Source organism: Oncorhynchus clarkii, chromosome 18 (assembly GCF_045791955.1).
Source record: "Oncorhynchus clarkii lewisi isolate Uvic-CL-2024 chromosome 18, UVic_Ocla_1.0, whole genome shotgun sequence".
NCBI lineage: Eukaryota > Metazoa > Chordata > Actinopteri > Salmoniformes > Salmonidae > Oncorhynchus > Oncorhynchus clarkii.
In genome coordinates this window covers 29,511,180-29,642,952 of record NC_092164.1, presented here as the reverse complement: position 1 = coordinate 29,642,952, position 131,773 = coordinate 29,511,180, and the positions used below count along the sequence as shown (strand labels likewise).

At 42.7% G+C, this 131,773-nt stretch overlaps 4 protein-coding genes across 24 annotated transcripts; 3 read left to right on the top strand and 1 right to left on the bottom strand.

Moving 5' to 3' along the window:
- Positions 1-12,197: 12,197 nt before the first annotated feature.
- Positions 12,198-95,672, top strand: LOC139373300 (ubiquitin-associated protein 2-like). 18 transcript variants are annotated; one of them, XM_071113662.1, is made up of 30 exons: positions 12,229-12,417; positions 15,594-15,724; positions 25,718-25,795; positions 31,652-31,762; positions 31,992-32,166; positions 32,419-32,514; positions 35,820-35,874; positions 40,048-40,092; positions 42,733-42,839; positions 50,803-50,865; positions 50,986-51,038; positions 51,427-51,512; positions 53,335-53,518; positions 57,897-58,092; positions 58,342-58,634; positions 58,878-59,050; positions 59,237-59,345; positions 59,565-59,601; positions 59,936-60,134; positions 71,173-71,239; positions 71,385-71,709; positions 75,213-75,301; positions 85,283-85,336; positions 85,562-85,643; positions 86,064-86,284; positions 87,717-87,822; positions 89,458-89,583; positions 93,590-93,660; positions 93,835-94,035; positions 94,158-95,289. In XM_071113662.1, exons 2-30 carry the CDS (start codon positions 15,623-15,625, stop codon positions 94,251-94,253), a joined length of 3,600 nt encoding a protein of 1,199 aa, XP_070969763.1. In that variant the 5' UTR covers positions 12,229-12,417; positions 15,594-15,622; the 3' UTR covers positions 94,254-95,289. The 18 variants fall into 18 exon arrangements, with proteins under 18 accessions (XP_070969765.1, XP_070969774.1, XP_070969777.1 ...); XM_071113661.1 differs by having other exon boundaries at positions 93,832-94,035; positions 94,158-95,285; XM_071113660.1 differs by having other exon boundaries at positions 71,385-71,711; positions 75,203-75,301; positions 94,158-95,285.
- Positions 95,673-96,299: 627 nt separating this feature from the next.
- LOC139373299 (HCLS1 associated protein X-1) lies at positions 96,300-105,905 on the top strand. 3 transcript variants are annotated; one of them, XM_071113657.1, is made up of 7 exons: positions 96,300-96,543; positions 96,933-97,159; positions 97,554-97,786; positions 97,946-98,009; positions 103,764-103,894; positions 104,186-104,300; positions 104,633-105,905. In XM_071113657.1, the coding sequence occupies exons 1-7, from the start codon at positions 96,470-96,472 to the stop codon at positions 104,704-104,706; spliced, it is 918 nt and encodes a 305-aa protein (XP_070969758.1). In that variant the 5' UTR covers positions 96,300-96,469; the 3' UTR covers positions 104,707-105,905. The 3 variants fall into 3 exon arrangements, with proteins under 3 accessions (XP_070969758.1, XP_070969757.1, XP_070969759.1); XM_071113656.1 differs by having other exon boundaries at positions 96,308-96,543; positions 96,933-97,183; positions 104,633-105,895; XM_071113658.1 differs by lacking the exon at positions 104,633-105,905 and adding an exon at positions 104,570-104,607 and having other exon boundaries at positions 96,308-96,543; positions 96,933-97,183.
- A 254-nt stretch (positions 105,906-106,159) lies between these two features.
- Positions 106,160-110,544, top strand: LOC139372293 (aquaporin-10-like). Its single transcript, XM_071112035.1, has 5 exons — positions 106,160-107,066; positions 107,391-107,451; positions 108,032-108,076; positions 108,291-108,470; positions 110,409-110,544. Exons 1-5 carry the CDS (start codon positions 106,841-106,843, stop codon positions 110,497-110,499), a joined length of 603 nt encoding a protein of 200 aa, XP_070968136.1. The 5' UTR covers positions 106,160-106,840; the 3' UTR covers positions 110,500-110,544.
- Positions 110,545-120,108: 9,564 nt separating this feature from the next.
- LOC139373298 (zinc finger protein 687b-like) lies at positions 120,109-129,345 on the bottom strand. 2 transcript variants are annotated; one of them, XM_071113654.1, is made up of 10 exons: positions 129,290-129,345; positions 126,112-128,499; positions 125,612-125,868; positions 124,765-124,949; positions 124,156-124,332; positions 123,691-123,853; positions 123,199-123,537; positions 121,725-121,837; positions 121,353-121,449; positions 120,109-121,128 (listed from the first exon to the last, which is right to left on the bottom strand). In XM_071113654.1, exons 2-10 carry the CDS (start codon positions 128,483-128,485, stop codon positions 120,541-120,543), a joined length of 4,293 nt encoding a protein of 1,430 aa, XP_070969755.1. In that variant the 5' UTR covers positions 128,486-128,499; positions 129,290-129,345; the 3' UTR covers positions 120,109-120,540. The 2 variants fall into 2 exon arrangements, with proteins under 2 accessions (XP_070969755.1, XP_070969756.1); XM_071113655.1 differs by lacking the exon at positions 129,290-129,345 and adding an exon at positions 129,008-129,091.
- Positions 129,346-131,773: the final 2,428 nt, after the last annotated feature.

The window sequence follows — 131,773 nt, the reverse complement described above, 5'->3', positions numbered from 1 at the left end:
TGAGTCAAGCTAGCTACACATTCAATCAAATAACAATAGTGAAGAAGACACATACAGTGCCTTGCGAAAGTATTCGGCCCCCTTGAACTTTGCGACCTTTTGCCACATTTCAGGCTTCAAACATAAAGATATAAAACTGTATTTTTTTGTGAAGAATCAACAACAAGTGGGACACAATCATGAAGTGGAACGACATTTATTGGATATTTCTAACTTTTTTAACAAATCAAAAACTGAAAAATTGGGCGTGCAAAATTATTCAGCCCCTTTACTTTCAGTGCAGCAAACTCTCTCCAGAAGTTCAGTGAGGATCTCTGAATGATCCAATGTTGATGATAAATACAATCCACCTGTGTGTAATCAAGTCTCCGTATAAATGCACCTGCACTGTGATAGTCTCAGAGGTCCGTTAAAAGCGCAGAGAGCATCATGAAGAACAAGGAACACACCAGGCAGGTCCGAGATACTGTTGTGAAGAAGTTTAAAGCCGGATTTGGATACAAAAAGATTTCCCAAGCTTTAAACATCCCAAGGAGCACTGTGCAAGCGATAATATTGAAATGGAAGGAGTATCAGACCACTGCAAATCTACCAAGACCTGGCCGTCCCTCTAAACTTTCAGCTCATACAAGGAGAAGACTGATCAGAGATGCAGCCAAGAGGCCCATGATGACTCTGGATGAACTGCAGAAATCTACAGATGAGGTGGGAGACTCTGTCCATAGGACAACAATCAGTCGTATATTGCACAAATCTGGCCTTTATGGAAGAGTGGCAAGAAGAAAGCCATTTATTAAAGATATCCATAAAAAGTGTTGTTTAAAGTTTGCCACAAGCCACCTGGGAGACACACCAAACATGTGGAAGAAGGTGCTCTGGTCAGATGAAACCAAAATGTAACTTTTTGGCAACAATGCAAAACGTTATGTTTGGCGTAAAAGCAACACAGCTCATCACCCTGAACACACCATCCCCACTGTCAAACATGGTGGTGGCAGCATCATGGTTTGGGCCTGCTTTTCTTCAGCAGGGACAGGGAAGATGGTTAAAATTGATGGGAAGATGGATGGAGCAAAATACAGGACCATTCTGGAAGAAAACCTGATGGAGTCTGCATAAGACCTGAGACTGGGACGGAGATTTGTCTTCCAACTAGACAATGATCCAAAACATAAAGCAAAATCTACAATGGAATGGTTCAAAAATAAACATATCCAGGTGTTAGAATGGCCAAGTCAAAGTCCAGACCTGAATCCAATCGAGAATCTGTGGAAAGAACTGAAAACTGCTGTTCACAAATGCTCTCCATCCAACCTCACTGAGCTCGAGCTGTTTTGCAAGGAGGAATGGGAAAAAATGTCAGTCTCTCGATGTGCAAAACTGATAGAGACATACCCCAAGCGACTTACAGCTGTAATCGCAGCAAAAGGTGGCGCTACAAAGTATTAACTTAAAGGGGCTGAATAATTTTGCACGCCCAATTTTTCAGTTTTTGATTTGTTAAAAAAGTTTGAAATATCCAATAAATGTCGTTCCACTTCATGATTGTGTCCCACTTGTTGTTGATTCTTCACAAAAAAATACAGTTTTATATCTTTATGTTTGAAGCCTCAAATGTGGCAAAAGGTCGCAAAGTTCAAGGGGGCCGAATACTTTCGCAAGGCACTGTAGCTAGCTAGCATTGTGTAAAAAGAGATGTTGTTCTTCGATGCGGTTAAAAAATATATATTTTTTAAAAATGTAACCTTTATTTAACCTAGGCAAGCCAGTTAAGAGCAAATTCTTATTTACAATGACGGCCAAAGTCGGACGACGCTGGGCCAATTGTGTGCCGACATAATGGACACCCAATCACAGCCGGATGTGATACGCCTGGATTCAAACCAGGGACTGTAGTGACGCCTCTGGCACCGAGCTGCAGTGCCTTAGACTCTGGTTTAATGGCGTTTGGCATCCAATAAATGTTGCATTACCGCCACCAACTAGACTGGAGTATAACTCCCTTATACTTTGCATGAAAATAATAAGAATATATATATCTTTTTTTTTACCAGTCATCTAACCCTACACTCATTAAAAACCCTCCACCCTGGGCCTCCAGAGAGGCGCAGCGCTCTTATGCACTGCAGTGCGTGCGGCGTCACTACAAACCCGGGGTCAATCCCGTGCTGTGACGCAGCCGGCTGTGTCAGGTGACCTATGAGGCGCTGCACAACTAGCCAAGCGTCGTCCGTGTTAGGGGAGGTTTTGACACCCAGGATTTCCTTGTCCCATTGCGCTCCAGCGACATCTGTGGCGTGCCGGGTGCCTGCACGCTGACTTCGGTCACCAGTTGTGCCGGGTTAAGTGTGCAGTGTTTCAAAAAGCAGTGTGGCTTGGCAGGGTCGTGTTCCGAAGGATGCATGGCTCTCGACCTTGTTTGGTAAAAGTACCAAACAACAAAACAAAAAAAACACCACCCTACTCCACTAAATCTAACTAGTCGTACCTCAGGCCACCAGCCTGAAAGGACGGGACACTGCCACTTAATACACCCTGTAACTCCTCTGACGTCAAATCTTGTACATCCAAATAGTTCTCTGCAGCTGCCACCGCAACCTCAATTGTCTGCGACTAACGTCCCATCCCTGTAGTATAGTTTATAACCATTGCTATAAACTCAAAAAAAATCAAATCTTACTGAAGCATACAGTATATCACTTGTTGGCTTATCCCTCTGTACTGGTACAGATCTACTATTCACACTGCTCCTAACTGATATATCCTAGCATCACTTTGTCGGGCAAAGACTCAACATCAAAACTCAAAAGAACAGACAAAGACTCTTCTGTTTCTCCACTCACGCCACCCTGTCCGTTGCACCAAACGATGAGCATCAAGAAGACTAGGAATCTTCCCCTTCAGTTGATCCTCTTTTATATTTACTGCTACCCCAGTAATCACCTCCTTTCAATGGCACCCTTTTCTTGAGCACAAAACAATTCACATCTCTTGTCCCCAGTCGTTTGATACGGAGCACCTGCTCCCTCTGACCAACAGAAACACAAACAATTATCACAAGGCCACTTTCGGGTCATAGTAGTGGGGAAGTAGTTTTGGGGTGAGGTGCTACTTGGGGAGTTTTTGCCCGAGCTGCAATCGGCTATATAGGTCCGCTAATACAGGACTATTGGTGGGGAGCAGGTAGCCTTGTGGGTAGGAGCATTGGGCCAGTAACCGAAATGTTGCTGGATTGAATCCCCAAGCTGACAAGGTAAAAATCTGTCATTCTGCTGCTGAGCAAGGCAGTTAACCCACTGTTCCCCGGGCGCCGTGGATGTCGATTAAGGCAGCCCTCCGCACATCTCTGATTCAGAGGGGTTGGGATAAATGTGGAAAACACATTTCAGTTGAATCCATTCAGTTGTACATTTCCCCTTTCCTTTCTTTAAACACCCAAAATACAGTTGAAGTTGGAAGTTTACATATACCTTAGCCAAATACATTTAAACTCAGTTTTTCACAAGTCCTGACATTTGATCCTAGTAAAAATTCCCTGTTTTAGGTCAGTTAGGATCACCACGTTATTTTAAGAATGTGAAATGTCAGAATAATATAGTAGAGAGAATTATTTTTTTCAGCTATGGTTTCCTTCCTCACATTCCCAGTGGGTCAGGAGTTTACATACACTTAATTAGTATCTGGTAGCATTGCCTTTCAATAGTTTAACTTGGGTCAAACATTTTGGGTAGCCTTCCGCAAGCTTCCCACAATAAGTTGGGTGAATTTTGTCCCATTCCTCCTGACAGAGCTGGTGTAACTGAGTCAGGTTTGTAAGCCCTCCTTGCTCGCACACGCTTTTTCAGTTCTGTACACAATTTTTTCTATAGGATTGAGGTCAGGGCTTTGTGATGGCCACTCCAATACCTTGACTTTGTTGTCCCTAAGCCTTTTTGCCACAACTTTGGAAGTATGCTTGGGGTCATTGTCCATTTGAAAGACCCATTTGCGACCAATCTTTAACTTCCTTGAGATGTTGCTTCAATATATCCACATAATTTTCTTGCCTCATCATGCCATCTATTTTGTGAAGTGCACCAGTCCCTCCTGCAGCAAAGCACCTCCACAACATGATGCTGCCACCCCTGTGCTTCACGGTTGGAAAATGGTGTTCTTCAGCTTGCAAGCCTCCCCTTCTTCCTCCAAACATGACAATGGTCATTATGGCCAAACAATTCTCTTTTTGTTTCATCAGAACAGAGGACATTTCTCCAAAAGTACGATCTTTGTCCCCATGTGCAGTTGCAGACCGTCTAGTCTGGCTTTTTTATGGCGGTTTTTGAGCAGTGGCTTCTTCCTTGCTGAACGGCCTTTCAGGTAATGTCGATATAGGACTCGTTATACTGTGGATACAGATACTTTTGTACCTGTTTCCTCCAGCATCTTCACAAGGTCCTTTGCTGTTGTTCTGGGATTGTTTTGCACTTTTCGCGTCAAAGTACGTTCATCTCTAGGAGACAGAACGCATCTCCTTCCTGAGCGGTATGACGGCTGCATGGTCCCATACTGTTTATACTTGCGTACCATTGTTTGTACATGTGAACGTGCTACCTTCAGGCGTTTGGAAATTGCTCCCAAGGATGAACCAGTTGTGGAGGTCTACAATTTTTTTCCCAAGGTCTTGGCTGATTTCTTTTGATTTTCCCATGATGTCAAGCAAAGAGGCACGGAGTTTGAAGGTAGGCCTTGAAATACATCCACAGGTACACCCCCAATTGACTCAAATGATGTCAATTAGCCTATCAAAAGCTTCTAAAGCCATGACATAATTTTCTGGAATTTTCCAAGCTGTTTAAAGGCACAGTCAGCTTAGTGTATGTAAACTGTAAACTTCAACTGTACATATTTTTATTTTATTCAGATTTTTCAGGTGGAGTGGCAGCATCCTCAGCGCCCCTACTTCCCACGGCTATGCTTTGGGTTACCTTCACCGATTCCACAGCACTTAACTACGTTTTCACCCACCCTGAAACCACAAATGAATCAGACAAAAGGAAAGGGTCCACTTTTTCCAAAACTGTCACTACCGTCACAGACTCATCTTTATCCTGACGGTGCAAGCCTCGGGCTCCAAGAACTTTACCACACCTACCACCTCTGATACTTCGCCCTCATTTACTTCCATTTCTCCTCATCTCTTCGATCCAGTGTACAGCTCACTCTGCTTACACTTTCTAACATTCTTCTTCAACAAACCATCTCCCTTTTTTCCTCAATTTTTAACCTATTCAAGCTCACCCTCTTCCTCCCTCTTCCTCTCTTCAACCTCCTCTGCCTCTCTTTTCCCCTCCATTCCTCTTCCGTAATCCAAGTATACGTCTCATGATAATACAGCACTTCTCCTCAGGGGCGCCACTTTGGTTTTAGAGGTAGGGTGTTCTCCCCCAGAATTTGTTTGGGTATCTAAAGCTAATTTTCAGACATTTTACACATTCCAATATGGCATCTCTATTTAGAACAAAAAGTAAGCAAAAATGCCCACAGTCATCAAGCTAGGTAAAATATCATTATGAAATGTGTTTAAGTGATTCAGAAGACTGAACAAGATCAAAGGTAATTCAATAATACATATTGTGTTGCACCTTTAACCAATAGCCTAACAAATGAAGAACTCTTGAAAAAATACAAAGACTTTTGATTGTCTTTTGTAAAACGTCCTCTATATCAAATTTCAGCCAGACCGACCAGCCAGCCCGAGCCGCCTGCACGCCCGACCCCCACCAGTCTAGTCAATAACTAAATTCTCTCCAAACACAATTTCCTTCCCAGTTCACACCTTCAATTTGTTTTATTCCCAAGGGAAAGATTTTGAAAAAAAACAACAAAAAACTCTACACCTATACATTAACACACAGAAACAACAAATCCTCCATATAATTAATCTCATAGGACTAATAGTACTGTAGAGCTCTTTTTACTTGTACACAATATAGCTCGGTAGCCCCGTCCTGACCCTAGGGGTCCACCACCCTGCAGTGCCCCAACTCAACACATCCCACTGAGCTTTAGGATCTTAGTGAACATTCATTATTAGTTACGGGTGTGTTAGACTGTTAATTGGTTACACAGTTTCTTCAAATAACAGTCTCCAGTATCAACATTTCCAAGCAAACAAAAACAGGGAGAAGGGAGACATGCTGAGATAAAATAACATACTCTCTGCCAGAATTCAGCCAGCCTTCACAAGACCATAATATACAGTATGTACATATGTCCCGTTTTGTGTTTTACACCTCCGACAGAGGAATTACATTTCTCAGTGCTTGATAATCAGTTTCACTGGCATATATGTTCTATGGATGGTCTTAAACTGCAGTAATTTATGTCTGAGATGATATGAATATGACTGGGCATTCTAACATATCTGTATTCATTCATCACCATCAATAGCTTCCAGGTCCAGGTCTTCCTCACATTTTTGTTTTACATGTTTTGTGTCATCGGGAAAAGCCTCTATCAACCCTTGATAAAGTTTTGAAATCAACTTTGGAAGTTTGTCAGACTGCCTTAAAATAACATCTGTCTTGTCTAGTGTTTACTGCACAGAGAGAACAAAGTATTGTATCTCCAAGAATTCACCTCACCTCCATCACAGACTGGTCTTCCCTGGCTGCCTGACCCTGTTGAGACCCCTGTCACCATCTGATCCCCCTACGGTCAGACAAACGACTTTGATATTAAACATTTTTTGTTGTCTGACAGATTATTTGGAATCGGTCTTCTTTCTGCTTTGTATGCGTTAACCTTGTGAAGTCTCTCCCAATCTGTCTGCTGGGATTTCCTGTTTGGTACTCTGCTTGTTGCAGGAGGCCAGTGGACAGAGCTGGGAGGATCGTCAGCTGATGTGGCGCACCTGGGCAGGCTTGGCCTGCAGGCCATAGAGGGTGGCCACATCAGCCAACACTCTCTCTCTTCCCTGACTGGCAGGCTGGCTTCCATCTCCTTTAGTTTTTTTTGGTCTGTTTCCACAACACCCACACACTGCATACACTACTGATCATACAGACATCCACTGCTTATGTTACATTTTTGTATTTATTATTTAGTTTAATAAATGTATAAATTTTTACCTTGAGGTCATGTGTGGTCTCCCTTTGTGAGCCAGGTTGTTGTGAGCCACGTCGTAACACTGTGGGGGCTCGTTCAATTGGAGACTTTGGTTATATGGGAGTATGTTACTTGTAAATTTGGCTAATTTAATTGGGTTGGCATTTTGTTTGGACCCTGTTTTGTGTAGGGGTAGTAATTGGGGCCAAATTGGGTTCAGCTGTGTTACTGTAGTTCTTAGAATGCAATGTGGTACATTGTTTGGCAGTCTTTGTTAAACAAAGTTTGGGCATGTCACTGATTTGTCTCAGGATTTTTCCTTGATTGTGTAAGCGTTAGGGGTTTTGGTGGATGCTGGAAGGGAAGCAGCTCTTGTCCCCAGTGTTTGTCTACAAAGCCATTTTTTTCTATTTCCATTGCCGTTTTAGGTGCTGGTACATGTTACATTGCTTTGGTAAGGATGTCTACTTCAGTTGGTAGGAACCACATATCACCTTGTAAGTTTCAGGAACTGATCTCCTTTTAAGATCAAGTCATTTTGTTTTCTCCCTAGTGTGGTGGATACTGCAGGTAGGGTCAATTTGTGATACATTGCCTTGGGAGCACTTCCTTGGCTTCAGATCAGTCACTGTATTTTCTGTTGCCTTTCTGATGGAACCAGTGCATAAATACCCCTTGGCGGTATCTGCACGAAGACTAGGGTTGCAATTATATGGTCAGTTAGGTTTATTAGTTAGAATAGGGCTGGGGCAGTACCATTTTTGTCTTGGTTGCCCTTCACATCATCAGTGTACACTATACACCAACACTAGTTATGTTGTCTTTTGTCTCCGTCTAAATTGGTTATTTTATTTGCATTTACCATGGCTAGTAAATTGATTGCCCGTCTGAAGCACTTTTGGAGCAGTGCACTAAAGAGCAGATAGCACAGACTGCTGAGCACTACAATATTGGATCATAAGCAATTGAAAGACATTATGAAGACTAGTCTAAAAGCCAAGAATTCAGTACCAGTGTGATGCAACTTTATATTAGTGAGCAAAAGGTGAACTCCTAGTGTGGCAGCAGTTCTCAGATGAGTGTCTTGATCTGTAAAAGTTTTTTTTAATGGATCCTGGTAGTCATACTAAAACTGCCCTTAAGGAGTACGCCTCCCCTCGCCAAAAGTTTAAAGCTGAGAGCAGATCAATGCTGCTCTTCTGTCAAGGTAAGGGACATTGGAAAAATGAATATCCTGTCCTCAAAGCAAAAAAATTCTGGTGGCAACTCAAAAGTACAGTTTTCTGGCCTAGCTATGTCACTTAATCCAAGTACTATATCTCAGCTTCAGAAGCATGCAGAACCTTCTGGAAAAGCCAGGGCTTCTGACTGTGCTGCATACATTTCTGAGGATGCCATCTCCCTGGTAGGACGTGATGAGAGGATGCATGTCAAAATCTTGAGACACATGCTCTGTCGAATAATTTGTTTCTGAATCCGTATTGCCGTTCAGCTGCAGGTGATTCTATACTAATTTGTGGGATGGGGTTTGTTTTTCCTGTGCATACATTGCAACTTGACTCAGATCCTGGTGTCCCCTCATCTACCAGTTGATGGTATTGAGCTTAGTCTGGGTAACCAGCTAGCTGGTGTACAGGTCTGGGCTGGGGTGCGTGGTTATACAGCAAACCCCTGTTATCCCTGCTCCTGAGTTAGAGAACTCTCTGGACAGTCCAGTTATCTATCCAGCTTGTCAGCAACTGAACAAAATTCTATGTCTGTTATAGATCCGCTTGACTCGCCTTTGCCTCAGCTTCTCGTGGTGATTTGGAGAAGGAACATCAGGATGACCCCTCTTTGAAGGAGCTATTTAAGTTTTCCCAGCTGATAGGATGGAAAGCTCTGCACAAGATTACTTGATTCAGAACAGTATGCTAGCTAGCAGGTCGGTGCTTCATGGGGAACACTTTGTAGGTGATCCCACCATGCAGATTGTAGTGCCCTCTAAGTTTTGCCAGACAATGCTTCAAATCTCCCATGATCATGTTGCTGGACATTTGGGATTTAGGAATATAACTGTATTTTGCATTACTTTTCTAAGGTTTAAACGTGACATCTCTGCTTACGTTAAAACATGTCACACATGCTAGTTGACTGGTAAGCCAAATTAGTCAATTAAACTTGCTGCTCTGTATCCTATTCCTGCCGTTGGTCAGCCTTTTGAACATTTGGTCATTAACTGTTGGTCCTTTGCCCCGCTCTAAGTCTGGCAGTAGCTATTTGCTTAGTGATGTGTCTTGCAACCAGGTACCCTGCTGCTTATCTGCTACTCACTAACTACCAAGTCTGTTGTGAAGGCTTTATCTCAGTTCATCTCTGCATTTGGTATTCATTCAGAGTGACAAAGGCTCTAATTTTACTTCACACATGCTTTGCATGCTCTGCGGCATTTGGATGATGGTAAACATACGGAGTTGGTTGAACACATTGAAAGTTATCCTGCGTCATTTTCTGATACGCCCTCTCATACTCATCTCATTGACCATGATGTTGGAGATGCTCAACCAATAAGGCATCGCTTCTACCATGTTTCTCCTGACAAGCGCAAGTACTTGACTTCTGAGTTTAAGTGCATGATGGGTAACAATATTACTGAACATTCTTCTCGTTCCAGTTGGGCTTCACCTTGTCTGTTAGTCAAGAAGCCTGCATCTTTTAGGCCATGCAGACTATCGTGAAGTTAACATTCCAAAGCCTGATTCCTTTCCTCTTCCTCGTATTGAGGATTGTGTTGATCAAGTGGGTTCTGCACAATTTGTGAGCAAGTTCGATGTTCTAAAAGGGTACAGTCAGGTCCCCTAGTTTCTGAGAGCAAGGGAGATATATGCTTTCATCACAACCTCTGGACTGTGTTCTTTTACACAGTTTTGCCTTTTGGTTGCGTAATGCACCTGCAATATTTCAGGGCCTCATGAACCGTGTCTCTGGTCTGGACAGATGTGGGATGTATTTGGATAATGTGGTCATTTTATAGTGACAACTGGTCTCTGCGTGTCCAACGTATACAAGCGCTGTTTGATCGTTAATCTGGCCAAATGTGAGTTTGCACTTATCTGGGCAAAGTGGTCTGTCAGAATATGGTTCGCCCAGTGCATGCCAAAGTGGAAGCTGTTGTGCAGTGTCCCATCCCATGACTATGAAGGAGCTTATGCATTTTCTCGATTATGGTTGGTTATTAGGGATAGGCGTCCCGTCAACGGGGCAGTTGTAAATCATGCAGCAGTGTGTCACGATCGCAGATTTTAGAGAAACAACAAATGTAGGTACATATAAGTGTCTTATATCGGCTGAAAGCTTGAATTCTTAAATATAACTGCACTGTCCAATTTACAGTAGCTATTACTGAGAAAAAATGTCATGCTATTGTTTAACAAACCACTTTTTTTCACCGTGATAGGTTTGATAAATTCACCTCTGAAATCTTGCTCTAATTTATCATCCAAAGGGTCCCAGAGATAAAATCCTTTTTCATATCCTGAAAAGGTCCATATAGCATGCACGATCGATTTTGTATTTCCACGCGTTCATTTTGCAAAGAAAGGAATCTGTGAAAATCTAATCCTAAATGTTTCAACCAGTCAAATCATGTTTGTGTTTATTCCTCAGAGATCCTAGAACGTAACCAGACTTCACTATATCATTAGGAGTGTAGTATATCCTATAGGACACCAAATTTGGTCAGAGAGCAAAGCCTTTTTATGGCACGCCGATGACGCGGACGGTCTAAACTTAACTAACTTCGTCAAAAAAGCACCAATCGGTGTCAAACAAAGCAGGCTTGATAGCTAATGAGCTGTGCTTTACGGGAGTAAAGGAAACCCTATATCTGTTGCAAAATGTTGCTGCTAACCTTGTGCGACAGCAAGCCTTTTCCTTTTGGACAAAAATGATAAGAATATGGATAATTATGAAAATTGGGTGTTTTGCAAATGTTGAACTTATAATATGGCTACTAATACTGGAAAAGCTAAATCAAAGTCCAAGTATACAGATTTGACGATATTCTTGCAGAAAAATGTAACGTAAATGTCTCCTTCATGATTTGCCTAAATGTACCTGGGTGACTTCACACTAAATGTCATGTAGTTTGCTCATAGTTCAAGTTATCTGCCTGAAACTTTGCACATACACGGATGCCATCTTGTGGACACCATCAGAATTACAACCAGAGTGATGGCTAGATTTGGGACTGTTCTGTTGCATTTCAAAGATTGTGGTAGAAAAATGATTTTTTTTAAATTTTCTTCTACCAGATCTATTGTGTGATATTCTCCTACATTCAATTTACATTTCCAAAAACTTCAATGTTTCCTTTCAAATGGTACCAAGAATATCCTTGCTTCAGGGCCTGAGCTACAGGCAGTTCATTTGGGTATGTCATTTTAGGCAAAAATTGGGGAAAAAAAAGGGGACTATCCTTATTAAGGCTTAGGTGCAGTATATTTGGTTGGACAGATGTCAAGTTGCATTTTTGAGAATGTGAAGACACTTGTGTTCTGCCCCAGTGCTTGTTGCCGCTGGTTTGAATGATCTGTTCATACTCCATGTACAGTACGAGTCAAAAGTTTGGACACCTACTCATTCAAGGATTTTTATTTTTACTATTTTCAACATTGTAGAATAATAGTAAAGACCAACTATATGAAATAACACATATGGAATCATGTAGTGACCAAAAAAGTGTTAAACAAATTAGCTTTGCGCACACTTGCGAAGTGTGCAAAGCTGTCAAGGCAAAGGGTGGCTACTTTGAAGAATGTAAAATATATTTTGCTTTAACACTTTTGGTTACCACATGATTCCCTATCTGTTATTTCATGGTTTTGATTTCTCCGCTATTATACAATGTAGAAAATAGTACAAATAAAGAAACCCTTGAATGAGTAGGTGTCAACTTTGGACTGGTACTGTATATTAGCCTTATAGTGGTCCTGCTAAACACCCAATCAATAAGACAAATCGGACAGTCTAGGATAGGCAATTACTATAAATATTTTAGTTTATCTATTTTATTGCAGTTCTTAGAGGTGGGTGACCACGTGTCGAATGTCTAGCTTCCTTGAAGCGCCCAGTCAACCACATGACGGAGCTATATGTAGCGTCAGAGTGGAAAAGAAACAGGTACATTCCAAGTCCCTCGCTTATTGTCTGCGCGAGTCGGTTCGGCATAATTCCTCACATAGATACGTGTATTACTCTAGAGGTTTTATTTTGTCGAATTTCGACTAGGAGGTCGATAGAGAGACCGCTTGGTCGGTTGTGTTGCAGAATCAGACTTCAACTGGGTTTCTGGTCAGTATATCATTTATTTACATTATTTTGGGCCTACGGGCCTACCTAGAGCCTCTGTGTCGTGTGTGTGTGTGTATACAAGAACACATCGGTAGCGTTTCTAAAGGGGTGTCTTGGTTCTGCATAGTGCAATTTGTGCGTTAATTACCACGTTAATGTGCGGCCTATGCGTCTGTGGGCTCAATAGCATGCGGTACGAATGAACATGTGGATACGTTAAGCTAACGGTGGTGATTTGAGTGGTTGAGAACAATGTAGTTAGCTAGTTGCAATGCTGATTGTTAGTAAGTCTTATTTTCGCCATCGTCGAGGTTGAGAAGAACGGAATCTCATCGACAACTTCGATAAAGCTAACGTTAGCTGGATGTCCCCTAAAAAATGACATAGCATCTTAGCTAGCTAAATGTTAGTCAATGTTTTCGAAACAATTATATTTCTTGAAATACCTGATGTTAACTAACTAATGGTTTTAGTTACAAACTCCATGAATATTATTTAACGTCAGCTAGCCAAGTTAAGCCAAAGACACCAATAGCTAGTTAGCGCGCTAACGTCAGCTAAATAAAAACATGTTGAGAATATATCCGTAGTGATGTTGCATCGTTCGCTAGTAGACACCATTAAAACATGCTAAATTAGCTAGCAAGCTACCTGTAGTTATTTTTAGTTGACGTTAGCTAGCTAACTTCCCAGCAAATGTGGGACAAACGTAATTTGCCTGGTCTCAATTAGTTAACGAACTCCCATTACATCGGACAGCATTTGCATATACGAGTTATCCAACGTTACCCAATTAAAGTGAATTAGTTAACGTTAGCTGTCCAATTAGCTAACTTGGTTAAAATTAGTTAAGGTTAGCTAGTTAACCATCACTTTGGATGGGTCGTTACCACAACCAGTCATAAACCCTATCTATTTCCACAAGTTCACTAATGAAAATTAGGGCTGGGAATTGCCAGGGATCTCATGATACGATATTCTCAGATTCTTAAGTGCTACTACGATTTAATTGAACATTTTATTTAACATTCATATTTACAATGACGGCCTACCAAAAGGCCGGGATGGGGGCTAGGATTAAAAATAAAATATATAAAAAAATATATAAATATAGGATAAAACACACATCACGAGACACTACATAAAGCGAGACCTAAAGTCAACAACATAGCAAGGCAGCAACACATGACGACATGGTAGCAGCACAAAACATGGTACAAACATTATTGGGCACAGACAACAGCACAAAGGGCAAGAAGGTAGAGACAATACATCACACAAAGCAGCCACGGAACTGTCCAGTAAGTGTCGATGATTGAGTCTTTGAATAAAGAGATGTGGGATAAAACTGTCCAGTTGAAGTGTTTGTTGCAGCTTGTTCCAGTCGCTAGCTGCAGCAAACTGAAGAGGAGCGACCCAGGAATGTGTCCTTTGGGGACCTTTAACAGAATGTGACTGGCAGAACGGGTGTTGTATGTAGAGGATGAGGGCTGTAGTAGGTGTCTCAAATAGGGGTGAGTGAGGCCTCTGAGGGTTTCTAGAAATGAGCATCAATATCCCACATGTCTTGCGATAGGTATAAAGAGATGACCAGCTTCCAGAGGAGTATAGAGTGCAGTGATTGTGTCCTATAAGGAGCATTGGTGGCAAATCTTATGGCCGAATGGTAAAGAACGTCTGTCTGCCTGAGAGCACCCTTACCTGCCAATCTATAAATTGTCTCTGTAATCTAGCGTGGGTAGGACGGTCATTTGAATCAGGGTTAGTTTGGCAGTTGGGGTGAAAGAGGAACAATTACGATAGAGGAAACCAAGTCTAGATTTAACTTTAGCCTGCAGCTTTGATATGTGCTAAGAGAAGGACAGTGTACCATCTAGCAATACTCCCAAGTACTTGTATGAGGTGACTACCTAATTTTTTGATATGCCACACCTGTCAGGTGGATGGATTATTTTGGCAAAGAAGAAATGCTCTCTAAAAGGGGTGTAAACAAATTTGTGCACAACATTTGAGAGAAATACACTTCTTCTGCATAGGAAACATTTCTGGGATATTTTATTTCAGCTCATGAAACATTGGACCAATACTGTACATGTTGCATTTTTATATTTTTGAACAGTATTTTTATGGCTATTTAATGTTCCAAACAGATTGCTCACCATATGCAGCAGAGGGTCAAGAGAGCCATGAGAATGAGTTCTGAACTGTCATGAAAACATTGGCTTCCTATTTAAAAGGACAAGCAATGAAGGAAAAATAGAGGTTTTTGGTACAGGAAACTTGTGCAATTTTTTTGTTGTTGTGATATTATAAAAATGAGATGATAGATATATATATATATATTTTCAAATAGTATCCCGATATACAGTGGGGCAAAAAAGTATTTAGTCAGCCACCAATTGTGCAAGTTCTCCCACTTAAAAAGATGAGAGGCCTGTAATTTTCATCATAGGTACACTTCAACTATGAGAGACAAAATGAGAGAAAAAAAATCCAGAATCACATTGTAGGATTTATAATAATGAATTTATTTGCAAATTATGGTGGAAAATAAGTATTTGGTCAAAAACAAAAGTTTATCAATACTTTGTTATATACCTATATACCCTTTGTTGGCAATGACAGACTAAATACTTTTTTTGCCCCACTGGACAGTATTTACTGTGAGTTTGTCAAACCAATGGGGGAGGGGGGGACATAAAGTTGTTCCTGGGAGAAGTACAGGCAGGGTGCGCATTACCCTGTGCCTGGTTACCCCAAGTTACCCTAAGAGTTAGGCCTACATTATATTCCTGTGTTTATGCAAGTTTTTTGGGACATACAGTTCATCAATATGCTGATTAGTTAAAATATTTACTTTTGGGATCTAGCTAATGATTAGCCCAATAGGGTAAATGTTGCCCCATGCTTCAGCCTAATTATTTATAGCCACCTTGCAGCATCATTTGGACTACATGTGATAATGTTTATTGCTAATAGCATACCTGATAGTATAAGCTATATGCATGGTCCTGTATATTAAGAATTTTACCCATCTTATTGTAGAAATCATGTTTCATTCATTTAGGTTGTGGAATGTCCTTTTAAAGTCACCAGAACTGAGATTCTTAGTCTGGGAGGACCCTGGACCCCTTCTATTTGCCACAGAACCTCACTCTCCCATTTTTCTTTCGCAGGTGTTATTCCTTTGTAAATACTGTAAACTATGACCCCAGTGGGCGGAAACCGAGCCCGCGGCAGCTGGGAGCAGCAGACGCAGACAGGCCAGACGCAGACAGGCCAGACACAGCACAAGCAGAGGCCTCAGGTTGGTACCCGGCCCTCGACCCTGCTGCCCACACAGGATGTCATGCACTTAGTCACCTCACACACTGACCCAACAGCTGATGCATTAGTTTTCATGGTGAAACACATTGGAAGTGGTTCTGGATGATTTTTACATTGGTGTGTGTCCCACATGACACCTTATTTCCTAAAGTGCACTACTTTTGACCAGAGCCCTATGGTCAAAAGTAGGGCCAAGACAAAACCAGTATTGCGATACGCATTAGTATCATGGCAAGGAATCACAACACAAAGCAGATTGATCTTCTTAAGGAAAACAGTCCTAAAGTTTGAAACAAACATGTTGTCATCCAAACTATAGCACACAATATTTTACATACAGCAGGTTTTTAAAAGGCCGAAGAGACTGGTCTGCTTCGTGTCTTCATTTTTGCCATGCAAAAAGCATTGCAATTACAGCCCTAGTCAAAATCAGTGCACCACTTTAAGGAATAGGGTGCCATTTTGGGGAGCACACACTGACCCAACAGCAGATGCTTTAGTTTTCATGGTGCAATGCCTTAGTTGGAAGTAGTACTCAGTGTTTTCCACAGGTATCTGGAGTAGCCAGCCAAATAAAAAAAGTAACCAGCCAGGCCTCCCCTGAGCAAAAACATTTTTTGCCGCCTGACCCATATTTTGGTGGCCTCTGGTACATTCTAATGCCTTGGTTCCAGCTGAAATACACAGCAAAATGATTGAGTACTTTATCAACTTTACCTCCCAGATTAAGAAATGTTGTGATATTTTATTTAACCTTTATTTAACTAGGCAAGTCAGTTAAAGAAAAACTAACAGGACTGTGAGAGCCGGAATTCTTACTTGGTTGGTAGGTGATCAAATACTTATGTCATGCAATAAAATGCAAATTAATTACTTAAAGATCATACAATGTGATTTTCTGGATTTTTGTTTTAGATTCCGTCTCTCACAGTTGAAGTGTACCTATGATAAAAATTACAGACCTCTACATGCTTTGTAAGTATGATTTTAACGCCGATACCGATTTATTTGATGATCAAAAAAGCCAAAAAAGCCGATATCGATTAATCGGTAGTTCAGTTACCTTTGTTCCTGTACCCAAGAAATCAATGGTGGACATATTGAAGCAAGTGGTGACAGCAGACTGGAATAGGGAGAGATTGAACATGCCGTTAACACTCCAGCCAGCTGGTCTGCGCATGCTCTGACATGGAACCCAAACCATCTGTGCTCGTGCACCATTGTGCATAAATTAATTTTGTCCCCCCACACCAAACACGATCACGACACACCGGTTAAAATATCAAAACAAACTCTGAATCAATTATATTCATTTGGGAACAGGTCAAAATGCATTAAACACTTATGGCAATTTAGCTAGCTAGCTTGCACTTGCTAGCTAATTTGTCCTGGGATATAAACATTAAGTTATGTTACCTGAAATGCACAATGTCCTCTACTCCACCAACTCTACTCTAATCCATACATAAAACGGTCAAACAAATTGTTTCTAGTCATCTCTCATTCTTCCAGATGTTTTCTTCTCGTGACTTTATATTGCGGTTGGAAACTTTCATAAATTCGGTGCATTTCCGCCACTGACCTCGTTCGTCTTCAGTCACCCAAGTGGGTATAACCAATGAGGAGATGGGAGAGGCAGGACTTGCAGCGCGATTTCTCTTTGTAGACCTTGCCGCTTGTCTCGTGTCTAAGGTGTTGAATTGCGACTCCACTTTGTCTCTACTGACTTTTTGCCTGTTTGTTTGCCTTACGCAGGGAACTACAAATATACTTTTCATATTTGACCATATACCCAGTCACCTTGCCATGGTTAAATGCGGTGGATCGCGCTTTCAGGTTTGCGTAAATGCTGCCATCTATCCACGGTTTCTGGTTTGGGTAGGTTTTAATAGTCCCAGTGGGAACAACATCCTCTATACACTTCCTGATGAACTCAGTCGCTGTGTCCGTGTATACATCAAATGTTTTTCTGAGGCTACCTGGCACATGTCCCAGTCTGTGTGACCAAAACAATCTTGAAGCATGGATTCCGATTGGTCAGTCCAGTGTTGAATAGACCTTAGCGCTAGTGATGCACCGATATGAAATTTTTTGGCCGATACCGCTATCTGATATTTTCCATGCCAAATAAAAACAATTCCGATATTTAACATTTTGCGCCCTCTTAAGCATTCTAGTACAGTTAAATAGTTAACACACAAATGGAAGCAGCGGTCTAAGGCACTGCATCTCAATGCAAGAGGCATCACTACAGTCCCTGGTCAAATCCAGGCTGTATCACATCCGGTCGGGATTGGGAGTCCCATAGGGCGGCGTATAATTGGCCCAGCATCGTCCTGGTTTGGCCGGGGCAGGCCGCAATTGTAAATAAGAATTTGTTTTTAACTGACTTGCCTAGTTAAGATTACTCACACACTACACTGACCCAAAAGTTATTTTGTTGGCATTTACGTATGTCCCCATTACCAGCAAAACGTAATCAAAACCTATTTTTTTCACTTACTTGCTGTGCTGTTTCGTTGTTCAGTCGTTTCATTCTCAACCAGGATTTCTATGGAAGGCCGTTGGGTCTTCGCGTGTCAAAAAATGTACTATTTAACACTATTTGACATGTCAAATAAGCTTGTTGACCAATCAGGACCTGAATATGATTGCGCGTCACAATTTAACGCGTTCATACATTTTTACGTAGTTATTACACATTGATTACACTCACTCTTATTTCAGATGTCATAACGATTCATCGATACGTATGCTATGATGCTGGTAAAGTTGTCTCGTGCACCTAGAGTACTGGTCATAAATAAAGCTAGCCAGCTCATGGATGCAAACAATCTGTTTTCAGTTGCTATAGTTAACTAGCTAACTATATAGCTAGGTGTCATCTAAAGTAATCCTAATTTATAAGACAGTTCTTATTTGATTAATGGTGGTCGGACCCATCTGTTGTAGCTAGCCACAAAAAGGATTAGCCACAATAGTGGACTTTGAGGTTAGCCTTCAAAGTAAAATTATGGCATAATTCTACTATTTGTATTAATTTGCATCACTGTCAATTACATACTTGTATTTTGAAGGCAAACTGCAAATTCCGCTATTGTGCCTAATCCTTTTTGTGGCTAGCTTCACAACACATAACCCAGTCCGGTCGAGCCTCACTAGCCAGATGACGCTAGCTGGCTGCTTATACCGTTAGCTTTGGGCAACAGGGTTAAGTAGCTGACTAGCTATTTATTTTCATGAACTGAAGTTCAATTTCATTAGGCGAACAACAAGTGGCAACCTAGCTAATACTTACTCACAAGGATTCCTAAATTATTGCCAAGAATAATGAAAATGACTGCAGTGTCTACTGGTCATTGTTTTCAGGCTAGTTGTATTGGTGCTAGCTAGGTACCAAGCTAAAGCTAGCTACCCCAGAAGTTGCGGTCGAACAAATAATGCTGTATTACCAAAGTGGTATTGTAAACACATCGTTCGAGGCCGGTGTTTGCTGACCTTTTTGTATAGCTTTGACCGTGCTAATATCTTTTTTGACACGCAAAGACCCAAACGGTGTTCCATAGTATGTATGTCGTGAAGCTAATTACCGTGATGCTATTACTGTGTAACTCTGGTAGGGCAACATCGGAAAAATAGCGCACTTGGTAGATTTATCCGGTGCTCGACCAGTCAGCGAAAGCCAACATCACCCACGACAGAGAGCGGTTGATTGTCAATGGCAATGAATTCCATTATCTTGGCTTTAATGGATTTCGCCTTTTGAGTTCTCACTGACATTTTGTTACTCTTTCAAATGACTTGTTGACTGCTTAATCCACACAGCACATATTGTGGGCTTGTTTAGGAATGCTGTGTTGCACAACATTTTACGTGGCGTCATTACGTCATGTACCTTCGTTATATAGGTAAGCACGTCAGCTTTGACATCGGTTTTGCACATCGGGCGTTAAACTAGACATTGGCCGATAACGATGTTGGCATTTTTAGCTAATATCGTACGATTCTGATAAATTCACCGATATATTATGCATCCCTACTTAGCACGGGTACCTTGTGTTTCTGTCTATAGGAAGGGAGGAGCAGAATGGAGTTGTGATCTGATTTGCATAAGGGAAGATGGAGGGGAGGGAGGGCCTTGTAGCCATGCCAGGAGGGAGAGTAACAATGGTTGAGAGTTTTTGAAGCGTGAGTACTACAGGCAATGTGTTGACAGAACTTTGGTAGCGTTTTACTCAGATTTTATTTTTTAATGTCCTCAGCTAGAATAAATGCTGCCTCAGGATATGTGGATTCCAGTTTGCACAAAGTCCAGTGTAATTCCTTGAGGGCTATTGTGGTATTGGCTTGAGGGGGAATATACACGGCTGTGACTAACCAAAGATAATTCTCTTTGGAGGTAATACGGTCAGGCATTTCATTGTGGTATTCTAGGTCGGGTGAACAAAAGGACTTTATTTTTTGTACGTTATCACAATCACATCATGAGTAGTCAATCATGAAACACTGTTCTGCCTTCTTCCCGGAGAGTTCTTTATTCCTGTCTGTGCGATGTACTGAGAACCCAGCTGGCCTTATGGACGGGGACAGTTCATCCGGAGAGAGCCATGATTTTGTGAAACGTATGTTACAGTCCCTGATGTCTTTCTGGAAGGAGATCCGGGCCCTGAGCTCATCTACTTTATTGACCAGGGGCTGAACATTAGAGAGTAATATACTCGGAATCGGTGGATGGTGTGCACGCCTCCTGGATTCAGACTAGAAGTCCACTCCTTAAACCTTTTCTCCACCGGTGGCATCTTGGAGCAGCCTCTGGGATATGTTCAATTTCCTTGAGGGGTACGTACAAATGATCCAATTCATAAAAGTCATGTTTCTGGTCGGAATGCTGGTGAGTTAACGCCCCTCACACAAACGTTAATATAAGAAATAACAACAAGGCCTATACAGTGCATTCGGAAAGCTTTCAGACCCCTTTAATTTTTCCACATTAAGTTACAACATTATTTGAAAATGGATTTAATTTTTTTATTTTTATCTCAACACAATATCCCATTATGACAACAGAAATTTTTGCTAATGTATTTGAAATAAAAAAATGAAGTCACATATACATACAGTTGAAGTCAGAAGTGTACATACACCTTAGCCAAATACATTTTAAACTGTTTTTCCACAATTCCTGACATGTAATCCTAGTAAAAATTCCCTGTCTTAGGTCAGTTAGGATCACCACTTTATTTTAAGAATGTGAAATGTCAGAATAATACTAGAGAAGGATTTTTCAGCTTTTATTTCTTTCACCACATTCCCAGCGGGTCAGAAGATTACATACACTCAATTAGTATTTGGTAGCATTGCCTTTCAATTGTTTAACTTGGGTCAAACATTTTAGGTAGCCTTCCACGGGTTTCCCATAATAAGTTGGGTGATTTTTGGCCCATTCCTGACACAGCTGGTGTAAATGAGTCAGGCCTCCTTCCTTCCACACGCTTCTTCAGTTTTGCCCACAAATTTTCTATAGGATTGTTGTCAGGGCTTTGTGATGGCCACTCCAATACCTTGACTTTGATGTCCTTAAGCCTTTTTGCCACAACTTTGGAAGTATGCTTGGGATCGTTGTCCATTTGCGACCAAGCTTTAACTCCTGACTGATGTCTTGAGATGTTACTTAAATATATCCACATAATTATCCTGCCTCATGATGCCATCTATTTTGTGAAGTGCACCAGTCCCTCCTGCAGCAAAGCACCCCCACAACATGATGCTGCCACCCCAGTGCTTCACGGTTTGGATGGTGTTCTTCGGCTTGCAAGTCTACCCTTTTTCCTCCAAACATAACGATGGTCATTATGGCCAAAGAGTTATATTTTTGTTTCATCAGACGAGATGCACGATCTTTGTCCCCATGTGCAGTTGCAAACCGTAGTCTGGCTTTTTTATGGCGGTTGTGGAGCAGTGGCTTCTTCCTTGTGGAGCTGCCTTTTAGATTATGTCGATTGTTACGAATCCCTTTTGGCCCGACAGTCTAGGGGGGATGGTAATGAGACCCGTAACATAACTCATGCAAATTATAATAGTGACAAAGTAAAAGTGTGAACGAAATAACCACAACTGAAATCTACCGTCAAACTCAGGGTGTTTATTAATAAACACACGGTAATGGAGGGAGCAGGAAGAGGGGCTGAGCTGGACCCAAGGAAAGAAACAATAAGTATTCAAAAACCCCCTAAGCTAGACTAGCCTACTTTAACAGCTAACTAACTAACCAAAAATACAGTGGGTGGTCCGCCCAGTTCTAACTAGTGTAGTTAACAAAGTCTACCTACGGGTAGTGTGTGCCCATGGGCGACTTGTCTTGGTTCCCCCTTTTCCCACCAGCAATCAAACACAAACACCATAACCAAAAACAATACTCACAATACTCACAAAGTGCTATGGAGGTGCTCAAACAAAAGAGAGGTTAATACACAGAGAGAGTGAAACACAGAGATCTACAAACATGGCATTTACAGAGAGATTGAGCTCTAGAGCAAACAACTGATGGGGTTTTTAAACCAAGGGAAAGGAACTGTGATAGGGTAGGAAACAGGAGGTGTGTCTTCTGATTGATGATTGGATTGGTGACTGATTGGGGAGTGATGATTTTCACCTGTGAGGGGAGAAGGAGAGAAAAGAACACAGGATATACACACACACACACACACAGACACAGGATACCTGTATACGTAACATCAATATAGGTTTTTACTAGTTTTTTTTACTGTGGATACAGATACTTTTGTACCTGTTTCCTCCAGCATCTTCACAAGGTCCTTTGCTGCCGTTCTGGGAATATTTTGAACTTTTCGTGTCAAAGTACGTTCATCTCTGGGAGACAGAACGAGCTTATGATAAACTCCTTCCTGAGCTTATGATGGATACGTGGTCCAATGTTGTTTATACTTGCATACTATTGTTTGTACAGGTGAACGTGGTGCCTTCAGGCGTTTGGAAATTGCTCCCAAGGATGAACCAGACTTGTGGAGGTCTACAATTTTTTTCTTGATGTCTTGACTGATTTCTTTTGATTTTCAAATCAAATCTAATTTTATTGGTCACATACACATGGCGAGTGTAGCGAAATGCTTGTGCTTTTAGTTCCGACCATGCAGTAATATCTAACAAGTAATGCAACAATTCCACAACAACTACCTTTTACACACAAGTGTTAAGGAATGAATAAGAATATGTACATATAAATATATGGATAAGCGATGCAAGATGCAGTAGATGGTATAAAGTACAGTATATACACTAGTAGTATATACACTGCTAGTAGTATATAGTATACACTGCTCCACATATGAGATGAGTAATGTAGAGTATGTAAACAATATATGAAGTGGCGTTTGTTTAAAGTGACTAGTGATACCTTTATTACATCCCATTTTTAATTATTAAAGTGGCTAGAGATTTTGAGCCAGTATGTTGGCAGCAGCTACTCAATGTTAGTGATGGCTGTTTAACAGTCTGATGGCCTTGAGATAGAAGCTGTTTTTCAGTCTCTCGGTACCAGCTTTGATGCACCTGTTCTGACCTCGCCTTCTGGATGATAGCGGGGTGAACAGGCAGTGGCTCGGGTGGTTGTTGTCTTTGATGATAATTTTGGCCTTCCTGTGACATCGGGTGTTGTAGGTGTTCTGGAGGGCAGGTAGAGGAACTTAATTTTCCACCTTCTACACTACTGTCCCGTCGATATGGATAGCGGGGTGCTCCCTCTGCTGTTTCCTGAAGTCCACGAGCATCTCCTTTTGTTGACCTTGAGTGTGAGGTGGGCCCTAACCTCCTCCCTGTAGGCCATCGTGTCGTTGTTGGTAATCAAGCCCACTACTGTTGTCATCTGAAAACTTGATGATTGAGTTGGAGGCGTGCATGGCCACGCAGTCATGGGTGATCAGGGTGTACAGGAGAGGGCTGAGAACCCACCCTTGTGGGGTCCCAGTGTTGAGCATCAGCGGGGGGGAGATGTTTCCTACCCTCACCACCTGGGGGCGTCCCATCAAGTCCAGGACCCAGATGCACAGGGCAAGTTTGGAGGGTACTATGTTGTTAAATGCTGTCCTGTAGTCAATTAACAGCATTCTTACATAGGTATTTCTCTTGTCCAGATGCTTTAGGGCAGTGTGATTGCGTCATCTCTGGACCTATTGGGGCGGTAAGCAAATTGGAGTGGGTGAAGGCGATATGGGTGTCGGGTAGGGTGAAGGCGATATGATCCTTGACTAATCTCTCAAAGCACTTCATGATGACGGTAGTTTCCCATGATGTCAAGCACAGAGGCACTGAGTATGAAGGTAGGCCTTGAAATACATCTACATGTACACCTCCAATTGACTCAAATCATGGCTAGGCTATCAGAAGCTTCTTTAAGCCATTACATTTTCTGGAACTTTCCAAGCTTTTTAAAGGCACAGCCAACTTATTGTATGTAAACTTCTGACCCACTGGAATTGTGATACAGTGAATTATAAGTGAAATAATCTGTCTGTAAACAATTGTTGGAAAAATTATGTGTGTCATGCACAAATTAGATGTCCTAACCGCCTAAACTACAGTTTGTTAACAATAAATTTGTGGAGTGGTTGAAACACTTAGATTGTAGTCATTAAAACGTGTTTATGTAAACTTCTGACTTCAACTAAGTATTCAGACCCTTTATTCAGTACTTTGTTGAAGCACCTTTCGCAGCGATTACATTGTCGAGTCTTCTTGGGTATGATGCTACAGGAGTGAGAGTCCTTTTAGGTTCATTTTGGCGTACTCCAAGAGGGCTATCTTGTGCCTTTTACTGAGTAGTGACTTCCGTTTGGCCACTCTTCCATGAAGGCTTGATTTGGTGGAGTTCTGCAGAGATGGTTGTCTTCCTGGAAGGTACTCCTATATCCACAGAGGAACTCTAGAGCTCTGTCAGTGACCATTCGGTTCTTGGTCACCTCCCTGACCTTATATACACAGGTGTGTGCCTTTCCAAATTATGTCCAGTCAATTGAATTTACCAGAGTTGGACATGAATCAAGTTGTGGAAATATCTCAAGGATGATCAATGGAAACACAATGCACCTGATCTCAATTTCAAGTCTCATAGCAAAGGGTCTGAGTACTTATGTACAGGTTTTTCTGTTTTTATTTTGAATAAATTTGCAAAAAAAATTACCTGTTTTTGCTCTGTCATTAAGAGCGAATTGTGTGTAGATTGTGAAAAAACATTTATTTAGAATAAGACTGTTAATTAAATAAAGTTGAGAAAGTCAAGAGGTCTGAATACTTTGCGAATGAACTGTATATGAGTAAAATGGTAGTACAAAAGAACCCTGAAATTCTCTCACGAACGATGAAGCATTTTTCTCTCCTCACTCCGTGTAATGAAATTGAACTACAACCAATCCCAGTGCACAAATAACACTGCCCACAGGTACCGTGATGCGGGGCAGACTGTCAAACCAGCAGTGTTTTTCTGTCATCACTCGCTTGATGACTGACAGGGCGACACCTGTCCTATCAATAGATAGCTAGGAGATGCATATCGTTCCTTCTAGTGGAGAAGGCTCGGACAACTTTTATTTCTGACTAGATAATTGAAAAATGACCTATATTAATTGAAGTGGAAAACACTGAGTTCTGTATGATTTTATGTTGTCAGGATCACCCACCTGTGCATTTTTTTTCACTTGGGGCTCTATCCAATCTGTATTGCTGAAGCGTTAGATTGCGCAATAGAAATGTAAAGGTAATTTCCGATTGAGCAGTTATGCAGCATTTGCCGGATTGACTAGACCCTTTAATTGTTTGTTTAATAGTGATGGAAAAGCTACACGTAGTACCGCACCAATTCTTAATGGGTGGATAAACGATTGTCATTGAAATGACATAAGAGACCCCTTTAAACAACTTTGTGACTTAGAAGTTGATGTTCCACCCTTTCTCCACACAGGCCACTGCTGAGCAGATCCGACTCGCGCAGATGATTTCGGACCACAATGATGCTGACTTTGAAGAGAAAGTCAAGCAGGTGAGAACTTAGCCTTCCCTTCATCACATGTAGCATCCCACTGCACTTTTAGACCCTTTTTGCTGCCTGAAGGGAGGTCCGTTACATTGGTGTACATTCAAAGAGATCTAGTATTGTTCCAGGGTTTCCCTTCAAGATATTTTGGTGCCAGCCAATGTGTCCGGGAACATTTTTATTTACTAAGCATTTGAGAAATTTACCGGACCCCTTCATTACTGATCTCTAATGTGTATATACTGTATTCTATGCAATCTACTGCATCTTGCCTATGCTGCACGGCCATCGCTCATCCATATATTTATATGTGCATATTCTTATTCATCCCTTTACGTTTGTGTGTATCAGATAGTCGTGAATTTGTTTGATTACGTGTTAGATATTACTGTACTGTTGGAACTAGAGACGCAAGCATTTCGCTACACTTGCATTAACATCTGCTAACCATGTGTATGTGACCAATAAAATGTGATTTGATTTGGTGCACAGCCCATTAATGAGTCCGCCCACTGTGCTTAGTATGACGGAAATCACATTTAGATTATGGTAATGCATCTTAACAGAACATGCAACTCATGTAATGAAGCAGCCAATAAAACATCACTTTCAAACATTTGCCAAATTTCCATTTGCGGGGGAGAACAGCTCACCTGGGAAAACACCATTCGAAACAGCGCATCTGATAGCGTTCCATATGTGACCGAAGAAAATCGCTGTTAGAAACCTAGATAGAGGGGGAATCTAAGATGCAACAACTAGGATGGGTTGCTAATACGACTAGGCTTGTGTCTTTGGCTTTTAGACAATATTTTTTTTGTTGATAAGAACCAATAGAACAGGAGAGAAATGGCATAGCTATGAGTCCAATAGGGAAGTAAATGGAAGTACTGTTGCCAAAATTATGTAATTACTCCAGTCTATACAGAAATAATCATTAAAAATACTTCACCAGAAAGCATGTCTTAGCCACAGAGGAATCGACGATCATTAGCTTCTATAAAAAAATAGCTGTGGATTGTTTGAAATCACTAGCCGTAGGTCTATGCCTGTTTGGCAAGCCCACACTTTAAGCAGCGCACGTGGCAATAGGCCTGGCTGGTTGAGTTGCGACTGTCAGTGAAAAGCATCTAAACTGTGTGTGTTGATAATGTCTTGAGTATAATTTAAAATGTTAAGACAAGAAGGGGAGTGGTGTGGCAGAATGGTTCTTATTTACAATGATGTCCTAACCCGGACAACACTGGTCCAATTGTGCGCCATCCTATGGGACTCCCAATCGGCCATTTGTGATACAGCCTGGAATTGTTTAAATTGTTTCATTGTGTGAATTGTTAGCCCTTTGTTTTGTTTTTGTCAATTCTCCATTTACATATTTCACCAGTAGTAAATATGTTGTTAATCCCCATAATTTGGTTACATAACATTTGTGTAATGCATGTTAATTAGCAAATTACAGTTATCATTCTGAGTGGAAATGTTGTTTGCAGAGTTCACAACCTGCTGCACATGCGATAAACCAGTTTGGGTTTATTTCATAACCATTATCTACGAGATTTGTCAATTATTTAATTGTCTTTTGTTTTGAGTGTGCCATGTGAGCAATGTGCAAGTGTCTGTTTTTTCTCTGTCCTGATAATGTTGAGAGAGTGCGTGCAGCTGAACACGCATAGAAGTACCTGACCTGCTGTGCGGAAATGTAGGAAGGCGTTTTTTTTCTCCATCCATTGCGAATTATATAGAAACTATAGTTCCTCACAGTAAGTTTTTAGAAAAATCTTTACAACAATCTCCCCCTCGATAATCACCCATCCTCGGTGTGAAAGGGCAATGGAAGTTGTAGGCCTACTGCTGTGTTTCCATTCACTCATATCTTTAGCCGCCAATGGATCTCAATGTGTCTATATGGCTGGTGATCTCGCATAAAGTTGACTTTTAGATTTGTATCATTTCGATTCAGATTTTTATGATTAACCACGTGGCAATGATTTTGAGAAAATAAACGTTATTATTGAAATGAAACTGTTCCACGAAAATGTGCATATGAAAATCATAACTGGCACACTGAACTGTAGAAATGGTAGGAAACTCACACGCACCTATGACGTCTTTTTTTATAAAAGAATTGCCTCCACATTTCCATGGTTGGAGTTAATAGGCACTATTGGCTACTTTGATGCCAGGTAAGACATGCCTCATAATATGAAATAAAAATTCAGGTTTCAAACAATTAAGTATGTCTCCAACTCACATTGTAAAGTGGTGGGTAATGTGCTGATAGCCTGTTGCTTGCACTTGAATTGTGAATGGGAGGCGCTCTTCAATTACCCGTTGAGAAATAAAAATAGTAATGCTTTAATCATGCACCAAAACTGTTTTTAACACGCAATTGTATTTAGAATTGTTGCGCATTTTACTCTAGCAGCAACCAGCTGAAGAGCTGCAAAATAAATCCTTCTCAAAATAGGCTCTGTATGCTTTTCGCTTGCGATAGTTGTTGAATAAATAAGATGCATGATGACTAATGAAAATACACAGGACAATTTTTAATTACACTAAATTATGCAAATTATCCTATAGACCTATAAGCATGACGGTCAAATGTATTTCCTTCAACTGGTATTTCTATCAATGGAAAAAAGCATTGGGATTTTTTTTCTCGCGGCCATTTTGGCCTGCAACTGTTTTATTTATCGACTTTGCATATATTTTATTGGCCAAAAGCCGCCAATTGCCAACTAACGGAAACCCTGTAGTAGAGGTCGACCGATTTATGATTTTTCAACACCGATACCGATTATTGGAGGACCAAAAAAGCCGATACCGATTAATCGGCCGAATAAAAAAAAAAAAAAAAAGATATATATATATATTTATTTGTAATAATAACAATTTCAACAATACTGAATGAACACTTAATATAATACATCAATAAAAATCAATTTAGCCTCAAATAAATAATGACATTTGGTTTAAATATTGCAAAAACAAAGTGTTGGAAGTAAAAGTGCAATATGTGCCATGTAAAAAAGCTAATGTTTGAGTTCCTTACTCAGAACATGAGAACATATAAAAGTTGGTGGTTCCTTTTAACCTGAGACTTCAATATTCCAAGGTAGGAGGTTTTAGGTTGTAGTTAATATAGTATTTATAGGACTATTTCGCTCTATACCATTTGTATTTCATATACCTTTGACTATTGGATGTTCTTATAGGCACTATAGTATTGCCAGTGTAACAGTATAGCTTCTGTCCCTCTCCTCGCCCCTACCTGGGCTCGAACCAGGAACACATCGACAACAGCCACACTCGAAGCAGCGTTACCCATCGCTCCACTGGCAGAGCAAGGGGAATAACTACTCGCAAGTCTCAGAGCGAGTGACGTTTGAAACGCTATTAGCGCACACCCAGCTAACTAGCTAGCCATTTCACATCGGTCACACCAGCCATTAGGCTGATAGGCTTGAAGTTATAAACAGCGCTGTGCTTGCGAAGAGCTGCTGGCAAAACGCATGAAAGTGCTGTTTGAATGAATACTTACGAGCCTGCTGCTGCCTACCATCGCTCAGTCAGACTGCTCTATCAAATCATAGACTTAATTATAACATAATAACTCACAGAAATACGAGCCTTTGGTCATTAATATGGTTGAATTTCGAAAACAAAACGTTTATTATTTCAGTGAAATGCCTGATTCACATTATAGTGCCAAACTAATCGTACGGTATTTTATCTAACGGGTGGCATCCCTAAGTCTAAATATTCTTGTTACATTGCTCAACCTTCAATGTTATGTCATAATTACGTAAAATTCTGGCAAATTAGTTCACAATGAGCCAGGCTGCCCAAACACGCATGACTCTGCGTACAATGAACGCAAGAGAAATTACACAATTTCACCTGGTTAATATTGCCTGCTAACCTGGATTTATTTTAGCTAAATATGAAGGTTTAAAAACATATACTTCTGTGTATTGGTTTTAAGAAAGGCATTGGTGTTTATGGTTGGGTACAGTCATCTAACGATTGTGCTTTTTTCGCAAATGCGCTTTTGTTAAATCATCCCCCAGCGTTGCATCGATTATATGCAACGCAGGACACGCTAGATAAACGAGTATCATCAACCACGTAACTAGTGATTATGATTGATTGTTTTTTATAAGATAAGTTTAATGCTAGCTAGCAACTTACCTTGGCTTCTACTGCGTTCGCGTAACAGGCAGGCTCCTCGTGGAGTGCAATGAGAGGCAGGTGGTTAGAGCGTTGGACTAGTTAACTGTAAGGTTGCAAGATTGAATCCCCTGAGCTGACAAGGTGAAAATCTGTCGTTCTGCCCCTGACTTGCCTAGTTAAATAAAGGTATAAAAAAATATACTTAAAAAAAATCGGCGCCCAAAAATACCTATTTCCAATTGTTATGAAAACTTGATATCGGCCCTAATTAATCTGCCATACCGATTAATCGGTGGACCTCTACACTGTAGTGTCCTGACTTGCAGCATCAAACCACCTTTTAGTATCTTTTTCTCTGGTCTGCTAACTAGAGCTGAGCTTTACTTCACTTCCTGAAGTATAAATTAATCAGATGCGTTCCTTAACAGTTGGGGGAATTGGCCTATGTGGATAGGGCTATATTGAAATAGGAAAGGCATAAGCATGGTAGCAATTGAACGGGAACAGTTCTAAGATTATGGGACAATTTATTAGACAAGCTGAGGACACAACAGGTTCACCTACCACAAGACTGAATCCAAACATTATACGGTTTTATGTGGATTTTACATTTACTGTACTTTTTGCCGCATTTGTTTACAAAATCTGAAAATACTCCATTTATTCAGTAACATAACAATATTTCTGGAAAGTATGCGGTAGGAGCAACATAAGACCAAAAAATTACAAGGGTTTGACAGAGGACTAACTGGTGTCTCCCAAGTGGCAACACACCTCTCCAAAGTGTGCACAGTTCCTAAGTAATTTCAATGTACTTTTATGACTCAAAGAAGAGTGTTCAACTACAAGGTGCTTTTTTTTTTTAGCTGACCTAGCTGTGTGGTTTCGGGACCAGTGCAGGCACACTTTTAGTTTTGTTCGGAATTACAACCCTACATCCCCTCCATTGCACCTATTACTTTTTACGCAATCCAAAAACTGACCATTTTAAATTACAAACTGGGACAGGTGGGTGTCATTTCAAAGCTTGTTCTCTTGCCAACATGACTAGCTAAGTTATAAAATACAATCTTAGTGTTAGGCTTTCACAAAGCAATTCAGAGATACTTATTTGTAATTTTGGTGTGCATAGGAGTCATGAGTGCATTTAGGTGCGTATTACTTCACAATAGACAAACGGGCTCATTCTGTTCAAATCAACCCAATGTATGATGCCATCTCATCTTGTAACTACATCAGACATAGTAATGATAAATGCTGACACTGTATATGATATAGAAATGTGAAGTGCACATTTGGAAGGGTGTTTGGCTTGTTTGTATGACATCAAAGTGGTATTTGTTAAAATAGTCTCATCTTTCAAAATACATCGATTCTTCTTAATTTACAGCATTTCCCAGTCAATTTCTTTTGCAAAAGTTGCCCAATTAGGAGGAGGGATGTGGGCAACTTCTTGTCATGTGCGGTGTTCAAGTTCAGAACGGCTGTCAATCAAAATCCATATAGCACTGAAGCACAGAGCCTGAGCTCTGATGTCATTTATAGCATGTTACTGTACAGTCGCTGCGTTCCAATTTAGGCGCTTATCAGTGACCAAATCTGCCATTTTCAACCCATATATCGGTACGAGTGTATTGGGCTACATGGCAATATACTCACTGAAGATTCTCATCCGTTTCCCCCGTCCAGCTGATTGACATCACAGGCAAGGACCAGGATGAGTCCATGATTGCGCTGCACGACTGCAACGGAGATGTCAACAGAGCCATCAATGTGTTGCTGGAGGGTAGCCCAGATACTGTGAGTTTGGTCTTTGTCAGGGCTTATGAGTTGGACCAAAGGGAGGGAGTTAACAAGGTTAACCATCTAGCTCACTACAGGGCGAATCCTAACTTCCACTTAAGTAAATTTTCATTTAGTCTTGCATTCATGTCAGTGGGAGACTACGTACAAATTTGACTTAAGTGGAAGTTAGGTTTTGCCTAACATAATCAAACAACCCTGTCGGTCACCTCACCGGTCTCCTCAGGACTCTTGGGAGATGGTGGGGAAGAAGAAAGGAGTGTCTGGTCAGAAGGAGCCTGGCCACGCCGAGACCGGAGAGGAAGGAAAGGATAACAGGGAGAGAGGAGCAGAGAGGGACGTGGCACGTCGTAGAGGTGGGGCCTCACGCAGGGGCCGAGGGGCCAGCAGGGGACGAGAGTGTGAGTAGAGATCACATACCTTTGCATTGTCATGGGAAGTGACACTGGCACCCCAGTGTAGACCCTTTGTGGTTCCTGCCGTTGTCATGGAGGGACAGTGTGTGCCACAAATATTCTCGCCTTAGATTTCTGAAGAAAAAAACATTCCCGCATTGTAGCGACTTAACCGACATTCTAACTTCAAACCTAATTTCAGACTTCACACGCATCTGTTTTCCCTCACTACCTCATGCGTGTTCCCTCTCCTCTCAGTCCGTGGACAGGAGAATGGTCTGGATGGCGGAAAGGCTGCTGGGATAGCAGGCAGGGGCACAGAGCGAGGCCACAGGGGGAGAGGCAGAGGAAGAGGTAAGTTTCTCCACTACATAGAGTGCATTCGGAAAGTATTCAGAACCCTTGACTTTTTCCGCATTTTGTTATGTTATAGCCTTATTCTAAAATTGATTAAATAGTTTTTTCCCCTCACCAATCTACACACGCTATCCCATAATGACAAAGCAAAAACTGGATTTTAGAAATGTTTGCTAAAAAAATATTACATTTACAGAAGTATTTAAACACATTCAAACACAGACTTGAGTATTATTTGGTATGACACTACAAGCTTTGCACACCTGTATTTGGGGAGTTTCTCCCCTTCTCTGCAGATCCTCTCAAGCTCTGTCAGGTTGGCTTGTCTCTCAGTCCCTGCCGCTGGATAAACATCCCCACCGCATGATGCTGCCACCACCATGCTTCACCGTAGGGAGGGTGCCAGGTTTCCTTCAGACGTGACGTTTGGCATTCAGGCCAAAGCGTTTAACCTTGGTTTCATCAGATCAGAGAATCTTGTTTCTCATGGTCTGAGAGTCCTTACAGCCCACTCCACGTGGGCTGTAATGTGCCTTTTACTGAAGAGTGGCTTCTGTCTGGCACTCTACCATAAAGGCCTGGTTGGTGGAGTGCTGCAGAGATTATTGTCCTTCTTGAGGGTTCTGGCTCTCCCGTCTCCATAGGAGATCTCTGGAGCTCTGTCGGAGTGACCATTGGGTTCTTGTTCACCTACCTGACCAAGGCCCTTCTCCCCAGATAGCTCAGTTTGGCCGAGCGGCCAGCTCTAGGAAGAGTCTTGGTGGTCTCAAACTTTTTTCCATTTAAGAATGATGGAGGCCAGTGTGTTCTTGGGGACCTTCAATGCTGCAGACATGTTTTGGTACCCTTCCCCAGATCTGTGCCTCGACACAATCCTGTCTCGGAGCGCTACTGGCAATTTCTTCAACCTCATGGCTTGGTTTTTGCTCTCACGTGCACTGTCAACTGTGGGACCTTATATAGACAGGTGTGTGCCTTTGCAAATCATGTCCATCAATTGAATTTACCACAGGTGGACTCCAAGTTGTAGAAACATCTCAAGGATGATCAATGGAAACAGGATGTACCTGAGCTCAATTTTGAGTCTCACAGCAAAGGCTCTGAATACTTTTGTAAATAAGGTATTTCAGTCTTATTTCTAATACATTTGCAAAAATATCTTACCCTGTTTTTGCTTTGTCATTACCGGATATTGTGTGTAGATTGATGAGGATTTTTATTTATTTAATCCATTTTAGAATAAGGCTGTAACGTAACAGAATGTGGAAAAGGGGAATGGGTCTGAATACTTTCAGAATGCACCGTAATATGGCCCATGGGTTTCGGTGTGAAGAGCTTGTTGATTGGACTCCTGAAACGAGCTGTGTTCAAATACTCACACTAACCATACTATTTGTGACATAAATTGAGTATATAGTATGCTTATTGGCCATTGTATGGATATAGTTAGTATGCCAAAAGTTCCCGGATGTCGTGCTAAATTTGCCAAAATATGAAGTATAGATGCAGTGGACACTATCTGTGCTTTTTGTGCCCATAATGTAATTCTTCAGAAAATGGGCATTGCTTCACAACGTTTTCAGATTTGAAGAAATTGTCGGAAAATATGCAGCCGACGAGAGCGGATACAAATTCGTTGCTTTAACTAATTATGACAAATGTTAACAAAATGTTGAGCAATGTAAGTAATGTCTTTTCAAATAAGTTATGTTACGCGTTATGTTGGCTGACAATTTGTTATCTACGCTATCCTTACGAACCGCACAGCATATCATTACAACATTATGTACCAGGTATGTTAGTTACCTACTGTAACATTAGTAGGCTGCTCGTACAACAAACTTGCCAGTATATTTTCTTTATGCTATCAAACTAACTACTCAACTTGTATTTACTTGATTATTCACATCATTCATAGCTTAGCTAAATGGTATAGTCGTACAGGTCGTAAATTCGCTCTGGCTATCTACCCAGATTTCAGAGCACTCTCATCTGACTACCAGAGGCAGAGCGCAGAATAACTGATGAATTTACAAACGCTCAACAACTGTTGAATGTGGCTGGTGTCATTAAACATCGGCAAAAAAAGTAATTAAATTGTTGGCAGCATCACAGTTAGTCATCAACGCTCTGGATAACATGAAAACAGGTTAACCAGCTCTGCTAGGGCGAGTAAAATGGTCCGCTTGAGATGTTATCCAGTTAGCTTGGGTGCTTGATTGCCGTTGTGAGTTCAGTACGCTCAGATCAACCCTATTCCACGGCCATATTGTCAAGTGTGCGCTCTGAATTTAAGAACGGACAATCTGACAACGCCCTGAATTTACGAATGCTCAGAGCGCACTCTGGCATTCCAGATTTGAATTTACAAACACACCCGAAGTCTAGCTAGTAATTTGTTATGCTAACAAGCTAGCAAGAGGTTGCATAGCATCAACTTCTGATAGACAGGCAAAGTGCTAGTACTCTCAACTGAAAGGATACTGTTTGTTTACAGAATAATAAAATGAACTAATAGTATGTAGTGTATACTCATATTTTTATGTTCACCCTAATCTCATGATTGTCATTACATTTTGGGTTGACAATTAGGTTCTTACATTTTACTGTCAAAATAGGGCTCCAAAATGTTCAAATTAAAAAATATATATATATATGTGTGTATATGTATGTGTGTATGTATGTATATATACATATTAGAATAATTAGCATACATCTTCATGTGCACTAATATGACAGGCTAATTCATTTGGGGCTAATTCACCACCTGAGAGAGTAAACTCAAAACACATTAGCTAGATTGTAAACTCTAAATATAATACCTACTGCTAGTAGCCATGTATTAATCTAACAGTAAATTTGAGGCCTGTTATATTTAGGCAATGAGGCTTATATGCACTCGCAATGGCCTGTGTGCATTTTGCATGATCCGTAGCTCAATGCCATATCTGATATCTCGATTGTAAAACTGTGCCCTATTAGCTCAATATTGACGTATGACAATAATGCACTTTACTGTTTCACCAAATCATGGTTTTAGCCGCTCAAAAAACAAGACTTTGGAATGCGGTGACTAGATAGAATGTGCAGCTTGCACCGATTCCACCAAATAAACATTTTACTCTTACAGCCAAGTCAAAGGGTCACAAAATGTGACTAAATTGTTGCAGAATGCAGGGCTCCATCTGTTGTAGGGGCGCGCAATAACATTTGAATATGCATTGTCCACAAGGACAATGCATTGTATTTTCTGTAGTGTTATGTTTTTTTCAATAGTGTAACTTGACTGTCCCTCTCTCTAGGGGAAGAGCGTGACCGAGGCAGGCGAGGGAGCAGGTTTTCAGCACAGGGCATGGGGTAAGTGAACACCTGTGCTGCTCACAGAGAGGGATTTATTTTCCCGCATACCTGTTGCCATGGTCACCAGAGAGCAGGACCTCAGCCTATTGTTAAGGCTTAATACATCGGCCAAATCAAGTTGAAATGCGGGGCTGTACATAAACCCTTATGTAACTCCACTGAGCTTTTCTGTCTCTGATTAACGGATTTGCATTAAAGTCAAATATAGATAGACCCACACCATATCTGTAACTCAATGGGTGGGCATTGAGATTGTTGCACATATGGTTCTGCTCTGTGTCTGTGGCATATGGTGTGTTCTAGTTCCTTGTCCCTTCCCTTTGGGTTAAATGGGAAACAGGTTTGTATGTGTGAGTTGTGTGTTTTGTCTGTCAGTATGCATCGTCTCACCCAACCCTGGTCATTGAGTGCCCTAGATGTCATCACATAGGAAGTGGTTAGGCCTATATACTTTCAATTGCTTTGAAGATGATCACAGTGCTGAGATTTTAAACCAGCTTTGATAATGAGTAGTATCAAATTCACTCAACATAAGACATATTAGTGTATCTTGTACAGTGGGGCAAAAAAGTATTTAGTCAGCCACCAATTGTGCAAGTTAAAACTTAAAAAGATGAGAGGCCTGTAATTTTCATCATAGGTACACTTCAACTATGACAGACAAAATGAAAAACAAATCCAGAAAATCACATCGTAGGATTTTTTATGAATTTATTTGCAAATTATGGTGGAAAATAAGTATTTGGCCACCTACAAACAAGCAAGATATTTATCTTTCACAGACCTGTAACTTCTTCTTTAAGAGGTTCCTTTGTCCTCCACTCATTACCTGTATTAATGGCACCTGTTTGAGCTTGTTGTCAGTATAAAAGACACCTGTACACAACCTCAAACAGTCACACTCCAAACTCCACTATAGCCAAGACCAAAGAGCTGTCAAAGGACCTGCACCAGGCTGGGAAGACTGAATCTGCAATAGGTAAGCAGCTTGGTTTGAAGAAATCAACTGTGGGAGCAATTATTAGGAAATGGAAGACATACAAGACCACTGATAATCTCCCTCGATCTGGGGCTCCACGCAAGATCTCACCCCGTGGGGTCAAAATGATCACAAGAACGGTGAGCAAAAATCCCAGAACCACACGGGGGGACCTAGTGAATGACCTGCAGAGAGCTGGGACCAAAGTAACAAAGCCTACCATCAGTAACACACTACGCCGCCAGGGACTCAAATCCTGCAGTGCCAGACGTGTCCCTCTGCTTAAGCCAGTACATGTCCAGGCCCGTCTGAAGTTTGCTAGAGAGCATTTGGATGATCCAGAAGAAGATTGGGAGAATGTCATATGGTCAGATGAAACCAAAATATAACTTTTTGGTAAAAACTCAACTCGTCGTGTTTGGAGGACAAAGAATGCTGAGTTGCATCCAAAGAACACCATACCTACTGTGAAGCATGGGGGTGGAAACATCATGCTTTGGGGCTGTTTTTCTGCAAAGGGACCAGGATGACTGATCCGTGTAAAGGAAAGAATGAATGGGGCCATGTATCGTGAGATTTTGAGTGAAAACCTCCATCAGCAAGGGCATTGCAGATGAAACGTGGCAGGGTCTTTCAGCATGACAATGATCCCAAACACATCGCCCGGGCAATGGAGTGGCTTCGTAAGAAGCATTTCAAGGTCCTGGAGTGGCCTAGCCAGTCTCCAGATCTCAACCCCATAGAACATCTTTGGAGGGAGTTGAAAGTCCGCGTTGCCCAGCAACAGCCCCAAAACATCACTGCTGTAGAGGAGATCTGCATGGAGGAATGGGCCAAAATACCAGCAACAGTGTGTGAAAACCTTGTGAAGACTTACAGAAAACGTTTGACCTCTGTCATTGCCAACAAAGGGTATATAACAAAGTATTGATAAACTTTTGTTATTTTCCACCATAATTTGCTAATAAATTCATTAAAAATCCTACAATGAGATTTTTCTGGATTTTTTTCCTTCTCATTTTGTCTGTCATAGTTGAAGTGTACCTATGATGAAAATTACAGGCCTCATCTTTTTAAGTGGGAGAACTTGCACAATTGGTGGCTGACTAAATACTTTTTTGCCCCACTGTTTGTCATTTTGTATTGAATTATAATTAACACTTAGTTGGCTATATAATTCGTCCTAGGTGTTAGGACTAGCATTAAGTGAGATGAGATGACAGTCTACTATTTCTAGGGTTGTCAAAGACTGGGCTTTGTGGGGTTTAGAAGGCTTTGTGGGGTTTAGAAGGGTTTGTGGGGTTTAGATGAATGGGCGATGATAGGTTGGGCTCTTTCCCAGGGGGTGCAGCAGGTTTAAACGCTTCCTCAAAGTAGGGCTGGGCGATATGGCCTAAAAATCACATCTACATTTTTTTCAAACTTATGGGCGATTTTGTGTGTGTGTGTATAGATAGAGTATATGTGTGTGTGGACACCCCTTCAAATTAGATGATTCAACCATTTCAGCAACACCTGTTGCGGACAGGTGTATAAAATCAATCACACAGCCATGCAATCGCCATAGACACACTTTGGCAGTAGAATGGCCTTCCTGAAGAGCTCAGTGACTTTCGACGTGGCACCGTCATAGGATGCCACATTTAGAACAGGTCAGTTTGCCAAATTTCTGCTCTGCTAGAGCTGCCCCGGTCAACTAAGTGCTGTTATTGTGAAGTGGAAACATTGAGGAGCAACAACGGCTCAGCCGCAAAGTGGTAGCTCACGGAACGGGACAACTGAGTGCTGAGTAAAGCTCCAACATCTGGTGGACAGCCTTCCCAGAAGAGTGGAGGCTGTTTATAGGAGCAAAGGGGAGGACCAACTCCTAGACAGCTAGCACATAAGTCTGTGGCTAAAATGCTGCTAGCATACATGGTACTGCAATGCCACGCTTGACAAACTGAGCATACATTTCATGTTCATTGTTACTCCCATCTAAGTACAGTCTGCTAAGTTCTGAAATGTGGGAGTTGAGACCTAAAAAGGGTATTGTTACAAAGGTTAAGTTTTCCTCTATTACAGTAAAATGTCTCAATGTGTTTCGGTTTCTATGACCGATTTTGTTGGACCAAACCTCAAATGCAAATAGCGAGTTGAAACCGCTTGTCTGAGAGGAAGAAGTGATCTTTAGTTTCTTTGTTGTTGTGGGGGGCAGGGGGAGAGACTTGGAGTCTGTGTGCAAGTGGGAAGGTGCACAGTGCACACCGCACAGAAGGAGCGAAGGAGATGAGCCCAAAAAGACACGCACATAAAAACTGTTAGTTTTTTTACCTTGACTCTTGCGATGCATGCATTAGAAACATTGCTCTGAAACATACATTCAAATGAATTATATATATCGCCCAGCCCTACCTCAGACAAACCTGCATGTTAATTTCATCCCTTTCAAATAATTAACACTGATTTATTTCTGAGGCACCTGGTTTGTGGGACATGAAAGAAAAATTAGCTGATCATAAAATATAAATAAATAATAATTTGCTTCAGCTGCGTCAGTCCTTAACTTGTTTCAACGTAAAAAAAAAAAAATCTTAATGTTCTACGGTTTAATAGGGAGACGTTAGCGGAGAGGGGGCAATGCCTTTGCTGTGGCAGAATGGCTCCAGTCAGCTGGCTTGTGTATGTGTCCGCAAGTTTGGCTTGGTCCGGATAGCAACTAACCTGGCGCGTGAGTGAGCCAGCGCCATAGGCTTGCATAGATGGACAGCCAGGCAGTGTGTTGCGTTGTCCCCAACATGCCTCTTTCTCATAGGGTGTGTCGCTTCCGTAGCTGCTCTTGTGTGGCCTTTGGGAGCCTGTGTTTGCAGTTTGCATGAGTGTGTTCTGATGGTTCTAACTGTGCTTCCTATCCTGATCATAATGCAATTATTGTTACTTATGGAACACAGTTTTCAGTTTGAGTGTTTGTTTGGCAGCCATGTTTCCCCTTTTTTAGTCTACCAGCTACACCTATAGAAAGTGACACTGCCCCAACAATGCAGTGGTCACAGATAATGTGTGTTGCAAAAGTGTGAGTGTAGTGACTTATCCATGCATGTGATTTCCTTACATTCCTCTGTAAAATAATGAATACTCTAAAACCACACACTGCATCCCCTACTGTCCCCGTTGTGCTGCTTGTAATCGTTGCTGTTGTTTTTCCTCTAAAGCCAGATTGATAAGGGGCCCAGATATGATTTTTCAGGAGAAGAGAGGTGAGTGCACCGCCACTGGTGTGTCAATCTTGCTATCTGTTGGGGGGGAACATTCTGCCAAATGCCACGAGAGAGAAGGATGGAGACAGACACACATGAAACAGGGTATCAGGGCAGACTAAACCAAAATGACATGCACCCTGGTAACACGATATGTAATTAAATGACAGCTGTCTTTTGAACATTGAGGGTATAACTGTTCACACAAGCCCCATAAGAAATCTAAGTGTATTGGTTGTGTACACAGCTTAGCAGGTGTTGTAGTGAAAATGCTTATTTTACTAGCTCCTAACATTGCAGTCGAATGTCAAAGAACTAAAATGTAAGGATGTTAAATAAAAAGCAAGAAATCAAGAATGGCAAGACGAATCCAATTAACCCAAATAGCACTGTAGCAGTATCAAAATGCAATCTTTACATAAGCACACTGGGTGGAGTTTACACAAGCCGAACTAAGAATATGTACAGCAGTAGATGTATTAGTGAGCTTTGTCAAGAATCCAGTATATACAGTGCATTCGTGTATACAGTGCATTCCGGAATTGCAATATACTTGACTTTTCCCACATTTTGTTACATTACAGCCTTATTCTAAAATGGATTAAATACATTGTTTTCCTCCTCAATCTACACACAACACCCCATAATGACAGTGAAAACAGGTTTTTAGAAATGTTTGGAAATGTATTAAAAATAAAAAGTATTCAGACCCTTTGCTATGAGACTCGAAATTGAGCTCCGGTTTATCCTGTTTCCATTGATAATCCTTGATGTTTCTACAACTTCATTGGAGTCCACCTGTGGTAAATTCAAATGATTGGACATGATTTGGAAAGGCACACACAGAACAAACACCAAGCCATGATGTCGAAGGAATTGTCCGTATATCTGTGCCTCGACACAATAGTGTCGAGGCACAGATCTGGGGAAGGGTACCCAAAAATGTCTGCAGCATTGAAGGTCCCCAAGAACAGTGGCCTCCATTCTTAAATGGAAGCAGTTTGGAACCATCGACTCTTCCTAGAGCTGGCCGCCCGGCCAAACTGAGCAATCGGGGTCGAAGGGCCTTGGTCAGGGAGTTGACCAAGAACCCGATGGTCACTTTGACAGAGCTCCATAGTTCATCTGTGGAGACGGGAGAGCCTTCCAGAATGACAACCATCTGCAGCACTCCACCAATCAGGGTTTTATGATAGAGTGGCCATGACAGCCTGCTTGGAGTTTGCCAAAAGGCACCTAAAGGCTCTTAGACCATGAGAAACAAAATTATCTGATGAAACCAAGATTGAACCCTTTTGCCTGAATGCCAAGCGTCACATCTGGAGGAAACTGGCACCATCCCTACGGTGAAGCGTGGTGGTGGCAGCATCACGCTATGGGGATGTTTTTCAGCGGCAGGGACTGGGAGACTAGTCAGGATCGAGGGAACAATGAACCGAGTAAAGTACAGCGAGATCCTTAATGAAAACTTACTCCAGCGCACACAGGACCTCAGACTGGGGCAAAGCTTAACTTTCCAACAGGACAACGACCCTAAGCACACAGCCAAGACAAAACAGGAGTGGCTTTGGGACAATTCTCTGAATATCCTTGAGTGACCCGGACTTGAACCCATCGGACATCTCTGGAGAGACCTGACAAAAGCTGTGCAGCGGCTCTCCCTATCCCACCTGACAGAGCTTGTGAAGATCTGCAGAGAAGAAGAATGGGAGAAACTCCAAATACAGGTGTGCCACGCTTTTAGCGTCATACCCAAGAAGACTCAAGGCTGTAATTGCTGAAAAGTTCCAACAAAGTACCGATTTTATAGGGAATTTTTTTGCTTTTTCATTATGGGATATTGTGTGTAGATTGAGGGGAAAAAAACTATTTCATCCATTTTAGAATAAGGCTGTTAATGTAACAAAATGTGGAAAAAGTCGAGAGGTCTGAATACTTTCCTATGCGCTGTGAATAAATATGCAGTGTATAAACAGTAACTAAAATGCAATGTACAGTAGTGCAAATATTAGAATAAGCTATGTTGGGGATACTGTATTTAAATACATTATGTGGAACAGGAGTGACCAGTGGTTCACTCAACAGTCCCTCCCTGCCGATATACAGCACCCCTGTTATTGTTGGTTCTCATTGGCAGCTCGTCAAACATGAGTAGTCTACATTCCAGTCAGATCCTGGAAACTTCTGAAGTCAGTCTACTAAACTGCGCTAGGTTGTAGTGCACTGTACAACTTGGTGCGCCGTACCATTTCTGTACCTGAGCCTGAAAGAAGCAAGAGAACAAAGTTAAGGATGTTTTTTTCTTTTGCTCTATAATTGTCTCTGAAGCCATGACGTGATATGATGCGTCGAAAGACTTATGGAAGATGTTGTGTTTTTTTTGCCACCGCACACAGTGCCAGAGAAAGAGTTGAGGAAAACGAAGCACTGACTGGATTATTCTCCCATTCCTTGGTTGTCCTCCAGTCTTTGAATCTGTTCGCCTGACATTTCTCCGATGAACTTTGTCTAACTGCGACACATCAGATCTCTGCTTGCTTACTTCCTCCTTTTAAAGTATATCTCCCCACAGTCAAATGTTCCTATTGGTAGACCCATAGGAAGTGGTTGTGCTCAAAACCACGGCTTCTTCTCTTGCAGAACATTCAACCCGGCAGACTACGCTGAGCCGACCCAGACAGAAGAGAGCTACGGCAGGGGAAGCACCTGGAACAACACGGGCAACCTGGAGCCAGAGGAAGGAGCCAGTAAGGAACCCAGTTACTGCTCAGCCCCAGTCCAAAACCACCCCAACCTAGGCCTAGACACTTACTGTAGATCTACAAGATGGTGTTTTAGCAAGTGAGTGTTAGCAAAATGGTGGAAAGTCCATCTAGCTTATCTAGAGCCAGAGGAAGGAGCCATTAAGAAACCAAGCTACTGCTTGATCAAAAACACTCAATAGACACTTCTTGGGATCTGATGGAGCTTAATCTACTGTCTTGGGAATGATCTGAGGTGTACTAGGATGCATGCAAGATCTATTCAGTTTTTTCTAAAGCTAGACAGCGTCAGTTAGCTTCACATTTCCAACTCAGGCATCAGCCGTAGTACAACGGTGGATATTGCTTGTCCGCCTGCTTCTAACTCTAGCAGACTTGTAACCCCGTGTGCGTTTTGCATGTGGCTAGCCAAACTCTTCATTGAGACAATGCTGAAACATCAATCCATGGGCGACTCAATGCCACATTTTAATTTGTGCCAAAATCAAAATGAAATAAAAGCTATTTTGCAAATTCATCAAGCTATGGTGTGAAATAGGCTTTTAGAAGTGCCGTCTTTATTGTATTGTTAATGCCGTCTTTGGTGTGCTTATTAATGCACAAGCACCTTTTTCTGCTACTATCGATTTTAAAGTAATTTCATTAACCTGTCTGGGAACGCTAGTGGAACACCGCCAACCAATGAAATTGCAGGGCGCCAAATACAAATCAACAGAAATCTCAAATCTAGTTTCTCAAACATACAATTTTTAGGCACCATTTTAAAGGTAAAATTCTCGTTAATCCAGCCAGTGTCTGATTTCAAAAATGCTTTACAGCGAATACTCCACAAACGATTATGTTAGGTCTGCACCTCGTCACAGAAAAACACATTTTTCCAGCCAAAGAGAGGTGTCACAAAAAGCACAAATAGAGATAAAATGAATCACTAACCTTTGATGATCTTCATCAGATGACACTCATAGGACTTCATGTTACACAATACATGTATGTTTTGTTTGATAAAGTGCATATTTATATCCAAAAATCTCAATTTACATTGGCGTGTTATGTTCAGTACTTCCAAAACATGCTGTGATTTTGCAGAGAGCCACATCAATTTAGAGAAATGCTCATTATAAATGTTGATGAAAATTCAAGTGTTATGCATGGAACTTTTAGATAAACTTTTCCTTAATGCAACCGCTGTGTCAGATTTCAAAAAGACTTTACGGAAAAAGCATACCATGCAATAATCTGAGTACGGCGCTCAGAGCCCAAACCAGCTAAAATAAATATCTGCCATGTTGTGCTGTCAACATTAGTCAGAGAGAGCATGATAAATATTCACTTACCTTTGATCTTCATCAGAATGTACTCCCAGGAATCCCAGTTCCACAATAAATGTTTGATTTGTTCGATAAAGCTCATCATTTATGTCCATATACCTCCTTTTGTTAGAGCGTTTAGTAAACAAATCGAAACGCGCATGCAACTTCCAGCGGAAAGGTCGGACGAAAATTCCAAAAAGTTATATTCCTGGTCGTAGAAACATATCAAACGATGTATAGAATCAATCTTTAGGATGTTTTTATCATAAATGTTCAATAATGTTCCAACCGGAGAATTCCATTGTCTGTAGAAAAGCAATGGAACGAGAGCTAACTCTCTCATGACCGCGCGTCATGAGCCCTTGGCTCTCTGCCAGACCTCTGACTCATTCCCTTCTCATTCAGCCCCCCTTCATAGTAGAAGCATCAAACAATGTTCTAAAGATGGTTTACATCCAGTGGACGCCTTAGGAAGTGCAACATAGTGGAATATCGGTTATCTTCAATAGGGGCTGAGTTGAAAAACTACAAACCTCAGATTTCCCACTTCCTGTTTGGATTTTTTTCTGTTATACTCACAGACATCATTCAAACAGTTTTAGAAACTTCAGTGTTTTCTATCCAAGACTACTAATACTATGCATATATTAGCATCTGGGACTGAGTAGGAGGCAGTTCACTCTGGGAACGCTTTTCATCCAATAGTGAAAATGCTGCCCCCTATCCCAATGAAGTTAAGTCATAGAAAAGTTTTACTGTGTGCGAAGTTTCAAATGCATTCTTTCATTACTAAATGTGTAATGTGATAGGTATTTTAATAGTGGTGTAACGGTTCGGTACGTATTGCGGGATCATGTTTCGTCATGTTTCGATACAGCGGGATAATTAAATGCCATTCACAATGTTCCTTGCATTGTCTGTTGTGACTGGATTATTATGTTAGGCCTCAAGTTTCCACTATGATGCTGCATGTGTAACCATGTGGGAGTAAATACCAGTTGGATGCAGTCATGTGATTTGAACTCGTTGAGAAACCATATGGTGTCAACCATAAACTAAAAGTACAGCAGGGCCTAACATATACGTTTTATATATCATCCACTCAGATTTTTTACCAGCCAGTTGAAGCAGCAGACTAAAACTAATGTTGAAGACAACTGAGTTTATGAACAAAACAATGTAAATGAAAACGAGGACAGTCTCACTTTGTAGACTTTTGAGTAAATTAGACCTACTTGTATACCTGTGCGCAGCCCCCCAAAAATGTATGAACACTTCACTCATTGCACACAGGTCTCCTGCCTGGCAGCGTTTCTGCGCAGGGGGTGATTATATAGGATTTATATTTCTTTGTGCATTAAGCAGCTATGAAACAAAAGCAGAAATGGTTCTGCAGAATTTTTCTAGCTTGAACATAAGATTCAACAACTGAGACATGAACTGAACAAGTTCCACAGACATGTGACTAACATAAATGGAATAATGTGTCCCTGAACAAAGGGGGGGACACAAAATCAAAAATAACAGTCAGTATCTGGTGTGGCCACCAGCTGCATTAACCTCTTGCAGCCCCCCCCCTACTTTGTGCAATTTCCGCCTGAAGACATACCCAAATCTAACAGCCTGTAGCTCAGGCACAGAACCAAGGGATATGCATATTCTTGCTACCATTTCAAAGAAAACACTCTGAAGTTTGTGGAAAAGTAAATTGAATGTAGGAGAATAACACACAATAGATCTGGTTTAGATAAAACAATGAAAAAAACAATTTTATTTTTATTTTTGTATCTTTAAAATAAACAAGATAAAACAAACATTCAGATAGGATGATGGGGACAATTTCAGTGAAAAATATAAGAGGGCAACAGTACTTGTGCAACGTTTCAGAATGATAACTTCCAAAATGAGTGTGCTACATGACATTTATCATGAAGTCACCCAGGTGTCCCACACATGTAGCCCAAATGTACCCAAGTGGCCAAATTGGTGAAGGTATACATTTTGAAACAAATAACTATATACAAAGTACCAAAATGGTATTCTAACATACCCTCCCCCCCAAAGAATTAAGAATTTAAAAAAATAATAATAATAATTATTGATAAAAAAATATCTGAAAAAGCCTAAAACCCCAAACAGCAAGCAATGCAGGTGTAGAAGCACGGTGGCTAGGAAAAACTCCCTAGGAAGGCAAAAACCTAGGAAGAAACCTAGAGGAACCAGGCTATGAGGGGTGGCCAGTCCTCTTCTGGCTGTGCCGGATGGAGATCACAGTGGTTGTAGAGGGTGCAACAGGACAGCACCTCAAGAGTAAAAATGAACAATTTAGGGTTCCATAGCCGAAGGCAGAACAGTTGAAACTGGAACCGAGGCAAAGGCCAGGTGGACTGGGGACAGTAAGGAGTCATCATGCCAGGTAGTCCTGACGCATGGTCCTAGGGCTCAGGTCCTCCGAGAGAGAGAAAGAGAGAATTAGAGAGAGCATACCTAAATTCACACAGGACACCGGATAAGACTCCCATTCGGAGTCAGTGTCACTGTGAAAGAAAATGTTCAGTTAGAATAGTTTCACATATGAGCCCTGTATCAACAGGTATAATAAACAGATATATAGAGAGAGTTGAAAGTTGAATATATTATTATTACCTGCTAGATCTACTGTCTCTATTATATTATGACAGACCAGCTAGATCTACTGTCTTTATTATATTACAACAGACCAGCTGTATCTACTGTCTCCATTTCACTTTGGCCATTGATGTGGTCCTGCCCTCTCAACAGCCTCAAATAGGCTATTTCATGTGGGTTGGGGTGGGGCGGCAGACACATGCATCTCACATTTCATGACATTGCATGTTTATACACTGCTCAAAAAAATAAAGGGAACACTTAAACAACACGATGTAACTCCAAGTCAATCACACTTCTGTGAAATCAAACTGTCCACTTAGGAAGCAACACTGATTGACAATAAATTTCACATGCTGTTGTGCAAATAGAATAGACAACAGGTGGAAATTATAGGCATTTAGCAAGACACCCCCAATAAAGGAGTGGTTCTGCAGGTGGGGACCACAGACCACTTCTCAGTTCCTATGCTTCCTGGCTGATGTTTTGGTCACTTTTGAATGCTGCCGATGCTTTCACTCTAGTGGTAGCATGAGACGGAGTCTACAACCCACACAAGTGGCTCAGGTAGTGCAGCTCATCCAGGGTGGCACATCAATGCGAGATGTGGCAAGAAGGTTTGCTGTGTCTGTCAGCGTAGTGTCCAGAGCATGGAGGCGCTACCAGGAGACAGGCCAGTACATCAGGAGACGTGGAGGAGGCTGTAGGAGGGCAACAACCCAGCAGCAGGACCGCTACCTCCACCTTTGTGCAAGGAGGAGCACTGCCAGAGCCCTGCAAAATGACCTCCAGCAGGCCACAAATGTGCATGTGTCTGCTCAAATGGTCAGAAACAGACTCCATGAGGGTGGTATGAGGGTCCGACGTCCACAGGTGGGGGTTGTGCTTACAGCCCAACACCATGCAGGACGTTTGGCATTTGCCAGAGAACACCAAGATTGGCAAATTCGCCACTGGCGCCCTGTGCTCTTCACATGAAAGCAGGTTCACACTGAGCACATGTGACAGTCTGGAGACGCTGTGGAGAACGTTCTGCTGCCTGCAACATCCTCCAGCATGACCGGTTTGGTGGTGGGTCAGTCATGGTGTGGGGTGGCATTTCTTTGGGGGGCCGCACAGCCCTCCATGTGCTCGCCAGAGGTAACCTGACTGCCATTAGGTACCGAGATGAGATCCTCAGACCCCTTGTGAGACCATATGCTGGTGTGGTTGGCCCTGGGTTCCTCCTACTGCAAGACAATGCTAGACCTCATGTGGCTGGCGTGTGTCAGCAGTTCCTGCAAGAGGAAGGCATTGGTGCTATGCACTGGCCCGCCCGTTCCCCAGACCTGAATCCAATTGAGCACATCTGGGACATCATGTCTCGCTCCATCCACTGCATCCATTGCACCACAGACTGTCCAGGAGTTGGCGCATGCTTTAGTCCAGGTCTGGGAGGAGATCCCTCAGGAGACCATCCGCCACCTCATCAGGAGCATGCCCAGGCGTTGTAGGGAGGTCATACAGGCACGTGGAGGCCACACACACTACTGAGCCTCATTTTGACTTGTTTTAAGGTCATTACATCAAAGTTGGATCAGCCTGTAGTGTGACTCCAAATCCAGACCTCCATGGGTTGATAAATTTGATTTCCATTGATCATTTTTGTGTGATTTTGTTGTCAGCACATTCAACTATGTGAAGAAAAAAGTATTTAATAAGAATATTTAATTAATTCAGATCTAGGATGTGTTATTTTAGTGTTCCCTTTATTTTTTTGAGCAGTGTATATTGCTTCTAAATAAAATAAAAAATCACAAATAATATTTATATTATTAATTTCAAACAAGGCATTAGCATAAGAACTTACCAGTCCAAAACGATGTCCTCTCCCGTTCAAAAAATATTCCTCCACAATTGCTAAATGAAGCGTCCTTCAACAATTTCTGTCTCACCTTTCCAATCAATTTATTCTAAAATTGTGTGTACATCTGTATATCTAGACTTAGATTTAGCTTTCCCTGACTTAGTCGCCATAATGATTGATATAGAAACAGCTGAATCTGCGCATTCACCAAACACTGCAGTGCGTAATATGTGTAGCTTCTTCCGGTATGGAACTTCAATAGCGAATGACTCACTTTACGCTGAAGCTTACTACATGGGTTGGTCTTGCAACACATACATAAACATGGCATATTGCCGTTTAGCTCAGCTCATTGGCTATCTACCCAGCTAGATTTCAAGACAATCAGTGGTCATTGGGTTAAAAGACAGTCAATCAACGAAACAGTGGGCAAATCATTGGTGCACAATGATGTCATTACTTGTTGTCTTCAAATCAGTTTCTTTCAGTCAATACGTCCCGCGAAATGGCCCATCACGTTTGATTGTGTTACAAGCAAACCAGTTGATTGCAGTGAAACCAAACATGACTGGAAAAGTCACGTTCTGTGTGGGTTATTTACCTGGAATGTGTCGTCGAAAATGGAATGAGACGGAATTCACGACACAAGCGGTTCACAAAATGTTTCGTGTTAGGCTATAATAACAGATTTTATCAAACAAAAGATCATTCATTGTGTAACAATGATCATTGGAATTGCAAACAGATGAAGATCGTCAAAGGTAAACAATTTATTTTAATGCAGTTTGTGATTATGTTACGCCTGTGCTGTTTAATTTTTAAAAATGTTTATGGGGCTCTATGCTCAGATAATCGCATCGTATCCTTTCGCAGTAAATCATTTTTTAAATCTGACAACGCAGTTGGATTAGCAAGATTCTAGGCTTTCGAATGTTTAATATGACTATTTATGTAGCGATCACCGTATGTTGTGGAATTTCAGCCCGCTAGCGGGTTCCGTGTGCAGAGGGATTAAGTACTGTAGTGCATCTCTTCCTCATGGACTGCACCAGCGTTGCCAGTTCTTGCTGTGAGATGTTACCCCACTTTTCCACCAAGGCACCTGCAAGTTCCTGGACATTTCTGGGGGGGAATGGCCCTAGCCCTCACCCTCTGATCCAACAGGTACCGATCCTGTGCAGGTGTTGTTACACGTGGTCTGCCACTGCGAGGACGATCAGCTGTCCGTCCTGTCTCCCTGTAGCGCTGTCTTAGGCGTCTCACATTACGGACATTGCAATTTATTGCCCTGTCCATATCTGCAGTCCTCATGCTTCCTTGCAGCATGCATAAGGCACGTTCACGCAGTTGAGCAGGGACCCTGGGCATTTTTCTTTTGGTGTTTTTCATAGTCAGTTGAAAGGCCTCTTTTTAGTGTCCTAAGTTTTCATAACTGTGACCTAATTGCCTACCGTCTGCAAGCTGTTAGTGTCTTCACGACCGTTCCACATGTGCATTTTCATTAATTGTTTATGGTTTATTGAACAAGCATGGGAAGATCAGTTTCTTTTTTTGCTGGGTTTAGTTCCCCGTTGCACCTAACTAATGGACTGTTTGAAATGTACCAATTAAGATTATAATTTTGATAAATGTTTGCATAGGCTCTTGTTATAACGGAATAGCCTGACATGTTATTTTCAGCTCAGATTTACTCAAGAGGCACAGGCCTACAACGCAGTGTAGGCATAGCCTATAGGTCTAGAGTTTTTATTTTGTAAAAAAAAAATGTATTCATTTGGGTTCAGCGCAACCCGAGGTCTCAGTTCAACTGGACCAACCGGTATGAACATGTGTACAGTTACACCTTTATTTTAAAAAAAATTACACAATGTTTTTATAAAATATTTAATCAGTTTTCCTCAAATAAAGGGCATGAGGAGGCAGTCTTTGCAAGAAAGAGAGAATCTGATTTCATTGCTCCTCAACTCACGGCTCAGACACGTCATTCAGGATAAATGGAGTTAGCCCGGTTAGTTCTGAAGGATTTGTTGCTATAGAAATTTGCCTGGCTAAAAGGTGAGCTACTTTCGTGTTACCGGTTATCCCTAGTTGAACTGAGAGATGACCAAAGTTCTCGCTAACTCCTCAATCACAGGTCTCACCTCTCACTTCTCCTTTCTTGTAGGGATTGAGTACACAGCGGGAGGAGAGGGAACAAATTACCAACCCAAATTTGACTCTGTCCCTAGTAAGATTGAACCACCATCTTCTGAGGCCCTAAACATCGCATCTCCTTTTCTGTTTGATGCCTGTTGGTTTGAAACCAAGTACTCAGTACAGTTTGTTTCTTTATTTTACATTCCTATAGGTGCCTGGAGGAGCGCAACAGAAGAGTGGGGTACTGAGGACTGGAATGAGGACGTGAGTACCTTTTTTTTTAACTATGCCTATTTATTGATTTGGTGGTATGCCTATTTGTATGCCTTGATGTACTGTCCATATTTTGGCAGATCCTCTTTTGACCAGTTTTTTTAAATGTATATCACCAAAATCACATTTTATGGACGTTCTGCATATCTACCCAGATGTTCAAATAAGCCTGAACACTAAACTTGGTGTTGCTTATGCCCAAATAGCTACAGATCTAACAGAGGCTCTCTGGTGTTATATAGGGAACACTCCTATTGAAATACTCCAGCCATCTGCTTTATTCTTCTGTTTGTAGTTTTAGGTTAATGCATTTAGTTATGGCTTGATCCCTTTAATGCTGATACACGGATCTTAATCATTTCTCTGTCGTTCTCTCTAGCTGTCAGAGACCAAGATCTTCACAGCCTCCAGTGTGGCCTCCATGCCACTCCCCCGGGAGAATGTCACCATCACTGCAGGACAGCGGTGGGCAGGCCTGATGCGGCATGCAGACACACAAACAGCTAGTCAATCTACAGTCATGCTATCACACATATACAGTTGAAGTTTACATACACTTATGTTGGAGTCATTAAAATTTGTTTTTCAACCACTCCACACATTTCTTGTTAACAAACTATAGTTTTGGCAAGTCTGTTAAGGCATCTACTTTGTGCATGACACAAGTAATTTTTCCAACAGTTGTTTACAGACATATTATTTCACATATAATTCACTGTATCACAATTCCAGTGTGTCAAAAGTTTACATACACTAAGTTGACTGCCTTTAAACAGCTTAGAACATTTCAGAAAATGATGTTGTGGCTTTAGAAGCTTCTGATAGGCTATTTGACATAATTTGAGACAATTGGAGGTGTACCTGTGGATGTATTTCAAGGCCTACCTTCAAACTCAGCGCCTCTTTTCTTGACATCATGGGAAGACCTCAGAAATTATTTTGTAGACTTCCACAAGTCTTGTTCATCCTTGGGAGCAATTTCCAAACGTGTGAAGGTACCACGTTCATCTGTACAAACAATAGTACGTAAGTATAAACAGTATGGGACCAGGCTGCCATCATACCGCTCAGGAAGGAGATGCGTTCTGTCTCCCAGAGACGAACGTACATTGGTGCGAAAAGTGCAAATCAATCCTAGAACAACAGCAAAGGACCTTGTGAAGATGCTGGAGGAAACAGGTACAAAAGTGTCTATATCCACAGTAAAACGAGTCCTATATCGACATAAGCTGAAAAAACGCTGAGCAAGGAAGAAGCCACTGCTCAAAAACTGCCATAAAAAAACCAGACTACGGTTTGCAACTGCACATGGGGACAAAGAAAGAGAAATGGAGAAATGTCCTCTGGTCTGATAAAACAAAAATGGAACTGTTTGGCCATAGTGACCATTGTTATGTTTGGAGGAAAAAGGGGGAGACTTGCAAGGAGGTGGCAGCATCATGTTGTGGGGGTGCTTTGCTGCAGGAGGGACTGGTGCACTTCACAAAATAGATGGCTTCATGAGGGAGGAAAATTCTGTGGATATATTGAAGTAACATCTCAAGACGTCAGGAAGTTATAGCTTGGTCACAAATGGGTCTTCCAAATGGACAATGACCCCAAGCATACTTCCAAAGTTGTGGCAAAAAGGCTTAGGGACAACAAAGTCAAGGCATTGGAGCTGCCATCACAAAGCCCTGACCTCAAGCCTATATAACATTTGTGGGCAGAACTGAAAAAGCGTGTGCGAGCAAGGAGGCCTAGAAACCTGACTCAGTTACACCATCTCTGTCAGGAGGAATGGGCTAAAATTCACCCAACTTATTGTGGGAAGCTTGTGGAAGGCTACTCGAAATGTTTGATCCAAGTTCAACAATTTTAAGGCAATGCTAACAAATACTAATTGAGTATATGTAAACTTCTGACCCACTGGGAATGTGATGAAAGAAATTATTCTCTACTATTATTCTGACATTTCACATTCTTAAAATAAAGTATGGCCAAAGTTACTGAGAAAATCAAATTTTGTAATTCAAGCAGTTCTTGTGTTATGCCTATGATTTTCAGCTCTGTATCTGGTTTCATCAACCCCAAAATGTACTGTCATTCATACAATTGGTTAGCTAACACGAATCAGAACAACATCTGTTGCACAGACCCTGTAATGGGTTAGCATTCTGTCCAGGGGGTGTACTTGTACATCAAGCTGACTCGTGCTACAGAAGCAAGAGATGAGCTACTGCCCTATGGGCCATTCTGGCTTGGACAAGGCTAATTACTAACGATTTCTGACCTCTGTCCCCTGCAGGATTGACCTGGCTGTGCTGCTGGGGAAGACTCCCCCATCCTCCTCAGAGGCAGAGGCCCTGGGCCCCATGAAAGCCAGCCAGCCCCCCTCTCTCCCCCAGTCACTGGTTTTCAGCAACTCCAAGCAGGGTGTGCCGCTGTCACAACCCCCCTCCAGCAGCACCCCTTACAACCAGCACAGCGTGGTGAGCCCACAGGACACACAACAGCTTCTTCTCAATTCTACATTTTTACTGACTGTACTTAAAGTGGAACTGACTGCGTTTTAACTACTTTTCCCAAAAATATCAAATTCACAGTTTATTCTACCAAACCAACTTGAGGTTCTAAAAATATGTTCTATTTGACTCAACATTCCAGGATGTACAGTAAGGCATTGTTGGCAGAATAGATGGCTGAAGTTCAGTGTATTATTAATATCATTCTCCAATCCATTTCTTTGTAGTCCAGAGAATATTGCTATCCGGTTGTAAATCACAGTTGGCCTGTTACATTGTTTGCTGCCTTCATTCAGGATGCGCTGTTTGTTTCAATGACTCAATATTCTGGCCAAAAACTGACAAATGTAACTAAGCCTGGGAATGTCAATTAGGGCTGGGAGGTATACCGTATTTGACAATATACCAGTATTGATGCACAAACTGGTTTGTTTACCTTCTATAATGGTATTTGAATGTTTGGTTTGCTAAATGTGATATGCTGTGTGTAATGTCTATTTTTATAGTTTACTCCACTACTTGAGTCCTCTCTCTTTCTCCATGCCGCTTTCCACACAGACCTAGCCCCTCCCCCTTTACTCAAGGAGCTCATTTGTTGTTCCTCGACCAAGAGACACTTGCGTTCAGCGGTCAATGCAGCACATGCAACAATGATAACAACGATGCTGTTTTCACTTTGCTTCTTAATATAAATCCACTAGCGTTCTATAATTACACTATTAGTTTGTGTTTCTTACATCTGCAAATGGCTAGTTTGTCTTAGCAAGATGGGCCTAAATCGTGTTAGCCGCTAATCGCTAGCCGACTGGCTATCTAGCTAGCTAATAAATGTACTGAGTCAGAGCAAATGTAACTAGCTATACAGCCTGATAATACCAGTGATGGTGTAGACCCAATCGGCATGCTTGTGCAACAGTATCTTCTAAATCAAAGAGGAATATGCATTGCATGAATGTTAGCTACATGAATAGCTGAGAGAACATTCAATGTAGCCAAATATTACAGGGTCCCCTAGGAAACACTTGTCAACAGTTTGGTTGCTACCCTGTCACAGTAACTATTCACTGGCATTTTCATTCGTTGTTATGTCAGACTGTATTCAAAGTGCCCACTTTTAAATTCTAACTATAGATTTAGAGTAATTCCATTTCCATGATTCCTACAGTTCACCCAAGTACGAACGTGCAACACCTGCAGAATATGACTGGTGTCGGTAAACAAAGGCAAAATAAAAAGGTTATGGTTAGTCACGAACGCTCCAGATAACATGTAAACAGCCTAACCAGCTCTGCTATGGCAAGTAAAATGGTCAGAGTGAGGTGTTCTCTCATTTGTGTCCGGAAGTAACAAGCTAGCCAACTTTAGCCTGTTAGCTTGGGTTCTTGGTTGGGATAAGAATGCATTAGCAGGCAAGCTGCAGAAGGAAGAACAGGCTACTTACTATTTATTCCCCATTGTTTATTAGTGCAGTTGTGATGGCCCACTAGCAGAAAAAGTTTGAGGGTGTATCTAATGTTCCTTCGTTAGATTTTAGCTCATCTTCCTCTGGCTCGCATTAGTTGTTGATCTTGTTGGCCTGCCTTTTTATGGTTGTTTGATCAATAGGACTGTAAAGTTCCCAAATGTAAGAGGACTCCCGTGGTATTTGCATACAGTACCAGTCAAATGTTTGGACAACTACTCATTCAAGGGTTTTTCTTTATTTTGATTATAGACATCAAATCTATGAATTAACACACATGGAATCATGTAGTAACCAAAAAAAGTGTTAAACAAATCCAAATATATTTTATATTTTTGACTCTTCAAACTAAATCAACTTCACCTGGAATGCTTTTCCAACAGTCTTGAAGGAGTTCCCACATATGCAAAGCAGTTGTTGGCTACTTTTCTTTCACTCTGCGGTCCAACTCATCTCAATCATCTCAATTGGGTTGAGGTCGGGTGATTGTGGAGGCCAGGTCATCTGAAGCAGCACTCCCATCACTCTCCTTGGTCAAATTGGCCTTACACAGCCTGGAGGTGTGTTGGGTCATTGTCCTGTTGAAAAACCAATTATATTCCCACTAAGTGCAAACCAGATGGGATGGTGTATCGCTGTAGAATGCTGTGGTAGCCATGCTGGTTAAGTGTGCCTTGAATTCTAAATAAATCACTGACCGTGTCATCAGCAAAGCGCCATCACACCTCCTCCATGCTTCACGGTGGGAACCACACATGCGGAGATCATCTGTTCACCAACTCTGCGTCTCATAAAGAAACGGCGGTTGGAACCAAAAATCTCAAATTTGGGCTCAGCAGACCAAAGGACAGATTTACACCGGTCTAATGACCATTGCTCGTGTTTCTTGGCCCAAGGAAGTCGCTTCTTCATATTTGTGTCCTTTAGTGGTTTCTTTGCAGCAATTCGACTATGATGGCCAGATTCATGCAGTCTCCTCTGAACAGTTGATGTTGAGATGTGTCTGTTACTTGAACTCTGTGAAGCATTTATTTCGGCTGCAATCTAAGGTGCAGTTAATTGCTGATTTCTGAGGCTGGTAACTCTAATGAACTTATCCTCTGCAGCAAAGGTAATTCTGGGCCTTCCTTTCCTGTGGTGGTCCTCGTGAGAGCCAGTTTCATCATGGCGCTTGATGGTTTTTGCAACTGCACTTGAAGAAACGTTCAAAGTTCTTGTCTTAAAGTAATGATGGAATGTCGTTTCTCTTTGCTTATTTGAGCTGTTCTTATTTGAGCTGCCATAATATGGACTAAGGTCTTTTAACAAATAGGGCTATCATCTGTATACCACCCCTACCTCGTCACAACACAAATTATTAACAAGTTACACCTGTTCATTGAAATATGTTCCAGGTGTGACTACCTCATGAAGCTGGTTGAGCGAATTCAAAGTTGTTATCAAGGCAATAGGTGGCTACTTTGAAGAATCTCAAATATAAAATGGATTTTGATTTAACAATTTTTTTGGTTACTATATGATTACATATGTGTTATAGTTTCATAGTTTTTTTATTATGTCTTCTACAATGTAGAAAATAGTGAAAATAAAGAAAAACCCTTGAATGAATAGGTGTCCAAACTTTTGACTGGTACTATATTTGCAGAAATCTGTGTATTTGGTTGCTTTCGCTTTCGCAGAATGCCTGTAAAGACACAGTCCCATTCAAAGTGAATGATGGCAGGCCCATGTGGCAAATGGCTTGTTTTATAAAGGCCTACTGTAGCTCTGATTTGGCTATGGTGCACCGGTCTGCGTAGACTTGGGTCATGGACGAGACAAATGGTTTTATTTACTGCAGTGACTATTAATTGTCCAATCGCATGGCCGCTTTTCCACTCTATATTAATGTGAGGTCAGGGGCATCCTGTTTTCATTGATCATCCTTGATGTTTCTACTTGATTGGCGTGCATGTCAGAGAAAACACCAAGCCATGAGGTCGAAGGAGATGTCTGTAGAAATTCGAGACAGGATTGCGTCAAGGCACAGATCTGGGGAAGGGTACCAAAACATTTCTGCAGAATTCAAGGTCCCCAATAACACAGTGGCCTCCATCATTCTTAAAGGGAAGAAGTATGGAACCACCAAGTCTCTTCCTAGAGCTGGCCGCATGGCCAAACTGAGCAATTGTGGGTGAAGGGCCTTGGTCACGGAGGTGACTGAGAAAGATGAATGGAGCAAATTACAGAGAGATCCTTAATAAAAACCTGCGTCAGAGCGCTCAGGATCTCATACTGGGGTGAAGCTTCATTTTCCAACAGGACAACAACCCTAAGCACACAGCCAAGTCAATGCAGGAGTCTCTAAATGTCCTTGAGTGGCCCAGCCAGAGCCTGGACTTAGCTGTGCAGCGACGCTCCCCATCCAGCCTGACAGAGCTTGAGTGGATCTGCGGAGACGAATGGGAGAAACTTCACAAATATAGGTGTGCAAAGCTTGTAGTGTCATACCCAAGAAGACTCGAGGCTGTAATCGCTGCTAAAGGTGCTTCAACAATGTACTGAGTAAAGGGTCTATATACTTATTTAAATGTGCCATTTCAGTAGATTTAAAAAAAAAAAAAAAAAAATACTTTTGCTATAATTTCTAAACTTGTCATGGGGTATTGTGTGTAGATTGAGGGGGAAAAAAGCAATTTAAGTGGAAAATGTCAAGGTGTCGGACTACTTTCCGAATGCACTGTATGAACAGATTTGAATAAGACTTATGGCAATGTTATTAAAATCTAGTTAGTTCCACTTTAAGTGTTCAAGCAATAAACCAGCACAACTGTTCTATTCTGTTCCACTCTCATTCCTAAAACTTGCAGAATGTCAGTTCCTCCTCTTTTGTTCCCATCGCAGGTGAGCATGCTAAGCAAGGGCTTCGGTGAAGTAGGGGACCCTAAAGGAGGCAGCACAGGGACGACCAGCGGCTCCCAGTTCTTGGAGCAGTTTAAGACTGCCCAGGCCTTGGCTCAGCTGGCTGCCCAGCACTCCCAAACAGGACAGCCTTCCCCCTCCTCCTGGGACACCAGCCCTGTAGCGCTGGGCCAGTATGGTAAGAGGACACTCAGGGAGATACCGGGACTATAGAGGCAGTTTGGATGGTTGTAAAGTAGGGGGTGTATATAGAGGCTAGACTGACTTTGGTTTGCAGAGAGTTAGAAATGCCTACATGACTGGTATTTCTGTTTATGAAGAGGACACATGTTAATTGCCCTATACAAGGTTCAGATTCAGATATTTGTTTTAAGTTTATAGCCATCAGGTGTAGCCACTACCTTCCTTTCTCTAATCACCCCCCCAGACATGAACGCCCAGCCGGAGCCTGCGGCCCATAGCCCCTTCACAAAGCGCCAGCCCTACCAATCCACCTCTGTGTTGGATGCCTTCCTCCCCCCTTCTGTCTCCTCCTCCCTGCCCCCACAGAGCACCCCCTCGTCCCTCATGGCGCCCCCCGTGTCCTCCCTCCCCAAAATGACGGTGCCCCCTGGGCAGCAGGTGTCCACTAGCTCGCCGGACACCCAGGGCTCCAGCCCCCTGCCATTGCAGCAGCACAAGCTCAAGCAGCAGAAGAAGAGGACCTCCATCACCACCAAGGTAACAGCTCAACACTGATACAAAGACGATGTAAAGAGAGTGAATGGCCGGTCATGCTGCGCCCAGCTTCTAATTATTTTCTCAGGTAACACTAGCTCACTTGCAGCAAACAGTGAGCACAAATTCACTTTACTTTCAGCACTCTTTGCCTAACACCTATGTATCCCTACCTCTCCCTACTTTTTCATTAACTTAATTTCCTTGCTTTCACTGACATCAACCATTTATTATATTTTATTCCAGATCCCAGCGACGCCGGTGGAGATGCCTGGCTCGGCAGACATCTCTGGGCTCAACCTGCAGTTTGGAGTGCTGCAGTTTGGCTCTGAACCCGTGCTCCAGGAGTACGACATCATCCCCGCCACCACCTCACCAGGCTGCCAGGTTCAGAACTGCCTCTACACAAGCCCCAGCAGGTGAGCACTCATCTCAGTCATACCAGACACAGCACAATTTGTGTAAGATGGGGTCTTGTACAACTATAACACCACAAACAGACCCATGTGAAGCATCTCTTGTCACTTGGCTTCACTTGAGTTTTGAGACTCCTCCTTTTTCAAAGTAGCCTTTGGCTTTATATAATCACCCTGCTTTTCCTCCAGTGAGGCTACTCCCTCCCTGTCCAACCCCAGTCAGATGGACATGTATGACCAGAGGGCTCCTCAGGCCCGACGCTACCCCACCGTCTCCTCCCCGCAGAAAGACATTGAGGTGAGCCTCCATTCATTCATTGCGCCGTTCATATCGCTATGCCTCCTTAAGATTCATTCCTCCACTCATATTGTGTTTATTCCTAGATAAATACAAAATAAATGGCTGTGTTCACTTTTCTTTGAACAGCTCCCTCTGTTACTGAATGGACTGTTGCTATGGAAATGTCTCCCCTATGTTACTGTACCCTAACAAGCCCACTTGAACTTGTTTTTTCAGAATGGATTCAGTTCAGTACATACGCAATCTGTAGAAGGTGAGTCATTTTGGTAGTTGTGTGGGTTTGCAGTGAAGGAAGTCTGAATATATGGGAGTTATGGCCGTCCTGGCAACTGTGTGAAGAGGTACTCCGCTACCATGCATCCTGGATGTAGGTTAAGTACTCTGGAACCATGGCCTGTTATTTTGTGGTCCTCGGTTAGTATTTTATGGCTATTCATTCAAAGTAACCCTTAAAGAGGAAACCGCTTGGAATGGCAATCTATGGACAATCTCCCCAATCAGACAGTATGTGTATTGTAGAGCTTTTGTCGATCTGGGTTGGCACTAATTCCAGAATCCATCTCTCCCTCCATCTTGTCTCTGTTCAGTCTGCCCACCTGCAGCAGGATCTGCAGTGTCTGTGAAGTCAGCCTCTGATTCGGCCGCACCCGCGTCAGTCTCCATGGCTACACTGACGGACAGTGGCTCAGGGCCCGCCTCTTTGTTGACCACATCAAAGCAATCGTCACTCAGCGCTCTGGGGCACAATGAAGACCTGCCCCCGAATACCATGTCTCAGCACAGCAAGTAAGAGGGTACCCTGGATGGTTTGAACAAAGGGCTTGAGTGTCATTTTTATATAAATATATATTCCATTTTTTTCAGCTTTCATTTCAAATATTTCATATACATTTCATGGCTTACAATATCAGATTACTTCACACAGTCATATCTTTAGATGGGTCATGTACATTTATACATTTTTAGAAGGAAGTGCTTGGTCCCAGGGACCCAAAAGGGTGCACCATCCTTATACACCCAACCCCAATGAGAGGTTTGAGTCCCGAGGGCCAGCACCAGCTGAGGTATACGGACAGATATGGTAACAGATTCTCAGCTGTACCAAGCCATCCACACAATGAGTGCAAATGACAACAAAAGAAACATCAGTCAGTCAAGCAATTTATAAATCGAAAGGAGGGCCTGGCATTTGTAGGTCTATGAAGGCCCCCCCAGGTGGAATGAAATACATAATTTCCTTTTAAAGTATAATATATATTTTCTAGTTTTAAAAAGTGAATTAAATACTGCACTCATTTTCCACTCAATAATTTGTCTCTTGGCAAGGATAGTAGAGAAAGCAATTGCACCCGAAAGGTGCCGCCAAATCAAATTTTATTTGTCACACAGTACAACATTTGTAGACCTTACTGTGAAATGCTTACTTACTAGTCCTTAAGCAACAATGCAGTTTTAAGAAAAACGAGTTCCGAAAAATATTTACTATATAAATTGAAGTAAAAAAATTCAAGAGCAACAATAAAATAACGTGGCTATATACAGGGGGTACCGGTACTGTGTCAATGTGCGGGGGGGGTACAGGTTTGTCAAGGTAATTGAGGTAATATGTACATGTAGGTAGGGTTAAAGTGACTATGCATAGATAATAAACGGGACCTAGACTTGGCGCTCCAGTGCCACTTGCGCCAAGTCTGGTATAGAGGTCCTGGATGGCAGGAAGCTTGGCCCCAGTGATGTATTGGGCCGTATGCACTACCCTCTGTAGCGCCTTGCAGTCAGAGGCCGAGCAGTTGCCATACCAGGCGGTAATGCTCTCGATGGTAAAGCTGTAGAACTTTTTGAGGATCTGAGGACCCATGCCAAATATTTTCAGTCTCCTGAGGGGGAATGGGCGTTGTCGTGACCTCTTCACAACTGTCTTGGTGTGTTTGGACCATGATAGTTTGTTGGTGATGTGGACACCAAGGAACTTGAAGCTCTCAACCAGCTCCACTACAGCCCTGTCGATGGGAATGGGGGCGTGCTCGGCCCTCCTTTTCCTGTAGTCCACGATCTTCTCCTTTGTCTTGATCACGTTGAGGGAGAGGTTGTTGTCTTGGCACCAGTTCTCTGACCAGGTCTCTGACCTCCTCCCTATAGGCTGTCTCATCGTTGTCGGTGATCAGGCCTACCACTGTTGTGTCGTCGGCAAATTTATTTAATGATGGTGTTGGAGTCGTGCTTGGCCAGGGAGTACAGGAGGGGACTGAGCACGCACCCCTGAGTGTTTCCCGTGTTGAGGATCAGCATGGCAGATGTGTTGTTGTCTACTCTTACCACCTGGGGTAGCCCGTCAGGAAATACATGATCCAGTTGCAGAGGGAGGTGTTTAATCCCAGGTTCCTTAGCTTAGTGATGAGCTTTGAGGGCACTATGATGTTGAATGCTGAGCTGTAGTCAATGAACAGCATTCTCACATAGGTGTTACTTTTTCCAGGTGCGAAAGGGCAGTGCAGTAGAGTGCGTTTTCTGTGGATCTTTTGGGGTGGTCTGCAAATTGGAGTGGGTCTAGGGATTGTGGGATGATGATGTTGTGAGCCATGACCGCACTTTCAAAGTGTTACGGGTCGGTAGTCATTTAGGCAGGTTACCTTGGTGTTCTTGGGCACAGGGACTATGGTGGTCTACTTGAAACGTAGGTACAGGTTGAAACGGACAGGTTGAAAATGTCAGTGAAGACACTTGCCAATGCTCAGAGTAATCCGTCTGCCCCTGCGGCCTTGTGAATGTTGACCTCTTTTAAAAAAACTCACATCAGCAGTGGTCTGGAACGGTGATCTTTCATCAGCAGTGGTCTTTCATGCATGTGTTTGCCTCGAAGTTTTATTTTTTATTTATTTTATTTTACCTTTATTTAAGGTAAAGTCAGTTAAGAACAAATTCTTATTTTCAATGACGGCCTAGGAACAGTGGGTTAACTGCCTGTTCAGGGGCAGAACGACAGATTTGTACCTTGTCAGCTCGGGGATTTGAACTTGCAACCTTCCGGTTACTAGCCGAACGCTCTAACCACTAGGCTACCCTGCCGCCCCGAATAGGAAGAAATTTAGCTCGTCTGGTAGGCTTGTGACTGGGCTTCCCGTTGTAGTCCCTAGTAGTTTGCATGACCTGCCACATCCGACGAGCATTGGAGCCGGTTTAGTAGGATTCAATCTTAGTCCTGTATTGATGCTTTGCCTGTTTGATGGTTCGTCCGAGGGTGTAGTAGGATTTCTTATAAGCGTCCAGGTTAGAGTCCAACTCCTTGAAAGCGGCAGCTCTACCCTTTAGCTCGGTGCGGATGTTGCCTGTAATCCATGGCTTCTGGTTGGGGTATGTACGTACGGTCACTGTGGGGACAATGTCACCGATGCACTTACTGATGAAGCCTGTGACTGATGTGGTATATTCCTCAATGCCATCGGATGAGATCCGGAACCTAGTCCATTCTGTGCAAGCAAAACAGTCCTCCGACATCTGACCGCTTTCGTATCGAGTCAAGGAGGATCCCTGCTTATGGTCAGATTTGCCAAATGGATGGCGAGCTTTGTTATGCATCTCTGTGTGTGGAGTAAAAGTGGTCTATAGTTTTTATTTTTATTTTTTATATATAGATTTTTCCTTCTCCCTCTCCCCTCTGGTTGCACAATGTGACATGCTGGTAGAAATGAGGTAAAACAAATTTAAGTTTGCCTGCGTTAAAGTCCCCGACTACTAGGGGGAGCGCCTCCTCTGGATGAGCATTTTCTTGTTTGCTTATGGCTTTATACAGCTTGTTGAGTGCTGTTTTAGTGCCAGCATAAATAGGCAACTACGAAAAATATAGATAAACGCTCTAGGTAAATAGTGTGGTCTACGGCTTATCATGAGGTACTCTACCTCAGGCGAGCCTACAGACCACCACTCGTTGTTTTACCAGAGGCAGCTGTCCTGTCTTGCCGATGCAAGAAAAATCGGCCTACTGTATATTACCCGTGTCGTCATTCATCCACGACTCAGTGAAATGTAAGATATTAGTTTTTAATGTCCCATTGGTAGGATAGTCTTGAACGGAGCTCATCCACTTTATTCTCCAAGGATTGCACGTTGGCCAATAGGCGGGTTAACCGCTCGCTGACGAATTCTCACAAATTCTCTCTCTTCATGCGAATGATGGTGATTTGGGCCTGGTCGGGTATCTGGTGTAAATCCTTCACGTCCGAATTTGTTCTTAACTGGCTTCCCTAGTTAAATAAAATTAACACCTGTATACTTGGATATTGGCAGAGATAAGGGTGAATAAAGATGTTTTACCGGCTGATTCTTCAATTTGCACCTAAAAGGGTGCAAAAGGTTTGAATAGTTATGAGAGTCAAGCCAGTACATATATCATATTTCTGATATTTGCAGACCAGTAGAACTGCATGTTGGATAATGCCAGGCCACCTTGGTTTTTAGGCCTTTGAAGGAATATTTGATGTACCCGAGTGGTTTTCTTATTCCAAATGAGAGGTAATGACATGATCTAGATTGTTATAGAACGATTTAGAAAAAAGTATTTATTCGTCCAGATAGAGGGGAAGAAGCAACCAGCGCTCAAAGTCAGGTTTAGTATGTTTTAATAACTTTGTAAAGTTTGCCTTCAGGAAGCCTTTAAAATGGCGATTAACTGGTGGACATTTCACATTTATGCAGGTTCAGCTTATACCCAGATATTTCCCCAACAGTTTCAAGAAGTATTGCCTTGTTGTGGAATTTAGTGCACACTTTTATTAAGTTTATACCATATACCTTAGGGGCTTAAATATTTGCCAGAACCACAGGAATATTGTACAGCGTCTCTGAGACCACAATAGATCATTCATTGTCTTGAGAACCTGGGAAAGTGTACGATGTGTATTATGATTGATCAGAATGGCTGTCCCACATGAAGCATGAAATGGTAATTTGGTTAGAGCCATATTTCTTGTAAAAAAAAAGCTATGTTTGCCTTGAAGTTGTAAGTGTGCCCAAGACCGTTGCATTAACAAATTTCAAAGTTCCTTTGACATTCCAACTCATGCAGTTGAGCCCTAGGCCCCCCTTGCAAGCCTATTATCTTACTTTCCTGTACAACAAATGGCAAGTCATGTGTAGAAACATTTAAAAGGAAAAATAGGGCTGTCCCCGACTAAGGAATCTTGGTTGACCGAAGTTCTGTTATTTTGACCAATCAGTCTTTTTCCATATATACAGTGCATTCAGAAAGAATTCAGACCCCTACACTTTTTTCACATTTTGTTACGTTACAGCTTTATTCTAAAATGGATTAAAACCCCCAAATGCCTTCATTAATCTACACACAATAACCCATAATGACCACGCAAAAACAGATGTTTAGACATTTTTACAACCCTTTGCTACGAGACTCAATATGTAGTCATCCTTGAGTTGTTTCAACAACTTGATTGGAGTCCACCTGTGGTACATTCAATTGATTGGACATGATTTGGAAAGGCACACATCTGTCTATAAGGTCCCACAGTTGACAGTTATGTCTGAAAAAAAAAACAAGCCATGAGGTCAAAGAAATTGTCAGTTGAGCTCCAAGACATGATTGTGTCGAGGCACAGATCTAGGGAAAGGTACCAAAAAAATTCTGCAGCATTGAAGGTCCCCAAGAACAGTGTCTTCCATCATTCTTAAATGGATTAAGTTTGGAACCACCAAGACTCTTTCCAGAGCTGGCTGCCCGGCTAAACTGAGCAATCGGGGGAGAAAGGGCCTCTGTCAGGGAAGTGACCATGTACCCGATGGTCACTGACAGAGCTCTAGAGTTTCTCTGTGGTGATGGGAGAACTTTCCAGGAGAACTTTCCAGAAGGCCAACCATCTCTGCAGCACTCCATCAATCAGGCCTTTATGGTAGTGGCCAGACGGAACCCATTTCTCAGTAAAAGGCACATGAAAGCCCGCTCTGAGTTTGCCAGAAGGCACCTAAAGGTCTCTGACCATGAGACAAGATTCTCTGGTCTGATGAAACCAAGATTGAACTATTTGGCCGGAATTCCATGCGCCACGTCTGGAGGAAACCTGGTACGGCAAGTATTCAGACCCCTTGACTTTTTCCACATTCTGTTACGTTATGCTGTTGGATCTTTTTCAGCGGCATGGACTGGTTTTACTTGTCAGGATTGAGGGAAAGATGAACGGAGCAAAGTACAGAGAGATCCTTGATGAAAACCTGCTCCAGAGCGCTCAGGACCTTAGACTGGGGCGAAGGTTCACCTTCCAACAGGACAACAACCATTTGGCACACAGCCAAGACAATGCAGGAGTGGTTTCGGGACAAGTCTCTGAATGTCCTTGAGTGGCCCAGCCAGAGCCTGGACGTGAACCCGATCGAACATCTCTGGAGAGACCTGAAAAAAGCTGTCCAGTGGCGCTCCCAATCCAACCTGACAGCTTGATAGGATCTGCGGAGAAGAATGAGAGAAACTCTCAAAATACAGTTGTGCCAAGCTTCTAGCGTCATACCCAAGAAGACTCAAGGATGTAATTGCTGCCAAAGGTGATTCAACAAAGTACTGAGTAAAGTGTTTCTATTTTATTTTTATAAATTTGCAATAATTTCTAAACCTGTTTTTGCTTTGTCATTATGGGGTATTGTGTGGAGATTAAGAGAACACATCTATTTTATCCATTTTAGAATAAGGCTGTAATGTAACAGAATGTGGAAAAAGTCAAGGGGTCTGAATACTTTCTGAATGCACTGTAGACACACCCTATGTGTTTAAATAAAATCAACTACAGTGGGGAGAACAAGTATTTGATGCACTGCCGATTTTGCAGGTTTTCCTCCTTACAAAGCATGTAGAGGTCTGTAATTTGTATCATAGGTATACTTCAACTGTGAGAGACGGAATCTAAAACAAAAATCCAACTAAGGAGTGGCTCCGTAAGAAGCATCTCAAGGTCCTGGAGTGGCCTAGCCAGTCTCCAGACCTGAACCCAATAGATAATCTTTGGAGGGAGCTGAAAGTCCGTATTGCACAGCGACAGCCCCGAAACCTGAAGGATCTGGAGAAGGTTTGCATGGAGTGGGCCAAAATCACTGCTGCAGTGTGTGCAAACCTAGTCAAGAACTACAGGAAACATATGATCTCTGTAATTGCAAACAAAGGTTTCTGTACCAAATATTAAGTTCTGCTTTTCTGATGTATCAAATACTTATGTCATGCAATAAAATGCAAATTAATTACTTAAATCCAGAAAATCACATTGTATGATTTTTTTGTTTTAGATTCAGTCTCTCACAGTTGAAGTGTACCTATGATAAAAATTACAGCCCTCTACATGCTTTGTAAGTAAGAAAACATGCAAAATCGGCAGTGTGTCAAATACTTGTTCTCCCCACTGAATGTATTGAGGGCATCCGAGATCTAGATAACCAGAAAAAATAAACCTGATCCAACTATTCTCCTACTGATCCAACTATTCTCCTACCGCTCCAGCTGGCTTTCACAGACTCTGCCATTACTCTCCTGAAGTTGCCGGTAAAAGGCTACACGAGGAGTCGGCAACCCTTCCCATGTGGAATGCAAATGTATCTTACCATGTATACCAATCTGCATGCCAGTTATGGTTTTCATCTGCACATTTTTGTGAAACTATTTCATTTATAGGCATCTCAAAATCATTGTCATGTGGTTAATCAAAATTCTATAAAAATGTAAATGAAAATGATTACAAACCTATAAAGTAACTTCTATTGCCATTGCCTACTATATATTTAAAAAAATAAAAAAAAGATCTACTGAAAGCCAACAAATAAAAACATTGTAGCCTGGAGGTAGAAAATACCTTGATTTTAAAAATAAATATCTTACATATCACATGGCCTGTCTGCAACGAATTTGAAACATTGTATAAACTTTTAACTTTGGTCCAGCCTGAAGCTTGCTAGCAAACTTGCAACATTGTAAAAAATATTCTGGGCCCTCAGAGTTTTCCGCCCCCATGAGCTCGGGACAGACACAGCTGTAGGTTATTTGCGCAAGGGATAAGAAGCAGAGCTTGCCTTTGGCAGGAGCTCACCGGAGCAGAGTACCGGCACCTCAAATGTTCTACTGCTTGATCTCCTGTTCCTCTTAAATAATATTAGCTCAAAAGTATTGTGGAGCTCCTCCACCTAAATATAAACAGTACCAGCCCAAAATGAGAATCGGAACCTATTTCAGTCTAGTCAAGCACTGATAAGCGCTATTTTATGACGTTTCCATTGGATCAGAGTATGACATTTTTTCCCTTTAACGTTGAGTGGTTATTGAAAAGAGAGCTGGAAAGATTTTTCAAATACATTGAGGAACTATTGTAATGGATGTAAAAACAGACCCTGCTTGCTGTTTGAGGTGAAGAAAACATTACTTTGAAAAGCTCCACAGGTCATTTAGTGGTGGTGTGTTAAGTCAATCAGAAATACTATCAGATCCCCAAATGGGCACATTTTGTATGCCTACATTTGTGCGCAGGCCAGGTAGCCTTATAGGCCTACTTCTATGCATACGCGTCCTTACTCAACATTGACAGGAAGGCTCCAAACAAAAGAAAATTACTAAATTGACAAAACTCGTAAATGGAATGAAATAAACCAAAACGTGTTACTCAATTGTAGCACAGGTTGTGCACACTGCAAACAATGTGTCCACTCTGAAAATGAGAACATTAAGACTGGAATGATAATATTGAATGCATTAAAAGCTCGATTTGGCCACTGCATGCCTCTAGAGGCTCGGCAATTGCGTCACACCCTCGGCATGGAGCCTCTGACTGCCTCAGCAATTAATTAGTTCACTGAGATGTAAATGTGTGTATATATAAACTCAGCAAAAACAGAAACGTCCCTTTTTCAGGACCCTGTCTTTCAAATAACTAAACAGATCTTCATTGTAAAGGGTTTAAACACTGTTTCCCATGCTTGTTCAATGAACCATAAACAATTCATGAACATGCACCTGTGGAACGGTTGTTAAGACACTAACAGCTTACACACGGTAGGCAATTAAGGTTACAGTTATGAAAACTTAGGACACTAAAGAGGCCTTTCAACTGACACCAAAAGAAAGATGCCCAGGGTCCCTGCTCAACTGTGTGAACGTGCCTTATGCATGCTGCAAGGAAGCATGAGGACTGCAGATATGGGCAGGGCAATAAATTGCAATGTCCGTAATGTGAGACGTCTAAGACAGCGCTACAGGGAGACAGGACAGACAGCTGATCGTCCTCGCAGTGGCCACGTAACAACACCTGCACAGGATCGGTACATCCGAACATCACACCTGCGGGATAGGTACAGGATGGCAACAACAACTGCCTGAGTTACACCAGGAACGCACAATCCCTCTATCAGTGCTCAGACTGTCCGCAATAGGCTGAGAGAAGCTGGACTGAGGGCTTGTTGGACTAGACAGGATTGGCAAAAAGTCTCTTCGCTGTTGAGTCGCGGTTTTGTCTCACCAGGGGTGATGGTCGGATTCGTGTTTGTCGAAGGATTTAGCGTTACACCGAGGCCTGTACTCTGGAGTGGGATCGATTTGGAGGTGGAGGATCCGTCATGGTCTGGGGCAGTATGTCACAGCATCATCAGACTGAGCTTGCTGTCATTGCAGGCAATCTCAACGCTGAGCATTACAGGGAAGACATCCTTCTCCCTCATGTGGTACCCTTCCTGCACGCTCATCCTGACATGACCCTCCAGCATGACAATGCCACCACACACAGATCGAGCAGTATGGCTGATTTCCTGCAAGACAGGAATGTCAGTGTTATGCCATGGCCAGCGAAGAGCCCGGATCTCAATTCCATTGAGCACGTCTGGGACCTGTTGGATCGGAGGATGAGGGCTAAGCCCAATCCCCCTCCAGAAATGTCCTTGAACTTGCAGGTGCCTTGGTGGAAGAGTGAGGTAACATCTCACAGCAAGATCGGGCAAATCTGGTGCAGTCCATGAGGAGGAGATGCACTGCAGTAATTAATGCAGCTGGTGGCCACACCAGATACGGACTGTTACTTTTGATTTTGACCCCCCCTTTGTTCAGGGACACATTATTCCATTTATGTTAGTCACTGTATGTCTGTGGAACTGTTAAGTTTGCTGAAAATAAACGCAGTTGACAGTGAGAGGACATTTCTTTTTTTGCTGAGTTTATATACACAAACAAATCAAAATATATTTGAGATTCTTCAAAGTAGCCACCCTTTGCCTTCATGACAGATTTTCACACTCTTAGCATTCTCTCAACCAGCTTCACCTGGAATGCTTTTCCAACAGTCTTGAAGGATTTCCCACGTATGCTGAGCACTTGTTGGCTGCTTTTCCTTCACTCTGCGGTCCAAATCATGCTAAACCATCTCAACATTGCTCGTGTTTCTTTGCCCAAGCAAGTCACTTCTTATTATTGGTGTTCTCTAGTAGTGGTTTCTTTGCAGCAATTCAACCATGAATGCCTGATTCATGCAGTCTCCTCTGAACAGTTGATGTTGAGATGTGTTTTTTACTTTAACTTTGAATAATTTATTTGGGCTGCAATCTGAGGTGCAGTTAACTCAAGTGAACTTCTCTGGGTCTTCCTTTCCTGTGGCGGTCCTCATGAGAGACAGTTTCATCATAGTGCTTGATCGTTTTTGCGACTGCACTTGAAAACTTTCAAAGTTCTTGAATTTTTCCGCATTGACTGTCTTAAAGTAATGATGGAATGTTGTTTCTCTTTGCTTATTTGAGCTGTTCTTGCCATAATATAGATTGGTCTTTTACCAATTAGGGCTATCTTTTGTATACCACCCCTACCTCGTCACAACACAACTGATTGTCTCAAACGCGTTAAGAAGGAAAGAAATTCCACAAATTAACTTTTAACAAGGCACACTTGTTAATTGAAATTAATTCCGTGTGTGTGTGTGCGTGTGTGCGCATACATAGTACCAGTCAAAAGTTTGGACACATCTACTCAAGGGAATTTCTTTATTTTACTATTTTCTACATTTCAGAATAATAGTGAAGACATCAAAACTATGAAATAACACATGGAATGTATGTAGTATCCAAAAAAAGTGTTAAGCATATTAAAATGTATTTGAGATTCTTCAATGTAGCCACCCTTTGCCTCGATGACAGCTTTGGAACATAATGTACACCCCAGGCCCAGATCCAATGAGGTGTCCAGGGTGGGGCCTGATCCTATGGTGGTTTCAGGGGGGGGGGGGGTTCACACACACCTGTCTATATAAGGTCACACAGCCATGAGGTCAAAAGAATTGAGAGCTGAATAATTGAGATATTCTATACTTACAACGCCTTCATAATACAACGAAAGTAGGTACATTTTGTGATTCATGATCGTTTCAATAAATAGGGCACGGCCCGGTAGTATTACCTTGGCCCGGTATCTTTTCTGGTAAGGTTATTCTCTCCTGGGAAGGCAGCAGCTTCAGCCGTGGAATGCAAAGAACAAGCATTTCTTTATGTTCATGAAGGCGCTTCTCTTCTGAATCTCCACCGAGTATTCGGATCTGTGCATTTTCAATGCTCAGATGGCCCTTCCCTCGAGAGTACTATGTGTTATTTGTCTTGGAATCTCAGAAATCTTACATAGACATTGCACGGTGATTGACCTGTGCACAATCTGTAGGTCAAGTCGTGCGAGGACATGAGCTGAACAGGTTGAAGAATGTTTCAAAGAATGCTGCAGGATCATGATTTTGAGTGACATTTGAAGAGTTTGGATTTTAGTAGTGCAAGTGGATAATGTTTATTCAACTAAATTGATGGATGATTGTTTGTTCTCTCTCAGTTCCCTTCCTACACAACAGAACAGTCTTGCTCTGTCACAAGTCTGCATATCCAACGCCAGTCTAATGGTGAGTGTGTGAGCGAGAAGAGAGAATTTCCTGTGATAGATTCAGTAGTAATTGATGCATCCTTTAACCTAGTGGGGATTTAATCCTGTTTATCATGATAATCTCCTCTTATCTCCATCTATCCCCTCTTCATTCATCCTTACAGCTCCAGAGCGTAGACAACTCCAGCTTGCACTCCTCCTCCTTCCCCTCTGTCTCAGCGGGGTCCTCTTCCTCGGTCCCCTCTTCCTTGTCGGTGACTGCAGCAGCTCAGCAGGTCTCCATGGGGGCCCCTCAGCCCTCTTCAGTGAACACAGTTTCTCAGTCGGTCCCCTCGGGCCTGGGCCCCGTCAGCAGCCTAGTAGCTATGGGCCTCCACACAGCAGCCAACATGGGACCTCCAGCCATAGCTTCTGCAGCCATGTCCACAGCAGCCCAAGCCCAGGCTATCGCTTCCTCCGCCTCCTCACGCAGCTCTGCAGTCTCCTCAGGTTAGACATGGGTTTTTGGTTAAGGGGAGTGTCCTAAATGGCATCCTATTCCCTGTATATAGTGCACTACTTTTGACCGGAGCCTAAAAAGAAAGTATTCACACCACTTGACTTATTCCTGATTTTGTTGTTACAGCCCAAAAAAATGGTAATCTCACCCATCAACACACAATACACCATAATGACAGTTTTTTTGCAAGCGTATTGAAAATGAAATACAGGTCACACCCCTGAGTGAATACTTTGTTGAAAAACCTTTGGCAGTGATTACAGCTGTGAGTCTTTCTGGGTAATTCTTTAAGAGCTTTCCACACATGGATTGTGCAACATTTGGCCATTTTATTATTTTCGAAATTCTTCATGCTCTGTCAAATTGGTTGTTGATCATTGCTAGACAACCATGTTCAGGTCTTGCCATAGATTTTAGTCTAAACTGTAACTAGGCAGCTCAGGAACATTCACTGACTTCTTGGTAAGCAACTCGTGTAGATTTGGCATTGTGTTTTAGGTCATTGTCTTGCTGAAAGACAAATTCAGTGGCTGGTGGAAAACAGACTGAACCAGGTTTTCCTCTAGGATTTTGCCTGTGGTTAGGTCCATTCCATGTATTTATTTTTAGCTGAAAAACTCCTCAGTCCTTAAGATTACAAGCGTACCCATAACGTGACGCAGCCACCACCATACTTGGAAATATGGATGTATTTGCCCCAAACATATCACTTTGTATTCAGGACAAAAAGGGAATTGCTTTGCCACATTTTTTGAGTATAACTTTAGTGCATTGTTGCAAACAGGATGCACGTTTTGGAATATTTTTTCATTCTGTACAGGCTTCTGTTTCACTCTGTCAATTAGGTTAGTATTGTGATGTAACTACAGTGTTGGATCAGTTTCTGTCACAGCCATTAAAGTCACTATTGCCCTAATGCTGAAATCCCTTAGCGGTTTAGTTCCTCTCCGGCAACTGAGTTAGGAAGTACGCATGTATCTTTGTAGTGACTGGTTGTATTGATACACAATCCAAAGTGTAATTAATAACTTCACCATGCTCAAAGGGGATATTCAATGTCAGCTTTATTTTTATTTTTTACCCATCTACCAATAGGTGTCCTTTGCGAGGCATTGAAAAACCTTAGTTAGTCTTTGTGGTTGAATCTGTTTGAAATTCACTGCTCAACTGAAGGACCTTACAGAGATGTAGTCATAAAAAATAAAATAAAAAGATTGTTCATGAAATCAAATTATATTGTTCACATACACACATTTAGTAGATGTTATTGCAGGCGTAGCGAAATGCTTGTGTTCCTTGCTCCATCGGTGAAGTAGTATTTTTAAAAATCACAACAATACACAAATCTGAAAGTAAAAGAATGGAATTAAGAAATGAGCAATGTCAGAGTGGCATTGACTAAAATACGGTATATAAACTCAGCGGGGAAAAAACGTCCTCTCATTGTCAACTGTGTTTATTTTCAGCAAACTTAGCATGTGTAAATATTTGTATGAACATAACACTCAACAACTGAGACATAAATTGAACAAGTTCCACAGAAATTGAATAATGTGTCCCTGAACAAAGAGAGGGTCAAAATCAAATGTAACAGTCAGTATCTGGTGAGGCCACCAGCTGCATTAAGTACTGCAGTGCATCTCCTCGTGGACTGCACCAGATTTGCCAGGTCTTGCTGTGAGATGTTACCTCACTAATCCACCAAGGCACCTAAGTTCCCGGACATTTCTGGGGGGAATGGCCCTAGCCCTCACCCTCCGATCCAGCAGGTCCCAGACGTGTTCAATGGGATTGAGATCCGGGCTCTTCGCTGGCCGTGGCAGAACACTGACTTGCAGGAAATCACTCACAGAATAAGCAGTATGGCTGGTGGCATTGTCATGCTGGAGGGTCATCTCAGGATGAGCCTGCAGGAAGGGTACCACATGAGGAAGGAGGACGTCTTCCCTGTAACGCACAGCAAGCTCAATCCAATGATGCTGTGACATACCGCCCCAGACCATGACGGACCCTCCACCTCCAAATTGATCCCACTCCAGAGTACAGGCCTCAGTGTAACGCTCATTCCTTCGACGATAAACGTGAATTTGACCATCACCCCTGGTGAGACACAACCGCGACTCGTCAGTGAAGAACACTTTTTGCAAGTCCTGTCTGGTCCAGCGATGGTGGGTTTGTGCCCATAGGCGACGTTGTTGCCGGTGATGTCTGGTGAGGACTTGCCTTACAACAGAACAAGCCCTCAGTCCAGCCTCTCTCAGCCTGTTGCGGACAGTCTGAGCACTGATGGAGGGATTGTGCGTTCCTGGTGTAACTCGGGCAGTTTTTGTTGCAATCCTGTACCTGTCCCGCAGGTGTGATTTTCGGATGTACTGATCCTGTGAAGGTGTTACACGTGGTCTGCCACTGCGAGGATGATCAGCTGTCCGTCTTGTCTTAGGCGTCTCACAGTACGGACATTGCAATTTATTGCCCTGGCCACATCTGCAGTCCTCATGCCTCCTTGCAGCATGCCTAAGGCACGTTCACGCAGATGAGCAGGGACCCTGGCGGTGATACAGCCCAACAGGATGCTCTCAATTGTGCATCTGTAAAAGTTTGTGAGGGTCTTGGGGGCCAAGCCAAATTTCTTCAGCCTCCTGAGGTTGAAGAGGTGCTGTTGCGCCTTCTTCACCATACTGACTGTGTGGCTGGACCATTTCAGATTGTCATGGTGATGTGTACGCCACGGATCTTGAAGCTTTCCACCTTCTCCACTGCGAGTGTGGCCACGCAGTCATGGGTGAACAGGGAGTACAGCAGTGGGCTGAGCATGCACCCTTGTGGCGCAAACTGTGTTGAGGATCAGTGAAGTGGAGGTGTTGTTTCCGACCTTCACCACCTGGGGGGCTGCCTGTCAAAGTCCAGGACCCAGTTGCACAGGGTGGGGTTCTGACCCAGGGCCCCGAGCTTATTGATGAGCTTGGAGGGTACTATGGTGTTGAAGGCTGAGCTATAGTCCATGAACAGCATTCTTACGTAGCTATTCCTCTTGTCTAGATGGGATAGGGCAGTCTGCAGAACACTTACACACAGTAAGTCCATGGAACTTATGTGACTTGTTAAGCACATTTTTACTCCTGAACTTATTTATGCTTGCCAAAACAAAGGGGTTGAATGCTTATTGACTGAAGGCATTTCATCTTTTTGTTTTAAAACATATTGACATTGGTATTATATGTAGACAAGTGACGACAAATCTCAATTTAATCAATTTTAAATACAGGCTGTAACTCAACAAAATTTGGAAAAGTCGAGGGGTGAGGGTACTTTCTGAAGACACTGTAAAGAATAGGGTGCCATTTGGGACGCAGACGGGTCTCCGGTTTAGATGTGGGATATAAGCGTGTTGTAAATTTGAAGTGTGTTTTATGTGTTTGCTTTTTCTAATACTATAATTTCCATCCTATTATTTCATATGTTTTGTCTTTTGTTTCTGCTGGTCTCTTTACAGGGAAAGCACCTCCAAACCTTCCGCCTGGAGTGCCTCCTCTGCTGCCCAACCCGTACATCATGGCCCCCGGGCTACTCCATGCTTACCCTGTAAGTAGATCTTTCTATAAATAATGGGGCCAATGTATGACATTGGGATCAACATAAAAAAATTAATTAAAAAAAACACTATTTTTAAGGAGTTTCACATGTGTACTAATAGGAATATATTCAAATTGGCCCATAACTCCACCTACTTAGGCCTAGGACTGTACATCTTTTAAGCAGAGTACTTACAGACATTGGCAAGTCAAATTCCAATACTTTCAGGGACTATTTCAAGCACTTAATTGTAATTTAAAGAACCCCAATGTAATACAATGGTATAATGTGTGAGTGGCGCAGCAGTTTAAGGCACTGCGTTTAAGGCACTGGTTCGAATCCAGGCTGCATCACATCCAGCTGTGATTGGGAGTCCCATATGGCGGCGCACAATTGGCCCAGCGTCGTCCGGGTTAGGCCGTCATTGTAAATAAGAATTTAGTCTTAACTGACTTGCCTAGTTAAATTAAGGTAAAAAATATATATATTTTTTTTTTACAGTGCTTTCGGAAAGTATTCAGTTTCATTGACTTTATCCACATTTTGTTACGTTTCAGCCTTATTCTAAAATCGATTACATTTAAAAAATTCTCATCAATCTACACACAATACCCCATAATGACAAAGCGAAACAGGTTTTTAGAAAACATTTCTAAAGAAAAAATAGAAATACTTTAATTTACATAAGTATTCAGACCCTTTGCTATGAGACTTGAAATTGAGCTCAGGTGCATCCTGTTTCCATTCATCCTCGATGTTTCAACAACTTCATTTGAACGCACCTGTGGTAAATTCAATTGATTGGACATGATTTAGAATGGCACACACCTGTCTATTTAAGGTCCCGCAGTTGACAGTGTATGTCAGAGCAAAAACCAAGCCATGAGGTTGAAGGAATTGTCAATAGAGTTCCGAGACAAGACTGTTGAGGCACAGATCTGGGGAAGGGTCCCAAAGCATTTCTGCAGCGCTGAAGGTCCCCAAGAACACAGTGACCTCCATTCTTAAATGGAAGAAATTTCCAACCACCAAGACTCTCCCTAGAGCTGGCTGCCTAGCCAAACTGAGCAATCGAGGGAGAAGGGCCTTGGTCAGGGTGGTGACCAAGAACCCGATGGTCACTGACAGAGCTCCAGAGTTCCCCTGTTGTGAAGGTTGTCCTTCTGGAAGGTTCTCCCATCTCTGCAGCACTCCACCAATCAGGCCTTTATGGTAGAGTGGTCAGATGGAAGACACTCCTCAGTAAAATGCACATGACAGCCCATTTGGAGTTTGCCAAAAGTCACCTAATAGACTCTCAGACCATGAGAAACAAGAATCTCTTGTCTGATGAAACCAAGATTTAACTATTTGGCCTGAATGCTAAGATTCACGTCTGGAGGATTCCTGGCACCATCCCTAGGGTGAAGCATGGTGGTGGCAACATCATGCTGTGGGTATGTTTTTCCGCGGCAGGGACTGGGAGACTAGTCAGGATCAAGGGAAAGATGAATGGAGCAAAGTACAGAGAGATCTTTGATGAAAACCTGCTCCAGAGTGCTCAGGACCTTAGACTGGGGCCAAGGTTCACCTTCCAACAGGACAACGACCTTAAGCACACAGCCAAGACAATGCAGGATGGGCTTCGGGACAAGTCTCTGAATGTCCTTGAGTGGCCCAGCCAGAGCCCGGACTTGAAGCCGATCTAACATTTCTGGAGAGACCTGTAAATAGCTCTGCAGCGACACTCCCCATCCAACCTGACAGACCTTGAGAGGATCTGCAGAGAAGAATGGAAGAAACTCTCCAAAAACAGGTGTGCCAAGCTTGTACTCAAGGCTGTAATCACTGCCAAAGGTGCTTCAACAAAGTACTGAGTAAATGCTCTGAATACATCTCAATGTTCAACACTAAGCTAAGGACCTTGGGACGAAACACCTCCCTCAGCAACTGGATCCTGGACTTCCTGACGTGCTGCCCCCAGGTGGTAAGGGTAGGCAACAACACATCTGCCACGCTGATTCTCAACATGTGGGCCCCTCAGGGGTGCGAGCTTTTAGTCCCCTCTTGTACTCCCTGTTTGCCCAAACTGCGTGGCCAAACACGACTCCAACACCATCACCATTTGCTGATGACTCAATGGTGGCAGGCCTTGTTACCAACGGAGATGCCAGGACAAAATATTTTCTTAACTCTATTTTCTTACCTGCATTTTTGGTTCAGGACTTGTTAGTAAGAATTTCACGGTACACCTGTTGTATTCAGAGCATGTGACAAATAAAATTTGATTTGATTGGATGCATGTCTTTTTTATTTTTAATACATTTGCAAAAAGCTCTAAACCTGGTTTTGCTTTGTCACTATGGGTTATTGTGTGTAGATTGATGGGGGAATAACTATTTAAGCCATTTTAGAGTAACATTTGGAACAAGTGAAGGGGTCTGAATACTTTCCGAATGCACTGTATATAATTGTTCATGGGCCTAAAGGACCTAATATAGGACCTCTTTAAAAAAAAAACATGCAAGAAGTATCAAAAGAATAATGAATTGTAGGCATTGCCAATGATTTGATATTCAAATTATCACATGCTAAAATGTGGGAATAATATGCACCTACCTAAATGAATTGGATGCATTCATGGTGATTTCTGTAGCCTATGTGGCCAAGGCAGGCACACATAATAAAGTCATGAATAGCTGTTACATTAATCTCACTATTTTAATGTCACGTTTTTATAATGAGAAAGCGACCAATGTGTAATGGAAGGATTTGTATTGAAAACCGCACATGGTTTTACCTCAACAGAGTAAAACACCCTTCAATTGAAGCTGCGGGGAACAAGCAAAAGTGGCCACAACTCACTCTCCGATAATTATGTAGGAGAACTTATTTGGCTACAATAATTATAGTTGAAGTCGGAAGTTTACATACACCTTAGCCAAATACATTTTAAACTCAGTTTTTCACAACTCCTGACATTTAATCATAGTAAAAATCCCCTGTCTTAGGTCAGTTAGGATCACCACTTTATTTTAAGAATGTGAAATGTCAGAATAATAGTAGAGAACAATTTCAGCTTTTATTTCTTTCATCACATTCCCAGTGGGTCAGAAGTTTACATACACTCAATTAGTATTTCGTAGCATCGCCTATAAATTGTTTAACTTGTGTCAAACGTTTTGGGTAGCCTTCCACAAGCTTCCCACAATAAGTTGGGTGAATTGTGGCCCATTCCTCCTGACAGAGCTGGAGTAACTGAGTCAGGTTTGTAGGCCTCCTTACTCGCACACGCTTTTTCAGTTCTGCCTACAAATTTTCTATAGGGTTGAGGTCAGGGCTTTGATGGCCACTCCACTACCTTGACTTTGCTGTCTTTAAGCCATTTTGCCACAACTTTGGAAGTATGCTTGGGGTCATTGTCCATTTGGAAGACCCATTTGCGACCAAGTTTTGACTTCCCGACTGATGTCTTGAGATGTTGCTTCAATATATCCACATAATTTTCCTCCTCATGATGCCATCTATTTTGTGAAGTGAACCAGTCCCTCCTGCAGCAAAGCACCCCCACAATATGATGCTGCCGCCCCCGTGCTTCACGGTTGGGATGGTGTTCTTCGGCTTGCAAGCCTCCCCCTTTTTCCTCCAAACATAATGATGGTTATTATGGCCAAACAGTTCTATTTTTGTTTCATCAGACCAGAGGACATTTCTCTTTCTTTGTCCATTTCTCTTTCTTTGCAAACCGTAGTCTGGCTTTTTTATGGCGGTTTTCGAGCAATGGCTTCTTCCTTGATGAGCGGCCTTTCAGGTTATGTCGTTATAGGACTCGTTTTACTGTGGATATAGATATTTTTGTACCTGTTTCCTCCAGTATCTTCACAGGGTCCTTTGCTGTTGTTCTGGTAAAGTGATTTGCACTTTTCGCACCAAAGTACGTTAATCTCTGAGACAGAACGCATCTCCTTCCTGAGCGTATGCTGGCTGCGTGGTTCCATGGTGTTTATACTTGAGTATGATTGTTTGTACAGATGAATGTGATACCTTCAGGCATTTGAAAATTGCTCCCAAGGATGAACCAGACTTGTGGAGGTCTACAAAAAAAATCAGAGGTCTTGGCTGATTTCTTTTGATTTTCCCATGATATCAAGCAAAGAGGCACTGGCCTTGAAGTACACCTCCAATTGACTCAAATTATGTAAATTAGCCTATCAGAAGCTTCTAAAGCCATGACACAATTTTCTGGAATTTTCCAAGCTGTTTAAAGGCACAGTCAACTTAGTGTATGTCAACTTCTGACCCACTGGAATTGTGATACAGTGAATTAATCTGTCTGTAAAATGTTTTTTGAAAAATTACTTGTCATGCACCAAGTAGATGTCCTAACTGACTTGCCAAAACTATAGTTTGTTAACAAAAAAATTGTGGAGTGGTTGAAAAACAAGTTTTAATGACTCCGACCTAAGTGTATGTAAACTTTTCAAGCGCCAAATTGAGGAAATGTCTGCCTATTCCAGTACTTCTGAGCTCCAAATTCATGTGTGTCTTCAAGCCATTTGTATTGTTTAAAATTGCAGGTGTAACATGGAAAGAAATTGATGTGTCATGTTATTTTATTACCAGATCATATTGTGAAGAAGCCCACTAGGCTACGTAATTTGTAAATATATTCAGGTTAATTCATAAGAATAGCGTCGGGTGTTGCGCAATGGTCTATCCTATACAATTGCTCAAAGTAGACTGTCCAATCTGAGATACAGAAACATATGAAAACATGAACTCATTACATTGATGCTTTCTTTGTTAAATTTCACGAGACCCTGCTGTAAACCAAGCAGACAGATGATTAACATCAATTCACTAGAGATAATAGATCCAACGTTGATCCAGGCACAGCTGTATTCACCGGCGTAATGAATGAGATTCCAATAGTCTGGACATTCCTCACGAACACCTGTTTTCCAGCTCTTGAGCTGTTGCATTGCATGTGCCATCACAACAGCTGTTCGTCACTTGACTGTCATTAATCTGGTCCAGGAAGAGATTTTCAGATGTGTGAAAATATCACAGCGTAATTAAACAGCTCAACCCCAAATTCGCATCCACAAGTATTATGCAACATTTTTGAAGAACCTCGTTAAGGACAGTATTGATTTAGGTTTTAATTACCAAGGTTCGATTTTGCAATCACATACATTTTGGGGGATTTGTATGCCCCGTAAACTGTTTTCACCCCGTAACATAAGGAGACACAAAATCTTATGTAGTTACGCTGCATTTCTGAAATCTATAGAATAAACTGTCCAACGGCTAGATCCAGGATTCGTGCTGGGTTCAAGTCCACACACTTCCGGCGCCGACAGAGAGGGCTGCCTCGCTTTGCGTTCCTAGGAAACTGTGCAGTTTTTTTGTGTGTGTTATTTCTTACATTGTTACCCCTAGGTAATCTTAGGTTTTATTACATAGTCTGAATTAACTATTGGATATAAGCACAACGTCGACTCACCAACATTACGACCAGGAATATGACTTTCCCGAAGTGGATCCTCTGTTTTGCCAACCACCCAGGACAATGGATCGGATCCCAGCCGGAGACCCAAAACAACGGCGCCGTGGCAGATGGAGCAGTCTTCTGGCCAGGCTCCGTAGACGGGCACATCGCGCCAGAGAAACATCAGAGACTGTAATGTTCTTTGTTTGACAGAAACATGGCTCACTCGAGACACTCTATGGAAGTCGGTACAGTCAGCTGGTTTCTTCACGCATCGCGCAGACAGAAACAAGCATCTTTCTGGTAAGAAGAAGGGGCGTATGCCTCATGATTAACGAGACATGGTGTGATCATTTTTTTTTTTTTTTTTTTTTTTTTTTTTTTTTTTTTTACCTTTATTTAACCAGGCAAGTCAGTTAAGAACAAATTCTTATTTTCAATGACGGCCTGGGAACAGTGGGTTAACTGCCTGTTCAGGGGCAGAACGACAGATTTGTACCTTGTCAGCTCGGGGGTTTGAACTCGCAACCTTCCGGTTACTAGTCCAACGCTCTAACCACTAGGCTACCCTGCCGCCCCATCATAACAACATACAGGAACTCAAGTCCTTCTGTTCATCTGACTTTGAATTCCTCACAATCAAATGCAGACCGCATTATCTACCTAGAGAATTCTCTTCGATTATAATCACAGCCGCATATATCTCCCCCCCAAGCAGACACATTGATGGCCCTGAACGAACTTCATTTGACTATGTAAACTGGAAACCACATATCCTGAGGCTGCATTTATTATAGCTGGGGATTTTCTGAGGCTAATCTGAAAAGGCTCCCTAAATTCTATCAGCATATCGATTGCGCAACCAGAGCTGGCAAAACCCTAGCTCATTGTTAGTCTAACTTCCGCAACGCATATAAGGCCCTCCCCCGCCCTTCTTTCGGAAAAGTTGACCACGACTCCATTTTGTTGCTTCCAGCTTATAGACAGAAACTAAAACAGGAAGCTCCCACGCTCAGGTCTGTTGAACGCTGGTCCGACCAATCGGATTCCACGCTTCAAGATATCTTCGATCACGTGGACTGGGATATGTTCCGCATTGCGGCGAACAACAACATTGATGAATACGCTGATTCGTTGAGCGGGTTTATTAGCAAGTGCATTGGCGATGTCGTACCCATAGCGTCTTAAAACATTCCCAAACCACAAACTGTGGATTGATGGCAGCATTCGCACAAAACTGAAAGCACCAACCACTGCTTTTAATCAGGGCAAGCTGACCGGAAACATGACCAAATGCAAACAGTGTAGCGATTCCCTCCAAGGCAATCAAACAAGCTACGCATCAGTATAGAGACAAAGTAGAGTCGCAATTCAACGGGTCAGACACGAGATGTATGTGGCAGGGTCTACAGTCAATCACGGACTATAAAAGGAAAACCAGCCCCGTCGCGGACCAGGATGTCTTGCTCCCAGACATACTAAACAACTTCTTTGCTCGCCTTGAGGACAATACAGTGCCACTGACACGGCCCGCTACCAAAACCTGCGGGCTCTCCTTCACTGCAGCCGACATGAGCATAACATTTAAACGTGTCAACCCTCGCAAGGCTGCAGGCCCAGACGGCATCCCCAACCGCGTCCTCAGAGCATGCGCAGACCAGCTGGCTGGTGTGTTTACGGACATATTCAAGCCTTATCCCAGTCTGCTGTCCCCACATGCTTCAAGAGGGCCACTATTGTTCCTGTTCCCAAGAGAGCTACGGTAACTGAGCTATATGACTACCGCCCCGTAGCACTCACTTCCGTCATCATGAAGTGCTTTGAGAGACTAGTCAAGGACCATATCACCTCCACCCTACCTGACACCCTAGACCCACTCCAATTTGCTTACCGCCCCAATAGGTCCACAGATGACGCAATCGCAACCACACTGCACACTGCCCTAACCCATCTGGACAAGAGGAATACCTATGTGAGAATGTAGCCTCCAAACTCATAGTACCCTCAACTCATCATCAAGCTCGAGACCCTGGGTCTCGACCCTGCCCTGTGCAACTGGGTCCTGGACTTCCTGACGGGCCACCCCCAGGTAGTGAGGGTAGGTAATAACTCCACCCCGCTGGTCCTCAACACTGGGGCCCCACAAGGGTGTGTTCTCAGCCCTCTCCTGTACTCCCTGTTCACCCATGACTGCGTGGCCATGCACGCCTCCAACTCAATCATCAAGTTTGCAGACAACATTACAGTAGTAGGCTTGATTACCAACAACGACGAGACGGCCTACAGGGAGGAGGTGAGGGCCCTTGAAGTGTGGCGTCAGGAAAATAACCTCGCACTCAATGTCAACAAAAAAAGGAGATGATCGTGGACTTCAGGAAACAGCAGAGGGAGCACCCCCCTATCCACATCGACAGGACAGTAGTGGAGAGAGTAGAAAGTTATAAGTTCCTCGGGGTACACATCACGGACAAACTGAAATGGTCCAACCACACAGGCAGCGTGGTGAAGGTGCAGCAGCGCCTCTTCAACCTCAGGAGGCTGAAGAAATTTGGCTTGTCACCAAAAGTACTCAAACTTTTACAGATGCACAAACGAGAGCATCCTGCCGGGCTGTATCACCGCCTGGTACAGCAACTGCTCCGCCCATAACCATAAGGCTCTCCAGAGGGTAGTGAGGTCTGCACAAAGCATCACCGGGGGCAAACTACCTTCCCTTCAGGACACCTACACCACCCGATATCACTGGAAAGCCAAAAAGATCATCAAGGACAACACCACCCGAGCCAATGCCTGTATCCAAAAGGCGAGGTCAGTACAGGTGCATCAAAGCAGGGACCGAGAGACTGGAAAACAGCTTCTATCTCAAGGCCATCAGACTGTTTAAATAGCCATCACTAACATTGAGTGGCTGCTGCCAACCTACTGACTCAACTCCAGCCACTTTTAATAATGTGGCAAGAAAAAGTATGTGAACCCTTTGGGATTACCTGGATTTCTGCATAAATTGGTCATCAAATTTGATCTGATCTTCATCAAGTCACAACAATAGACAAACATAGTGTGCTTAAACTAATAACACACAAATTGTGTTTTTCTTGTCTATATTGAATACATAATTTAAACATTCACAGTGTAGGTTGGAAAATGTATGTGAACCCCTAGGCTAATGACTTCTCCAAAAGCTAATTGGAGTCAGCTATCCTGGGGTCCAATCAATGAGACGAGATTGGAGGTGTTGGTTAGAGCTGCCTTGCCCTATAATTTTTTTTTTTTTTTTAAATTGAGTTTGCTATTCACAAGAAGCATTGCTTGATGTGAATCATGCCTCGAACAAAAGAGATCTCAGACGACCCAAGATTAAGAATTGTTGACTTGCATAAAGCTGGAAAGAGTTATTAGAGTATCTCTAAAAGCCTTGAACACCGTAAGATGAATTTTCTATAAATTGAGAAAGTTCAGCACTGTTGCTACTCTCCCTAGGAGTGGCCATCCTGCAAAGATGACAGCGCATGATGCTCAATGAGTTTAAGAAGAATCCTAGTGTCAGCTAAAGACTTACAGAAATCTCTGGAACATGCTAACATTTCTGTTAACACGTAAAACACTAAACAAGAATGGTGTTCATGGGAGGCCCTCACGTCTGAAGTTTGCAAAAGTGCACCTGGATGGTCCACAGCATTACTGGCAAAATATTCTGTGGCCAGGTGAAACTACAGTTGAGTTGTTTGGTAGGAACACACAGCACACCAGCAGCAAAACCTCATCCCAACTGTAAATTATGGTGGAGGGAGCATCATGGTTTGGGGCTGCTTTGCTGCCTCAGGGCCTGGACAGCTTGCTATCATCGTCGGAAAAATTAATTCCGAAATTTATCATGTTATTTTGCAGGAGAATGTTAGGCTATCTGTCCGCCAATGGAAGCTCAACAGAAGTCGGGTGATGCACCAGGACAACGACCCAAATCACAGAAGTAAATCAACAACAGAATGGCTTCAACAGAAGAAAATACGCCTCCTGGATTGGCCCAGTAAAAGAGAACTGACTTCAACCCGATTGAGATGCTGTGGCATGACCACAAGAGAGCAGTTCACACCAGACATCCCAAGAATATTGCTGAACTGAAAAGAATGGTCCCAAATTCCTCCTGACTGTTATGCAGGTCTGATCCACAACTACAGAAAATGTTTAGTTGAGGTTATTGCTGCCAAAGGAGGGTCAACCAGTTATTAAATCCAAGGGTTCACATACTTTTCCACCCTGCACTGTGAATGTTTACACAGTGTGTTCAATAAAGACATGAAAATGTATAAATTGTTTGTGTTATTAGTTTAAGCAGACTGTTTGTCTATTGTTGTGACCTAGATGAAGATACAGATCAAATTTTATGACCAATTTATGCAGAATTCCAGGTATTGCCAAAGGGTTCACACTTTTTCTGGCGACTGTATATTGCAAGTGGAGAAGAATTGCAAACATTATTTTCCTTCTGTTGTCTTGTCTCACTGCCTTTTGCCTCTCAGCCTCAGGTGTATGGCTATGATGACCTACAGATGCTCCAGACAAGAATACCACTGGTGAGTCTAAGTTATCTGGATCTAAACCCATCCATTTATTGGGTTGGCCAAATATGACTTCTGGCATTTACTAGTAACAACAGCTGCAAACTGATTTTTAAAGAAGGGAAGAACTGTCTGTCTAGCCAAACTGTTCTTGGAACTCATTTCTTTCCAGGAACTGTGCTCTGTTGCGAGTTAATGATAGCCGTACAAGTAAAAACTGAGCCTCTTCTGTCTTCTCAGGATTACTACAGCATCCCGTTTGCCACCCCCAACACAGCACTCACTGGCAGAGATGGCAGTTTGAGCAACAACCCGTACTCTGGTAAGCACCATTTTATCCCCCATCTATGGTCTATAACTAACTCTACTTTCCTATTTTATGGAGTGTGTACTGAATGCTAACACAGTGAAGATAGGGGTTTGGTGTTAGGAACGAACACATCTGTTGATCCTGTCCTGTGTCGCCATGGCGAAACTGGACAGTGGTGTGCTAGAACAATGTGCAGCCACCACCAGATAGTCAGACCTTCATCACCGTGACTGACTGGAACTGATACGCTGCTTCAACACTATTGTCCATTGTTCTGGTGTAGTAACTGATTTCTTGTTGCTTGAACATAACGGAAGTTATTCTGTCACTTTTTGCTCATCTCTCTCCCACTCATCCCCCTTTCACACACTTTTTTTCACACTTGCCCTTTTTCTTTGCCTTTAATCTCTCTCCCCCATTCCCCTCCGGTAGGTGACTTATCAAAGTTTGGTCGAGGTGACGCGTCGTCCCCGGCTCCGGCCACCACGTTGGCTCAGCAGACGCAGCAGAACCAGAGTCAGACGCACCACACCACGCAGCAGCCCTTTCTCAACCCCGCACTGCCTCCCGGCTACAGCTACACCAGCCTGCCCTACTACACAGGCGTGCCGGGCCTGCCCAACACATTTCAGTACGGCCCTGCCATGTTCCCGGTGAGGTTTCTCATGATTTGTCTGGGTATTGTCATTTTGGATGTTTTTTCAATTATATGAAGTTATCAAGGGTATGTTCTCGTGATGCATGTACACATGCATTTTGCAGTCCCTCCAGGATTTAGATTTTTTTTTTGTGTAATTTTTGCGGCCAAACATGCTTGATTTCGCGGCAGCTTTTCTGAAATTCTGTGATAGATTTTGCGATGTTTTTTTCACGTTCATTTCATATAAAGCATTTAAAAGTCATATGTGCTCAGTTTTAGGTTGATTTTAAGCTGATACATAATACAAAAACCATTAGAAACATCTAAATTGCTCAATTTGGTTTATTTTCCTGAACACTCACACACTCCTCTCCATCAGGCTTGGGGCTTGCTATCAACACAAGATGCACCTCCCATTCCTATTCACGCTCTCTCACTCTCAAAAAAAACAAATAGATTCAAAGCTGATCAATCACTTTCAATTTGAGGATCGATTTCTTTCTAATAAATTGTCTTAAATTCTTGTGATTTTTTTTTTCTTCCTGAAACGGTCGCAACGGAGATAAAGAACAGAACGTACAAATATAGAGTTGTTGTTGAAATGTACTATTCCATTTCTAAAAAATCCAGAAAGATTGTGCTTTCGTGATCCGTATTAAGTTTTACAGAGTTTAAAGCGGCAAAGCTGACAAATTGCACACAGTGCTTTGAGCAGTGCTCTCCATAGACAGACTGGGAAGAGCAGAGTGCTGACCACCCTACTAAAGCCAAGGTTAGCGGAGTAAAATTTTGAGTTAAACGCCACTCACCTTGATTCTTTCAGCGCTTGCCAGTCTTCCCTGCTACCACTTCAGTCATGGTGATCTTCCGCTGCTATGGGAACTGTTCTGACATTCTCATATTCTTTGCTGATTCGAAGTGACTGTTGATTGTCGGCTTTCTCTAGTTTCCAAAAACATTTGGAAATTGTTTTGCACGGTCGTTAGCTGTTATTTTTGTTTGCAAATGAGATTGATTTGGGTTCATTGTACTGCCGGTCAGCCATCAACAATCACCCATCTTCGCACGTGAATACGCTGACAGGCCGGGGGAATACACGTTGTTGACGTGTGGTTGAATTGTGCCATTTTCCACGGTAACAGTGCAGTAATTGGTCAAAATTACGAGCTCTCACATAATATGCGCTGATTGGTTGAATTATGCAATCACGGAATCCTGGAGGGACTGATTTTGTAGTATGACATGCAAACTGTCCTCATTTATAATTGGGGGACACAAATATATTGCAAACTGTTTTTGGCAAAATGTCCTCTAATGCAGCTTCAATTGAGAGAATCCAGTATGCTGTAAAAGGAATTTAAATTGCATGTGTTAGCAGCTGATATGTTATATACTTTAGACGACTAAGTATATTAGTTTCACCTCTAACCTGTCTGTGATTCCAGGTTGCTCCTACCTCGTCGAAGCAGCACGGCGTGAACGTTGGAGTCAACGCCTCGGCAACAGCCTTCCAGCAGGCCAGCGCCTACGGTTCCCATGGCTACAACACTGGTAAGACTAAACACACCCTGTGGAACAGAATCTGTTCAGGGGTCATTCAGTTCAACTCTGTACATACATACTGAATGGCTATCAACAACACTGCATGCAACTGAAAGTCAGTTTAGTCGACACTACCTAGCATTCACTTTTATATTTAATAGGCTTCTCACATTCAAAGGTTTTTTGGGTTTGAATGCAACTAATTTCAGTTACACCAAGTTGGAGACATTAACATTTGCCTGTGCCTAAGCCTGCTAAGCCTGACATTGCCCACATTACCGGTCTACATCAACCGCTCTTCAACATGGTTAGTAGATGAAATGGCACTAACTCCAACCTTTCTAATCAGGCACGCGTAGTCACTGCCACTGATGTTGTTGACCAGCTGTTATGGAGCGATTTCTGTTGCTTGAAGACACTGCCTGCTGCCGTTGTTACCAACAAATTATTCTAACCAACCAACCATGTGCACTGTCTGATATGGGCCAGCTATTCATGGGTTGCATCTCTGTCACTCGATCGCCTTGTTGGCATTGTTATCAATGTTCTACAGATGCTGCAGCAATATTGATGTTCAAAAGTAGAACTGGGACTAATGACTGTCATCTAAATTACACTATAGGAGCTTGGAATACGATGACATTGCTAAAGTAGGAACATATTTAGTAGGAAACAACTTTGCCATCAGGTTGTCAAATTTACTTTAGACAGATGGCAATGTTATTAGGTAGCAAAGTTTGTCAGAAGTAGCTAGCAATGCTAATGTTAGCTAGCTAAAATCTGGAGGTCTCCCCTCAATCTTACATAACGAGCTAACGTCCTACTGCATCGAATGTCAATCTGGCAACTTAAATGATGACAAGGTTTTTGCACTAATTATTTGCCTTTAGAAATGTCATCGTGTTTAAGCCACAGTAATGTACTTTAGACAATCTTCATCAGCGCTCAGTGGGCATCAGTCTTAAAACTTACGTTTAAAACAATATTGTGGCACAACGCGTAACCCAAGAATAGAGTTCTGGTCCCAATATAGATTATTAGTTTTGAGGCTCGTGATTTTAATTTCTTTTATAAAAATGTTTACAGGGTTTGCGTGAAGACTTGTCTAAAATGGGAGTGGAAATGGTAGTTTTATTATTGTGCAACTCACCATTCTTTTGAATGGGGAAGGAGATCGTTATCTTTTTGTTAGTACAGTAATTTGTTCTATATTTAGTAGTTTTGGACTGGAAAAGTGGACTGTCGATATTTCCTTTGCCCTCCTACATGTATTACGGGGCAGTAAGGTGGTGGGTGTTCTGTTGCTATTGCCTATCATTGCTTGCTTCTGCTCATTCAATAAGTGGAGTTGGGTTTCCGGCTACACCCTCCATCCCATGAGGTCATCTTAAAACCTGTTTCTTTCTCTCTCTCTCCATCTGTCCACCTCTATCCTTTAGTCTTCCTCTATTTCTCTCTCCCTCTATCTACCTGGTCACACTGCATCTATTATCCACACCACCTACTGCTTCCTGCCTCCACCCCTCCCTCCCCCTGCCTGCCTCCACCCCTCCCTCCCCCTGCCTGACGCCCCAACACCCACATCCTAACCCTGCTTGGTGTGTCTAACGCTGTGGGCTGCGGCTATGTGTCTGACTGTTGCAGGCTATGAGGATATGGGCCAGGCTTCGGGGAGTGGGGATTTCTGTAAGGGTGGATATGGCACTGCCGTGGCTGCCGCCGCTTCTGCTCAAAGCAAGCAAGCCAGCTCTGTCAGCGGGCCTGGAGTCGGTGAGTGCCGCCACACACCAACCCTCCCTTCCTCGCTCCGTCATCACCTCCATCCTCTCCCTCATTCCTGCTTACCATCCACACCACAGAGAAGTGTGGACACCTGTTTTGCAGTCAACCGTCACCCTCTGTCTGCCTCCATTCCTCTGTTACTCCTCTGTTCTGTCCCCCAGGACTACTCATCATTAGGCACCAAGGTGCTGTAGGAAGGGTCAAATGTCCTCAGAATTAACACTGTCAATCGTATACCTTAGCCATAGGACAGCATTGGTTTTTGCTCTAGCATTTCAAATTAAAATATTAAAAGCTTGATGAGTTGATTATTTCAATCTGCTGCGTAATGCTCTTACATTTCTAAAGCGGTGAGGGGAAGCTAAAGGAGGGATAACTAGGTAGCTGCTAACCATTTAACAATTTATGAGTAGCCCTGGTCCATGCTCCCCTCACACACTGTGCTGCTAGCTTTCCACCCATGGTGTGCTTGCTTAAGTGTGTGCCAGAAGTACCTTGCTGCCCGCTGGCCTGTGCGGTTGACAGGCTGTACACACACCCCAAACGAGTGGGGAACGAGTGACAAAATGGAGGTCCTGCCTGTTGAACTGCCATGCTCTGAAATGGGGATACTAAGACTATGGGGTGTGAAGGTAGCATGTTTCCAAAGTGATAAGGTCCCTCAAACTCAATGTATTCTCTCAATTACAGAAGATAAAAAGGAATGGATTTTTTTATGTAGATGAACAGTGAATTTCCTGAGTGTGGTTGACAGGATTCGTACAAAGTGCTTAAGATACTTTAATCTGGCACTCTAAAATTCATGTACTGGAATGCCTTAAATCACATTTTCTCAAGTTGATACTTGTAAAGTACTTTAATTAAAATGAGAGGAGAACAGAAAATGATCAAATATGTTGATTTGAAAACTATTCGAAAAATGTATTGGTCTTGCAAATTCATTTCCAGGCAGAGTACAGAATTTTACAGCTCGCGCATTCTATCAACACGGCCACTCAGCCAGGCGGGTAAAGAACTGACTGCTTAGGCGCCACCAAACGTCACATCGATAGCTAAAATGCCGGGCAAATATAGATTAAATCCTGCCTGGCAGGATATTGTTTATGAATGGGTTTTGCCAGACACAACCAGGGATTTAGTGGAGAGTAAACACTGTTTATGCACCTTTTTTGTTTGTGAAAGTGTTTACTCACCTTTTTATTTAGTTAATTATTGTTTACCCACTTATTATTGCTTTCCCAGCGTTAATCAATGCACAGAAGGCTTCTTGATTGGAGTTCTAACCGTGCCTACCTCTGCGAACGAGTGGAAACATTGAATGAGTCATGTATGCTCGTTATTTTCGCCTGCTCCCCCAGATTTGCCTGTTCCCACGACGAGAGATGAAACTAACTACCTTAGCCCAGACCTACAGTGGCAAGTAGCAGAGACAGTGCTGGCAGTGGATTACTTTTTTACATCCCTAGACTACTGCCATGTCAACAGACATGTCCCAAACAAAGTAAAAGTGACTCTCAGAATGAGTGTTCAACCGGTAAATAGTCGCAGATATTTCAGTCAGATGTCTAGCTAGCTAAGTTGCTCAAGGGCTCTGGCTATTAGCCAGGTAGCTATCTATAAATAGCTGGCTAGAAAGATGAAGTTAGCTTCTAACGTTGAACGGAGCCTGACCTCCAGCAGGAGCATTTGACTGAAATTAGGCTAGCTATAAATCAAAAGATGGACTATTAAGTTCTCATAACAAAATACATTTTCTTTATTGAGAGCAGTGTGTCAGGTTGCAAAGGAGATACAGAGAGAGGAATCGTTGAAGCAAGCAGGGAGAGAGGTTAGTAGTAGAGTGGTTCCCAAACTTGGGGTCTGGGATCATGTGGTGTCCCCTAAAATTTAAATTGAGTCCCCTGAGAGAGTCTTTAATCTTCTCATGGCAATACAGGGGGACTAACCTAATAAAATATCACCTTACTGCACAAAGGGAACTGTGAAGAGACAGCAATTGTATATATTGTATTGTAATTTGCACTGTACTATGTATTAAACCAAGCTAGTGTGTATGTGCTGATATATAGGCTGTGTGACATTTAAAATGTATTTCCTTGACTAATAATGTTCTGTACTATGTATCTTTTCATGTGGATCCCAGGAAGAGTAGATGATGCTTTTGCAGTGGCTAATAGGGATCCTAATAAATACCAAATGTAGCAGGCATAAAGGAAATGCCTGAGCATGGTCGAAAGAAAAATGTAAAGCTTCCGGTTTTCAGACTTCGCCTCCTCTCTTTTTTTCCTGAACGAGATGCTTCCGGTTCCTACTGACCCGCTGAGGGTGCAGGGGGACAGTCGTGTGCTAGAACAATACGTAGCCGCCACCAGATGCAGTCAGACCTTCTTTGCCGTGGATGACTGGAACTGATTTTTTTTATCCTTTCTGTTTTCCTCTGCGCCATCTCATGTCATTCCTTCACTGCTCTTTTTGCTCTCCTTCCCCGACATTGATGCATCTAATACTTTAGATTAGCATCTAGTGACCATCTTCTAGAAAGTGCTGTATTGCTCCTTTACAGCCTTGTACTGAGAATGTTTCGATCCAAGGTGTATATAATTGATTAGATTTATAATGTTGTTTTTCCGGTGCTCGAAGTGCTTTGCATAGTAAGGGGGGGGGGGGGGGGGGGGTGCAACTCCTCTTCCACCACCAATGTGTAGCACACATGTGGCACACCCACCGTTTTGTGCCAGAATGCTCACCACACATTGGCTATAATGATGGAGTGTAATGTATGCCAATTTGGGAGTAAGGGACCTGACGATCGATCCGTCTCGGCTCTAAACATTGTCTTGATTAAAAGTGGTGTAGGGGAAATAATGGTATAGGAGCAAATCATGTACAAGCCTTTTTGTTTCTCTGTGAGCACACGTCCGAGTAATCCATCTGGCTCCGCGGCTTTGTGAATTTTGACCTGTTTAAAGGTCACATCGGCTACCGAGAGCGTGATCACACAGTTGTCCGGAACAGCTGGTGCTCTCATGCATGCTTGCTTCGAGGCACTGGGCAGCTCGCGGCTGAGTTTCGCTTTGTAGTCCGTAATATTTTTCAAGCCCTGCCACATCTGACGAGTGTGAGAGCCGGTGTAGTAGGATTCAATCTTAGTCCTGTATTGATGCCTGATTGTTCGTCGGAGGGCATAGCGGGATTTCTTATAAGCGTCCGGATTAGTGTCCCGCTCCTTGAAAGTGGCAGCTCTAGCCTTTAGCTCGGAGTGGATGTTGCCTGTAATCCATGGCTTCTGGTTGGGAAATGTACGTACGGTTACTGTGGGGACAATCCACTTATTGATGAAGCCAGTGACTGAGGTGGTATACTCCTCAATGCCATTGGATGAATCCGGGAACATATTCCAGTCTGCTAGCAACACAGTCCTGAAGCGTAGTATCTGCGTCATCTGACCACTTCCGAATTGATTGAGTCACTGGTGCTTCCTGCTTTAGTTTTTGCTTGTAAGCAGGAATCAGGAGGGATAGAACTATGGTCAGATTTGCCAAATGTAGGGCGAGGGAGAGCTTTTTATGCGTCTGTGTGTGGAGTAAAGGTGGTCTGGAGTTTTTTTCATCTGGTTGCACATGTGACATGCTGGTGGAAATGAGTTAAAACTGATTTAAGTTTGCCTGCATTAAAGTCCCCGGCCACTAGCAGCACCGCTTCTGGATGAGCATTTTCTTGTTTGCTTATGGCTTATACAGCTTGTTGAGTGCTGTCTTAGTGCCAGCATCGGTTTGTGGTGGTAAATAGACTGCTACGAATAATGTAGATGAAAACTAGTCATTAGAATGTGATGTACATTTGACTGCATTACTTTCTATCTGGAAACTGCTGCCTTACTCCCGGACCATTCTGTGGATCTGACGCCCAGGGGTTTCCCTACCTCTCCTGCAGGGGTTGTGACCTGTAGACATGGTGAGGTAAATATGTCCGAACCCCTTTGTTTCCTCTGCAGGAGTCTCAGTCACGTCAAGCAACACAGGGGTCCCAGACATTTCAGGGTCTGTTTACACAAAGACACAGCAGGTGAGAATGATGCTACAGTGGTACAAACACTGGAATAAATGTATCTGTTCTGAGACATACGGACCGTTTATGACCAGTGTCTGTATAAAAGGTTGTATGTACGCAAACAAATGTAAAAAACGCACACTAGTAAAGACAGGGCGACCAACGTTGTTGTGTTTAACCCTCCAGCAGCAGTCTTTTGAGAAGCAGCAGGGTTTCCATGCAACCACACCTGCAACTTCCTTCAGCCTGCCCTCGGCCCTGGGCAGTGGTGGTCCCATCAACCCCCCAGCCGCGGCTGGTTACGCTCCGGCCCCCTTCATGCACATCCTGGCACCGCACCAGCAGCCCCTCTCTCAGATCCTGCACCACCATCTGCAGCAGGACGGACAGGTACGGTGTGTGTGTTGTGACTGCGTTTGTGTGACGGTGCATGTGTCACACTGTATCTTGGAGAGAAATAGCTAGCACTGGACACCTTGCCTATGATCTTTTCCTATTTTCTCTCCTAACAGAGTGGCACTGGACAGCGCAGCCAGAATGCTTCACTTCAACAGAAAACCCAGATCAACAAGTCTGCATACAACAGCTACAACTGGGGGGCCAACTAACACCTGGCCCCATGTGTCCCAAAGTCTGACACACCGGCAGTACTCACCCCTGTCATGGGTGTTGCTGAGCTGAGAGGCAGTCTTGTAAGGGGGGGATGGAGTTAAATGGTTATAGTAACAGACCATTAAGAGCAGAGTATTGAGTGTCTGGAATTTGTATCGTGTCCAACCCCCCTCCCTTTCGCTCTGTTGTATGTAACATAGAGCTGTTTTCTAATAAAAATGTTTTTTTGTTTTTTTACTGATGGGAGGAACAAAGAAAATGTTGAAAGCGGGAGACAGGCTGGTTTTCTATTCTCACCCTCTCCCCCTTATACTTGGGCGAAATGTAACCTTCCCACCATAAACCCAGACAGATGAACTTTTTCCTTTGTTTCCCATTGAATTTGTACAACATTTTAGTTTTAAGAATGGATTTTCTAAATTGGCAGAGGAATTGTGAAGTGTATTTTTTACCATTATATATGTGTGTATGCACATGTGCGGAGTGTGTTTGTGTGTACACTGGTGGGCCTTGGTTGTGTACCGGTCCTCTCGTTAGTCCCAAACGCAGTGAGTTACACACTCATACCATGTAAAATGATTTCCCATGTTTCCTATGTTGTAAAATAGCTTTACCCCTGATTAAAAATGTAACATTTGTAGATTGTTGCTTATTCTGCAAGACAGCTGGAGTACAAAATGATGTCGTACTAGAGGCCAGGGGCACACCCTTACCTACTTATGTGTTGAAGTTAAGTTATTTTTCTAACCCCCCCCCCAATATATTAGGAAAGCTGCAGCAATGATTACTGATGGACAAAATTGTACTATGGTTTTGTCTGATTTTCTTTTTGTACTGCGTTAAAATATATTTAAATGGCTTAACTTGTCTTGTACATATATAAAAAAAACAAGTACTGTAGTCCTTGTTTGTTCATTTCCCCCTCCCCTTTCTCAGATCCTCACTTGTTAGCTTTTTTGTTTCATGTTTTTTATTTTGTAAAAAATATATAAATATTAAGTAAATAAAACAGGAAAAATACATTTTCATCAATTTGGATGTGAATGTCTTATTTTATTTTTTAGAAACTTTATTTTTCTATCATGTGGCTTGTAAATACGCCAGTCTTTTTTCTTCAATTTAGTCAGCTAAACATAGTGGTGCCCAGTCTTGGTTGGGGCAGTCATTCTGCAAGTTTCCCTTTCTCATTTCTATATAAAACAATATTGATATCATTTGGTTGAATACAGTACCTAATTCAAAAGACCTGGATTGAAGGGAACCCTCAAGGACAGTCTAAATTTACCAGGATTGGACATCACTGCTCTGTAGTCATCCAAGGAAGTGGAGTGGGCAGGGCTGTGTTCTTACACAGTTGGTTTGGAGGACCAGCAGTATCAAATAAAACTCAACTCTGTGATTGTTTCTCTGTAGAACTCTGCATGGTGCATCCTTGTCTTTTTTCCAGAAAAAAAATAGCATTTTGGTGAGCTAGAAGGTAACATTTCAAGTAATTTAATTGAGTCAAATTTGTGTATCGATATTTCCTTCGCAGACTAACCTGTGTGCACTTCAAATTCAAAGCACATCTAATTTGTTAAATAAATCGTATTGACCTGAAAGAAATTAACTTGCTGCACAATTATTTTGAGGGGACTACTAATCACTCACACCAGTGCTACCGCTGGTCCTCTTGAAGTGGAGATCTAGGTACAACTAAAGATGTCTCCAGATTGTAGTCCTTAAAACCCGGAAATTGGTTACCTTTTGGTTCGTTCAGCATCCCTATGCGAAAAAAAATATGAATGGGGAACGAATATGGTTTTGAAATAAACGCCGAAAATAAGGTTTGAAATAATAGAAGTCGGTTAACATGACCATTATGAAGCCTTTGTGCTTTTTTTTATTGCATAGCTAAATTACGTTGGCTAATTGAGATTATCGAAGAACAAAACATATAAAAAAATATCCTAAACCTGTGTTTACCACATTATTTTCGGCGTTTATTCCAAAACGCCCTTAATTTTCCCAATAGGCTTTGTCCAAGCGAACCATGGAGTTAGTGCCTACACAAATACGCCATTACTATTGTCCTACGGTAAACTGTTCGGTGTGTTCCAAAACCGTCGATTGCTTTATTCTTCAGGGAAGTCTGGCTTTACGGCAGTCTTGAAGTCGTCCTTCGACTAGTTCAGCATGAAGTAGCTACATTTACATCAAACGTTTGATTCAAATGAGCTTATTTGATCTATTTCGTGGATTTTTTGGGGTACCTGGAGGAGGCCATGATCGTGGTGAGGGCCGAAGGTGAGATACCTAAAGCCAACTAGCTTCAGGCTGGTTTACTAACCAACGTTAGCCACTTGACTAGCTAACTAGATAGCATAAATGGCGTTGCATAACCAGCTTCATAATTAGTGTCTTTGAAGCCAATTAAACCACCTCTGTAACTAGAATAGCTGACTAGCTATATGTTTGGCTAGGTATTTAGTGTTACGTATTTTATTTGCTTGTCTTCTACCGCGAAAGAAGTATTGGTTTTGACACAACTTGTAACGTGTCATTTGCGCCAGAGACCAGCGGGTGGGGCTAAAGTGTAGGTTAAATTGTACTTTCTTGTACAAGCACTGCTGCTAAGATGCACAGTGACATGTCTTTAAAGTTTATCCTGGCTCACTTTTCCTAATCTTGCTCAGGGACCCCTTCTTCGATGGCATGACCCACGACGATGATGATGATGAAGAGGAGGATGGAATCTACTTTGATGGTTCACAGGGTGGTGGTGGCCAGCAGGACCTGTTTGATAATCAGTGGAGGTTTGGGTTCAGCATGGGCCCAAACGGAGTGAGGATCCAGGAGCCTGAGATGTTTGGCCAGTTCTTCAGAGAGATGGAGATCTTCTCACAACTAGGGCGATACGATGGTCAGTTTGGAGTAGGACAGTTTGGTAGGAGCAGTCAGTCATCCTTGGCCTGGTCTCAATATTTTTTTTGTCATGACAAGGGGAGTTGGTATGACACAAAACCAAGACAACCTTCAGACATACCTCTACCAAATTGATATTGACAGGGGAATGCTGATTCTGTGTAGTGTGAAGGAAATTCCCTGGTTAAAAAATATATGGTTATAGATGAGCCATGTCGTTACTACTGGTTTAGTTATTTAACTAAGAAATATGTGTTCACTAATGTTTGCCAATTGCCATAACCATAACTGAGCATCATCTCTGTAATAGACTGGTCTAATAAAACTATTACGCTAATTACTTTTTAATATTCTAAACACTATCCATCTCTGTGACCTCTCCCTCATTCCAGGTGTTACCAGTATTGAGGCGCCCCTTTCCCAGGACAGGTCAGAGAAAGGTGGGGGAGGATCCAGTGGAAACTCCTTGAGGGACTTCATGTTGAAAGGCCCCAATGACTGCCCGTGTGGGTCGACTGGGCTACCCTCAGGACCATCAGAAGGCCCCAGGGTTGATAAGAACCCTCCATCTGGTGGCCCATGCTTCCCCAACACACCCTTTGATTACTGGACACCCTTTTCTAAGGTATAGGAGAGATCTATCCCAGTCATCATTCTCAAATTACAATATAGTACATTCTGAATAATAATTTTATGAGCTACACATCCTACGGGTGGTAACTTTTTGTCTACAGTTTATTCTCTTCATTAATCATGTCCTTTGATTATCTTTTATTTTCTCCAGTTCAATGATAGTTGGAGAGGAAGGCTACAAAGGGGTCAAAAGCAGGAGCCGAAAGCAGACAGAGGTATGGGCATGTTATTGTCAAACGGCCAAGTTATTTGGATTTAGGCACAAGGTCCTGTAAAATCAAATTTTATTTGTCACGTGTGGCGAATACAACAGGTTGACCTTACCATGAAGTGCTTACTTACAAGCCCTTAATTAACCTACAATGCAGTTTTAAGAAAATAAATAAATCAACTAAAGTTAAAAAAAAAATGCAAATAAAAGTAACACAGTAAAATAACAATAATGAGGCTATATACAGGGGGTACCGATACCGAGTCAATGTGCAAGGCTACAAGTTAGTCGATGTAATTTGTACAAGTAGGTAGAGATAAAGTGACTATGCATAGATAATGAACTGTGAGTAGCAGCAGTGTAAAAACAAAAAGGGTGGGTGTCAATGCAAATAGTCCGGGTGGCCATTTGATTAATTGTTCAGCAGTCTTACGGCTTGGGGGTAGAAGCTGTTAAGGAGCCTTTTGGACCTAGACTTGGCACTCTGGTACAGCTTTCTGTGCGGTAGCAGAGAGAATAGTCTATGACTTGGTCTTTGACCATTTTTTGGACCTTCCTCTGACACCACCTAGTATATACAGTTGAAGTCAGAAGTTTACATAAACTTTGGTTGGAGTCATTAAAACTCATTTTTCAACCACTGCACAAATTTCTTGTTAAACAGTAGTTTTGGCAAGTCGGTTAGGACATCTACTTTCTGCATGACACAAGTCATTTTTCCAACAATTGTTGACAGACAGATTATTTCACTTATCTGTATCACAATTCCAGTGGGTCAGAAGTTTACATACACTAAGTTGACTGTGCCTTTAAACAGCTTGGAAAATTCTAGAAAATTATGTCATGACTTTAGAAGCTTCTGATAGGCTAATTGACATAATTTGAGTCAATTGGAGGTGTACCTGTGGATGTATTTCAAGGCCTACCTTCAAACTCCGTGCCTCTTTGCTTGACATCATGGGAAAATCAAAAGAAATCAGCCAAGATCTCAGAAAAAAAATTGTAGACCTCCACAAGTCTGGTTCATCCTTGGGAGGAATTTCCAAACGTCTGAAGGTAGCACGTTCATCTATACAAACAATAGTACACAAGTATAAACACCATGGGACCACATAGCTGTCATACTGCTCAGGAAGGAGACACGTTCTGTCTCCTAGAGATGAACGTACTTTGGTGCGAAAAGTGCAAATCAATCTCAGAACAACAGCAAAGGACCTTGTGAAGATGCTGGAGGAAACAGGTACAAAAATATCTATATCCACTGTAAAACGAGTCCTATATCGACATAACCTGAAAGGCCGCTCAGCAAGGAAGAAGCCACTGCTCCAAAAACGCCATTAAAAAAAGCCAGACTACGGTTTGCAACTGCACATGGTGACAAAGATTGTACTTTTTGGAGAAATGCCCTCTGGTCTGATGAAACAAAAATAGAACTGTTTGGCCATAATGACCATTGTTTTGTTTGGAGGAAGAAGGGGGATGCTTGCAAGCCGAAGAACACCATCCCAACCATGAAGCATGGGGGTGGTAGCATCATGTTGTGGGGATGCTTTGCTGCAGGAGGGACTGGTGCACTTCACAAAATAGATGGCATCATCAGGAAGGGAAATTATGTGGATATATTGAAGCAACATCTCAAGACATCAGTCAGGAGTTAAAGCTTGGTTGCAAATGGACAATGACCCCAAGCATATTTCAAAGTTGTGGCAAAATAGCTTAAGGACAACAAAGTCAAGGTATTGGAGTGGCCATCACAAGCCCTGACCTCAATCCCATAGAAAATCTGTGGGCAGAACTGAAAAGGTGTGTGCGGGTTATTAGGCCTACATTCTGACTCAGTTACACCAGCTCTGTCGGGTGAATTTTGGCCTATTCCTCCTAACTTATTGTGGGAAGCTTGTGGAAGGCTACCCAAAATGTTTGACCCAAGTTAAACAATTTATAGGCAATGCTACCAAATACTAATTGCGTATTTAAACTTCTGACCCAATGGGAATGTGATGAAAGAAATAAAAGCTGAAATAAATCATAAATAAAACCCCCCCCCCCCCCCCCCCCCAGTGATGTACTGGGCCGTATGCACTACCCTCTATAGAGCCTTACGGTTGGGTGCCGAGCAGTTGCCATACCAGGCGGTGATGCAACCGGTCAGCTGGTGCAGCTGTAGAACTTTTTGAGGATCTGGGGACTCATGCCAAATCTGTTCAGTCTCCTGGGGGGGAAAAGGCGTTGTCGTGCCCTCTTCACGACTTGGTTAGTTTGGACCATGATAGTTCGTTGGTGATGTGGACACCAAGGAACTTGAAACTCTCAACCCGCTCCACGACAGCCCCGTCGATGTGAATGGGGGCGTGTTCAGCCCTTATTTTCCTGTGGTCCATGATCATCTCCTTTGTCTTGCTCACGTTGACGGAGAGGTAGTTGCCCTGGCACCAGATTGCCAGGTCTCTGACCTCCTCCCTAAAGGCTGTCTCATTGTTGTCAGTGATCAGGCCTTAACACTGTTGTTTTCAGCAAATGTAATGATGGTGTTGGAGTCATGCTTAATCATGCAGACGTTGGTGAACAGGGATTACAGGAGGGAACTAGGCACGCACCCCTGAGGGGCCCCCGTGTTGAGGATCAGCATGGCAGATGTGTTGTTGCCTATCCTTACGCGTGGCGGCCCGTCGGGAAGTCCAGGATCCAGTTGCAGAGGGAGGTGTTTAGTCCCAGGGTCCTTAGCTAAGTAATGGGCTTTGTGGGCACTATGGTGTTGGAACACTGTTCTGTAGTCCAATTAACATAATTCTCACATACAGTGGGGAGAACAAGTATTTGATACACTGCCGATTTTGCAGGTTTTCCTACTTACAAAGCATTTAGAGGTCTGTCATTTTTATCATAGGTACACTTCAACTGTGAGAGACGGAATCTAAAACAAAAATCCAGAAAATCACATTGTATGATTTTTAAGTACCGTAATTTCCAGACTATAAGCCGCTACTTTTTTTCCCACACTGTGAACCTCGATTCATGCCGCCAAAAAACTGAGCACTGTCACATAATGTGACGTAAATAGAGCTGATGTATCAAATACTTATGTCATGCAATAAAATGCAAATTAATTACTTAAAAATCATACAATGTGATTTTCTGGATTTTTGTTTTAGATTCCGTCTCTCACAGTTGAAGTGTACCTATGATAAAAATCACAGACCTCTACATGCTTTGTAAGTAGGAAACACTGCCGATTTAGCAGGTTATCAACTTCCCATCAAGGTGTCGTTCCGTGGGAGGCTTGGATGACAAGTGGGGAGAAATCCTTCACTAAAACGGGCCGCATGCGAAGAGCAACTTATGGTCAAGTCTGCCAGTGGGTCCTGACAGCGTAGAGCATTGTCAAAAAATCCACTATCATCAACGGGTTTCGAAAGGCTGGACTGCTGCGTGTTGAAGAGTGCAGCATGAGCTCAGCGGGGAATTTGCTTCCGGATGAAAGTGACGAGAGCGACAATGAAAACGATCCAACATCGGATGAAGCAATACTGAGGCTATTCAACTCTGACACCGAAGGAGATGACTTCAGAGGTTTCAGTGCACAGGAGGAGGAAGATAGTGACCAATGACTTTCTTGGTAGGCTACTGTTTACTGCTATTTTTATTTTTTTTGTTACAAGCCGTGTTTCGTTAAAGCCTATTTATTTTTGTTACAAGCCGTGTTTCGTTAAAGCCTATTTATTTTTGTTACAAGCCGTGTTTCGTTTAAAAGCCTATTTATTTTTGTCTTGTTTAAAGGCTGTGTAAAGTTCATTTGTTTCAATGTACCGGTAGGCATGTGCGGCTTATTATGTAGAAAATAAATCTTTTTTTTTTTTGTATTCAGTGGGTGCAGCTTATATTCAGGTGCGCTTAATAGTCCAGAAATTACGGTAATAATTAGCATTTTATTGCATGACATAAGTATTTGATCACCTACCAACCAGTAAGAATTCCGGCACTCACAGACCTGTTAGTTTTTCTTTAAGAAGCCCTCCTGTTCTCCACTATTACTACCTGTAACCTCTTAGGGATAGGCGGGACGCAAATGTCTCAACTGGCCAATTGCCAGGGAAAATGCAGAGCGCCAGATTCAAATAAAATACTATAAAATTCAAACTTTCATTAAATCACACATTTTAAGATACTCAATTAAAGCTACACACGTTGTGAATCCAGCCAACATGTCAGATTTTAAAAATGCTTTTTGGTGAAAGCATAAGAAGCTATTATCTGATAGCCTGCACCATCTGCACCAGCTGTAAACAAAGGAGTTAGCATATTTCAACCCTGCAGGCGCTACACAAAACGCTGAAATAAAATATAAAACATGCATTACCTTTGACGAGCTTCTTTTGTTGGCACTCCAATATGTCCCATAAACATCACAATTGGTCCTTTTGTTCGATTAATTCCGTCCATATATATCCAAAATGTCCATTTTATAAAGTGCAAAGGTCAAATTGAGCTTTTTGGTCTAAACTCCACTCGCTGTGTTTGGAGGAAGAAGAAGGATGAGTACAACCCCAAGAACAACATCCCAACCGTGAAGCATGGAGGTGGAAACATCATTCTTTGGGGATGCTTTTCTGCAAAGGGGACAGGATGACTGCACCGTATTGAGGGGAGGATGGATGGGGCCATGTATCGCGAGATCTTGGCCAACAACCTCCTTCCCTCAGTAAGAGCATTGAAGTTGGGTCGTGGTTGGGTCTTCCAGCATGACAACGACCTGAAACACACAGCCAGGGCAACTAAGGAGTGGCTCCGTAAGAAGCATCTCAAGGTCCTGGAGTGGCCTAGCCAGTCTGCAGACCTGAACCCAATAGATCATCTTTGGAGGGAGCTGAAAATCCGTATTGCCCAGCGACAGCCCCGAAACCTGAAGGATCTGGAGAAGGTCTGTATGGAGTGGGCCAAAATCCCTGCTGCAGTGTGTGCAAACCTAGTCAAGAACTACAGGAAACATATGATCTCTGTAATTGCAAACAAAGGTTTCTGTACCAAATATTAAGTTCTGCTTTTCTGATGTATCAAATACTTATGTCATGCAATAAAATGCAAATTAATGACTTAAAAATCATACAATGTGATTTTCTGGATTTTTGTTTTAGATTCCGTCTCTCACAGTTGAAGTGTACCTATGATAAAAATTACAGCCCTCTACATGCTTTGTAAGTAGGAAAACCTGCAAAATCAGCAGTGTATCAAATATTTGTTCTCCCCACTGTAGATGTTGTCCAGGTGAGAGAAGGGCAGTGGGATTGAGATTGCGTCAGCTGGTACTCTCATGCACGCTTCAGTGTTGCTTGCATCGAAGCGAGCATAAAAGGCATTTAGCCTGTCTGGTAGGCTCGCGTCACTGGGAAGCTTGCGGCTGGGTTTACCTTTGTAGTCCGTAATAGTTTACAAGCCCTGCCACATCCGACCAGTGTCAGAGCCTGGTGTGTTGGGATTCAATCTTAGTCCTGTATTGATGCTTTGCCTGTTTGATGGTTCGTCTGAGGGCATAGTGGGATTTCTAATTAGTGTCCTGCTCCTTGAAAGTGCTTTAGGTTTGGGTTCTGGTATAACACTCATCATATTAGCAAATATCAAACGTTTTAACACTAGTTTGATAAAGAAGCTGTAACAAAGGTAGATTATGAAAATATCTGACTTCTGCAGCCTTCTCTACAGTTACCTGTCTTGTTTTTTTTGTTGGATTTCCATTTCAATTTCCTAAACATCATCTCCTCAGATCTGGACTCGCAAGTCTCCTTTGGAGGGCTCGATCAGATTCTAGCGCCACCTGCTTGGTCTTCTACTCAGCCAAAGATGCGCTCTTACTTCCAGTCGGTCACTGTCACCAAAGTGGTGAAGCCTGATGGGGTAAGAGATACAGTTCACCTTGCAATGGTAAACAATAGAAATATGCATACTTATTTTTGAATGTTGTATCTTGGTCTACAGTAAAGTGCTCCCTGTTTTTTCCAAGATGGTCAATATGGAGGCACTCCATTTCTGCGCCCCTATAGGCCCTGGTCAAAAGTAATGCACTACATAGGGGATAGGATGCCATTTGGGATGCACACCATGTTCAATCCACTGTTCAGAACCATGCAGAGTTATAGAACCCTTATAGAGTTTCTATGACAGTCTGTTTGAATGTGTTTTGTTTAGAGTGTTGAGGAGAGGCGCACAGTCCAAGATGGCCAGGGGAACGAGGAAACCACAGTGACTTATATAGGGGGGCGCGAGGGGGTACAGGATCAAGCCGGACCGCTCTTACCACCAGGTCAGTGTCCTCCAGTAGGGTTTATGTTTCTAGTCACCAAACTGATGCCCTGTTTACTGTATCATATCATAATGTCATTTAGCAGATGCAGAAATGGCATCATGAAATGGCAGATCATATTAAATTCCGTAGACATGCGATTTGACACAATTGTATGTGAAAATACCTTGACACTGAGAACCTTACATGGTTAAGGTTGGCAGCCATGTATTTATGGGGGAAACTGTATCTTGTGATGATATGTAAAATGCCTTTTCAACCTCCAACAGAACGTTGTACAACCGACCTAATGACTTAACCCCCCCCCCCCCCCCCCCCCCCCCCCCCCCCAGGTGGCACACACCCCTTTTCGGAAATGCACGATGATCTTTCCTTGTTTTCAAAATTCTTTGGAGGCAGGAGGTGAACCTATCGATTGGGAGCTCGGAAGAAGAATAAATGTCAAATCATTTCTAGACATTATTTCACTGTATTACATTGTGGTAAAGTAATGTTTAGGGTTGGTTATATTTTCAGTAAGGATTTAATGTTGTTTATTGCCTCTCTCTTAACTATGGGCAGGCTGGATAAACTAAGCTTGGTCCCAGATCTGTTTGTGCTCTTGCCAACTCCATTGCTCATTGTCAAGCCAAAAATGACTTGGCATGACAAATGAGTGACAAGGAGTTGGCATGATGGTACAACAGAATGGCACTCAGGCTAGAATCAACTATGATTGCCAAAATAACTGAGTATTTCTGTTCAGTAAAACATGTAGCATTGCAGTGTGATTCTTAATTGACCAATACCCACTAAGTGAGCTAGGCAGAAAATATTATGGACAAAATTGAAGAGTGAAATAACCCTTTTGTGAATAGTTTGCAGAAACAGCTCAACCTAAATCGAGCATAAGAAAATTCTGACTTGTCAATATGCATATTTTATTTTTGTAAAGTCCTTTTCAAATTCTGCAGTGTGAATTTATGACTGAAATATAAAATTATTATGTTATAAAATTGCGATGCTTCAATTGCCTCAATTTGCGTCCCACTACTCAGAAGCATTTGCATTTTTTGTAGATCACACCAAAAAATTGTTTTGCCATTTCTATGATGTAAGATTAAAATGAACTAGGCTCTTGCAACAATTAAATGGTATTTCCAGAAAACAAGCGTAAAGTGTACCTTTTTGTTGTTGCCTAATTTTGAAGGTTGTTGACCTGCCTTCAACAAAAGCATTGCTACATGTACTCTGTAATATGGGTTAACTTTAATGTGATCTTCATGATGACATCTGCTACCACATTTTTGCTTTGCAAAAGACACACAATCTGATGTATGGCTGGTGTATGTTTTTGCCAGATACTTCTGTAGGTGTGGTGTTAACTGTTGCCTGTTAAACAACAGTCCAAGGCTTCTGAATTTAAAATGTACTTGATGTACATTGTACTTGATCACTTATTTCTTGAGAAGCAAGAGAGCTAGTAGTCTGTTAGAAAAGATAGGATGGTCATCTTATTGATGATTATCATAATTTAGCTAAATGCTCACCTCTGACCTAATCTGTTCCATTATATGGTCAGAGACTCAACTGGTTTAAGAAATAAAAAATGTAATCTGCAGTTTGTTTTTGACCTCGTGCTTGGCTACAGTAGTGTCAATTGTCTTACTGCAAATAACTTATCTAGCATAGTTGCAGACTTTATTTGCTAGATTCTCCTACTCCCAGTAACCTGCTTATTGTGTTCATAGAGGGGACATATTGAATGGACAAGCTGAGAAATCTGGACAGAGCCTCTACAGACAGACGGAGGCTCAAGGGGATGACAACAGGCATACTCAGCCGGTTTAACCCCAGATTACCAGTCTAGAGTTAGTTGTAAGTATTTTTGCTTTAACACAGGACCACCAGGACAGGAGACAATCGTAGACCTAAGAGGTTGATATGATAGAGAACAATTGGGGGTTATTGATTTAGTTGGGACAGATAGGTACGAAGGATGGAGGTACTGAAGGGAAGGCTGAGGGTGAGGAATATGCCATTTAAGGAGTTAATGGCTGAGACCTTGGCTATGTTCGTCCTTATGGTGAGTACTTCATCTCAATGTCTTTCTTCATATTATCAATGATCAAGGGTTTTTACTGTTTTATGCATTCTTAAATCTCATAGGAATTTGTTTATTCTGTGTTTGAAAGTGCTTGGGAGCAAAAGCTACCTCACCACAATTGAGGAACATATTCAAAATGCTCTAGAGTAGCTGTTCCTCAAATCCATTGGCCATTCAAAGATTTGTTTCGACACGGTCAAGACTTGAGTTGGAATGAGATCCAGAAACGTGGAACTGAACAGAGCAACCCTGGGTTAAAAAGGAATATTCTAGAACGTACTTAACTCTTCTATCACATCCTCCATTGTAAGGGACTTGCCTGGTTAAATTAAAACTAAAACAACAAAGTCTACGTGCTGCTTTTAGTTCTCGCCAACCTTGTTGCAATTTACATATTTTTGTCTTCATCTTTATTCCTTTATCAGTGTCTTTTGAAGATGTTTGGCAAGCATGCATGGTGACTACTAAGTTGACCTTGATCTCTCTTCCCCCTTTCTCATCCACCCTTCCTCTTCTCTCCCTACTCCGTCCCTCTCTCCTTCCTCGATCTCGCCCTCAGATGTTTGACTGTGCGGCGATGGCCCAGGTGAAGTTGACTCGAGGGGCCAAGGGCCTTTCTGTCAAAATGGCCACCTCAGTGGGCGTCATGAGTACCATGTACATTGCCAGGGGCGTCTCTGGTAAGTGGTAATTCAAGACAACTACCGGTAGCCTCATAAATGCATAACCCTTCCCAAGTATAAGAAAGAGAACCCAAATTGTAGTGATAACTTTCTCATTGCTTTGACTTGATTTTCATTGAACTCTTATGTAACCCTACTGTTATTAACCTGACCCTTATACTGTAGACTCACTACATATACTGAATGTTATCAATATCGTACCATACATAACAATATGGTAGACAGTGCAAATGGTGCTTTATCAGATTATTTATCATCTTCAAATAGATAGATTTTTATCTTACCTCTTCTTCCCTCCCTCTTTCCTTTCCCCTCTCTCAGGAGCCCACCTGAACCCAGCTGTCTCCCTTAGTTGTGTGCTTGGGAGGCTAAGTCTAAACTGGTGCCCTACTGCATGTCTCAGGTTCTGGGGGCCCATATAGCTGCTGCTGTGGTCTTCTTCGTGTACTATCGTGGGTCTGATAAAACGTGTAGAAGGAAACACTGCTGAAAATACAGTTGTCTTAGATATTTCTAACTCTCTTTCTTGGTTTTCCTCTCTCTGTCCCTCTATCCATATGCTAATATGGACTCCAGCGGTGGCGTCCTGACTGTGTACGGCCCAAATGAAACGGCCTCCATCTTTGCTACCTACCCATCCGACTATCTCTCTATGGGACAGCTTCTTTGACCAGGGAGGAGAGAGGGAAAATAATCAGTGCATACAGTAATGCATTATTGAGGATTGTGGGTATTGTACCTCTGAGGATATTTTACAGATGTAGGATCTTAATTTGACCAGTATTGTACCAAGAAAAATAATCCTGCAGCAACACGATTTGAACGTTTAGTCCATGTTGCTTTATTGGTGGTTAGAAGTAGGCTAAATGAAAATTGCAATACTGTTAATATAACTGTGTGTTATTGCGTGTTTTCAGTTCATTTATGTCAATCATGACTCATCTGTGTTTCCTGTGGTTCAGGAAAATTCTCAGCAACAGAAGTGATCAAATTAAGAGCCTACATCTGTACGTCTAACTTCATCACTAATCCTTTACACTGTACATGCTTTTAGTTTTATATGTTATGTCTTGTTGTATCTACCATTCCTTCCCCACGCACAGTTAGTTCCCTCTCAGGAAATAAAACCTATTTGAAAATGTAACTAATCCATACCTTTCTGTTGTTTCCTTCAGTTGGTGGGCACAGGTATGATCATGATGTGCTTCCAGCCCCTGGATGAACGGCGGAACAAGCCTTCCCCCTTCTGACCTGGTGCCCCCCCCCCCCCCTCACCGCCGTGGTTCTCACGGGGATCTCCCAGTCCATGTCTTCAAACTGCGGGGGAGGGATCAACCCTGCCCGGGACCTGGGGTCACGCCTCCTCACTCTGACCGCCGGATGGGGTACAGAGGTCTTCACGTGAGTAATCTCAGCAACCCAGAACCAAAATCTCATGTCAGCTACTCGATTAAGTAACATACATTTATGTACGTCTGTCCACAAGAGATTACACATGAGTGTCTTTGGGGAGGGAGAATGGAGGAGATGCAGTGAGACATACAGTGCCTTGCGAAAGTATTCAGCCCCCTTGAACTTTGCGACCTTTTGCCACATTTCAGGCTTCAAACATAAAGATATAAAACTGTATTTTTTTGTGAAGAATCAACAACAAGTGGGACACAATCATGAAGTGGAACGACATTTATTGGATATTTCAAACTTTTTTAACAAATCAAAAACAGAAAAATTGGGCGTGCAAAATTATTCAGCCCCTTTACTTTCAGTGCAGCAAACTCTCTCCAGAAGTTCAGTGAGGATCTCTGAATGATCCAATGTTGACCTAAATGACGAATGATGATAAATACAATCCACCTGTGTGTAATCAAGTCTCCGTATAAATGCACCTGCACTGTGATAGTCTCAGAGGTCCGTTAAAAGCGCAGAGAGCATCATGAAGAACAAGGAACACACCAGGCAGGTCCGAGATACTGTTGTGAAGAAGTTTAAAGCCGGATTTGGATACAAAAAGATTTCCCAAGCTTTAAACATCCCAAGGAGCACTGTGCAAGCGATAATATTGAAATGGAAGGAGTATCAGACCACTGCAAATCTACCAAGACCTGGCCGTCCCTCTAAACTTTCAGCTCATACAAGGAGAAGACTGATCAGAGATGCAGCCAAGAGGCCCATGATCACTCTGGATGAACTGCAGAGATCTACAGCTGAGGTGGCAGACTCTGTCCATAGGACAACAATCAGTCGTATATTGCACAAATCTGGCCTTTATGGAAGAGTGGCAAGAAGAAAGCCATTTATTAAAGATATCCATAAAAAGTGTCATTTAAAGTTTGCCACAAGCCACCTGGGAGACACACCAAACATGTGGAAGAAGGTGCTCTGGTCAGATGAAACCAAAATTGAACTTTTTGGCAACAATGCAAAACGTTATGTTTGGCATAAAAGCAACACAGCTGAACACACCATCCCCACTGTCAAACATGGTGGTGGCAGCATCATGGTTTGGGCCTACTTTTCTTCAGCAGGGACAGGGAAGATGGTTAAAATTGATGGGAAGATGGATGGAGCCAAATACAGGACCATTCTGGAAGAAAACCTGATGGAGTCTGCAAAAGACCTGAGACTGGGACGGAGATTTGTCTTCCAACAAGACAATGATCCAAAACATAAAGCAAAATCTACAATGGAATGGTTAAAAAATAAACATATCCAGGTGTTAGAATGGCCAAGTCAAAGTCCAGACCTGAATCCAATCGAGAATCTGTGGAAAGAACTGAAAACTGCTGTTCACAAATGCTCTCCATCCAACCTCACTGAGCTCGAGCTGTTTTGCAAGGAGGAATGGGAAAAAATGTCAGTCTCTCGATGTGCAAAACTGATAGAGACATACCCCAAGCGACTTACAGCTGTAATCGCAGCAAAAGGTGACGCTACAAAGTATTAACTTAAGGGGGCTGAATAATTTTGCACGCCCAATTTTTCAGTTTTTGATTTGTTAAAAAAGTTTGAAATATCCAATAAATGTCGTTCCACTTCATGATTGTGTCTCACTTGTTGTTGATTCTTCACAAAAAAAATACAGTTTTATATCTTTATGTTTGAAGCCTGAAATGTGGCAAAAGGTCGCAAAGTTCAAGGGGGCTAAATACTTTCGCAAGGCACTGTATTTAGATAATGCAACATTTAGATCAAGGGACTCACATGGAGGTTCAGCACCTCTTATGTGCAAATACATTTGACATATAATATACAAACTATGTGCACAGTCTAGAGCTCAACATAACAATGAAAAACCTCCCTAATCTGCACTAACTAACCTCACTCTCTCTCACCCTACAGGTGCTATAACTACTGGTTTTGGGTCCCCATCGTGGCTCTGGGCTCTACCTGGTCTTCGTCCAATGGCACTTACCAGACTGAGATAAATTAAACCAATGACTTGCAGTTCAAGACCATGGATAAAAAGCTGGAAATCATCAAAAACAACAATGCTGTAGAGCTGGCCCACAAGTTCTAGTTGGCATAACCTTGTCCCCAGGCTCAATTGCTACACAGAGAGAGTGCCGGCTGGGTGGATGAGATTATAGTTGGTGGTACAGATGAAGGATATACTCGTTTTATCTATTCTTTAGCCTTTTTATGAGCAAAGTAACCATCTGAATAACTGAACATGGTGTTCAGAATATTAGATATACCTTTGGTGTTGATAGAAGGGTACTGTGGGACTTTATACAATATTTTGAAAAATAATGAAAATGACATGCAATAAACTTGTAACAGACTGCTTTATGACATTCTCTATCAACTATACAGAGCCATATATTTTCAGACATATTTGGATCTTGGGCAATCTATAGATCACTTCATTCCATTTAACGATACTGTTGATTACAACAACAAAAGAACACCCCTCACCTTTCTGCATTGATGAACTATTAATGATATGTCATACAGGGGTCGGTTCACAAATAGAGTACATTTTGTGTAGTGTAACTTGGTAAATAAATAAAATAATCCAATTTTAACATTGTCATAATGAGCACATGTTCAACTTCATAAAAAAAATAAAACGTTTTCCCACCAAGAAAAATAAATAATATAGTAAGTGCCATTAATGTAACAGGGTTCAGCCATAAATCCCCTTGTGACAGGGGGGAATGGAAGCTTGTTGTGTGGAACAGGGAGGGGCAATTGAATGCAAGCTTCACAAAAATGTTTTAACAATTACAAACATTTGTAGCCCATCTATGGGTAACAGTTTTGACTCAGTTTTTCACCACAAAACGGCAAAGAGTAGAACCAGCTCACGTGCTTTTAAACTCATTTGAGTATATGTATACTTGTTTACGTGCTGCTGTGCGTTTTGTTGCTAACGTTACCTGCCAACTTTATGGTTTTTACTTTTAAATTACCGTTTATATTTTTTGTTTTTCCCTCGCTCTACTTTTTTCATTCAACTTTTTCACTCCGGACGCGAATCTGGACATGGTTCGTCAGGACCTCCAACAGCCGAAGCTAAGTTGTAACATTAGCACGATGCCTTCTAAATGCAGTCGCTGTACTCATAATATACAGGAGAGCGATCGCCTTACGGCGAGGATAGCTAATTTAAGTGAAGGAAAGGATGAAACAGCGTCTGTGCCACCAGTAAGTACAGATAGTAGTATAAATCCCCTCGCACAGTCCCCGCAGCCGGACAACTTTCTCATGGCTTCTGGAGGAAAATGCTGTAGGAATGCTCAACCGGTGTTGCTCATTCAGCCAACAAACTTTCAACCGGTTCTCCCCATTCTCCCCATTTCTTATGGCTGGGGGCAGTATTGAATAGCATGGATGAATAAGGTGCCCAGAGTAAACTGCCTGCTACTCAGGCCCAGTTGCTAATATATGCATATTATTAGTAGATTTGGATAGGAAACCCTCTGAAGGTTCTAAAACTGTTTGAATGATGTCTGTGAGTATAACAGAACTCATATAGCCGTCAAAAACCTGAGACAAAATTCAACCAGGAAGTGGGAAATCTCAGGTTTGAAGCTTTTCAAGTCATTGCCTATCGAATATACAGTGTCTATGGGGTCATATTGCACTTCGTAAGGCTTCCACTAGATGTCAACAGTCTTTAGAACCTTGTTTGATGCTTCTACTGTGAAGGAGGGGGGAATAAGAGCTGAATGAGTCAGAGGTCTGCCAGAGTGCCGTGAGCTGATCACGCGCGCTCACGTGAGTTAGCTCTGTTCCATTGCATTTCTACAGACAAAGGAATTCTCTGGTTGAAACATTATTGAAGATTTATGATAAAAACATCCTAAAGATTGATTCTATACTTCGTTTGACATGTTTCTACAAACTGTAATATGACTTTTCATCTGAACTTTCGCCTGGACTTGCCTGCGAGTCTGGATTGTGTACTAAACACGCGAACAAAAAGGAGGTATTTGGACATAAATGATGGACTTTATCGAACAAATCAAACATTTATTGTGGAACTGGGAGTGCATTATGATGAAGATCATCAAAGGTAAGTGAATATTTATAATGCTTTTTCTGACTTCTGTTGACCCCACAACATGGGGGATATCTGTATGGCTTGTTTTGTTGTCTGAGCGCTGTACTCAGATTATTGCATGGTGTGCTTTTTCAGTAAAGCTTTTTTGAAATCTGACACAGCGGTTGCATTAAGGAGAAGTTTATCTAAAGCCCATGCATAACACTTGTATCTTTTATCAATGTTTATTATGAGTATTTCTGTAAATTGATGTGGCTCTCTGCAAAATCACTGGATGTTTTGGAAGCAAAACATTACTGAACGTAACGTGCCAATGTAAGATTTTTGGATGTAAATATTAACTTTATCGAACAAAACATACATGTATAGTGTAACATGAAGTCCTATAAGTGTCATCTGATGAAGATCATCAAAGGTTAGTGATTCATTTTATCTCTATTTCTGCTTTTTGTGACTCCTCTTTGGCTGGAAAAATGGCTGTGTTTTTCTGTGACAAGGTGCAGACCTAACATAATCAGATGGTGTGCTTTTGTCGTAAAGCCTTTTTGAAATCAGACACTGTGGTGGGATTAACAAGTTTATCTTTAAAATAGTGTAAAATACTTTCATGTTTGAGGAATTGTTGTTTTGAATTTGGCACTTTCACTGGCTGTTGTCATATCGACCCCGTTAGCTGGAAAGAAATTAAGCCTGATTAATTTACTGTGTTATACGAGGCCTCACCTCCTGGTTACACTAGTGACCTCATCCCGCGGAGGTGTTGCAAATATTTATGATAGCAAATTGCAATTTACAATTGTCAATTTACAATTTTCTTCTTTTGAGCTTTTAGTCATGAAATCTATGCAGCCTACTCAATCACTTTGTTTACAGTTTACAGGCGGCCTAGGCCATACAGCATTCCTCACTGGGTTCCCTGAATTCCTATCAGACCTTGTAGTCATGGCAGATAATATTCAAGTTTTTGGTGACTTTAATATTCACATGGAAAAGTCCACAGAGCCACTCCAAAAGGCTTTTGGAGCCATCATCGACTCCTTGGGTTTTGTCCAACTTGTCTCCGGACCTACTCACTGCCACAGTCATCCTCTGGACCTAGTTTTGTCCCATGGAATAAATGTTGTGGATCTTAATGTTTTTCCTCATAATCCTGGACTATCGGAGCACCATTTTATTATGTTTGCAATCGCAAAAAATAATCTGCTCAGACCCCAACCAAGGATCATCAAAAGTTGTGCTATAAATTCTCGGACAACCCAAAGATCCTAGATGCCCTTCCAGACTCCCTCCGCCTACCAAAGGACGTCAGAGTACAAAAATCAGTCAACCACCTAACTGAGGAACTCAATTTAACCTTGTGCAATACCCTAGATGCAGTCACACCCCTAAAAACATTTGTCATAAGGAACTAGCTCCCTTGTATACAGAAAATACCCAAGCTCTGAAGCAAGCTTCCAGAAAATTGGAACGGAAATGGCACTACTCCAAACTGGAAGTCCACTGACTAGCTTGGAAAGACAGCACTGTGCAGTATCGAAGAGCCCTCACTGCTGCTCGATCATCCTATTTTTCCAACTTAATTGAGGAAAATAAGAACAATCCAAAATGTATTTTTGATACTGTCGCAAAGCTAACTAAAAAAGCAGCATTCCCCAAGACAGGATGGCTCTCACTTCAGCAGTGATAAATTCATGAACTTCTTTGAGGAAAATATCATGATCATTAGAAAGCAAATTACAGACTGCTCTTTAAATCTGTGTATTCCTCCAAAGCTCAGTTGTCCTGAGTCCTCACAACTCTGCCAGGACCAAGGGAGACACTAACGTTTTTTAGTACTATATCACACATTATTTTCATCAATCATGGCTTCTAAACCTTTCAAGCTGCATACTGGACCCTATTCCCACTAAACTACTGAAAGAGCCTGCTTCCAGGGCTTGGCCCTCCTATGTTGAACATAATAAACGTCTCTCTATCCAGAAAATATAAAAAAACTATCGGCCCATATCGAATCTCACATTCCTCTCATAGCACACTGAGACTGCACTTGTTAAGGGTGGTAAAATTACCTTTTAATGGCGTCAGACCGAGGCTCTGCATCTGTCCTTATGCTCAGTGCTGCTTTTGATACCATCGATCACCACATTCTTTTGGAGAGATTGGAAACCGAAATTGGTCAACACTGACAAGTTTTGGCCTGGTTTAGATCTATATCTGTCGGAAATATGTCAGTTTGTCTCTGTGGATGGTTTGTCCTCTGACAAATCAACTGTAAATGTCGGTGTTCCTCAATGTTCCGTTTTAGGACCACTATTGTTTTCACTATATATTTCACCTCTTGGTGATGTCATTTGGAAAAACATAATGTTAACTTTCACTGCTATGCGGATGACACACAGCTGTACATTTCAATGAAACATGGTGAAGCTCCAAAATTGCCCTCCCCTGGAAGCCTGTGTTTCAGACATAAGGAAGTGGTGGCTGCAAATGTTCTACTTTTAAACTCGGACAAAACAGAGATGCTTGTTCTAGGTCCCAAGAAACAAAGAGATCTTCTGTTGAATCTGACAATTAATCTTGATGGTTGTACAGTCGTCTCGAATAAAACTGTGGACTTCTGCGTTACTCTGGACCCTGATCTCTCTTTTGACGAACATATCAAGACTGCTTCAAGGACAGCTTTTTTACCATCTACGAAAACATTGCAAAAATCTAACTTTCTGTCCAAAATAATGCAGAAAAATGTATCAATTTTTTCACTTCTAGGGTAAATAACTGCAATGCTCTACTTTCCGGCTACCCGGATAAAGCACTAAATAAACTTCAGTTAGTGCTAAACACGGCTGCTAGAATCTTGACTGGAACCAAAACATTTGATCATCTCTACACTGGCTTCCTGTTAAGGCAAGGGCTGATTTCAAGATCTTACTGCTAACCTACAAAGCATTACATGGGCTTGCTCCTACCTATCTTTCCAATTTGGTCCTGCCGTACATACCTACACGTACGCTACGATCACAATACGCTGGCCTCCTTACTGTCCCTAGAATATCTAAGCAAACAGCTGGAGGCAGGGCTTTCTCCTATAGAGCTCCATTTATGGAATGGTCTGCCTACCCATGTGAGAGACGCAGACTGTCTCAACCTTTAAGTCTTTATTGAATACTCATCTCTTCAGTAGATCCTATGATTTAGTGTAGTCTGGCCCAGGAGTGTGAAGGTGTGAACAGAAAGGCACTGGAGTAACGAACCACCCTTGCTGTCTCTGCCTGGCCGGTTCCCCTCTCTCCACTGGGATTCTCTGCCTCTAACCCTATTACAGGGGCTGAGTCATGGGCTTACTGGTGTTCTTCCATGCCATCCCTAGGAGGGGTGCGTCACTTGAGTGGGTTAAGTCAATGACGTGATCTTCCTGTCGTCCCCCCCCCCCCCCCCTTGCGTGGTGCCGTGGCGGAGATCTTTGTGGGCTATACTTGGCCTCGTCTCAGGATGGTAAGTTGGTGGTTGAAGATATCCCTCTAGTGGTGTGGGGGCTGTGCTTTGGCAAAGTGGGTGGGGTTATTTTTTGGCCCTGTGTCTCCCAACCCCTCCTATCTCAGCCTCCAGTATTTATGCTGCAGTAGTTTGTGTCGGGGGTCTAGGGTCAGTCTGTTATATCTGGAGTATTTCTCCTGTCTTATCCGGTGTCCTGTGTGAATTTAGGTATGCTCTCTCTCTCTCTTTTCTCTCTGGCTCTCTCTCTGAGGACCTGAGCCCTAGGACCATGCCTCAGGACTACCTGGCCTGATGACTCCCCAGTCCACCTGGCCGTGCTGCTGCTCCAGTTAACTCTTCTGCCTGTGGCTGTGGAACCCTGACCTGTTCACCTGTCCCAGACCTGCTATTTTCAACTCTCTAGAGACAGCAGGAGCGGTCGAGATACTCTGAATGAATGGCTATGAGGTGCTGACCTGTTGCACCCTCGACAACCACTGTGATTATTATTATTTGACCCAGCTGGTCATCTATGAACATCTTGGATGTGTTCTGTTATCTCCATCCGGCACAGCCAGAAGAGGACTGGCCACCCCTCATAGCCTGCTTCCTCTCTAGGTTTCTTCCTAGGTTCTGCCCTTCTACACCTGCATTGCTTGCTGTTTGGGGTTTTAGGCTGGGTTTCTGTACAGCACTTTGTGACATCAGCTGATGTAAGGGCTTTATAAATACATTTGATTGAGTATTATATGTGCAGTGTTTCTTTTATTTAAAAAATATTTTAAAAGGAATAGTTTCACCATATTCAAATTTGAGTATATTTCATATAGCAGGGTTGGATGTAAAGTGAGGGACAGGTGTAAATTAATCACTAAGCACATTAAATAAATAATATTCAGAAATGACTGTCAAAGCAAAAACATAGCTAGGGGCTTCACAATGATGGTGAAAACTTGGATAAATATTGGGGTTAAGGGTTTTTGATCTTTCGTAGAAAAACATGGTTGTCTCATCGTTGTTGGTGATCAGGCCTACCACTGTTGTGTCGTCAGCAAACTTAATGATGGTGTTGGTCGTGTTTGGCCACGCAGTCGTGGGTGAACAGGGATTACAGGAGGGGACTAAGCACACACCCCTGAGGGGCCTCAGTGTTGAGGATCAGCATGGCAGTTGTGTTGTTACCACCTGGGGGCAGCCTGTCAGGAAGTCCAGGATCCAGTTGCAGAGGGAAGTGTTTAGTCCCAGGGTCCTTAGCTTAGTGATGAGCTTTGAACATCTCAAGGATGATCAATGGAAACAGTATGCACCTGAGCAAAATGTTTAGTCTCATAGCAAAGGGTCTGAATACTTGTGTAAATAAGGTATAGCTTTTTGTTTTATAAATTTGCCAAAGAAATCTAAAAACCTGTTTTCGCTTTGCCATTATAGGGTATAGAATAAGGCTGTCGTGTAACAAAATGTAGAAAAAAGTCAAGGGGTCTGAATACTTTCCGAATGCACTGTAGATGACAAAATGATTAATACATGCTGAAATAGTGGTTGTATTGTTTTCTCAAAGGTGCTCACCTGAACCCTGCAGTGTCTCTCAGCCTCTGCTTTCTGGGCAGGCATCCTTGGATTCCTACCTTTCTATGTCTTCTTCCAGATACTACCTTTATGGCTGCTGCCACCGTCGGCCTATGGTAAGGGAATAAGGACAAAATCAAAATCTACAATACTAGAATCTAGTAGTGGAAAAAGTACCCAGCTACCATACTTGACTAAAGATGCCTTAATAGAAAATCACTCAAAAGTCACCAAGTCAAATAATACTTGAATAAAAGTCTAAATATATTTGGTTTTAAATATACTTTAAGTATCGAAAGTATAAATAATTTCCCATTCCTTATATTAAGCAAACCAGACAGCACCATTTTCTTTTTAATTATTTATGGATAGTCAGCGGTACACTCCACACTCATACGTAGTTTGTAAATTATGTCTATGTTTAGTGAGTCCGTCAGATCAGAGGCAGTAGGGATTACCAGATGTTCTCTTGATAAGTGCATGAATTGGACAATTTTCCTATCCTGCTAAGCATTCGAAATGTAATGAGTACATTTGGGTGTCAGGGAAAATCGATGGAGTAAAAAGTACATTATTTTCTTTAGGAATGTAGTGAAGTAAAACTTGTTAAATATAAATAGTAAAGATACCCCAAAATTCAAATGAAGTAGTACTATGGTGGAGCTGGAGGGGGTACATCCAGAAAAGAAAAAAACCTGACCATGTGAAAGGGGAGAATCCAATAGTGGCATTTGGGATTTTGAACAGTTATATCCCAAAGGACTTTAGTATAAGATTAGTGTCTTGCAAAGGTAGTAATGTTTGTGTCAAGATTATGAGCAGAGGAATGATGTCTTTCTGTATAAAATTGTTGTACATAATGTAAACTTGCCTAAATTAAATATTTCATGCCATACTCTAAACAGTTCTATAACGTTTATTCAAAAGACTGGACAGAAGTAAAAGTTCTTTACACATTTATTTTGAAACGGCACAAAAACTGTATGGGAATTCAGCAAGCAGACTACAGTCATAATGGAAAATAATAAAATGAAGCTCGTGGAATCATTATTTCTCTAATATAAATATATCGGGCAAAATAAAAAAAGGCTTTCACGTGACAAGGTTTTTGAGACGGATACATAAAGTGGGGTACAGCAAGCATGGATTCTGCAGTTAGAAATCAATCATACACATCATTAAAACACAATACAGGGCCTCCCGAATGGCACAAGGCACTGCATCGCTGTGCCACTAGAGATTCTGGGTTCGAGTCCAGGCTCTGTCACAGCCGGCTGTGACCGGGAGGCCCATGGGGCGGCGCACAATTGGCTCCGCGTCGTCCGGGCTAGGGAGGGTTTGGCCGGCAGGGATATCCTTGTCTCATCACGCACTAGTGACTCCTGTGGCGGGCCGGGTGCAGTGCACGCTGACACGGTCGCCAGGTGTACGGTGTTTCCTCCGACACATTGGTGCGGCTGGCTTCCGGGTTGGATGGGCATTGTGTCAAGAAGCAGTGCGGCTTGGTTGGGTTGTGTTTTGGAGGATGCATGGCTCTCGACCTTTGCCTCTCCCGAGTCCGTACAGGAGTTGCAGAGCGACGAGACAAGACTGTAACTACTACCAATTGGATACCACGAAATTGGGGAGAAAAATACACAAAAAAACACTACAGCCCCTCACACTTTCCCTCTGCTTAATTGTGAGTGACAATATAGCTAGCTACCTTCCATAAAAATGTTCAATTTTTTATTTTTTTTATTTTTTAAATTCAGTTTCAAATTGGTAAAAAAAAAAAAATGTTACGAGTACAAATACTATACTTAAATTCACATTTTCATAAGAATTAAAACCAAAAAGCTTTCTTTTAGTGTATAATATGTATTTACAGCGCAACATGTGCACCACAGGTAATATCTCTCGTCCTAGCTACAATTGACGACACAATGTACCACTCAAAATAAGACCGGTTACAATAATCTATGTAAACTCGTCTCCTACAGAAATGTGTATGGAACACAGATATAATTCTCACGTTTCACTGTCTGTGGCATCCATTTCAAACTACTTTTACCATTTAATCTTTATATAAGATTGGTGGCAAATGACTCCCACAAACAACAACAATAATGTGTTTCATATAAATAAATAGAACAATGTTATTAGTACTTAATCAGTGTTTAAAACTCTCTCAATACTCCCTTTTTTTGTTTCAGATACCTCTAAGGTTACTGATTTGAGAACAGTTTTATCCAGCCCTCACTAAAGAGATTGACCCATAGAAACTGATCTAGGACCAACCAAAGGAGTGCTTTCTTTGTACAGTGTGTGTGTGGATGTGAGCTTGACAATGCAATGCAAGACACATGGCTCGGATAAGGAAATTAGTAAGAAAGACATGGACAAATGTGAAAAAAATACAATACAGAAGAAAACGCATGTAGAAAATATAGTATGGTTCACATAAAGATACAATAATATTAAAGGCAGAAAAAAAATAAGTCATCGAAAAGTTGATGATGGACACATATGGCTTAAGTAAATGCTATGATCAGGTGGTCTTGACCCTCAGAACTCCCATCCCCATGCGTGTCCAGTCCACTGCTCAGTATGATGCTCAGCATGCGAGTTTTACTGCACAGTTAGTGACAAAGAAACACAGAGCTCAGTTGGCTCAAAACAGCACAGAAGTAGATCTGGGTCTGCTTTTATCCATCCAAATTCAGCTACCCAAGTATGATTCAAAGTCAAAACCCCTCATCTCCCAGGCCTGTCCGTCACCCCCGAGGCCTCACCCCTCTCCATACTGGGGCTTGTCCGGCTCTGGGGTGAAGTTTCCCAGAGTTACAGATCTAGGATCAGCTTCCTCTCCCCAATCCTAACCTTAAACATTAGTGGGGGAAATGCAAAACTGACCCAGGATCAGCAGCTAGGGGCAGCTTCAACCTACTGGGGCTTGTCCGTCTTGTGGGCGGTGATGAAGGCCATGCCATGGGTCCTCAAGTGGGTGTTAAGGTCGGAGGCCCTGTTGAAGCGCCGCCTGCACACCCTGCAGCTCATACTCCCCTTTCCGTCCTCTCCCTCCAGGGGGGAGGGTGGTGAGCCATCTGGGGAAGAAGGGGTGCGTGGCGGCCTGCGATCGGACTCCCCCTGGGGGTCTCTCACGCGGTGGGTGATGAAACGGTGGCGTCCCAGGGAGCCGGCCGAGGCGAAGCACACGCCACACTGCAGGCACTGGAAGGAGGCGGCATCGGCGCGATGCTGCGGGATGTGGCGCTGGAACTCGGCAGCGTCCTCTGTGACGAAGCCGCACGGCACGCAGTGGAACACGTTGTCGGCCTCTTCGGGCTCGGGAGGCGCTGACGCGCGAGTTCTCTTCACGGGACTGCAGCCCTCCTCGCCCCCCTCCTCTGTGGCCTCTCCACTGTCCGTGCCACCCCCTTCCTCGTCCCCTGGTGGCCCCCCCTCCCCGTCAGCTTCAGACGAGCTGCCTGGCCCCTTGCCCGGTGCTGAACGCTTCCTGGTCTGAGGGCCCTGCAGGTGGACAGAGGGGCGATGGGAAAAGGAGAGAACGTTCAAAAAGCATTATCTTGATTTTTGGTTTAACATATTCAGATCCAAGTCACCACACAATGGGTAACATTATAGACCAAAGTTGCAGAGAGCACACAGGAAACAAGATTACAGTTGTCCAATTATGACTGAGACTGAAATGTACCCCCACCAAGTAATGGAAAGAAGAATGGATTCTAACTGACCTGTCCATCAGTGGATCTGACCCCGTGATGATGGACCTGGATATGCTTCTCCAGTATGAGCCGACTGCTGAAGGTCCGCTTGCCCTCAGTGCAATATCTGCAAACACACATGTATACACAGAGGCTCTGAGGATGCTGTACACTTTACCTAGGTGGGCTGATATTAGACTGAACATAACATTCTCAATGTCCCTGCTAATTGTCTTGTCCCATCCACCCTTACAGACATTTTCAAATATAATATATGCCAGTTAGCAGAATGTATGGGTGGTCCCATGAATTGAACCCACTATCCATGCTCTACCATCTGAGCTACAAGGAACCGAATATGGTGCTTTTGTGGATGTATAGATGAGTATGGGGTTCACTCACTGGCAGTGGAAGACTCTCTTGTTGCCCTCGTGGATGACGCGTACATGGCGCCGCAGGCTGGAAGAGGTGCAGAAGGAGCTCTCGCACACACGACACAGGAACTTCTTCATAGCCTACAGAGGCAGATACACAAGGAAATAAGAGAGGGTGAGTCCTTTCGTAATCTCCCCGTGTGTACACAGACACTGACATTACACATTTTATTTACTGTATAACAGATGTTTTTTCGCCACAAAATTGAGGCAAGCAAAGAAAATAAAAAACAAATCAAGAAGTCGTAAAAATACTAAACAACCTTGGTACAAACACCTAGTGACCTCAGCAAGAGATTTTAGCCTAGTGACAGTCACAGGGAGCAAGGTTTGAGTCCCAGTCAGATCTGGGTCTGCTCCTAATTAACTACATTGGTGTTCATAATTGATAATATACACTCCGTGTACAAAACATTAGGAGCACCTTCCTAATATTGAGTTGCACACCCTTTTGCCCTCTTAACAGCTTTAATTCATCGGAGCATGGACTCCAGGTGTTGAAAGCATTCCACAGGGATGCTGGTTCATGTTGACTCCAATGCTTCCCACAGTTGTGTCAAGTTGTCTCGATGCCCTTTGGGTGGTGGACCATTCTTGATACACACGGGAAACTGTTGAGCGTTAAATTACCCAGCAGCGTTGCAGTTCTTGACACGCTTAAACCGGTGTGCCTGGCACATACCCCGTTCAAAGGCACTTTTGTTTTGCCTATTCACCCTCTGAATGGCACGCATACTATACACAATCCATGTCTCAATTGTCTTAAGGCTTGAAAATGATTATTTAACCTGTCTCCTCCCCTTCATCTACACTGATTTAAGTGGATTTAACAGGTGACATCAATAAGGGATCATAGCTTTCACCTGGTCAGTCTATGGAAAGTGCAAGTCCTCCTAATGTTTTGTATACTCAGTGTATAGAATTCTACTAAAGTAATCAGAATTATTTTTACAATATCGAACTGCTTCAGCTTTTATTTAGCTAGAATTCTACATTTAACACATCTCCCACTCCCGTAATCATACAAATATTTTTAGACAGCAGAAGCAAGCACACCCTGTCTACAGGAAATGTACCTATTCTAGGTTAGTCAGATTTATCTGACTTTAGAAGTGTTCACTGCATGCTGACTAGCATCTATTTAGTTGCAAATGCCCACAAATCAACTTAATGTATCTACAAAACAAGTCTAACAGCAATATAATCCAAAAGGAGGGCTACTAAAAAAATCCCTTTTCATTTTTGCGATTCACAAATTATTATTTTGATTCCCGTGATTCAATTCACTGAGCTCTTACCGAATCCCAACTACTACAATAGTGAAGCGAATCATTCAATTTGTTCAAAATAATAGTTTAATAAAAGAGATTGACATGAATCAAATTTAAAAAATATATATATATTCTCTTTTTTAACAATTAATTACATTTGTATGGCCTTACCTTTCCATGCTCTGTTTTCATGTGAGAGATGTAGTCGTCGCTCTGTGTGAAGCTCTTCTGACATTGCTGGCAGCTCCATTCTGAGGGGGTCCCACGATGGCTGCCTGCCTCCATAGAACTAGACTGATTCTCAGGTTTCTCATAGTCCTCATCCCCCTCTTCCTCTCCTTCCTCCTCTTCTTCTTGGTCTCGGCCCCAGTCCTCTCCATCTGAGTTGTCTGTTTTTTCAGAGGGCTTAGATTTGGGGGGGGATGGGGGGGAGGGGTTGGTGGGGGCTGTGGCAGGGGCGGAGGCATCGGATTGTCCCTCCTGTTTGACTGACAGCCCTCTGTGAGCAGTCTGGACAACAGTATAAGAGGAAGTGAGAGGAATGACCAATGTCAAATGAGATAATATAAATTACCATTTACCATACCATTGAACAACTAACATATCACCTTCCTTTACTGCAATCATATGTTTCCCTGTGAGTTAGAACGTAACTAAACAAACCTTTATGTGTTCCATCATGGAACCTTTCTGCGCGTAGAGTTTGGTGCAGTCAGGACACTTGAACACATGCACTTTCTGCTTGGCCAGGTGGGTGTCGAAATGCATGTACAGTAACGGTTTCTGGGTAAAAACTGTATCGCACATCACACACTTGTAGATCATTCTGCAAATACAGAGAAAGAGGCAAATAGTGGCGTGAATGTAACGTTTTTATCAGGGCTCAAATTTGGACAAAAACTGAGTGCTTTAAAATACACTAAACCAGTGTTCCCAATCCTGGTCTTGGGGACCCAAAATATGCACATTTTTGTTTTGATACACCTGAACACAGTTGAATTAAGTGTGTTAGTGCTAGAGCACCAGGACAAAAACGTGCACCGCTCTGGGTCCTCAGGACCAGGATTGGAAAACACTGCTCTAAACCTAAAGAGACATAACATGATTCAGTGACTGTGGGGCACTTACTTGGCCTGTCCCCCGGTGAGGGTAGGGTGCTGGGTGCTGATGTGTCCCTGTGCACTAGGGGCAGACTTGAAGGCCATGGGGCAGCTGGGGCACTTGTGGAACACCTCGCAGTGGGCCGTCTGGATGTGGGACTTGATGGAGTTCAGACCCCCGAAGACCACCTGGCAACTGGAGCACCTGGGGAAACGGATATGAACAAAAACAAAATGTTTAACACATAGGTTTAGTCACTGTTGTCAATGATGCTAATATAGTGTCCATTGACAATTGGGTGGCTTGATTGTCATGTAACTACGGCGAGAATCTTCAACCACAAAAGTGTCTTTTCACAAAGAATGTTATCTGAGGCATATTTGCATTTGATTATTGTAGTTTTCTCTCACTCATACATCCACCTGACAATGCTGCATCTAAGCAGTAGTTTGTGGAATGTAGACATGCATGTATTTGTAGCACGTTTGCATATCAGTGCAGATTACTTGCACACTGAAAAAGGCTGCTAAGCCGAAACGTAAGCTAGTGAAAATACTTTTTGCATGTTTTGCATCCTTCATGTGCAGACCTATCACATTTGTTGCTGACTTATCAGTGCAGACACTATCTCTTCACCTGTATCCGATGCGGCGGGCGAAGTGCAGACAGGCCTCCTCCAGGTGGGTCTGGAAGCTGGCTTGCCGGGCGATGCCCCCACACTCTGGACAGACGTAGGGTGCCCGGTGCTTATGAATCCTCTGGTGAGCCGACACACTGCACCAGTTAGGCAGCATCATGGGAGGGGAACACAGGGTACAGGTCTGGGCAGGAAGATGAGCGGGAACAGGTTTAACAATTGACATTTAGTACACACAGAGGCATTAATCATAATTTGTTTTCATAGTAAACATTAGCAGCATCATGGGAGTGGAGCACAGCGTACAGGTTTGGATAGCGTACAGGTTTGGATAGCGAGGAGAAAAGGTATAAAAGTTGACTACGGCATAACACTATGAATACACTACTACTTCTAATACTGCAAAACTTCTAATACTAAAACTAGTATTGCGTAATAAGACAGTCATCACCCACATGTCTTGGAAGGGGAGGGAGAGTTAATAAAACCATTTTGAGCCATTACTAATGACTTGTTTTCATAGTAAACACTAGTACTTTGTAATAGTATTGACTAATAAAGTAAAGCAGGCCATTAAACATATTAAAGTGGTTTCCCAAACACAGATTAAGACTAATCCTGGACTAAAGGGCATGTTCAGTAGAGGTTCTCCATTGAAAGTGTTTCTTAGCCCAGGACAAGGTTTAATCGGTGTCTGGAAAACCACTTTAATATGTTTAATGGCCTGTTTTACCTTAGTCAATACTCATTAAGTCATTATACATGACTAAGCTTGACACTAGTAGTTCGTTACTAGCCTGTAAGTAATGCACACCCATACTTCAGGCTCTATATCAAAGGACTCACCGAGTTGGGGGTAGCTCTGATCTGCTGGAAGTGGGCGACCAGCTCGGCCTTGCCAGAGAACTGGGCCTGGCACTCGGGACACTTGAAGTTGTGGTACTGCAGCACCTCGCCCTTCTTGCAGGGGAGGGGCATCAGTGCCTGGGGGCTCTGGAGCGCGCGGCGGACTGGTCTCGGCTGTGCGGCGGAGGGAGACCGTGTGTCCTTCAGTGGGCTGGAGCTGGACGATACGGCGGGGACTCCGGACGTGGGGGAGGAGACTGGGGGAGGACAGGAGATTGAAGAAGGGGAGAGCATGCCTTGTCAACAAAGCAAAGCAAGAACACAAATAAGATGGAGGTGAATTGAACTTACTGACCACATCCTGACAGAAATAAAGCATTGTTTGTGAAGCCACATTGTATGCGTCCTAAATGGCTTTTACTTTTTTGCACTACTTTTGTCCAGAGCCCTACGAGACGCAGCCACTGTCACTAAAAACTCTTCCGAAAGAGATGCCTTACCGATGGGTGTGGTGTCCTGCTGGCCAATCATCTGCTCCATGTTGACGGGCCTCATGACGAGGTGAGAGCACTGCATGACCAGCCCACGTTCTTTATGCTCCCTGGCGTGGAGCAGCAGGCTGCACTTGTTAAAGAAGGCCAGCCGTTTGGCACAGTGATTGCAGGTCACTTCGATGCGCAGCGAGCGCCTGTCGTAGTGACGGGCCAGGCTGCGCTCCAGGGCGAAGGCGTCGCCACATTCCAGACAGCGGTAACCCGTGGCAGGCAGAGGAAGCCCCCACTCTGGGGGCGGAAGAGCCGAAAGGTCGGGTTTATAACTGGGCAGCAGGTTCTTGCTGTTGAGGATCTTGTTGAAGGCCTCCACCAGGCTAGACTGACTGCGGGAGATGACGGCACCCGTACTGTTCACGATGGAGGCAGGCTTGTTTGGCTGGTGAGTGCCGGCTAGGACGCTGGCGGTGCCTCCGTTAGCTGTTTTAGCACCAACAGGACGTACGCACAGCCCACCAGTGGCTACTGAGAACTTAGGAGAGGAGACAGAGGGAGCGGCAGGCAGGGCGGCAGATTTAGTGAAGCTAACAGCAGTGGCAGATACCATGGCTTTGTCTGAGGCAGCCATCTTGTTCTGAGCCTTGGTTGCAGCAACTAGCATAGCACTACTGGCTGTTAGTGTAGACACAGGTAGTGTGTTGAGGCTCTTTACTTTCTGCGGCTGGGAGGCTACCATACGACCAGAGGGAGTGTCAGGCTTCCGGGACCTGTTGGCTGGGGCCTTGCGCCCCCCTTGATGAGCCTTGCTGGGGTCCAAACCCTTGGCTCCGGCAGCACCTGCTTTGGGTGCGACCCTGGTAACAGTTCTGGTGATTCCACCAGTGGAGGTTTTGATGGTCTTTATCCGCACTTTGAGGGGCCTGGCAGGAGCCGCAGGCCCTCCTGGAATTGAGGTGCCACCTTCGGTGGTTGGAGGTTTAGACTTGCCATCATCCATCTCCATTTTCTCCTCTCCTGTTCTTGCACCCTCTTCCTTTCCAAAATCTGCCTTGCCATCCATAGCCTTCTCTATTCCATTCCCCAACTCCATCTCCTCCTCCTCCTCCTCCTCCTTAGGCTCCTGAAGGTCTGAGGGGGGCGGTGTGGAGGCTACTGCAGGGCTGGAGCACCTCTTGGCAGTTACTTGTGCTGCCGATTTGGGTATCTCTGGCTCAGGACTTTCAGGCGAGTCCCGCTCTTCTATAACATGCTCTGGGTGTTTGTCTTCCTGTGGTGGACTCTTGGTGGAGCCTGACTGGGGAGTTGAGGTCACGCTAGTGCCCGAGGGAGTGTCCCCTGGTTTGGGGTGAGCTGCCGAAGAGGCCATGGGATGGGTGGAGTCAGAGATGGCAGCAGGGGATCTAAAACGACGTGCCAGTTTGGGAGGGGTGCGGCAGGGGGAGTCAGGGGGTTCCTGGATCAGCAGCGGGGGCCCTAGGTCCGGATCGGAATCATCCTCCTCCGAGTCTCGGGGACTAAATAATGCCGGGCCGGCTTTTGGTGCCCCGTTAAACGGCTGAGATGAGTGCAGCGGGTGTGAGGAGAGGGCTGATGACGGAGACAGGAGCAGAGGCTTGGAAGGCGGGAAGAAAGGAGATGACAGTCCAACTGACACTGCTGGGACAAGAGGAGCAGACTCGACAGATGAAGAGGAGGATAACGACGCTTTGTCCTCATCTCTTCCTCCTTGGCCCGTCTCTTGCTGTGTATGCTGCTGCTGCTGGTAGTGCTGCTGCTGTAGAAGCTGCATCTTTCTCGCCTTCCCTACAGGGTCTCCCGACCCCTGCACCATGAGAGGCTTCAGTCTGTTGAATATATTGCCAACCTGCTTGGCAGATTTAGTTGATCCAGCACCGCATCCTCCACCCTCTGAAGCTGTTTTGGGTTTACACACGGACCACGGCTCCCCATTAGATTGGGCATGAGCCTGGGTTAGGGGCGGGGTCACACCAGAGACCCCAAACCCATTGTGGTTGAGTGGTTCAGATTCCGCCATGCCTGGGGTACAGGCACCGAGCCGTGGACCCACAGCGACCCCAGCAATGCCGTCCATAGTGTCCTGGTCTGTGTCCCCATCCCCTCCGTCGATGGTGTCGTGTCGCACACGGTTCTTTACAATAACGCTGACAATAGGGGTGTCAGCTTGGGGGTCTGGGGGGCTAGGTGGTCTCAGAGACGGCCCTACACCAACCCCACCGTCTGGCTTTCCCAGAGGAGCACCGCCTGGCCCGTGTGGGCCCTCAGCCTCATCAGGAGCAGACTGGATGGCCTCTTTAGCATCAATGTCGGGAATGTCAAACGCTGCCAACAGGTCATCGAAATCTGGGGTCTTCATGTCCCCCATGCCGGGACCTAATCCTGGAAGACAGAGTACACCAAGCGGACAGAGAATGAGTGACATGATGGCACGATAACGTCCTGTGTTTCTCATTGTACCTAAATCATGTATACAAACGTTTAAATAAAAAGGGATATAATCCTTCATGTTCCTGTTCAGTAAATATAACTAGCTACCTAGTTAATACTTAGGCAAGCTAGCTAGTTAGCAGCAGATCCATGTCGATGGACAACAGAGCAGGATTTATTTGACCCGAGCAGTGGTAGCTACGACTGTTCGACACTAAGATTACTAGCCAGCTTCTCAAAGTATTGCATACAGTAAACAATACCGTTTCTGAAACAGACATCGTGTTGTCTACGATTATGTCAACAACTAGCTAATGCTAGCTAAAAGCTACAACATAGCTAGCTTACTATAGCTAGCTAAGAAAGAAATGCACTTCTGTTGATCTGTTTAATAGTTTAATTCACTGAGTGAGGACATTAAATGCAGCTTTTGAGATGCCTTACATATGGAATAACCTACAATGGTTTCACAATGATGAATAATTTAACACCACAAACGTCTTGCAGCTGTGAGTTTATTTTCGGCTTCCCCTTCATCATATTCAGCCAGGCTAACTGGCCAATGAGCCCAAGCAGCGCGAGGGTTTCTTTAGCGGAGGCCATTGTATCCATTCATAACGGGTTACTGGGGAATAACCATGCACTATTGTCAATAAAGTGATCTTATGGGTTGATCATTGCCACTGTGGACAATTGGTGGGACCGGTATTTTCAATCTCAATTGCACATTTTGATTGTTTACCTGGATCTGTGATTCCCGACTATAGTCTCTCGCTCCAGACGAAGAGCCCTTTACTTCCCGTCACATGATGAAAAGAGCTCCTATCAGATCATTGTATCGATGCAATTTTTTTTTTTACTGCCGATTCCACAAAAATAAGTTGTCAAGGGAATGGTGCCAAAAACGAACAAATGAGATTTTTTTCATTTCTAAATGGGACACTAAACTGGTGTCTACAGTTTGTATATAATAAAACCAGATATGTTAATTATTGCCACACAATTTCAATGTAAGGGCTTTATTGGCATGGGAAACATGTTCTCTTATTAAAACGTTCATATTCCAGCTATATGGAGTAGAGAGGGTTATAAAAGAAAACTTGAAAGCACAAATAAATGCTTCACAGAGTTCAAGGTAACAGACATCTCAAGATCAACTGTTCAGCGGAGACTGCGTGAAATCAGGTATTCAAGGTCGAATTGCTGCAAAGAAACCACTACTCGAGGACACCAATAACAAGAGACTTGCTTGGGCCAAGAAACACAAGCAATGGACATTAGACCAGTGGAAATCTGTCATTTTGTCTGATGAGTCCAAATGTTCAATTTTTGGTTCCAAACGCCTTTGTGGGAGGCAGAGTAGAACAGAAGAGATGATCGCTGCATGTGTGGTTCCCACCATGAATCATGGAGATGTGATGGTGCTACGTTGGTGACACTGTCAGTGATTTATTTAGAATTCAAGGCACACAGCATTCTGCAGTGATACGCCATCCCATCTAGTTTGTGTTTAGTGGGACTACATTTGTTTTTCAACAGGACAATGACCTAAAACACACCTCCAGGCTGTGTAAGTGCTATTTGACCAAGAAGGAGAGTGATGGAGTGCTGCATCAGGTGATCTGGCCTCCACAATCACCTGACTTCAATCCAATTGAGATGGTTTGGGATGAGTTGAACCGCAGAATGAAGGAAAAGCAGCCAACAAGTGCTCAGCATATGTGGGAACTCCTGCAAGACTGTTAGCAAAGCATTCCTCATGAAGCTGGTTGAGAGAATGTCAGGAGTGTGCAAAGCTGTCAAAGGCAAAGGGTGGCTACTTTGAATAATCTAAAATATTTGTTTAACACTTTTTTGGTTACGACATGATTCCATATGTGTTATTTCATTGTTTGTCTTCACTATTATTCTACAATGTAGAAAATAGTAAAAACAAAATAAAAAACCTTGAATGAGTAAGTGTCCAAACTTTTGACTGGTACTGTATATATGCAGTGCATTCAGAAAGTATTCAAACCCTTTGACTTTTTCCACATTTTGTTACGTTACAGTCTTATTCTAAAATGTATTAAATAGTTATTTCCCCAACTCAATCTAAACACAATACCCCATAGCGACAAAGAAAAAATAGGTTTGTAGAATCTTTTTGCACTTTTATAAAAAAAAAAAAATGTTTTTAATGAAATATCACATTTATGTAAGTATTCAGACCCTTTACTCAGTACTTTGTTGAAGCACCTTTGGCAGCGATTACAGCCCTGTGTCGTCTTGGGTATGACGCTATAAGCTTGGCACCCCTGTTTGGGGAGTTTCGCCCATTCTTCTCTGCAGATCCTCTCAAGCTCTGCCAGGTTGAATGAGGAGCATCGCTGCAGAGGTCTCTCCATAGATGTTTCGACAGGGTCGAAGTCCGGGCTCTGGCTGGGCCACTCAAGGACATTCAAGAGACTTGTCCCGAAGCCACTCCTGCATTGTTTTGGCTGTGTGCTTAGGGTCGTTGTCCTGTCGGAAGGTGAACCTTCACCCCAGTCTGAGGTCCTGAGTGCTATGGAGCAGATTTTCATCAAGGATCTCTCTGTACTTTCCTCCATTCATCTTTGCCTCGATCCTGACTAGTCTCCCAGTCCCTGCCACGCTTCACCATAGGGATGGTGACAGGTTTGCCTGGTTTCATCCAGACATGATGCTTGGCATTCAGGCCAAAGAGTTCAATCTTGGTTTCATCAGACCAGATAATTTTGTTTCTCATAGTCTTGGCAATAAAGACGGCTGTCATGTGCCTTTTACTGAGGAGTGGCTTCCGTCTGGCCACTACCATATAAAGGGCTGAATGGTGGAGTGCTGCAGAGATGGATGTCCTTCTGGAAGGATCTCTCATCTCCACAGATGAACTCTGGAGCTCTGTCAGAGTGACCATCGGGTTCCTGGTCACCTCCCTTACAAAGACCCTTCTCCCCCGATTGCTCTGTTTTAGCATGGCGGCCAGCTCTAGGAAGAGTCTTGGTGGTTCCAAACTTCTTCCATTCCAAGAATGATGGAGGCCACTGTGTTCTTGGGGACTGTTAGTGTTCAAATACTGGAGAGTTGAGACCAAATCACGGACGCTGGACAGAGTGGATTTCAGTTGTAACGAAAGACAGTTTTAATGAGTCAGAGATATCTTGTCCCGCAGTTTTACGTGCACGGACCTAGTTCACATAACTCGGCAAGGAGCCAGGTGAAAAAG

Excerpts from the sequence above, each read along its gene's own strand:
- LOC139373300 (XM_071113659.1), top strand. The coding sequence starts at position 15,623 with ATGACCCCAGTGGGCGGAAACCGAGCCCGCGGCAGCTGGGAGCAGCAG. Across the intron at positions 51,039-51,426 it reads CTGAGGACTGGAATGAGGAC|CTGTCAGAGACCAAGATCTT; the intron begins GTGAGTACCTTT and ends CGTTCTCTCTAG. Across the intron at positions 59,051-59,236 it reads CTCTACACAAGCCCCAGCAG|TGAGGCTACTCCCTCCCTGT; the intron begins GTGAGCACTCAT and ends CTTTTCCTCCAG.
- LOC139372293 (XM_071112035.1), top strand. The coding sequence starts at position 106,841 with ATGGTGACTACTAAGTTGACCTTGATCTCTCTTCCCCCTTTCTCATCC. Across the intron at positions 107,452-108,031 it reads GGGAGGCTAAGTCTAAACTG|GAAAATTCTCAGCAACAGAA; the intron begins GTGCCCTACTGC and ends CCTGTGGTTCAG. Across the intron at positions 108,471-110,408 it reads TGGGGTACAGAGGTCTTCAC|GTGCTATAACTACTGGTTTT; the intron begins GTGAGTAATCTC and ends CTCACCCTACAG.
- LOC139373299 (XM_071113656.1), top strand. The coding sequence starts at position 96,470 with ATGAGCTTATTTGATCTATTTCGTGGATTTTTTGGGGTACCTGGAGGA. Across the intron at positions 96,544-96,932 it reads GATCGTGGTGAGGGCCGAAG|GGACCCCTTCTTCGATGGCA; the intron begins GTGAGATACCTA and ends AATCTTGCTCAG. Across the intron at positions 104,301-104,632 it reads CGGACCGCTCTTACCACCAG|GTGGCACACACCCCTTTTCG; the intron begins GTCAGTGTCCTC and ends CCCCCCCCCCAG.
- LOC139373298 (XM_071113654.1), bottom strand. The coding sequence starts at position 128,485 with ATGGGGGACATGAAGACCCCAGATTTCGATGACCTGTTGGCAGCGTTT. Across the intron at positions 123,538-123,690 it reads CCATGATGGAACACATAAAG|ACTGCTCACAGAGGGCTGTC; the intron begins GTTTGTTTAGTT and ends ACTGTTGTCCAG. Across the intron at positions 121,838-123,198 it reads TGAAAACAGAGCATGGAAAG|GCTATGAAGAAGTTCCTGTG; the intron begins GTAAGGCCATAC and ends CTGCCTCTGTAG.